Source organism: Rana temporaria, chromosome 3, assembly GCF_905171775.1.
Source record: "Rana temporaria chromosome 3, aRanTem1.1, whole genome shotgun sequence".
In the NCBI taxonomy this organism is placed as follows: domain Eukaryota; kingdom Metazoa; phylum Chordata; class Amphibia; order Anura; family Ranidae; genus Rana; species Rana temporaria.
The window spans coordinates 36230027-36374205 of record NC_053491.1 but is presented as its reverse complement, the minus strand read 5'-3'; the positions used below and the strand labels follow the sequence as shown (position 1 = coordinate 36374205).

The 144179-nt window shown below is 43.9% G+C and overlaps 1 protein-coding gene across 2 annotated transcripts; it reads left to right on the top strand.

Annotated features, from left to right (window-relative positions):
* Positions 1-41278: 41278 nt before the first annotated feature.
* Positions 41279-123605, top strand: DET1 (DET1 partner of COP1 E3 ubiquitin ligase). Of its 2 annotated transcripts, none has more exons than XM_040342401.1 (5): positions 41279-41390; positions 55269-56372; positions 87493-87683; positions 90946-91137; positions 123377-123605. In XM_040342401.1, exons 2-5 carry the CDS (start codon positions 55281-55283, stop codon positions 123564-123566), a joined length of 1665 nt encoding a protein of 554 aa, XP_040198335.1. In that variant the 5' UTR covers positions 41279-41390; positions 55269-55280; the 3' UTR covers positions 123567-123605. The 2 variants fall into 2 exon arrangements, with proteins under 2 accessions (XP_040198335.1, XP_040198334.1); XM_040342400.1 differs by having other exon boundaries at positions 55269-56378.
* Positions 123606-144179: the final 20574 nt, after the last annotated feature.

The window sequence follows — 144179 nt, the reverse complement described above, 5'->3', positions numbered from 1 at the left end:
CGACTTACGCAAACGACGTAAAAAGATACGCTTGTTCCGAGGTCCATACTTTGCATGGGCTGTGCCACCTAGAGACCTGCTTTATCTATACACCGACGTATGTCTTACGTAAACGGCGTAACTAAATGCGACGGGCGCACGTACGTTCGTGAATCGGCGTATCTAGCTCATTTGCATATTCGACACGGAAATCAACGGAAGCGCCACCTAGCAGCCAGCGTAAATATGCACCCAAGATACGACGGCGTAGGAGACTTACGCCGCTCGTATCTTGGCAGAATGTAAGCGGAACTGATTCTATGAATCAGGCGCATTCATACGACGGCGCTCATTCGGACTTACGACGGCGTATCTGGAGATACGCCGTCGTAAGTCTTTGAGAATCTGGGCCCTTGTGTTTACAAAATAGGGGATAGTTTTTGTGACGAGACCCCTTCTCGCCCAGGTCCTGCTCTCCCGACACTCCTCTGCTACCAGTGCGTCAGCTTGCAGATTGCAACGTCTGATGGTCCAGTCATCCAAGGTTCCGGGATCCGAATTACAGCTATGTGCCATTCGGACCCATTAAGAACAAACACCAGGCAGGCTGTATGTAAGTTCAAACAGGACTCTTTATTTTCAATTACACAGCACACTTTTATACAGAATTTGGAACATCCCACTCCCAACAACCGCTTTCCTATTGGTCAATTGTAAAGTATATGCAGTCTTCACTCAGGTCCCCCTTGACCATGCAAATGAGGACTTGAAATTGTCAACAGGGATTGGTCCAATAGCTTGGATAGAAAGACTTGTGTATTGAGACAGAAGCCCCAGGGGGTAATCAATGTACACAATAACCCGTTTCTAGCTAGACGGACTGACTCCGACACCCGCTTTTAACCTGCAGAACACAATAAAAGGTATTTCGCAAGCTGGTTCCACTTAGCATTTCAAAAGCCTTGCATTGAATGTCCCTCTCCTGTGTAACAGATGTCAAGTAGAAACACTTTAATATCTCAAGGTCCATGACAGTTTTATTGCATTTTTATAAAAAAATAATTTTTTACTACTAATGGCAGCGATCAGCGAGTTTTTTTGTGACTGCGACATTATGGCGGACACTTCGGACAATTTTTGACACATTTTTGGGACCATTGTCATTTTCACAGCAAAAAATGCATTTAAATTGCATTGTTTATTGTGAAAATGACAGTTGCAGTTTGGGAGTTAACCACAGGGGGCGCTGAAGGGGTTATTTTTTTACCTACTGTGTGTTTACAACTGTAGGGGGGTGTGGCTGTAGGTCTGATGTCATTGATTGTGCGTCCCTATATTAGGGAACACACAATCGATGACGGCGCCACAGTGAAGAACGGGGAAGCCGTGTTTACACACGGCTATCCTCGTTCAGCTCCCGGGACCGATCGCGGGACTCCAGCGGCGATCGGGTCTGCGAGTTCCACCGTCCCGGAGCTTCGGACCGGGTCGTGGGAGCGCGCCACGACCCACCGCTAGGCTTTATACAATCACGTACAGGTACGTGATTGTGCCCAGCGTTGCCATTCTGCCAACGTAAATGTGCAGGAGGCCGTCCTTAAGTGGTTAATCAATCCTGATGTACTGACTGCCTATCTGATTTTTTGAAGTCCTAAAATGCGAGCACATTGGGGTTGATTCAGGTAGCAATTACGCCTGCGTATCCATAGATACGCAGCGTAATTGCTAAGTAGCGCCGGCATATCAACTTTCTGTATTCAGAAAGCTCGATACGCCGACTGTAGCCTAAGATACCACTGGCATAAGGCTCTTATGCCGTCGTATCTTAGGCTGCATTCTGCCGCTGGCCGCTAGGTGGCGTTCCCGTAGTTGTCAGCGTAGAGCAGGGATCCTCAAACTTGTAGTTCCTAAACACCTGGAGGGCCGTAGTTTGAAGACCCTGGCGTAGAGTATGCAAATTGCATACTCACGCCGATTCACAAACGTACGTGCGCCCGGCGGTCGTGTTTTACGTCGTTTGCGTACGTCGCTTTCGTCGTAAGGCTGCTCCTGCTATTAGGAGGCGCAGCCAATGGTAAGTATAGACGTCGTTCCCGCGTCACGATTTTCTAAATTTGCGTAAGTGGATCGTGAATGGCGCTGGACACCATTTACGTTCACGTCGAAGCAAATGACATCCTTTGCGACGTCATTTTCCGCAATGCACGTCGGGAAATTTTCCCGACGGAGCATGCACAGTACGTTCAGCGCGGGAACGCGCCTGATTTAAATGATCCACGCCCCCTACGGGATCATTTAAATTACGCGCGCTTACGCCGGCCCCTTTTACGAAACGCTGCCGCAAATTACGGAGCAAATGCTTCGTGAATGAAGCGTAGCTCAAGTAATTTACGGAGGCGTAGCGTAAAAATGGTATGCTGTGCCGCCGTAGCAGTGCACGCCCCTACCTGAATCTACCCCACTATAAATACCCACCAAATGACCCCTTTTTGGAAAGTAGACAGTCCAAGGTATTTAGGTAAAGGCATGGGGAGTTTTCTGAAGTTGTACATTTTTTTGTTACAATATTTTGGAAAATGAAGAAATTAAATAATTTTGTCACTTTCTCATACACAGCATAGGCATACTTATAAATATAATGGGTAGTCTTGCGAGCAACTAGAATACAATCGGAATAATATATGCAAGCAGCAGGTAACACACCGATATAAATGTGCAAATAAACTTGAAAGAAAAAATGCTGCGCTAGTGTTAATAAATGTATCCAACCACTTAGTGTATCAATTCTCCTGTGCATAACATGTGAATATACAATAATATAATACATGTGTGTGTATTTCTTCTTGTGATAATATAAATCCTGTGCTTGAATGCAATCAAATATTAAATTAATGAAAATGTCACCAGAAGAAATACACTTCAATGTATTATATTATTGTATATTCGCATGTTATTATGTTGGCACTCATATTTTCACAGGAGAATTTTTTTTTTTCCCCACTTGAGACTCCGCCAACACTAGGCACAGGAGAATTGATACACTAAGTGGTTGGATACATTTATTATCACTAGCGCAGCATTATTTGTTTTTAAAAGGCATACTAATAATTAAAACCCAAAACACATTCTACTATGCCTCCTGTGTATAGGGATACCAATGGTGTGAGACCTTTTCACAGCCTAGATGCATAGAGGGGCTCAAAATACAAGGAGCACCTTTGGACTTTCAAGGAGCATAAATTACGCATAAAGGGCTAGATTCAAGTAGCCCGCCGTAAGTTTGTGCGGGCGTAGCGTATGTTATTTACGCTACGCCGCCGCAACTTACACGGGCAAGTGCAGTATTCACAAAGCATTTTCTCCGTAAGTTGCGGCGGCGTAGCGTAAATGGGGCCGGCGTAAGCGCGCCTAATTCAAATGAGTATAAGGGGGGCGTGTTTTATGTAAATGGGTGGTGACCCGACGTGATTGACGTTTTTCCGAACGGCGCATCCGCCGTCCATGGAATTTCCCAGCGTGCATTGCTCTAAAGTACGCCGCAAGGACGTCATTGGTTTCGACGTGAACGTAAATTACGCCCAGCCCTATTCGCGAACGATTTACGCAAACGACGTAAAAAATTCAAAATTCGACGTGGGAACGACGTCCATACTTAACATTGTGTACGCCTCATAATAGCAGGAGCAACCTTACGCCGAAAAAGCCTAACGTAAACGACGTAAAAAAATAGCGCCGGGTGTACGTAAATTTGTGAATCGACGTATCTAGGTCATTTGCATTATCTACACCGAAAACGACGGAAGCGCCACCTAGCGGCCAGCGTAAATGTGCACCCTAAGATACGACGGTGTAAGAGACTTATGCCAGTCGCAACTTAGGCTAATGTCAGCGTATCTTGCTTTCTGAATACAGAAAGAAGATACGCAGCGTAAATTCAAAGCTGCGCCGGCGTATCTATAGATACGCCGGCGTAAATCAATGCTGAATCTAGCAACTAGTTTCCTGACTACCTATCACACTGTTGGAGGCTCTGGAGCACCAGGCCAGTGGAAACATCCACAAAATGACCACACTTTAGAAAGCAAACACTCTGAGGTATTTCACAAAGTTGATATTTATACAAAATGTATTTCTCATGCACAGCATAGATATGTAAATAATGGTAACAAAGATAAATCCGCCCTTTCTGTGTTCCCACCAATGCGCTCATGAACAAATAGTGATAATCAAATTGGCAAAAGAGTGAAGCAGCTACTTTAAAAAAAAAAAAACTGTGAAAAACATATTCTAAAACCCTAAAATTAGTGTAATAAAATATAAGCAGCGCTGTAAACATTGTAAGATGAAATATCCGTTTTCACAGGTATTCAAAAATAATGCTAATGTCCATAAACATCACCACGTGACAAAAGTGAATATGTGCACAAATTTAAAAAAAGATATATAAATGTGATTAAATATTAATTAAAATATAAGTCCATAAAACACATCAAGTAGGTTTGTGAAAAAATAATGGCCTGGATTCAAGAAGCAATTGCGCCTGTGTAACCATAAGTTACACAGCGCAATTGCTTACTTGCCCCGGCGTAACGAATGCTCCTGATTCAGGAACCTCGTTACGCCGACTGCAGCCTAAGATATGCGCGGCATAAGGCTCTTATGCCCGCATATCTTAGGCTGCATTCTTGCGATGGCCGCTAGGTGGCGTTCCCGTTGTGCTCAGCGTATAGTATGCAAATTGCATACTAACGACGATTCACAACGTTACGCGAGCCCTGCGTACGCAATTTACGTCGTTTCCGTACGGCGGTTTTCGCGTAAGGCTGCCCCTGCTATTGGCAGCAGGGGCAGCCAATGTTACGTATACCCGTCATTCCCGCGTCGCGAAATTTGAAATTTACGTAGTTTTCGTAAGTGAATCGTGAATGGCGCTGGACGCCATTCACGTTCACTTTGAAGCAAATGACGTCCTTGCGATGTCATTTGCCGCAATGCACGTCGGCAAAGTTTCCCGACGGAGCATGCGCTCTACGCTCGGCGCGGGAACGCGCCTAATGTAAATGATTCCCGCCCCCTACGGGATCATTTAAATTGCGCGCGCTTACGCCGGGCATTTTGCCAGCGTGCCCATGCAATTTACGGAGCTACTGCTCCGTGAATCAAGGGCAGCCCAGTAAATTTGCGGGGGCGCAGGGCAAAAACGTTGCCCTGCGCCTCCGTAAAAAATGCGCAAATCTACTTGAATCCGGGCCAATGATAATAGCTTCCAATCTTCCACCACACCCGGTGTCAGTGAATCCTCTCCCGTCAGATGCAAAACTCACCAACTCAAATTGCCTTAGGCTGCTTTCACATTGCAGCGTGGAGCCGCGGTGACGGTATAGCCGCGCTATTTGTAGCGCGGCTATACCGTCGTGTTTACCGCGATATTCGGGCGCTAGCGGTGAGGTTTTAACCCCCGCTAGCGGCCGAAAAAGGGTTAATACACCGCTCCTATACCGCGGTAAAGATGCGGCTAGCAGGACTTTTGGAGCGCTCCTGCTAGCGCACCGCTTCAGTGTGAAAGCCTTCAGGCTTTCACATTGAAGGCTACAGGGCATGATTTTTCATGCGGTATAGCAGCGCTATTTTTAGCGCTGTACCGCATGAAAAACGCCCCAATGTGAAAGGGGCTCCGCATGTAAATAAAAAAGTGCTTAAAATAGCGTGATACCGTAAAATCAGTTTAATAACACACTTGAATCTTCAAATATAGCACTCACATGAATCTCAAAAAATAGAGTTCTTACAATTTGAAGAAGAAAGAGCCAAAATATATAGTAGATCCGTGTTGGAGAAAATGCTTGTGTCGGAACACATGTGGAGCTTTGCTAAGCAGAGTGAGTATGTAGAGGTGGAGTTCCACAGGCTCTGCAAGCACTACAATGCAGGATGATGTATTGACATAGACCAGGTGGAGATCATGAGACCTGATGAATACTTGGCACTCGCTTGCCTTTTTAAAGTGGCTCCAGAGACCAGAGGATTGCTTATGTGCCTGCAAATGAGGTACATAATTGGTATATTGGTAAATAGGTCAGCTGGAATTTTGAAGAAACAAACAAAAGAAAAACAGGGGGAATTTAGCCTTTAAAGGGTCACTAAAGGAAAAAAATGTTTTAGCTAAATAGCTTCCTTTACCTTACTGCAGTCCTGGTTTCATGTCCTCAGTGTTCGTTTTTGCTCTGATGTTGCTGTAATTGTTCTCTGTTCTGGACACTTCCTGGTTGTCTGTTTCCTGAGGACCACAGTACTGGGAGATTCTAGTTTCATTTTACAAACCATCACTGCTCTATGGCTCTGTACATGCACACAGGCAGGATAACATGCAAAAACGAAACTAAATGCAAAAACGAAAGTAGATGCAAAAACGAAACTACAGGTACATTATATGATTGATTTTTATCTATTTTTAATCAATTTTAAAAGGAATCAGTTAACTATTATGTCTCTATACCCTGTAAACAGTCATTTCAGCAACAAAAAAAAATTCCTTTACAACTCCTTTAAGGTTTTACTTAAAGTGGAGGTTCACCCAAAAACTCAATTTTTAACAGTAGATTTGGGCCTAATTACAGGAAGCAGAATCGGGTGTTTTGTTTAAAATCAATGCAGTACTTACCTTTTTTGAGATAGATGTTCTCTCGCCGCTTCCGGGTATGGGCTGCGGGACTGGGCGTTCCTATTTGATTGACAGCCTTCCGACCGTCGCATACAGCGCGTCACCAGTTTCCGAAAGTAGCCGAACATTGGTGCGCAAGCGCCGTATAGCGCCGCACCGACGTTCGGCAACTCGTGACGCGCTGTATGCGACCGTCGGAAGGCTGTCAATCAAATAGGAACGCCCAGTCCTGAAGACCATACCTTGAAGCGCCGGGAGAACATCTATCTCTAAAACGGTAAGTACTGCATTGATTTTAAACAAAACACCCGATTCTGCTTCCCGTAATTAGGCCCAATCTAATGTTAAAAAATTATTTTCGGGTGAACTCCCGCTTTAAAGGAGTTGTAAAGGAAAACATTTTTTTGCTTAAAATTAATGGCCCAGATTCTCAAAAGATATACGAAAGCGTATCTCCAGATACGCCGTCGTATCTCTGAGTTGCGCCGTCGTATCTATGCGCCTGATTCTTAGACCTCGTACACACGAGGGGACATGTCCGATGAAAACGGTCCACGGACCGTTTTCATCGGACATGTCCGCTCGGAGATTTCGGTCTGATGGTTGTACACACCATCAAACCGAAATCTGCTCGGACAGGATACGCGGTGACGTGGCCGCGCCTTCGGCGCGACGATGACGCGGCGACGTGCGCGACCCTGGAAGGTCAATACTTCCACGCATGCGTCGAATCACTTCGACGCATGCAAGGGCTTTCGGCCGAGCGGACATGTCCGGTAAGTCGTACAGACGACCGAACATGTCCGACGGACATGTTTCTTAGCATGCCAAGAAACATTCGTCCGCTGGAAACCTGTCCGATCCGCTGGAAAATTGTCCGGTGGGCCGTACACATGACCGAACATGTCTGCTGAAACTGGTCCGCGGACCAGTTTCAGCAGACATGTTCGGTCGTGTGTACGAGGCCTTAGAATCAGTTATGCATAGATTTCCCTTAGATCCGACAGGAGGCGTGTACGCTGATTTACGCGTCAAATATGTAAATCAGCTAGATACACAAATTCACAAACGTACGCCCGGCCGACGCAGTACAGTTACGCCGCTTACGTTAGGCTTTTCCCGGCGTAAAGTTACCCCTGCTATATGGTGGCGTAAGTGCGGCGTACCAATGTTAAGTATGGCCATCGTTCCCGCAACGAAATTTGAAAATTACGTCCGTGAATGGGGCTGGACGTAATTTACGTTCACGTCAAAACCAATACGTCCTTGCGGCGTATTAGGAGCAATGCACACTGGGAGATTTCCACGGACGGCGCATGCGCCGTTCGTGAAAAACGTCAATCACGTTGGGTCACAGAACATTTACATAAAACACACCCCCCTGTTCCAAATTTTAATTAGGCAGGCTTACGCTGGCCTATTTACGCTATGCCGCCGCAACTTACGGAGCAAGTGCTTTGAGAACACAGCACTTGCCCGTCTAAGTTGCGGAGGCGTAACGTAAATAGGTTACGTTACGCCTGCACAAAGTTACGCCAAACTACGAGAATCTGGCCCTATGTCTGCAAGGTAGACAGACAGAATAGTGTAATGATTCTGTTAAAAAATTAGTAAATACCTATTAAATTCCTTCATCTATATCACCTCCGGCGTTGTAGTTTCTGTTCTCTCATTCACTTCCTGGTTTGCATCGCTCGTTCATGTAAGAACTACATTTCCCAGTATGAATTGTGACACACCCAGTAATTCACACCTCCTTGAAGTCTCTAAGGCCCCGTACACACGACCAAACATGTATGCTGAAACTGGTCTGCGGGCCAGTTTCAGCATACATGTTCGGTCGTGTGTAGGCGCAAGCGGGCCGAATTCCAGCAAACATTTGCCCGCCGGGCCTTTTCCCAGCAGACAAATATTCCTGGACGTGTTTTAAAACCGTCCGCTGGAATCCTGCCTGCTCGGACATGTATGGTCGTCAGTACAGACCTACCGTACATGTCCGAGCGCCCGCCGTCCCTCGCATGCGTCGAATGACTTCGACGCATGCGTGGAAGCCTTTAAATGGCAGGCCCGCCCACGTCTCCGCGTCATCGCCGCGTCATCGTCGTGGCGACGACGCGGACACGCCCCGCGTATTGTTTACGCGCGGACTTCTGTACGATGGTTAGTACAACCATCGTACAGAAGCCCTCTGGCAGGCATGTACGGTGAAAACGGTCCGACGGACCGCTTTCATCGTACATGTTTGCTCGTGTGTACCGGGCCTAACACGTAGAGAGCGTCCTGCCGCACAGATGTAGTTCCCAGGAGGGGGCGTGCACGTTACTGACCACCGCAGTAAAGCCTCACTTCACGGTGGTCAGTAAAATCAGACAAGCAGGAAGTGAACAGAACAGAGAAGAAATAGAGCAACTTTTGAGCAAAAACGAACAATGAGGAAGTGAAAAGAGGAATGTCTGCAGGTAAAGGATGCTTATTATGAAAAAAAAAATTCCTTTACAACCCCTTTAAAGATTTTAAAGACGTAACAATTTTAAGATTATACTTAGATAAGTGTGATTTAGCTTGTGTTGACCATAAAATTCCATTGTAAACAGAGAATTGCTATTATAATGGTAACAGACAAATGTATTTACAATTTAGCAGCAAGCCGAGGTTCTTAATGCACCTCTTGAGGCCTTTTTAGCTAACTAGTTTATGTCTTCCATGGAAGGGACTGTAAGCCATTTATGCTGGGAGTTGTTTTTCTGCAGCTAGGTCACAAGCTAATCGAGAACTCAATGAGGGTTTAACACTTTTAAATAAACAAGGAAATTGTTAGCTGGTGGATCTTTTCACCATCTACTGAATAAACTGCATCCTGTATTTGTGATAGATGTTCAACAAAGTCCCTCTTTCCTCCTCATTTGTCCCTCATTTTGGTCTGATCTATATACCGTATTTATTGGGGTATAGCGCGCTCCCGCGTATAGCGCGCACCCCTAAAGTTGCCCCGAAAATTCCTGTAAAAAAAAATGTTATAAGATTTTATTACTTACAGTTTTGGTGTCTTGCCCAGCGTCCATCGTCCGGTCCGGCGTCCGTCTACGGCCTCGGTGGTGTCCTCCCGGCTTCTCCAGCGCGCGCCTCAAGCCGAGTCCCCGCTTCCCGGGCTCAGTTCGAACGCCTCCGCCGACATATACCGAGTGTAGTACACTCGGGTACATTCGGCAAGGCTCGGCTTCGCTCGTGCTCACGCTCTGTGACGTTTATGCGTGAGCACGAGCGAAGCCGAGCCTAGCCGAATGTACCCGAGTGTACGGCCCCATACACACGATAGAATCCATCCGCTGAAAAATCCCAGCAGATGGGTTTCAGCGGATAGATCCTATGGTGTGTACACTCCAGCGGATCTGTTTCCGCGGATATTTCTCCCCTGGCATGGATTCCAGCAGATTGAATATTCGCTGACATGCTAAACAAATCCATCTGCTGGAATCCATCCCAACGGATGGATCCGCTGGTCTGTACAGACTCACCGGATCCATCTGTCCGAAGGGATCCCCCGCATGCGTTGTAATGATTCGATGCATGCGTGGAATTCCTTATATGACAGCGTCGCGCACGTCGCCGCGTCATAATCGCGGCGACGGCGCAACACATCATCGCCAGAGGATTTCGGCGCGGATTTCAATGCGATGGTGAGTACACTCCATCGCAGAGAAATCTGCTGAAATCCTCGAGAGGATTTATCCGCGGAAACGTTCCGCTGGAACGTATTCGCAGATAAATCGTCTAGTGTGTATGGGGCCTACTACACTCGGTATATGTCGGCGGCTCCATTCAAACTGAGCGCGGGGAGCGGCTATCGGCGCATATCGCGCACCCACGATTTTCCCCTTATTTTAAGGGGAAAAAAGTGCGCGATATACGCCGATAAATACGGTAGTTGTATATAAATTGCACTTTTTATCTTTCAAGAAGTGTTTCACAGTGTTAAACCTTTCATCCAATTTCTATATTACTTTTTTTTTTATTTCAAAAGCCAATATAAAGGAATAGTAGTGGTAAAAAAGCACTTGTGGGTTTAACTAATATTTTTTTTGTATAATTCTCCTTTAACCACTTCAGCCCCAGAAGGATTTGCCCCCTTAATGACCAGGCCCCTTTTTTCCCCACAAATAGAGCTTTCTTTTGGTGATATTTGATCCCCTCTGCAGTTTTGCGCTGTAAACAAAAAAAGAGCGAGAATTAAAAAAAAAAAAATAATGTTTTACTTTTTGCTGTAATACATATCCAAAAATATATATAAAAAAACAAATGTATTCATCCGTTTAGGCCAATATGTATTCTTCTACATATTTTTGATAAAAAAAAATCACAATAGGCCTATATTGATTGGTTTGTGCAAATGTTATCACGTCTACAAACTATGGGATAGATTTAGGGACTTTTATAAATTTTTTATTATTTTTACTGGCGATCTGCGATTTTTAGCGGGGATTGCAACATTGCGGCAGACAAATCTGACCCCAAATTACACGTTTTGGTTGTCAGTGACATTATTACACTGATCAGTGCTATAAAAATGCACTGATCACTGTATACTGTACACTGTATCACTGGCAGAGAAGGGGCTAGGGTTAACACTAGGGGGGCGATCAAGAGGTTAAATGTGTTCCCTCAGCATGTTCTAACTGTAGGGGGGATGGGCTGCCTGGGACATGACTGTGATAGCTGTTCACTGGGAACAGCAGATCTCCTAGATGTCCCCTGTCAGAAAGGGGATCCGCCTTGTTTACAATGGCAGATCCCCGTTCTGTCTCTGTATACAGCAATCACGGGCAGCCGGCGGAAATCGAGTCCACCGGACATTGAGTCAGTCGGACCCACGGGCGCACTCCTGCTCGTCCACAATCTTACATTCACGAACCAATGTACAGGTACGCGGGTTTGCGACCTGCCGCAGTATAAGTACAGGGGCTAGTCGGCAAGTGGTTAAAGGTGTTGTGCCGGGGGAGTGTCCTATGCCTACATCATTGTGCTGATAGGTTACCCTCATTCCCATCACAAAAAGTTGGGAGGTATGATGTGTGTTTCTAGTGTTAATGTGATATCTTATAAGCCATGACACAGATCCAGTATAGATTATGAATACATAGTGAAGACATGATATACGACATTACTAGGGTACAAGCAACCTATAAACTCATTTAACATCAACAGCTTTTTTAGTGGTAGCAATTAGAGTAGAGCGGACACCTGGATGTTCGGGTTCGGACCCGAACCCGAACTTTAAAAAAAAAGTTTGAACCCGAACTCCGAACCCCATTGAAGTCAATGGGACACGGACTTTAAGTAAAAAAAAAAAAAATGTGCGGAGGTCCCCCCAAATTCAATAACCAGACCCTTTAGGTCTGGTATGGATATTAAGGGGAACCCCGCCGTCAATTTAAAAAAAAATATGATGTGGGGTTCCCCCTAAATATCCATAACCAGACCCTTAGGGTCTGGTGTGGATTTTAAGGGGAACTCCACCCCAAATTTAAAAAAAAATGGCGTAGAGTTCCCCCTAAAATCCACACCAGACCCCTTATCCGAGCACGTTGACCTGGCCGGCCGCAGAAAAGAGGGGGGGACAGAGTGCGCCCCCCCTCTCCTGAACCGCACCAGGCCACATGCCCTCAACATTGGGAGGGTGCTTTGGGGCGCCCCCCAAAGCACCTTGTCCCCATGTTGATGGGGACAAGGGTCTCATCCCCACAACCCTTGCCCAGTGGTTGTGGGGGTATGCGGGCAGGGGGCTTATCAGAATCTGGAAGACCCCTTTAACAAAGGGGACCCCCAGATCCTGACCCCCCTGTGTGAAATGGTAATGGGGTACACTGTACCCCTACTATTTCACACAGGAAGTGTAAATAGTAGTTTTCAGAAAAAAAAACACACACCCCGTAGAACAAATTACTTTATTAATTAAACCAAATAAAAATCCAGCGGTGAAAAAATACGATTGATGCTGTTCCCTGCTCCAACGTTGTCTTCTATCCAGCGACGGGTGATGTCTCCAGCGACGGCGATTGGTCCAGGGATGAGAGCATCCATCCATTCAGAGCCCAGCAAATGACACGTTGGAGCAGGGAACAGCATCAATCGTATTTTTTCACCGCTGGATTTTTATTTGGTTTAATTAATAAAGTAATTTGTTCTACGGTGTGTGTGTTTTTTTTTCTAAAAACTACTATTTACACTTCCTTTGTGAAATGGTAGGGGTGTAGTGTACCCCATTACCATTTCACACAGGGGGGGTCAGGATCTGGGGGTCCCCTTTGTTAAAGGGGTCTTCCAGATTCTGATAAGCCTCCCGTCCGCATACCCCCACAACCACCGGGCAAGGGTTGTGGGGATGAGATCCTTGTCCCCATCAACATGGGGACAAGGTGCTTTGGGGGGCACCCCAAAGCACCCTCCCAATGTTGAGGGCATGTGGCCTGGTGCGGTTCAGGAGAGGGGGGCCGCACTCTGTCCCCCCCTCTTTTCTGCGGCCGGCCAGGTCAACGTGCTCGGATAAGGGGTCTGGTGTGGATTTTAGGGGGAACTCCACGCCATTTTTTTTTAAATTGACGGCGGGGTTCCCCTTAATATCCATACCAGACCTAAAGGGTCTGGTTATTGAATTTGGGGGGACCTCCGCGCATTTTTTTTTCCCGAACTCCGACCCCGAACCCAAACTTTTTCCAATTATTCAGGTTCGGGTTCGGGTACAAAAAAACCCCAAAGTCTGTACCGAACCCGAACTTTACAGTTCGGGTTCGCTCAACTCTAGTAGCAATCATCAATACTAAAACATTTCTGTCAAAATAATCCTATCTACATTCAGATATAGGCAATACGTAATTAGATCAAGCAATGTAGATGTAACTTAATCTTAGCAGTGATTGATTTAACTGCAAATGCAAGTTTGAAAATACAAAACAAAATGTAAAATAATTATTAGTAAAAAAAATGAATTGGGTAAAAATCCCTCCTGAATCTCCCCAGTGTTGAAGAAGCATTAATTAGGTGGGTAGTTAGTATAGACCAGTGTAAACCAAAGTGGGTAATACCTTCCCTTGGGGGCACTGGAATGATCCAGGGGGGCAGCAGTAACCTTGAGTACAATTGGGGGACATTGAATAACAATAAGGCTCCCAAACAAAATTGGCGCCCTTTTTTTCCCACAAATAGAGCTTTCTTTTGGTGGTATTTGATCACCTCTGCGGTTTTTATTTATTGCGCTATAAACAAAAATAGAGCGTCAATTTTGAAAAAAATGCAATATTTTTTAATTTTTGCTATAATACATATCCCCCAAAAATATATATATAAAAAAAAATGTCCTCAGTTTAGGCGTATTCTTCTACCTATTTTTGGTAAAAAAAAATCGCAATAAGCATTTATCGATTGGTTTATAGCGTTTACAAGATAGGGGATAGTTTTATTGCATTTTTATTAATCATTTTTTTTTTTACTACTAATGGCGGCAATCAGCGATTTTTTTCATGACTGCGACATTATGGCGGACACTTCGGACAATTTTTACACATTTTTGGGACCATTGTAATTTTCACAGCAAAAAGTGCTATAAAGTGCTATAAAGCGATTACTGTGAAAATGACAATTGCAGTTTAGGAGTTAACCACTAGGGGGCACTGTAGGGGTTAAGTGTGACCTCATATGTGTTTATAACTGTAGGGGGGCGGAGCTGGACGTGTGACGTCAATGATCGTCTTTCCCTATATTAGGGAACAGACGATTACTGACACTGCCACAATGAAGAACGGGGAAGGTGTGTTTACACACACTTCTCCACGTTCTTCAGCTCCGATGACCGATCGCGGGACACCGGCGGCGAACGTGTTCGCCGGCGCCCCCACGGCTGGGCTTAAAGAGACACGTACAGGTACGTGATTGTGCCCAGCCGTGCCATTCTGCCGACGTATATCGGCGTGAATGGGTCCTTAAGTGGTTAAAGTCACATGAAAGTCGCATGGAAGCCAGACAGTAGTCTCGCCACTGTGAACTGGACCTTATACTTACCCGAACCTCCACTCCCCAGGCAAACGGTGCTCCATCGTGATTCAGCGGTGAACTGTTCCTGGCGTCCTCACATCCAGACCAGGGCTGTGGACGCTGTTCTAGGCTTGATAATGTCAGTAATCAAGTATATCTGCTTTCCTCTTTCAGAGAATATGAATAACTCATGGTTAGTGTTTGGCTGAATCCATTTATTATCAATCAACTGTGTTTACTCTTTTTAAATCATAATGAAAACAGAAACTACCCAAATGACCCTGATCAAAAGTTTACATACCCCAGCTCTTAATACTTTGTGGGCCAGATCCATAAAGAACTTACACCGGCGCATCTATTGATGCGCCGTGTAAGTTCTGCGATGGCCCGTCGTATCTTTGTTTTGTATCCACAAATGTGGGCTCGATCCGACTGACGTACATCTTAGTACGCCGTCAGATCTTAGGTGCATATTTTTACGCTGGCCGCTAGGTGGCGCTTTCTGTTGATTTTGGCGTAGAGTATGCAAATTAGCTAGATATGCCGATTCTCAAACCTACGTCCGCCCGGCGCATTTTTTTATGTCGTTTACGTAAGGCTTTTTTCGGCGTAACGTTACCCCTGCCTCTATGAGGTGTACGCAATGGGAGCGGCACCATGCTCCCAGCCTAAATGTACGCCCACCCTACGCCGGCGTAAGAAAGGTATGTTGGTGGGGTGTAGCCTGTTTTTAGGCGCATATCTGTTTGTGGGTCTGGCGCACAGATACGATGGCGCACATTTGCACTTACGTCGGCGTAACTTGTTATACGTCGGCGTAAGTGCTTTGTGAATCTGGGCCATAATAGTTAACTGATTCCTTTTAAAAATGATTAAAAATAGATAAAAATCAATCATATAATGTACCTGTAGTTTCAGTTTAGTTTATGCATCTAGTTTCATGCTTCTGTGAAGTACAGAGACACAGAGCCAATAGAGGGCAGTGATGGTTTGTAAAACGAAAGTGATTGGTTCTGAGGGGTTTAAGACACACAGTAATCACACCTCATTGATTAGTGCCACAGAGAGAAAGCTCCCATGACTTTTTTCATCAGGAAACAGACTGTTTAGAACAGAGAAGAATTACAGCAACATCAGAGCAAAAACAAACAATGAGGACATGAAAACAGGACTGCAGTAAGGTAAAGGAAGCTATTTAGCTAAAAAAAAAAATCCTTTAGTGACCCTTTAAGATAACACAACTGCAGTCTTCATCCGACAACATGGCTTTTATATCTAATACCACAACTTTAAAGAAAAGAACTATACTTTGCACTGCATTTATAACACCTTCATTCAAATACAATCAGATACATTATCCCATCTGATTTTTACATTGTTGTGCTCAGTGAACAACATTTAAGATTTATACAACAGCGAAGAAACAGATGAAAATTACATACACAGTAGCTGTATGATGAGGATGGGGACCAATGGTCCAGAGGTGAAATCCTTGTATTATCGAGTCCTCAAAATGTTGACTTTAGTTATGTAGTATTTAGAACACAATTGTTCAAACATAACCAGACAAATGATCCCGTCTGATTTCTACATTGTTGTGCTCAGTGAACAACATCCAAGATTTACACAACAGCAAAGAAACAGATTAAAGAAAATTACATACCAAGTAATTAGCCAACAAACAAGTGTTCCTAACTAAGTATTATGAGGATGCTGATCGGTGGTCCAGATCTGAAATAATAGCCCACCCTCAATATGTAGTGTGAAAGTTTTGATGAATAAATAACAATATTTAATCATTTCTAATTTGGGTGGAGTTCCCCGGAAAATCTATACCAGACCCAAAGGGACCCCATGCCATTTTTTTCTTAATTTTGTCATAGGTTTGCCCTTAACCACTTCAATACACTGCACTATATACTCTGCACTGCACTATATACTCTGCACTGCACTATATACTCTGCACTGCACTATATACTCTGCGCTGTTTTATATACTCTGCACTGCAATGTATAAGGCCCCGTACACACGGCCGAGGAACTCGACGTGCAAAGCACGTCGAGTTCCTCGTCGAGTTTTGGGATGAAGCCGCCGAGGAGCTCGGCGGGCCGCCTTCTCCCATAGAACAACGAGAAAATAGAGAACATGTTCTCTATTTTCTCGTCGAGCTCCTCGGCGGCTCCATCGAGCCAAAACTGTACAGACGACAGAGTTTCTCGGCAGAATCCGGGTTTTGACCGAGTTTCTCGGTAAATTCTGCCGAGAAACTCTGTCGTGTGTACGGGGCCTAATAGTTGTGCTCATAAATACCCTTCCAGAATTTATAATTTCTTGGCCATTTTTCAGAGAATATGAATGATAACACAAAAACATTTCTTTCACTCGTGTTAAGCCCTGTACACACGATCGGATATCTGATGGAGTCTAATCCGATGGATTTTTTCATCGGATATCCGATGAAGCTGACTTTCATCAGTCTTGCCTACACACCATCGGTTAAAAATCCGATCGTGTCCAAACGCGGTGACGTAAAACACTATGGGCCAGATTCAGAAAGAGATACGATGGTGTATCTCCTGATACGACAGCGTATCTCCTGATACACCGTCGTATCTCTGAGTTCCGACGGTCGTATCTATGCGCCTGATTCATAGAATCAGGTTACGCATAGATATCCGACAGGTGTAAGTGTCTTACACCATCGGATCTTAGGCTGCAATTCCAGGCCGGCCGCTAGGTGGCGCTTCCGTATTATTACACAAGGAATATGCAAATGAGGAGTTACGCCGATTCAGAAACTAACGACCGCCCGCCGCTTTTTTTTTACGTCGTTTGCGTTCGGCTTTTTCCTGCGTATTGTTACCCCTGGGTCTATGAGGCGCAGCCAATGTTAAGTATGGCCGTCGTTCCCGCGACAAAATTTTAATTGTTAACGTCGTTTGCGTAAGTCGTTCGCGAATAGGGCTGGACGTAATTTACGTTCACGACGAAAGCATGACGAGTTGCCGACGTCATTTGGAGCATGCGCACTGGGATTCAGTCGCGGCCGGCGCATGTGCAGTTCGTTCGGCACGGGGACGCGCATCATTTAAATGATACACGCCCCCTACCCGCCGAATTTGAATTCCGCCGGGTAATTTACGATACGCCGCTGCAACTTTACAGGCAAGTGCTTTGTGAATACAGCACTTGCCTGAAAATCTGGCCCATTGACGTGCTGAGAAATATTAGGTTCAATGCTTCCGAGCATGCGTCGACTTGATTCTGAGCATGCGTGGATTTTTGACTGATGAACTTCCCCACAGACGATCGTTTTTTTTTCTATAGTTTTTTATCCATAGAAAAAATTGAAAACAGGTTCTATTTTTTTTCACAGATAGAAAAAAAAAACGATGGGGCCCACACACGATCGGTTCGTCCGATGAAAACGGTCCATCGGTCTGTTTTCATCGGACAAACCGATCGTGTGTACAGGGCTTTAGAGAGGAGCTAAAGCCATTTATTATCAATCAACTGTGTTTAGTCTTTTTAATCATAATGGCAACAGGAACTATGCAAATTACCCTGATCAAAAGTTTACATACCCTGGTGATATTGGCCTGACACAGTGCACATGCACACAAGTTAACACAAAGGGGTTTGAATGGCTATTAAAGGCAACCATCCTCACCTGTGATCTGTTTGCTTCTAATTAGTGTGTGTGTATAAAAGGTCAATGAGTTTCTGGACTCCTGACAGACCCTTGCATCTCTCATCCAGTGCTGCACTGACGTTTCTGGATTCTGAGTCAAGGGGGAAAGTAAAAGAATTGTCAAAGGATCTGCGGGAAAAGGTAGTTGAACTGTATAAAACAGGAAAGGGATATAAAAAGATATCTAAGGAATTGAGAATGCCAATCAGCAGTGTTCAAATTCTAATCAAAAAGTGGAAAATGAGAGGCTCTGTTGAAACCAAACCACGGTCAGGTAAATTTAACTAAAATTTAAGCAACAACTGCCAGGAAAATGGTTTGGGATGCAAATAAAAACCCACAAATAACTTCAGGTGAAATACAGGACTCTCTGAAAACACGTGGTGTGGCTGTTTCAAGATGCACAATAAGGAGGCACTTGAAGAAAGATGGGCTGCATGGTGGAGTCGCCAGAAAAAAAGCCATTACTATGCAAATGCCACAAATTATCCCGCTTACAATACACCAAACAGCACAGAGACGAGCCTCAAACCTTCTGGCACAAAGTCATTTGGAGTGATGAGACCAAAATGTACCTTTTTGGTCACAACCATAAACTCTTCATTTGGAGAAGAGTCAACAAGGTCTATGATGAAAGGTACACCATTCCTACTGTGAAACATGGAGGTGGATCGCTGATGTTTTGGTGATGTGTCAGCTACAAAGGCACCAAAAATGTATTTTAAAATTAATAGCAACATAAATGCAGTATGTTATCAAAAAATACTTGAGGAACATTTGCATTCATCAGCCAGGAAGCTGCGCATAGGATGTACTTGGACATTCCAACATGACAATGATCCAAAACACAAGGTCAAGTCCACCTGTCATTGGCTACAGCAGAATAAAGTGAAGGTTCTGGAGTGGCCATCTCAGTCTCCTGACCTCAATATCATTGAGCCAATCTGGGGAGATCTCAAACGTGCAGTCCATGCAAAACAGCCCAAGAATTTACAGGAACTGGAGGCTTTTTGCCAAGAGGAATGGGCAGCTTTACCATCTGAGAAGATACATTGTATTAAAGCGGATGTCCACACAAAAAGTGAACCTCCGCTTTTCGGGAACCCTCCCTCCCCCTGGTGTCACATTTGGCACCTTTCAGGGGGAGGGGGGTGTAGATACCTGTATAATACAGGTATTTGCACCCACTTCTGGGCATAGACTCCTACGGGAAGTCACGCCCCTCCTGCCCCCCCATCCTCCGCTGTCTTCTGGGAAACACACTGGTCCCAGAAGACAGCGGGGACCAGTGAGGGTGCGCTGCGCAACTCACGCATGCGCATTAGGTAACCGGGAAGTGAAGCCGCAATGCTTCACTTTCTGATTCCCTCACTGAGGATGGCGGCAGGGACAGCCGAGAGCAGAGCGATTGCTCAGCTTCGGCTGCCGACATCGCGGGCACCATGGACAGGTAAGGCCCTGTACACACGATCAGTCCAAACTGATGAAAACGGACTGAAGTTCAGTTTCATCAGTCCAAACCTACTGTGTGTATGCCCCATCGGACTTTTGTCCTTCAGACCAAAGTTTTAAAACTTGCTTTAAAATCGGACTGATGGACGCCTGACCGTCGGTCAAAACCGATGGTTAGTACACAAAAGCATCGGTTCAAAACCCGCACATGCTCAGAATCAAGTCGACGCATGCTTGGAAGCATTGAACTTCGTTTTTTTCAGCACGTCAATGTGTTTTACGTCACCGCGTTGGACTCGATCGGATTTTGAACTGATGGTGTGTAGGCACATCAGACCATCAGACTTCAGCCTTCAGTCCGTTTTCATCGGATGGACTGATCGTGTGTACAGTGCCTCAGTTTCCATTTATTAAAAGTCAGCAGTTGCTGTATTTGTAGCTACTGGCTTTTAATATTACATTTTTTAGGCGGACCTCCACTTTAAGAACAGGGGTATGTAAACTTTTGATCAGGGTCATTTGGGTTGTTTTTGTTGTCATTATTATTTAAAAATAGTAAACACAGTTGATTGATAATAAATGGCTTCAGCCAAACACTAACCATGAGTGAAAGAAAAGTTACAAACCAAAAATGGCCAAGAAATCATAAATTCTGCCAGAGTATGTAAACTTATGAACACAAATGTGTGTATATACTGTATATTATTTATTTTTTTATCATTTAAGATCTTTATGAAGCTATTTGAAAAATGAAGAAATGTTTGCTGGCACTTGTTGTACACCGAGTGCAGTTCTCCTCTACTTCTTTGCATATATATATATATATATATATATATATATATATATATATATATATATATATATATATATATATATATATATCTTAAATGATAAAAAATAGAAATAAATAAATAATAATAAATAAATATATATATAAATGTATGGGAACATTATCTTATATATTATCCCCATCCAACTGCTTATTCATATTGAATGAACAGTTAAGATTTTTAGATCATTTTAAGTAGAAAGATGCAGATTGATGTACAGCAGACAGTATTGCATTGTGTCAGTTCAGCTAACTTCAAGACTATGCTTCCTATGAATTCACATGCCCTCTTTATTTTAACAGCCTTGTTCGCTGCCTTATTACGTGGGTGTCAAAGTAATAGTCAAAAATAAGCTTCAAAATGGAAGAATAATCGTTTTTTGTTTTTTTTTAATAGCTCCCATTATATGATTATCCTATTTTCAGATTATAGCATTTCATATGTGCCATATTATATAAAAGTGTAATTTTTCATGATGTTTTTCTTTTTTTTTTTCAGATACCAATAAACAGGACATATTATACAAAATCTAACTATTAATATATAAATGAAAAGGTTGAACAGGATGAACAGGAAGACAGGTAACATTGAAATCAATGCTGCTGTAAATATGAAAGTGGGTAATACAGACAGGGACAGACATGTAACACAATGCATGCATGAATAATAAAGGTGAATCTAAGTTCCCAGCCAAATGTATTCTTTCTTCATATGGTGGCAGCAATTTATCGTTCCATATTTATATCCTGCTGTGTTTAAAGGCAGTTAAGTTGAGCAACCTGAGAATTATCCCTAAATGCATTTAATATATGTATTTCGCCATCGCCTGTTCTGAGAACTTCTGAATATGCTCATGAGCAAACTGACATTATTATATTTTTTTTTCCAGTTGCTCAGATGTGGAATAGGTTGGAGCCCTATGATTGCTTCGGCACAGCAAAACAATTTAGCTTGTACAGTGGAGTTCATCGACAGCTCTCAACATTGCAAAAACTTTACAAGAATAATTAAGGCTGGTCATTATGTTCGTTTGATTTCAGCTTCATGTTATTTCCCACCTGGGAATGTCACAAAGCAGGTTTTGAAAAGGTTAACAGCACTACATTAGAAACAATTTGGAATAGCTATAGGATGTCGGTGTCTGATGAACTGATTGAAGAGGATTTCATTTTTATACTTCGGTAACCCTCTCTGTTTCTTTTAGGGTGGGTTCACACAGAAATAGGGCCGTTTCGCATGGAATCCCAGAGGAATAGGGCCATTTCACATGGAATACCACAGGAATAGGGCAGTTTTGCATGGAATCCCACAGGAATAGGGCCGTTTCACATGGAATACCACAGGAATTGGGCCGTTTCACATGGAATACCACAGGAATAGGGCCGTTTCACATGGAATACCACAGGAATAGGGCCGTTTCGCTTGGAATCCCACAGGAATAGGGCGGGTTCACACAAAATCCCACAGGAATAGGGCGGGTTCTCACAGGAATAGAATAGGAACGGTTCACAGGAAATCCCACAGGAATAGGAACGGTTCACAGGAAATCCCACAGGAATAGGAATAGGGCGGGTTCACACGGAAACCCACAGGAATAGGGCCGGTTCAATCCCACAGGAATAGGGCAGGGTTCACAAGAAATCCCACAGGAATAGGAACTGTTCACATGGAATTCCACAGGAATAGGAATAGGGCGGGTTCACACGGAATCCCACAGGAATAGGGCGGGTTCACACAGAATCCCACAGGAATAGGAAAGTTTCACACAAAATCCCACAGGATTAGGAACTGTTCACATGGAATCCCACAGGAATAGGAAAAGGGCAGGTTCACATGGCATCCCACAGGAATAGGGCCGGTATATTCCCACAGGAATAGGGTGGGTGGGTTCACAAGAAATCCCACAGGAATAGGAAAGTTTCACACAAATTCCCACAGGAATAGGAACTGTTCACATGGAATTCCACAGAAATAGGAATATGGCGGGTTCATATGGAATCCCACAGAAATAGGGCGGGTTCACACAAAATCCCACAGGAATAGGGCGGGTTCTCACAGGAATAGAATAGGAACGGTTCACAGGAAATCCCACAGGATTAGGAACGGTTCTCAGGAAATCCCACAGGAATAGGAATAGGGCGGGTTCACACGGAAACCCACAGGAATAGGGCCGGTTCAATCCCACAGGAATAGGGCAGGGTTCACAAGAAATCCCACAGGAATAGGAACTGTTCACATGGAATTCCACAGGAATAGGAATAGGGCGGGTTCACACGGAATCCCACAGGAATAGGGCGGGTTCACACAGAATCCCACAGGAATAGGAAAGTTTCACACAAAATCCCACAGGATTAGGAACTGTTCACATGGAATCCCACAGGAATAGGAAAAGGGCAGGTTCACATGGCATCCCACAGGAATAGGGCCGGTATATTCCCACAGGAATAGGGTGGGTGGGTTCACAAGAAATCCCACAGGAATAGGAAAGTTTCACACAAATTCCCACAGGAATAGGAACTGTTCACATGGAATTCCACAGAAATAGGAATATGGCGGGTTCATATGGAATCCCACAGAAATAGGGCGGGTTCACACAAAATCCCACAGGAATAGGGCGGGTTCTCACAGGAATAGAATAGGAACGGTTCACAGGAAATCCCACAGGATTAGGAACGGTTCTCAGGAAATCCCACAGGAATAGGAATAGGGCGGGTTCACACGGAAACCCACAGGAATAGGGCCGGTTCAATCCCACAGGAATAGGGCAGGGTTCACAAGAAATCCCACAGGAATAGGAACTGTTCACATGAAATTCCACAGGAATAGGAATAGGGCGGGTTCACACGGAATCCCACAGGAATAGGGCGGGTTCACACAGAATCCCACAGGAATAGGAAAGTTTCACACAAAATCCCACAGGAATAGGAACTGTTCACATAAAATCCCACAGGAATAGGAAAAGGGCAGGTTCACATGGAATCCCACAGGAATAGGGCCGGTATATTCCCACAGGAATAGGGTGGGTGGGTTCACAAGAAATCCCACAGGAATAGGAAAGTTTCACACAAATTCCCACAGGAATAGGAACTGTTCACATGGAATTCCACAGAAATAGGAATATGGCGGGTTCATATGGAATCCCACAGAAATAGGGCGGGTTCACACAGAATCCCACAGGAATAAGGCCGGTTCATTTGGAATCCCACAGGAATAGGGCGGGTTCACACGAAATCCCACAGGATTAGGCCCCATTCACACCGGATCCAACAGAAATTTGCAAAGTTCACACAGAAACCCACAGGAACATAGCCGGTTCAAACAGAATCCCACAGGAATATGGGCAGTTCACACAGAAACCCACAGAAATAGGGCCTGTTCACATGGAATCCCACAGAAATATGGCCAGTTCACACGAAAACCCACATGAATAGGGCGGGTTCACACAGAAACCCACAGGGATAGGGCCAGTTCACACAGAATAACACAGAAATGTGGCCAGTTCACACGGAAACCCATAGGAACATAGCCAGTTCACACAGAATCCCACAGGAATAGGGTCCATTCACACAGAAACCCACAGAAATAGGGCCCGTTCACATGGAATCCCACAAAAATATGGCCAGTTCACACGGAAACCCACATGAATAGGGCGGGTTTACAAGGAATCCCACAGGAATAGGGCGGGTTCACAGGAAATCCCACAGGAATAGGAACAGTTCACACAGAATCCCACAGGAATAGGAACCGTTCACATGGAATCCCACAGGAATAGGAATGGTTCACACAGAACCCCACAGGAATATGGCCGGTTCACATTGAATCCCACAGCAATAGGGCAGGTTCACACGGAATCCCACAGGAATCAGGCCGGTTAACACGGAATCCCACAGGAATAGGACTGGTTCACACGGAATCCCACAGGAATAGGAATAGGACAGGTTCACATGGAATTCTATAGGAATAGGGCCAGTTCACACAGAATCCCACAGGAATACATGCCACGTTACCGTGCAATTTGTCGTGCAATTTTGCAGCCCATTAATTGGAAAGGAACTGCAAATCGTACTCAGGCATGCAGGAAAAGTAGTTTACAATTATTATAAAAGGTTCAGAGCTATGTACTCTAAATTAAAAAAACAAGTAAAATAAATAGAAAACCTTTGTGTTATAATTTCATACTGTGAACTAAAAGTAAAAAAATAAATAGATATTTCTCCTCATAGCATACTCAAAATGGGCTTTACAATATACAGTATGTGCTGATAGCCCTTATCCCTGAAGACATCCAATAGACGAAACACGTTGGATGGGGCTACATCTGTGATGTCACTTCTGGTTTTTGGAGCACATGGCCATCTTGGATATGGCGAGTGGCATTCTTCGCATACACAAATTCTGGACGGACCCTCTGCACACGTCCACACCCTTCCCAGCTAACCATGCAATGAAACACAGGGATATTTAGTTCACATATATTGCAATACAATACATGTTTAAGCTGACCAACCACATCAAGGTAATCCCTCTTCTGGCCAGTCCTACCCTGCCTTGCCACTGCAAATGCTAAGGTGGACACCATGCCAACATGGGGCATAAAGACCCAAGGTGGCGGAGAATGACTAGGTTCAGATCTGTGAAAAATAATATAGATGCGCTAATATTAACTTATAAGGTGTAAAACGTACAAAAATGTTCAGGGAGTATCAAATCTCCATATAAACCAATAGGCTGTGAACAAATGTGAAACGAAATACACATCAAACATGTGACAAGTCCTCAAGCATGTGCACAGTGATCAACCAATAATGAGTCCCATTCAGGAAAAAACATACGATGCCTTACTTCACTCAGAATGCAATTCCCAGCACTTCAACTGCTGCAGTCCGGTGAGCGGGCACTCAGTGGCAGATATGTATGAGAAAAGAAAGACAAGACCTCATTGCGCAATACACAAAATCAGGTGGAAATAATGAGCCAATACATCAGCAAATGCACTCACGAATCCCTGCTTGTGTTAAGCATGATACGCCGCTCAGTGTGCAGTCTCCTCAGTCGGATCCGATGAGCTCGGATTCGATCGTCCTGTCACTGTAGGCTCCTCCCTACGCGTTACGTCACTGGACACGTGACTTAATCATGGGTTACTGGCCACTGACCTGCGTTGCAACAGAGACAATACATACCTGTGCTCAAAGGCTTGTACATGTATTTCAACTATCAGGTGCTAAAGAGGTGTGACCACTATGTCTTTTCTCCTTTGCATATACAAGGCTCACATTCTGTCATCACTCAATGTTTGTGGTTGGGTTCCTGTTAACAATACATTGGTACCTGCTGCAGATTGCAAGGGTTCTGGTGTGACTAGTGGTATACTGGTAGAGTAGTAGATATTAAAATAAAAATTTGTACAAATATTCATACAAAAATTCTCTCCAGGCTCCTTCAGAAAAAATTTAAGTCAGCAGGTACAAATACTGTAGCTGCTGACTTTTAATATTAGGGCACTTATCTGTCCAGGCATCTAGCGGTATTCTCACCCGAGCCAATTCTCCAATCGCCTACCGGGTGCTGGCACCATCATCTTGACTAAGGACAACTTGCAGTGAAGCCTAAGCGGAAAATGTGAGTGGGTTCCTATCAAAACCAGTTACCCGCTCCCCAAATGTGGCAGCAGAGAGGGGGAGGAGGCAAACAAGCGGAGCTTTCCTTTTTGTGTGGAGCTTTGCTTTAAAGAGAATCTTCGCTGCATCTAAGCACCCCAAAACAAAAACACTATCTAATTCATTTTTAATATTCAAAGCAAACTCCCCCATCCATCCAAGTCTCCATGCTTTATTTTGTTGAGAAATCACTTTGAAAAACATCCCCCTAGTATTTCTAGCTGAGGCCATCTTGAGTAAGGGCAACTAATTCATGTAGCATTTACTTCCTGGAATCCATCTGCCCTTATGCCACGTACACACGATCATTTTTCGGCTTGTAAAAAACAAAGTTTTTTAAAAATGTCATTTAAAATGATTGTGTGTGGGCTTCACATCATTTTTCGGCTTCTGAAAAACGACAAAAAAAAAAAATCGAACATGCTGCATTTTTTAACAACGTTTTAAACAATGTCGTTTTTCAGGTTGTAAAACCTGATAAAACCCTGATAAAACAAATTAAACTCGATCTGCAAAAGTGGAACAAAGAGATTTTTTCATGGTTTGGCAGAATTAACATAATAAAAATGAACGTTATGCCAAGAATACTATATCTGTTCCAGACCCTACCTATAAAAATACCGTTGGGATTTTTGAGAGATTTGAGATCCAGGTTTATTAAGTTTATTTGGGCAGGAAAATCTGCAAGAGTGCGGAGAAATATACTGATTCTACCGAAAGAGAGAGGAGGAGTCGGACTCCCAGACCCAATGGGTTACTATGACGCATCACATCTAGCACGAATAGTGGACTGGTGTACACATCAGGAAGATAAACCATGGGTCAATATGGAACGAAAGGTTAGTAATATTCCTCTAGAAGGAATGGCATGACTAGCCAAGGTTAATATAACCCAGAGTGTGAAAAAACACCCAATGATAAGTGCTACACTTCGAGTTATCAGAAGGATAGGTAAGAAAACTAAGCTGTTGAGATGTATTGGCCATATGACGCCCGTCTTGGGTAATCCGAGTTTTGAGCCAGGTTTAAAAGACTGATGTTTTAATAATTTGAGACGGCAAGGAATCAGCAGGCTGACACATTTTATGATAGATAATCATGTGATGTCCAATGAGGAGATGGAGCAGGCATATGGGGAGGACATAGATCTATGGAGACGAAATCAGCTGAAAACCTTCATAGGCTCTTTGAAATTACGAAGGGAAGATATAGGGATACCTTCAAAATTTGAGGAGATATGTTTGAAAAGAGAACCAATGAGACACGCGTTATCATGCATGTATAACTTATTGATCGAGTCAGAAGCACCACAAGAACTTGCTTTTATACAGGCGTGGGAAAGGGACCTGGGCATAAAGTTTTCAGAGAAACAGAAAAATAAGATTTTCTTATTCACACACAAGGCGTCAATAGCATCTAGGTATCAGGAGGGGGGATATAAAGTATTGACCAGGTGGTACAGGACACCAGCATTATTAAATCAGATTTTTCCCCAAGTATCAAACGTGTGTTGGCGATGTCAGGAAGCAGAGGGCACCATGATACATATCTTTTGGGGATGTCAAAAACTAAAAGAATTTTGGAAGATGGTCTCGGAAATAACTAGAGAAATTACCGGGGTGAATCTTGGAGACAGACCGGTGCATTGCCACGAAATGAGATTTGCCATGGAATGAGATGGTCCGCCTCCATCAAATCCTATTGGCTCACTCCTGTCACGTGACATATTTAAACGTCAAGTATTGACGCAAACATCAGTCTCAGCTAGGCTATCATAGGGAGAGGATCTCCTCTCCCTGTGATCGCTGAAGCTGCACGGAGCTGGTGTGTGTTGGTATTCAGTGACAGGCAGAGCCCGGGGACACTGTACACTAGTTACCAGGCAGCTTCTGCCTGTGATTGGCTGTGCGGAGGTCACAGTGGAGGAGTGGGCGGGCCCGGTGTGTGGAGCTCAGCTGTGAGGCTCCTGAGGGGAGGGAGCTGGGACAATAACAGCAGCATAGAGAGCGGAGTGTACAGAGCAGTGTGTCCGCTCTCCTTCACTCCTGAGCACAGCCCTGTGCATTGCCACGAAATGAGAGCTCCGTGCAGCTTCAGCTATTACAGGGAGAGGAGATCCTCTCCCTATGATAGCCTAGCTGAGACTGATGTTTGCGTCGATACTTGATGTTTAAATATGTCACGTGACAGGAGTGAGCCAATAGGATGTGATGGAGGCGGACCATCTCATTCCATGGCAAATCTCATTTCGTGGCAAAGCACCGGCAGCATTTCTGCTAAATGATATCCCACTATCTGTGGAAAAGTACAATAATTCTTTGTTAAGGCATTTGATTACAGCAGCAAAGGCTTGTATACCAATTTTATGGAAGAGTACAGTACTTCCAACAAGGACACAATGGCTGAGTAGAATAACAGAGATCCAACTGATGGAAAATCTCACTATGGGGTTGAGGGAGCGAGAGGAGGAGTATTGGAGGATTTGGACCCCATATATTAAGTACAGGGAACAAAATCCTTAAAGCGGTGGTTCCCCTAAAAATTAACTTTTGACATTGCATTTGCTATAATAATTACAGTTAGAATCGGCTGGTTTAATGTAAAAAATACCTCCGTACGTAGCGTTTGTATTATTCGTTCCCACCGCCACTTCCGGGTACGATGCTGGCGGTGGGCGTTCCTAATTGATGGACAGGCATCCGACCGACGCATCCATCGCGTCACGAGATGCCAAAAGAAGCCGAACGTCGGTGCGGCTCCATACGGCGCATGCGCAACGACGTTCGGCTTCTTTCGGCATCTCGTGACGCGATGGATGCGTCGGTCGGATGCCTGTCCATCAATAAGGAACGCCCACCGCCAGCATCGTACCCGGAAGTGGCGGTGGGAACGAATAATACAAACGCTACGTACGGAGGTATTTTTTACATAAAACCAGCCGATTCTAACTGTAATTATTATAGCAAATGCAATGTCAAAAGTTAATTTTTAGGGGAACCACCCCTTTAAGGACAGTTTAACAAACGAGGAGAGGGGAAGGGATGGGGGGGAGAGGGATATTTTTTTTTTTTTCTCTTAATCTCGGTTGTGTGGTTTGTGGGAGGGTAAGAGGGAAACTGTCTCTCTCCCTTTAGTTAAAATACTCCTCTGACTGGTGAAGACGGAGGAAGTAAGAATAGGTAAAGGGTCATACTGGAGTAAGTGAAGGGAGAGCTGATATGGTGATAGGTATATGATGAAGAACGATATATAAGGAACAAGAGATGTTCAGCTGATGTGAAATACGGATGTAATAGTATTCAAGTTGATGAAGAGGTTGTTTCTGTGTGTAGAAAAATACATAAAATAAAGAATTATAAAAAAAATAAAAAAAAAATAAAAAAAAATGATCTTGTGTGGGCTTAAACGACATGAAAGACCTGCGCATGCTCAGAAGCAAGATATGAGACGGGAGCGCTCGTTCTGGTAAAACTACCGTTCGTAATGGAGTAAGCACATTCATCACGTTGTAACACACAGAAAAGCGAGAATCGTCTTTTACTAACACAAGATCAACTAAAGCAGCCCCAAGGGTGGCGTCATCCACATGGAACTTTCCCTTTATAGTGCCGTCGTACGTGTTGTACATCACCACGCTTTGCTAGAGCATTTTTTAAAACGATCGTGTGTGGGCAACGTGGTTTTAATGATGAAGTTGGAAAAAACAACGTTTTTTCTAGATGCTGAAAAACTTTGTTTTTTACAAGCCGAAAAATGATCGTGTATATGCGGCATTAGCTCCATGCATGTGTTTCGTCAGATTAGAGACCCAACAGAATTTGTACCATCTTGGTAAAAGTGTGATTAAAATTATGAGATAGATGTAGTAGAACAAAAAAACTGTTATTGTTAGTGAAAGAGTAACTAATGTTAAAGTGGATGTAAACCCCATTTTTTTTTTTTTTGCTGTCACAATGTAGAGTATACGATTTCCTATCATCTGTGCCCAGTCTTGACACAAAAAGTTATTCCCCCTCTGAGCAATCCTCTTTTCTTTTTTTCAGTGAGATAAACGGACAACCAGGGGAAAACTTTTGTCTGTTCTTCCCCCTTGCTGTGAATGACAGGTTATTTTACATATCTCATGCATTAGCCTGAGACAGGCATTATTTTTTAATTCCCACCCCCACTCCTTTTCTGAAGTCATGTGGTTACTTTTCTGGATTTTGACTGGATGTTGGTGATCATAGCAGAATTTAGTGCAAGGAATACACAGGATAAAATGCATGTTGACAAGGGGAGTGTAGAGGTGGACGGGGAGTCTACTGACATCACGACTCCGCCCACCGAGCTCCAGACAACAGACCCGCCCACAGAATCTGCAGTTTTTCAGTTCTTATAACAGACAGAGGGGAGACATTTGAGTAAGGTAAGGGTACATGCAGGAGGCATCTATATCCTTATAGATCAGTGGTTTAGAAAGGATAAGAGTGGGTTTACATCCACTTTAAGGAAAAGATGTTATGCTTAAAATATTAAAATAAGGCCGCGTACACACGGTCGAACATGTCCGCTGAAACTGGTCCGCGGACCATTTTCCGTGGACATGTCCGACCGTGTGTACGGCCTAGCGGACAGGTTTCCAGCAGACAAAAGTTTCTTAGCAAGCTAAGAAACTTGTCCGCTGGAAACATGTCCGTCGGACATGTCCGATGGTTAGTACACCTAATCGGACATGTCCACTGGTTATGACGTGTAACCAGCGTCCCGAAATCCCGCGCATGCGTCGAATTGATTCGACGCATGCGTGGAAGCATTGCACTTCCATGTTTGAGAACGTCGGTGTCTTCTACGTCACCGCGTTCTCTGTCCCCGGGGAATTTGGTCTGATGGTGTGTACACACATCAGACCAAAAGCTCCCAGGAGACATGTCCGATGAAAACGGTCCGTTTTCATCGGACATGTCTCCTCGTGTGTACGGGGCCTAACAGAACTGTTGTATAGATTTAGTTTATGAATGGTGTATTAATATCTTTGTGAAAGAAAAATTAAAATAAAGAATTTATAAAAAAAAAAAAAAAAAAAAAAACAGGCTTGCCACTGCTTTTACAATTCAACATCAAAACAGTCAGACAGATTTCTAAATATTGTATTTCTCTATATAAGCTCAGTTTACTGGTCAGAATAACTGTGATATGCAAGACTCCGGTGGGTGTACAAATATGTCTGCTTGCCGTCTTCTCACTACTGCGGCTGAGTGCGGGGTGTACCAAGATGGCCGTGACGTAACGTCACTTCCTTTACAAAATCTGACGGGTCACCTAAGCTGATGAAACACATGCATGAAGGAGGTTGTGCTTAGCTGAGAAGACCCCTCCTACTCTCCTCCCTTCCTGAAAACTACTGGCATGTATGACATCATTTACCTAGTCAAGAAACCAGGAAGTAACTGAAGAAATGTAAAAAAACAGTTTAAAACAAGTAAATATGATATATATTCCTAGCTAATTACTAACGCTAGAAGCATTCCTGCCAAGGCCAATTTTCATCTTTCAGCGCTGTCACACTTTGAATGACAATTGCACAGTCATGCAACACTGTACCTATATGAGATTTTTTTTTTCATACAAATAGAGCTTTTCTTTGTTGTTATTTAATCACCGCTGAGTTTTTTTTTTTTTGCTAAACAAACAAAAATTATGATTTCTTTTTATTTCTATTGTTTTTTTATAAAACTTTGCAACCAGGTAATTTTTGTCCTTCACTGATAGGCTGCACTAATGTGCACTGAAGAGGTGGCACTCATGGGCACTGATAGGTGGCACTGATGAGGCGGCACTGGTGGGCACTCATAAAGAGGCACTAATGAGGCTGCACTGATAAGCGGCACTAATAAGTGGCACTAATAGGCTCTGATAGGTGGCACTGATAGGCAGCACTGATAGGTGGCACTGGTGGGCACTGATCTGTGCCACTGATGGGCACTAGAAGGCACTGGAAGGTGGCACTGATAGGCAGCACTGATAGGTGACACTAATGAGGAGGCACCGATGGGCACTGATTGGCAGCACTGGTGGACACTGTTGAGACTGCACTGATAATCAGGGCATTGATAATTAGTGCCTTGATTATCAGTGCCGATGTCCCTTTAACCACTTGCCGCCCGTCGTATAGCAAAATGATGGCGGCAGGGTGGCACTCTCGTTCTGGGACGACGTCATATGATGTCGCCCCAGAACCGCCGGTCTCGTGTGCCCACAGGGATGCACAGCACGGCGACTGCGGCCACATCCTAGGACCACAATCTTGCTCACACTGACAGAGTGTGTGGCAAGGAGAGCCGATCAGTGGCATCTCCTTGCAGGGGAGACATGTACAGGTAATCAGGGCACTGATCATCAGTACAGCCCCATCAGTGACACCAATCAGTACCCATCAGTGACACCAATCAGTGCCCATTAGTGATGCCAGTCAGTGCTGCCTTTCAGTGCCCATCAGTGCCTATTAGTGCCACTCATATGTGCCGACCAGTGCCACCAGCTTGTGTTTACATCTGTGATCAGTTGTCCTTGGACACAGCTAATCATGTGGTAAGGAGCTGCTGTGATTTGCCCTTTTCCCCCGATCTGGGATCAACTGAGTGCGAAGAATTTAGTGATCACAGAGCGTGCCGCAGGGGGCAAGCGGGCAGCGCGATCACGGGAGGACGTCTATTGACGCCCTCCCGGCAAAGTAAGCCCATGCTGTAGCTGTCTTTCGGCTATAGCACGGGCAGTAAGTAGATAATAAAGCTTTAACAGAACAAAATAAAAATGTAGCTAACATATTACTGCCTCTGGCATAGAACATAGATTCACCAAAGAGATACGATGGCGTTTCTCCTGATACGCCGTCGTATCTCTGTTTCTATCTATGCGACTGATTCATAGAATCAGTTACGCATAGATAGCCAGAAGATCCGACAGGTGTAATTGTTTTACACTGTCGGATCTTAGGATGCAATACCGCGGCCGCCGCTGGGTGGAGTTTGTGTCGTAAAACAGCGTCGGGTATGCAAATTAGCAGTTACGGCGGATCCCCGACGGATTTTCGCGTTCGGTACGTCGCCGCTAGTCTAGTTTCCCGTCGCAAAGTTAGTCGTCATTTTAGGTGCCCTAACTTTAGTCAGCAAACGTATTGCTGTCTAAAGTATGGCCGTCGTTCCCGCGTCGAAATTTAAAAAAGAACGTCGTTTGCGTAACACGTCCGGGAATACGGAAGTACGCTACGCGCGTCGCCGTTTGAAAAAATGACGTCACGGCGCGCAAAGCACGACGGGATTTGCGAAACGGAGCGCGCCTAATTTAAATGGCACACGCCCATTTGAATTGGCCCGCCTTGCGCCGGAGGCCGCCAGCGTAGTTTTCATCGCAAGTGCTTTGTGAATCAGGCACTTGCGATGAAAACTTGTGGCGGTGTAACGTATCTACGATACGTTACACCGCCGCAGTTCTATGTGAATCTGGCCCATAGTCCCTCCGTCGGTTGTCCCTCACTTAGCAAGCCACTAGAATAATGCAAACACCCCTCTCATCTGTTCAAAGTTCAGTACTCCGGGGAGCTTGCACTTCCTTCACAGAGAATATTACAGAAAAGTGATGTAATAGAGACGGTCATATTCCCCAGTTATCAAAGCAGCAACTAAAAAGATAATACACAAAGAGAGACATGATGTCAATAAGAAGTCACAAACCTTCCTTGTAAAATTGGCTATACAGTATATATTAGCTAGATTCACAAAGAGTTACGCCGGCGTATCAGTAGATACGCCGTCGTAACTCGGAATCTAAGCCGTCGTAGATTTAAGTGTATTCTCAAATTGAGTTACACTTAAAGGGTCACTAAAGGAAAAAAATGTTTTTGCTGAAATGACTGTTTATTGGGTATAGAGACATAAAAGTTAACTGATTCCCTTTAACCACTTAAGCCCCGGACCATATTGCTGCCTAAAGACCCAAGGTGTTTTTACAGTTTGGGACTGCGTCGCTTTAACAGACAATTGCGCGGTCGTGCGACGTGGCTCCCAAACAAAATTGGCGTCCTTTTTTCCCCACAAATAGAGCTTTCTTTTGGTGGTATTTGATCACCTCGGCGGTTTTTATTTTTTGCGCTATAAACAAAAATAGAGCGACAATTTTGAAAAAAATGCAATATTTTTTACTTTTTGCTATAATGAATATCCCCCAAAAACATATATAAATTATTTTTTTTCCTCAGTTTAGGCCGATACGTATTCTTGTACCTATTTTTGGTAAAAAAAATCGCAAAAAGCGTTTATCGATTGGTTTGCGCAAAATTTATAGCGTTTACAAAATAGGGGATAGTTTTATTGCATTTTTATAACATTTTTTTTTTTACTACTAATGGCGGCGATCAGCGATTTTTTTCGTGACTGCGACATTATGGCGGACACTTCGGACAATTTTGACACATTTTTGGGACCATTGTCATTTTCACAGCAAAAAATGCATTTGAATTGCATTGTTTATTGTGAAAATTACGGTTGCAGTTTGGGAGTTAACCACAGGGGGCGCTGTAGGAGTTAGGGTTCACCTAGTGTGTGTTTACAACTGTAGGGGGGTGTGGCTGTAGGAATGACGTCATCGATCGAGTCTCCCTACATAAGGGATCACTCGATCGATGCAGCGCCATAGTGAAGCACGGGGAAGCCGTGTTTACACACGGCTCTCCCCGTTCTTCAGCTCCGGGGAGCGATCGCGACGGAGCGGCTAAAAACAAATAGCCGCGCCGTCGTCCCGGATCGCTCCCCGAGGGAACCCGACCGCCGCAAGTCGCGGGGGGGGTCCCAATCGGACCCCCGACCCACGTCTAGGCAGGGACGTACAGGTACGCCAATGTGCCTGTACGTGCCATTCTGCCGACGTATATGTACATGCGGCGGTCGGGAAGGGGTTAAAAATGATTAAAAATTGAATTTAATCTATCATATAATGTGCCTCTAGTTTCACTTTCGATTTTAAAGGTACATACATGAAGTTCCGGGTGAGAGGTGAGTCGGGAAGACTCACAGAACAAAAACAAACAAATCCAGGGCAGTGTTTTGTTTTTAAAATGAATCTGATTGGTTCTGAGGAGTTTTAGACACACAGTAATGACAGCTTAGACCACAGTGAAAAGCTCCCAGTACTGTGGTTATAAGGAAACAGGCAACCAGGAAGTGTGGAGAACACAGCAGAATTACTGCAAATTCAAAGCAAAAACGAACACTGAGGACATGAAACCAGTACTGCAGTAAGGTAAAGGAAGCTATTTAGCTAAAAAAATGTTTTCCTTTAGTGACCCTTTAAATGTAGCTAAGATACGACTGCCTGCGCCGTCGTATCTTAGCTGTCTAGTTCCGCCGGCCGCTAGGGGCGTGAACGCTGATTTATGCCTAGAATGCGTAAATCAGCGAGATACGCCGATTTACACGAACGTACGCTTGCCCGTCGCATTAAAGATACGCCGTTTACGTAAGGCGTTTTCCGGCGTAAAGTTAGTCGAACAAATAGCTGGCCTAGCCAATGTTAAGTATGGATGTCGTTCCCGCGTCGAATTTTGACAATTTTACGTCGTTTGCGTAAGTCGTCCGTGAATGGGGCTGGACGTAATTTACGCTCACGTCGAAACCAATATGTCCTTGCGGCGTACTTTGGAGCAATGCACACTGGGATATGTCCACGGATGGAGCATGCGCCGTTCGTTAAAAACGTCAATCACGTCAGGTCACGAATCATTTACATAAAACACGCCCCCCTGTTCCTCATTTGAATTAGGCGCGCTTACGCCAGCTTATTTACGCTACGCCGCCGTAACTTAGGAGACAAGTGCTTTGTGAATACAGCACTTGCCTCTCTAAATTACGCCGCCATACCTGAATCCAGCTATATATATATATACACATTCAGAGGAACGCTTGACAGCTGTTCCAGAAGAGCTGGAAAATCTTTGTGAGCGACATAATATAGGGAGCTGAAGAATGATACAGTCAAGATTAAATCTGTAGCAACAGATTGCATAGAAAATACAATATAGTTGTTTATCCACTTCCATACCGGCCACTTACGCACCTTCCCGCCCAAGACAATTTTCAGCTTTCAGCACTGTCGCACTTTGAATGACAATTGCGCGGTCATGCTACACTGTACCCAAACATTTTTTTTATCATTTTGTTCACACAAATAGAGCTTTCTTTTGGTGGTATTTGATCACCTCTGCGATTTAAATTTTTTGCGCAACAACTAAAAAAAGACCGACAATTTTGAAAAAAAATAATGTCTTTATTTTTTTTCTGTTATTTTTTTTGTGAATAAGTAAGTTTTCTTCTTCGATTACAGGCACTGATATGGTGTCACTGATGAGCACCGGTGAGGTGACACTGATGGGCACTGATAGGCGGCACTGATGGACACTGATAGGTGGCGCTGGTATGCATCACTGATGGGCACTCATAGGCGGCACTGATGGGCACTCATAGGCGGCACTGATGGGCATTCAGGTGGCACTGATGGGCACTCATAGGCGGCACTGGGCACTCATAGGCAGCACAGTGGTGCAGCGAGTAGCAGTTTCGCCTAGCAGCAAAAGGTTCGCTGGTTCGAATCCCAACCACGACACCATCTGCCTGGAGTTTGCATGTTCTCCCTGTGTCTGTGTGGGTTTCCTCCGGGTACTCCGGTTTCCTCTCACACTCCAAAGACATGCTGGTAGGTAAATTGGATCTCGTCCAAATTGGCCCAGTATATATGTATATATGTGTGTATGACTGTGTGTCCCTAGCGTGTCATGATCCTACGGAATAAATGACTGCACCAGCCAAGCAGATACGGGCTGGAAAAAGCGCCCAGAGGCGATTCAGTTCGCATGTGTTGCGCTATACAAGTCATTCATTCATAGGCGACACTGACGGGCACTCATGGGTGGCACTGATGGGTACTTTTGGGTGGCATGGATGGGCACTGATAGGTGGGCACTGGGCATGGGTGGGCACTGGGCATGGATGGGCACTGAGGGGTGGCACTAATGGACACTGAGGGGTGGCACTGATGGACACTGAGGGGTGGCACTGAGGGCATTGCTGGGCATTACTTGTTTATCCCAGTGCCCATGTTGCCAGCCAATGCCCATTTGTGGGCACTGATTGGCATCTTTCTTGTTTATTTTTTATTTTTACTCCTGGTAGTCCAGTGTGGGCATCAGAGGGGGGGCTGCGCTGATAAACAATCAGCGTGAACCCACCCTGTCAGGAGAGCCGCCGATCGGCTCTTCTCTACTCGCGTCTGTCAGATGCAAGTGAGGAAGAGCCAATCAACGGCTCTTCCTGTTTACATTGTGATCAGCCGTGATTGGACACGGCTGATCACGTGGTAAAGAGCCTCCGCCGGAGGCTCTTTACCGAGATCGCAGATGCAGGGTGTCAGACTGACAACCCGCATCACCGATTGCCGGCATGAAATCCTGCAGGACGTCAATAGACGTCTAGTCAGGATTTCACAACCACTTCCCGGACGTCAATTGTATATTGACAGGACGGGAAGTGGTTAAATAATAAAATACAATTGGCACATACCAACATCCTCTCAAGCTCCTCTATAGAGATCTCAAGAAACATCACCTGCAGCCAACACCATCATTTGTATTCCTAATCTTTCTTCTATTTTCATGTGGTGGTCCAGCCAGTGTTGTTTCCAAAAGAACAAGCTCTCCAGCAGAATGTATCCGTTACAGAGATGAGACAAACCACTGACAGGGGTGCTTAAAATGATCATCCTAAAGGCGCCTCTAAGTGCAGCATTTACAGTTTATTCATAAAACACAAGGGCCCAGATTCTCAAAGGGCTTACGACGGCGCAGCGCCATGTACGCCGTCGTAAGTCCTAATCTGGGCCGTCGTATCTATGCGACTGATTCTTAGAATCAGTTACGCATAGATATCCATTAGATCCGACAGGCGTAAGTCTCTTACGCCGTCGGATCTAAACTGCAATTTTTTTTTGCCCGCTAGGTGGCGCTTCCGTCGATTTCCGCGTCGAGTATGCAAATTAGCTAGATACGCAAATTCCCGAACGTACGCGCGGCCGACGCAGTAAATTTACGACGTTTACGTTAGGCTTTTCCCGGCGTAAAGTTGCCCCTGCTATATGAGGCGCAGCCAATGTTAAGTATGGCCGTCTTTCCCGCGTTGAAATTTTAAAAAGTTACGTTGTTTGCGTTTCAAGTCAAGTCGTCCGTGAATGGGGCTGGACGTCATTTGCATTCACGTCGAAACCAATGACGTCCTTGCGACGTCATTTGGAGCAATGCACACTGGGATATTTTACGGATGGCGCATGCGCAGTTCGTTCGGCGCGGGGACGCGCTTCATTTAAATGTTACACGCCCCCTACCTGCCGAATTTGAATTCCGCCGGGTGATTTACGCTACGCCGCCGCAACTTTACAGGCAAGTGCTTTGTGAATAAAGCACTTGCCTGAAAAACTTGCGGCGGCGTAACGTAAATCGGATACGTTAAGCCGACGCAGAGATACGCCCAAGGTACCTGAATCTGGCCCAAGAGGATTAAAAACACTTACGAGATCATCACGGAGATCAGGCATATCGATAATGGTCGACATGCGACTGGGCATGCGTAATGGTGTGTGTGCGTAGTTCCGCCTTACACGTTTTGTCACATCTGACGTCATCAGGTTTTTTTTGATGACATGTGAGTGTAACTTTTTTACTTATTAACCCCTTCCCAACCAGCTGCTGCAGTTTTGGTTGCCCTGGGCAAAAATGACGTTACCTTACGTCGCTTTGCCTTTTGACCACTAGGGGGCGCAAGCTCGCTGGAGCCTATGAGGGTGTCCGGCGGGCGCGATGACTCGTGACAGAGCGAGAACCGGGATCAGTGTGTGTAAACACAGATCCTGGTTCTCTCAGGGGAGAGTAGACTGATCGTTTGTTCATACTAAGTATGAACACCGATCTCTCTCTCCTCCTAGTCAGTCCCACCCCCCACAGTTAGAACACACACTAGGGAACACGGTTAATCCCTTGATCGCCCCCTAGTGTTACCCCCTTCCCTGCCAGTGACATTTACACAGTAATCAGTGCATTTTTATAGCTCTGATCGCTGTATAGATGTCAATGGTCCCAAAAATGTGTCAAAAGTGTTCGATCTGTCCTCCGCAATATCGCAGTCCCGATAAAAATCGCTGATCACCGCCATTACTAGTAAAAAAAAATGCCATGAATCTATCCCCTATTTTGTATAACGTTTATGCAAACCAATCAATATACGCCTTTTTTTTTTACCAAAAAGATGGTACAGTACCTGCCACCGATATTGTGTTTCCAGCGCCTGCTGCGAGGCTGTGCTTCTCGCGCTTGCCGCCCCCGCGAGATGCCACGCATCCATAGGAATCCATTGGGGGCGGCGAGTGGGAGGAGCGACAAAGCTTGGCGCTGGCTCCTGCGATGGGTGTCAATTTTGCTGCTAACAGAGGCGAGATTGACACAATATCGGTGGCAGGTACTGTATCAGTTTAAGTAATATTGCCCCATCATTGGTGCCAGTGGGAGTAATATTGCCCCATCATTGGTGCCAGTGGGAGGAATGGTTTACCATTGTTGGTGTCACTGGAAGGACTTTTGTCCCATTGTTGGTATCAGTGTGTTTTAACTCTGCTAAAAGCAAATATTTTCACTGACTGGCAGTGTGTAGACACTGTGTATTGTTGTGATTAGCTGGGATTGGTCAAAGCTAATCACATGGTACAAATTGGCTGTTATTGGCCCTGTCTGTAGCATGAGATCACTGTGACTAATCACAGCTAGCAATACAATTGTATAGAATAAATGGGATGAAAGGAAACCAACCATTGTTTACAACCGTTAAGTGATCTACTGTGATTGGTCACAGTGATCACATGGTACCGACAGTGAGCTGAGGCGCTGATCAATCATCCGCTGTGTCCGTTGGATGACTGTCAATCACAGCCAGTGGGTCAATCAGGAGATGGCGGGGGAGGGGCCGAGCTCCATGTGTGAATGGACACACAAAGCCGCGTCTCGGGAGCGCGCCTGCGTGGGTGCCCCCCACAGCAAGCTGCTTGCAGTGGTGGAATATATTGTAGCTTACCCATTATTAAATGCATTTATTTTTATTTTTAAGGCATTTTTCACTCTGTTTTCTCCTGGTGATCTGGGCAGTAACACACCTCCTGTATTAGAGCTCCCCCCCACTCTGGTAGAAGGAGCACAGGGGGCACAGCAGGCAGCAGCATCAGCCTGGGGGGGGGGGGTGGTAGTGTTAGATGTATTAGCTGATTTAGATACACTAACAGATTGAAGCCAAGCTCCATCTGTTAGTTTATAATTTGTTTACAGCAATTAGATTTGTCCTTTTTGGGAAAAAGGTTTCACATAACTAAAAAAAAAGAAGAAGCTGATCATCCCTGTCAGTGGTGGATGGTTTGTCTGTACCTCTAATAGATGCACTCTGCTGGAGAGTTTGTCCTTTTAAAAAAAAAAACAGACTTGCTGGCCAGATCACCAGATGAGAAAAAAGGAAATAAAGCCTAAAAAGAAAACTAATGCAGACATCACATCTAAGAATTGTTAAGCTGCAATATAATAAATGTTAGCTTTAATACTGCTTTAGGAATATATTTGTAGCTGAACCTGTTCACACCTGTATGAATTTTTTTGTTAAACCTTAGATTACTGTCACTGTAAAGTATAAAAGTTCTAGAATGTGTTTCTGTATACAGGAGTGATAATCTCCTGGGAATGAGGGATCAGGAAGGCTGCAAGTGACTCGATTCGGAACACTTAAAACACTTCTACACAACAGTTGTCACTGTGCGCTTTAGGATGCATGTACTGCGCAGGCGTAGCTGAACCTTCTGCCAGTACACTGCACGGATGTACAGACCACGCATGCGCCGGAAATACGTTCTCTGCCAATGAAGAGCGCTGGTTGGTTCAGTCACGACCAGAGGTCAGTGCGCATGCGTGGTGCGGAGTGTGGAGAGTTGCCGGGTGTCCCGGGTGTTGGCGGACGGGAATAACACGTTACCGGCTGATTCCTGTGAGTACGGAGGGGCTGTGTTTATGTGTTGGCGGTGTGAGAGTTCTCTGTCACCAGAAGTCTTCTCCCCCCCCCCCAATACAGATGTGAGAGTTCTCTGTCTTCTCCCCCCCATGCAACAGGCACCTCACTGCCCCCACAAGGCAGAGTGTTACAGAAAGGGGATGAGGAGCGTGTCCGGGGGTCACAGGGGATGAGGAGGGTAGCTGGGGGTCACGGGGGGATGAGAAGCGTAGCCGGGGGTCACGGGGGGATGAGAAGCGTAGCTGGGGGTCACGGGGGGGATGAGGAGCGCGTCCGGGGGGATGAGGAGCGTAGCTGGGGGTCACGGGGGGGATGAGGAGCGCGTCCGGGGGGATGAGGAGCGTAGCCGGGGGTCACGGGGGCATGAGGAGCGCGTCCGGGGGTCACAGGGGGATGAGGAGCGCGTCCGGGGGTCACGGGGGGATGAGCGTGGCCGGGGGTCACTGGGGGGATAAGGAGCGTGTCCGGGGGTCACTGGGGGATGAGGAGCGAAGCCTGGGGTCACTGGGCATGAGGAGCGTATCCGGGGGATGGGGAGCATAGCGTGGGGGGGGGGGGTCACGGGGATGGGAAGCGTAAGGGGGGGGGTCACGGGGATGAGGAGCGTATCCGGGGGTCACTGGGGGGATAAGGAGCGCGTCTGGGGGTCACTGGGGGGATAAGGAGCGCGTCCAGGGGGTCACTGGGGGGATAAGGAGCGCGTCCAGGGGGTCACTGGGGGGATAAGGAGCGAAGCCGGGGGATGGGGAGCATAGCGCGGGGGGGGGCGTCACGGGGATGGGGAGCGTAAGAGGGGGGTCACGGGGATGAGGAGTGTATCCGGGGGTCACAGGGGGTGAGGTCTCTGGGGTGGGGACAATATGCGGGGTAGCCGGGGGTCTGTGAGTGATCAGAGCTTACACCGAGCTGACTGATGTGTGCCTGACCCCGTGTGACAGTGCTGGGCCAATCCCATCACAGGGGAGGATGGGGGAGAGATGTGCTCCATACTTGGAAGTACTGGGAATTCACCACCATGTGACAACAATGAGCCAATCCCATCACAGGAGAGGAACAGAGTGAGCCACATCTTCCTTACCTGGAAGTACTGACCACTTACCTCTATGACAATGCTGGGCTAATCTCTGTCAGAATGAGTAGATTCTCCTTACCTGCATTTATCCCATGGATGGAGCATTCCCTGTCACAAGAGGTGATCGGCGTGTGGCGCACACTCCTTACCTGGAAGTACATATTTGCTCCCATGTGACAACAATGTACCAATCCCTGTCACAGGAGGGACACATACTCCTCACCTGGAAGAACTGGGTATTTTCCTATGAGAGCATCCTTCTTACCTGGAAGTGCTTAGTATTTTTACCCAGTGCTGGGCCAATCCCTGAAAAAGATGTGAATATACGGGAGGAGCACCAGACCAAAAGATAGGAGTAAAAATGTATTTATTGATATTGTATTAAAAGACAGCCGATGCGTTTCGGGGGTCATCTGGGTTTGAATTAGAGCTTTGAGTGGACTCAAAGTGATCAAAGCATTTACATTTAGAAGAAGAAGCAGAAGTGGCCTTTGTTTGTAGATCCCGGGGGTCGGCAACCTCGGCACACCAGCTGTGGTGAAACTACAAGTCCCATGAGGCATTGCAGGACTGACAGCCACAGGAATGACACCCAGCGGCACATTGGTATTTATAGTTTCACCACAGCCCTAGTACATCCCATTTTATATTTGCAAATGTTTAACCAATAATCTTCTAAACAAATAAATATCACTAAACACACAATGAGTGCATACACACACCATATAATATGATACTACGGGCTTAATAAATAACACCGGGCTTGACAGATTTGTTCTGAATCTACCAGCCAGCTAAAAAAAAGTTTGGAGACAGTGTTTGTTGTTTTTTTTATTAAAAAAAAATTTATACGGGTAGAACATGAATTATGTTCCTGAAGGTGAACTCCTTTAACCACTTCCATACCAGGCACTTACGCACCTTCCTGCCCAAGCCAATTTTCAGCTTTCAGCACTGTTGCAATTTGAATGACAATTGCGCGGTCATGCTACACTGTACCCAAATGACATTTTTATCATTTTGTTCCCACAAATGGAGCTTCTGGTGGTATTTGATCACCTCTGCGAGTTTTATTTTTATTGTTTGCGCAACAACTAAAAAACGACCAACATTTTTGAAAAAAATTAAAGCGGGGGTTCACCCTATTAAAAAAAAAAAAATATATATATTTTTTTTACTACCATAACATTCGGCATCGTAGCGCGAGCTACAGTATGCCGGTCTTAAATTTTTAATCCCCGTACTCACTGTGCTATTCCACATTGAAGAATCCGGGGAATGGGCGTTCCTATGGTGAGAGAAGGTGATTGACGGCCGGCCCTGGCACGTCACGCTTCTCTGGAAATAGCCGAAATAGGCTTGGCTCTTCACGGCGCCTGCGCATAGCCTGTGCGCAGGCGCCGTGAAGAGCCGAGACCTACTCCGGCTGTCTTCGGGGAGCGTGACGTGCCAGGGCCGGCCGTCAATCATCCTCCCTCTCCATAGGCACGCCCATTCCCCGCGGGCGTCGGAATCTATAATGTACCAGTACACAGTGAGTACGGGGATTAAAAATTTAAGACCGGCATACTGTAGCTCGCGCTACGATGCCAAATTTAATGCTATAATCATGTTAAGGAGGGTGAACCACCGCTTTAAGTTTTTTTATTTTTTTCTGTAATTTTTTTTTTTTTTTTTGTAAATAAGTAAGTTTTCTTCTTCAATTATGGGCACTGATAGGCGGCGCTGGTATGCGGCACTGATGGGCACTCATAGGCGGCTCTGATGGGCACTCATAGGCGGTAGAGATGTCCCGATACCGAGCATTTCCCAAGTACTTGTACTCGGGGGGGGGGGGAAATGGTCCGATGCTTCACCTGATACCTGATTGCAGCCGGTGTCGGTGGGTGTAAACAAACCTTCCCCGTTCTTCCTAGTGTGGCTGTCGATGATCGTCTGTTCCCTGTGTTAGGGAACGACGATCAGTGACGTCACACGCACAGCCACGCCCCCCCACAGTAAGAACACTCCCTTAAAACACACTTAAGCCCTACAGCGCCCCCTCCTGGTTAACCCCTTCACCGCCAGTGTCATTTTCACAGTAATCAGTGCATTTTTATAGCACTTTTTGCTGTGAAAATGACAATGGTCCCAAAAATGTGTCATAAGTGTCCGATGTGTCCGCCATAATGTCACGAAATAAACGCTGATCCCCGGCATTGGTAGTAAAAAAAAAAATATATATATTAATATAAATGCCATAAAACTATCCCCTAAACGCTATAAATTTTGCGCAAACCAAAAATATGTAGAAAAATACGTATTGGCCTAAACTGAGGGGTTAAACAGTGAGGTCAAATCAACATTTCTTTTCAACCACAGTGATGAGAAAATTTAGAAATAATAGAAAACTTCTTGGTCAAAGGAATTTTCAGACAGTGTATGTGGTTTTCATTCAGAAATTACATTCATTTTAAAACAGAATGTTAAAGCGGAGCTCCACCCTAAAGTGGAACTTCCGCTCATCGGAACCCCCCCTCTGGTGTCACATTTGACACCTTTCAGGTGGGGGGGGGGTGCAGATACCTGTCTAAAACAGGTATTTGCACCCACTTCCAGGAGTCCTCTCTGCGGGGATTCTGCGGGTAGTGCGTCACTTCCCGCCCGTTGTGTTCTGGGAAACACACGCCTCCCAGAACACAGCAAAGACAGCTCTGCGCGACTCGCGCATGCACCGTAGAGAATCGGGCAGTGAAGCCGGAACGCTTCACTTCCTGATTCCCTCAGCGAGGATGGCGGTGGGCGCAGCAGATTGATGAGCGATTGCTTGTAAGTGTCCATTTGTTAAAAGTCAGCAGCTGCAGTATTTGTAGTTGCTGGCTTTTAATTTAATTAAATTTTTTTCACATCCCCTCCCGCCACTCTTACCGGGCCTCCTGTCCCACTGGGAGACTCGATCCACGATGCGCTACCTCCGGCGCTAAGCCACAGACTCGAACAAAGCCGTAAATGTAAATGCCAATGGCGCCGGATTAAAAAAAATATATACAGTATTCAGAATCGCCTTTTTTAGCGATCTGAATACTTTGAAGTGCAAAGGAGGGATTGGGGGTCTTTTAGACCTCCGATCCCTCCATAAAGAGTACCTGTCACCACCTATTATTATCACAAGGGATGTTTACATTCCTTGTGACGGCAGTAAAAGTGCTCAAGATAATAAAAAAAAAAAACATTTTTAATATTATAAAAATAAATAAGAAAAAAAAAAAGTTTTAAAGCGCCCCTGTCCCCGCGAGCTGGCACAGCAAAGAAACTGCATACGGAAGTCTCGCCCGCATATGTAAATGGTGTTCAAATAACACATGTTGGGTATAATTAAAGTGTCGCCTATGGAGATTTTTAGGTACCGTAGTTTGTCGCCATTCCACGAGTGCATGCAATTATAAAGCGTGACATGTTTGGTATCTATCTATTTACTCAGCGTAACATTATCTTTCACATTATACAAAAAAAAATTGGGCTAACTTTACTATTTTGTTTTTTGTTTTGTTTTTAATTCATGAAAGTGTCTTTTTCTCCAAAAGTTGCGTTTAAAAAAACACCGCTGCACAAATACCGCGTGACATAAAATATTGCAACAATCGCCATTTTATTTTCTAGATTCTCTGCTAAAAATATATAATGTTTGGGGGTTCTAAGTAATTTTCTAGCAAAAAAATACAACTTTTTACTTGTTAACACCAAATGTCAGAAATAGGCTTAGTCATGAAAGGGTTAAAAACGCAAACTGCTGCAAAAAGGCATTACATTCTTTTCTGCAGCTTCTCCATTGAAGTATATTAAACCATAAAAAGCACCCTTTTCCGATGAAAAAAGTCCCTGACCCTTTCCAAATACGCAGTGGCTGAAAAAAGCACAGATGTGAACGTGTCCCATAGGAAACCATGTTAAATGAACTGTAGTGTGTTTCTGCCAAAAACAGAGGTGTGAACCAGGCCTAAGATGTTTAGTAACATAATGGGGGTAAAAAAAAAACTAACATTAGCCCTTTATAGTACAAAAAGAGCAAATAATAGCTACTGTAAGGGGTTTACTTTTTTCTTTTTTTTACTGTGGAACAGTGACTGTAATATTTACAGTAACAATTATTTGTACTTTTTTTTTTTTTTGTACTATAAACTAGGGCTGTTACTGATTAAAATTTTCATGTTTGATTAATTTTCCTTTTTTTTTTTATCGACTCCCCACTGTAATATCCACAGACGTCTCCCCCCCCACTGTAATATCCACAGACGACAACCCCCCACTGTAATATCCACAGACGACTCCCCCCCCCCCCCACTGTAATATCCACAGACGACTCCCCCCCACTGTAATATCCACAGACGACTCCCCCCCCCCCCCACTGTAATATCCACAGACGACTCCCCCCCACTGTAATATCCACAGACGACTCCCCCCCCCCCCCCAGTGTAATATCCACAGACGACTCCCCCCCCCCCCCCCCCAGTGTAATATCCACAGACGACCCCCCCCCCCCCCCCAGTGTAATATCCACAGACGACTCCCCCCCCCAGTGTAATATCCACAGACGACTCCCCCCCCCCCCCCCAGTGTAATATCCACAGACGACTCCCCCCCCCAGTGTAATATCCACAGACGACTCCCCCCCCCCCCCCCCCCCCCAGTGTAATATCCACAGACGACCCCCCCCCCCAGTGTAATATCCACAGACGACTCCCCCCCCCCCCCAGTGTAATATCCACAGACGACTCCCCCCCCCCCCCAGTGTAATATCCACAGACGACTCCCCCCCCCCAGTGTAATATCCACAGACGACTCCCCCCCCAGTGTAATATCCACAGACTACTCCCCCCCCCCCCAGTGTAATATCCACAGACGACTCCCCCCCCCCCCCAGTGTAATACACACAGACGACTCCCCCCCCCCCCCCCCCAGTGTAATATCCACAGACGACTCCCCCCCCCCCAGTGTAATATCCACAGACGACTCCCCCCCCCCCCAGTGTAATATCCACAGACGACTCCCCCCCCCCCCCAGTGTAATATCCACAGACGACTCCCCCCCCCCCCAGTGTAATATCCACAGACGACTCCCCCCCCCCCCCAGTGTAATATCCACAGACGACTCCCCCCCCCAGAGTAATATCCACAGACGACTCCCCCCCCCCCACTGTAATATCCACAGACGTCTCCCCCCCCCCCCCACTGTAATATCCACAGACTGTTATTTACAGTAACAATTATTTGTACTTTTTTTTTTTTGTACTATAAACTAGGGCTGTTACTGATTAAAATTTTCATGTTTGATTAATTTTCCTTTTTTTTTTTATCGACTCCCCACTGTAATATCCACAGACGTCTCCCCCCCCCCCCACTGTAATATCCACAGACGTCTCCCCCCCCCCCCCACTGTAATATCCACAGACGTCTCCCCCCCCCCACTGTAATATCCACAGACGTCTCCCCCCCCCCACTGTAATATCCACAGACGACAACCCCCCCCCCCCCACTGTAATATCCACAGACGACAACCCCCCCCCCCACTGTAATATCCACAGACGTCTCCCCCCCCCCCCCACTGTAATATCCACAGACGACAACCCCCCCCCCCACTGTAATATCCACAGACGTCTCTTCCCCCCCCCACTGTAATATCCACAGACGACTCCCCCCCCCCCACTGTAATATCCACAGACGACTCCCCCCACTGTAATATCCACAGACGACTCCCCCCACTGTAATATCCACAGACGACTCCCCCCCCCCCACTGTAATATCCACAGACGACTCCCCCCCACTGTAATATCCACAGACGACTCCCCCCCAGTGTAATATCCACAGACGACTCCCCCCCCAGTGTAATATCCACAGACGACTCCCCCCCCAGTGTAATATCCACAGACGACTCCCCCCCCAGTGTAATATCCACAGACGACTCCCCCCCCAGTGTAATATCCACAGACGACTCCCCCCCCCCAGTGTAATATCCACAGACGACTCCCCCCCCCCCCCCAGTGTAATATCCACAGACGACTCCCCCCCCCCCCAGTGTAATATCCACAGACGACTCCCCCCCCCCCCCCCCAGTGTAATATCCACAGACGACTCCCCCCCCCCCCAGTGTAATATCCACAGACGACTCCCCCCCCCCCAGTGTAATATCCACAGACGACTCCCCCCCCCCCCCAGTGTAATATCCACAGACGACTCCCCCCCCCCAGTGTAATATCCACAGACGACTCCCCCCCCCAGTGTAATATCCACAGACTCCCCCCCCCCCCCCAGTGTAATATCCACAGACGACTCCCCCCCCCCCCCAGTGTAATATCCACAAACGACTCCCCCCCCCCCCCCAGTGTAATATCCACAGACGACTCCCCCCCCAGTGTAATATCCACAGACGACTCCCCCCCCCAGTGTAATATCCACAGACGACTCCCCCCCCAGTGTAATATCCACAGACGACTCCCCCCCCCCCCCCCAGTGTAATATCCACAGACGACTCCCCCCCCCCCCCCCAGTGTAATATCCACAGACGACTCCCCCCCCAGTGTAATATCCACAGACGACTCCCCCCCCAGTGTAATATCCACAGACGACTCCCCCCCCAGTGTAATATCCACAGACGACTCCCCCCCCAGTGTAAAATCCACAGACGACTCCCCCCCCAGTGTAATATCCACAGACGACTCCCCCCCCCAGTGTAATATCCACAGACGACTCCCCCCCCCCCCCCCCCAGTGTAATATCCACAGACGCCCCCCCCCCCCCCCCAGTGTAATATCCACAGACGACTCCCCCCCCCCCCCCCCAGTGTAATATCCACAGACGACCCCCCCCCCCCCCCAGTGTAATATCCACAGACCCCCCCCCCCCCAGTGTAATATCCACAGACGCCCCCCCCCCCAGTGTAATATCCACAGACGACTCCCCCCCCAGTGTAATATCCACAGACGACTCCCCCCCCAGTGTAATATCCACAGACGACTCCCCCCCCCCCCCCACTGTACTATCCACAGACGACTCCCCCCCACTGTAATATCCACAGACGACTCCCCCCCCCCACTGTAATATCCACAGACGACTCCCCCCCCCCCCCCCACTGTAATATCCACAGACGACTCCCCCCCCCCCCACTGTAATATCCACAGACGACTCCCCCCCCCCCCCCCACTGTAATATCCACAGACGACCCCCCCCCCCCCCCACTGTAATATCCACAGACTACTCCCCCCCCCCCACTGTAATATCCACAGACTACTCCCCCCCCCCCCCACTGTAATATCCACAGACGACTCCCCCCCCACTGTAATATCCACAGACGACTCCCCTCCCCCCCCCACTGTAATATCCACAGACGACTCCCCCCCCACTGTAATATCCACAGACGACTCCCCCCTCCCCACTGTATAGGAAGATTAGTGCTTGTTTAGTCTTACCAGCGAAGCCGGCCGAACACGAGCAGTTGAGACCGGGTGATGATGTCAGCGTGCGCTGCTCTAGACTCACCTAGGCCACCGATGACCAAGATGGCTGCCGTTCCGGTAGCTAGGCCGACGCTGCGGCCTTTCCAATGGCCGAGGCAGCAGCGGAGCTCCGCAGATCACGTGGTGTGCCGATCCGCATATGATGACCCGTTCGGATCACGGGTCATTTACGATCCGTTGCGCCACTAGTACCGATCTAAAGAATTTAACGATAAATCAAGGAATTAATCTTTAATTTACACAGCTTTACTATTAAGGGCTCATTATTTTATTATTTTTTTACCCTATTATGACTATGTCCGATTAATCGATCATGAAAATGGTAATCAATTTCATAATCGGTTAGTTGTCGATTAATCGATTAGTTGTTTCGGCCCTGTATGTTACTATGCACAGCTACACCAGAGTGGATAAGGCTACAATCATCTTGCCTAAACCTCTCGCAGGCCCAGAGTGCATGAAATACAACACTGATGACAGCTGCAGCTTTATTCATTGTTTCCATCACCCCAGCTGGGCTTTTTCTTTATTAATCTGATTGTTGTCTGATTTAATTAGAATAAACATACTGTGATTGAAGCCAACATTTAAAAGGGCATATTTCAATTAATATATTTATGTACTAAATGGTGGTTTCTTCAATGATCTTGTTTTTCAAATGAATGACATAATACTAAATAATCTTTATTGGTTTGATATAGTGCTGCAACTAACGATTATTTTCATAATCGATTAGTTGGCCGATTATTGTTTTGATTAATCGGATAATAGCCTTAAAAAAAAAAAATTGCAATTTTACATTTTTTTTTTGGGCCAATTTGTTGTTGGGCAGATTACAAAACACAAATTGCCGCAAAAACACATTACACGCTTTTCTGCAGCTTCATCATTGAAGTATATTGAACCAAAAAAAAAAAAAAAATAGCACCGTTTTGCGTTAAAAAGTCCTTGCCCTTTTCAAATACGCAGCAGCTGAAAAAAAATCATGGATGTGAACGTGTCCCATAGGAAAACATGTACCGTATTTATTGGGGTATAGCGCGCTCCCGCGTATAGCGCGCACCCCTAAAGTTGGCCAGAAATTCCTGTGGAAAAAAGGATTTTGTACTTACAGTTTTGGTGTCTTGCGCGGCGTCCATCGGCGGCCTCGTCGGGTCCGGCGTCCGTCTGCGGCTTCGGGTGTCCTCTTCGTCGGGTCCGGCGTCCTTCTCCGGCGTCCTACTCGCTCGTTTCCCGCGCCAAGTTTGAATACTGCGCCGGCATATACCGAGCGCAGTACACTCGGGCAGGCTCGGCTACTGTCGCGCTCACGTCCTGTACGTCCAGGACGTGAGCGCGGTATACGCCGATAAATACGGTAAATGAACTGTAGTGTGTTTCTGCAAAAAGCATAAAAAAACAGAGGTGTGAACCCGGCCTGAGATGTTTAGTAACATAATAGGGGTAAAAAAGAGTAAATAATCGCTACTGTAAGGGGTTCATTTCTTTACTGTGGGACAGTGAAAGTAATATTTACAGTAGTGATTTGCTTTTTAACCCCATTATGTTACTGGCCGATTAATCGATTATGAAAATTGTAATCGATTAATTTCATAATCGATTAGTTGTTTCGGCCCTAGTTTGATACTGTTTTTGTCACCAGAAATCCCTGATGTGATCTTGCGTTGCCATACTGCTGCTTCCACCTTTTTTTTTGTTTTGTTTTTGGTGGTACTCGCTGTCCTAAACACAGTGGCTAAGTGGTTCGCACTTCTGCCTCGCAGCACTAGGGTCATCGGTTTGAATCCCAACCATGACACTATCTGATTGGATTGTGCATGGTCTCCCTGTGCTGGTTTCCTCTCATACTCCAAAGACATGCTTGTAGGTTAACCACTTAACGACCTGCGACGTGCCCATACGTTGCTAGACTTTCTGTGGTTATCCAGGCATGATCTCTTTATAAAAGCAATCCTAGCAGCTAACTAGCTGCTGGTTGCTTTTACTATCGGTGGGAGGAGACATGTTCCTGCTTTCTAGGGCTTCCTCGGGCTCTTCCGTTCCAACTGGGCGACTCAAGCGACCAGCTGGCGCATCTGCTGGCTGATTGGACAGCCAAACAAAGCCGGGAGCGGCTTTGATTGGCTCCCCACTATGGTAACCCGGAAGCGATGACCTGACATTACTTCTGGTTTATCCGGATGTCAATGGCGCCATTTTTCAAGAAATAAAAAAAATTCAAAAGCACTGATCTTGGTGTTTTTTAAATGCTCTTAACCACTTGGGATCCGCCTGCCGTCAATTGACGGCTGCAGCGCGGATCCCAAAAGCCAACAGGACGTCAATTGACGTCCGCCCCTTTGGGCGGTCCCCGCGCGCGCTCCAGAGCGCGCAGCGGGGAAAATCTGTGTTGGCCGTGTCCCTTGAACACAGCCAATTGCAGATCGCCGCGAACGGCCAATCAGAGTGGCCGTTTGCGATCTGTGCGGGCAATGAGAGATGATCTCATATGTAAACATATGAGATTATCTCTCATTGCCGTTTTACACAGAGACAGCGGTGCTGTCTCTGGAGGGGAGACTGATCTGTGTCTCTTGTACATAGGGACATAGATCGGTCACCCCCCCAGCCCCCCCCCCCCCCCACCTACAGTTATAACACTTCATAGGAAACATATTTAACCCCTTCCTCACCCCCTAGTGTTAACCCCTTCAATGCCAGTCACATTTATACTGTAATTAGTGCATATTTATAGCACTGATTGCAGTATAAATGTGAATGGCGCCAAAAATGTGTCCGATGTGTCCGCCATAACGTCGCAGTCCCAATAAAAATCGCAGATCGCCGCCATTTCTAGTAAAAAAAAAAATAATAATAAAAAATAATAATTCTGTCCCCTATTTTGTAAGCGCTATAACTTTTGCGCAAACCAGTCGCTTATTGCGATTTATTTATTTTTTTTTTTTTTATACCAAAAATATGTAGAAGAATACATATCGGCCTAAACTGAGAAAAAAAATGTGTTTTTTTTTTTTTTTTTTAAATTGGGATATTTATTATAGCAAGAAGTAAAAAATATTGTATTTTTTTCAAAATTGTCGCACTTTTTTGTTTATAGCGCAAAAAATAAAAACCGCACAGGCGATCAAATACCACCAAAATAAAGCTCTACTTGTGGGGGAAAAAAGGACGTCAATTTTGTTTGGGAGCCACGTCGCACGACCGCGCAATTGTTAGTTAAAGCGACGCAGTGCTGAAAGCTGAAATTTCACCTGGGCAGGAGGGGGGTATATGTGCCCAGTAAGCAAGTGGTTAAAGGGGTGTTCCGGCCCAAAAAAATATATAAAATTAAAACCCAGCAGCTACACATACTGCAACTGCTGGCTTTTTATAATGGGACACCTGTCTGTCCTGGAGTCCCTCGATGTCGGCACCGCAGCTGATGTTTCCATCAGCTGTCGGGTGCTGCACCCTCCATAGCGGGTAAGGGAACCCGGCAGCGTAGCCTGTTGGCTTCACGCCGGGAACCCTACTACGCATGTGCGAGGCCCGCTCCTCTCTCTTATTGGCCCGGAGGCCAGGAGAGGAGGTGGTGGGAGCCACGCGGTGATGTCACGGGCCACGGCCCGGACTCCCGGAAGTGGGAAAGAATACCAGTCAAAGACAGGTATCCTGTCGCCCCCCCCCCCCCTGTTAGGTGGCAATTGTGGCCCCGGAGGGGGAGAGGAATCCAATGAACAGAAGTTCCACTTTAGGGTGGAACTTCTCTTTTAGTGCAGAGGAGGAATTTGGGGTCTTATAGACCCCAATTCTCCTTGTAAACATTACCTGTCACATGGCTATTGCTTTCAGAAGGATGTTTACATTCCTTGTGACAGCAATAAATGTGATTTAAAAAAAAAAAATATTAATGTGTGTGTGCCCAGTTTTCTGTGTTTGTGCGCAAAAACAAACGCATGCATCGGTCTCGCATGCACGCAAACAGCGATCATCCCACACATGTGAGATATCACTGTAAATGTCAGATCATGGGCAGTAATTCTAGCACTAGACCTCCTCCTGTAAATCTAAAGTGGTAACCTGTGAAGGCCTTTAAAGCGTCGCCTATGGATAGAAAAAGTTACGTTGTTTCTTGCCGTTACATTGGCGTTTGTAGTTTTAAAAAGTAACATGTTTTATATTCATTTACTCGGCATAACATCATATTTGACAAAATAATTGAGTTCTGTATTGAATTTATTTGTATTTTTTTTTAAAGTGTATTTTGTGCGTGTACTCGAGAAAGGAGCCGGACTGCAGGAGTTGGGAGTAGGCAGGCCTCCCCAGAGGCAATCTGCCACCTTTCTCCATGCCCCGGGTGGCAATGGCGGGTGTGTGAGGGTGTCCTCCCACATAGCCCGCCCTACCTGCTCCGCTTTGAAGCCCAATGGGGCAGAGGGACTCCCTATACGGGAGTGAGAGGATCTAGCCCGCTCAACCAGCCCTGTTAGTCCTTCACCTCTCTTTTTAGAGACCGCGTGGTCAAAGTGCGTGCATGTTAACCCAATTTCGAGTGTGTGTAAGTGTGGTGGTTTTTGTGGAAGGGGGGTGGGTGTACTAAGCGCAGGCTTACCTCGCATAGCACACCCACCGGGAGCCGGGCTGAGACCACCAAACTCAATTCACATGTAGCTGAGACCGGGCCCCTAGCTGCAGAGGTGAATGGCTTGTCAGCGCAGTGCCAATCGTGTTGAGCCACCGCAGCTCCCCAATTCTTATTTGTATTTTAATTCAAAGTAGGGCTTGGGGGAAAATCGATTTGAATCGAGTTGAAAGGTCAAATCTATTCAGATTTTCAGCAAATCGGTTTTTATTTTTTCACCAGGACCGGCGCTGACACTGCGCCGGCCCTGAGGAGCTGCGTGCAGGAGGTTTTTAGGCAAGGCCGCGGCTGTGGGAAAAAAAATAGTTTTGAATCAAATTGAGAGGTCAAATTGATTCAGATTTTCAGCAAATCGATCTTTTTAGATTTTATTTTTTCACCAGGACCGGCCCTGAGGAGCTGCGGGCAGAAGGTTTTTAGGCAAGGCCGCGGCTTCGGACTAGTAAGTCATTTTCTATATATAAAAATACAGATTTTTACATGTAAACAAGTGTCAGAAGACTCCCTGTATCGCTGGTCCTAGTACGTGTGAGATAGGGACATTCGATTGTAAGCTCCTTGAGGTCAGCGACTGATGTGAATGTACAATGTATATGTAAAGCGCTGCGTAAATTGACGGAGCTATAGAAGTACCTGCAATAAATAACGCTAAAATTTGTGCTTCTTTTTCAGTAAGATGAAGTTATGTTTATGATGGATCATGACATTCCTACAATAAGACCTAGGAGAATCCAGAACCAAAATGTAATTCACCGTCTGGAACGCAGGAAAATCAGTTCTGGGAAGCCGGGGTCCCATTGGCACCAAGTTCGTATTTTCCACCAGAACGTCTTTCCCAACTTTACGGTCGTCAATGTGGAAAAACCACCTTGTTTCCTTCGCAAATTCTCCCCCGATGGCAGATATTTCATTGCGTTTTCTTCAGACCAGACCTCCTTAGAGATCTACGAGTACCAAGGCTGCCAGGCAGCAGAAGATCTTCTCAACGGGTATGAAGGAGAAATTTTGGCAAATTCTAATGACCAGAGGTCAGTGAACATTAGGGGACGCTTGTTTGAGCGGTTCTTTGTACTTCTCCATATCACGAACGTGGCTTCTAATGGGGAGCATTTGAATCGCGAATGCAGTTTATTTACGGACGACTGTCGCTATGTCATTGTGGGATCGGCAGCCTATCTTCCTGAAGAACCCTATCCACCTTTTTATGAAATCTACCGCAACAGCGAGTCGGTCACTCCCAATCCTAGATCCCCACTGGAGGACTATTCTCTTCATATAATAGACCTTCATACCGGCAAACTTTGCGACTCAAGGACCTTTAAATGTGATAAAATCATTCTGTCGCACAATCAAGGCCTCTATTTGTACAAAAACATATTGGCAATCTTGTCTGTGCAACAGCAAACAATTCATGTTTTTCAGGTGACCCCGGAGGGGACTTTCATTGATGTGCGCACAATAGGTCGCTTCTGCTATGAGGATGACCTTTTAATATTGTCAGCCGTTTACCCCGAAGTGCAACGCGAAACTCAAACCGGAATGGCAAACTTGTACAAAGAGCCGTTTATTAACTCATTGAAGCACAGACTGCTGGTGTATTTGTGGAGGAGAGCGGAACAAGATGGCAGCGCTATAGCCAAAAGACGTTTCTTCCAGTACTTCGATCAGTTGCGGCAGCTCCGTATGTGGAAAATGCAGCTACTGGACGAAAGTCATTTGTTTATCAAATATACTAGTGAAGACGTGGTCACGCTGAGAGTCAACGACCCATCACAGGTACAGGTATAAAGAAATTCTTTCATTATTTCAATTGGGTGGCATTACTGGAAGCATAGCAAAGTCATGTCTTACAGGTTGTCTGTGAACGTGATGGAGAATATACAGTATAGCACTACTAAATGATAAATCTAGTCTCCTGTATGTTGATATGATAACAGCAGTGGCATCCATTTCAATAATTGTAAAGGAGAATTTCACAAACTTCAGCTGAATATTGTGGGCTGGAGGAATCAAGAGACAGCTGGTGGGTTTGATGAAGCCAGAGGTCAGATGAGTTCTTTCACAACAGCCACCAATTGGATTCAGATGTTTGGGCGGGTTTGACTCTGATTGGTGGCTGTGGTTAACCGCTTGTGTCGACCGCCCCACAGCAGATTTACTGCTACTGGGTGGCTGCGCTGTGTAGAATCGTGTGTGTGTGTGTGTGTGTGTATATAATAATACATATTACACAGGGCTCAAAATTTCAAGTCCTGAGCTACTAGCCAGGCCTTCAGGGTTACTCGCCACCAGTTGACCCAACCAATCCCTACTCTGCACCACCCCTAATTCCGCCCTCATAAATTATCTCATGAAATTACACTTGGGGTCCTTTCACACGTGCGGACGAACGGACCGTTTATTACAAGTCCGTTTACGGACTTGTAATGTATCCCTATGGGATTGCAGACGTTAGCGGATGATGCATCCGCTAACGTCCGTAACGATCCGCGTCCGCAAAGTTCCGCTTTTTCAGACGGAAGAAAACCCTATTTTTCTTCCGTCTGGCGCAACGGATCGGATGAATACGGACACACGGTCCGTATTCATCCGATTCCCCATAGGGGAGAGCGGAGCAAAGACAGGGCGGTCTCTGCACAGTGTGCGGGGACCGCCCTGTCCGCCGACAGCTCAGCGGGGATTTACGGAGGATCCCCGCTGAGCCGACGGACACACACGGAGCGGATCAATTACGGATCCGCTCCGTGTGAAAGAGCCCTTACATGTTTTATGCAGAATTAAGTTACAAGCTTTATAAGTGCAGCCACAGCTTTGCCCACCATTGCGGCCTCTGCTCACTGTGCCCACTATTGCGGCCTCTGCTCACCTGTGCCCACCATTGCGGCCTCTGCTCACTGTGCCCACCATTGCGGCCTCTGCTCACTGTGCCCACCATTGCGGCCTCTGCTCACTGTGCCCACCATTGCGGCCTCTGCTCACTGTGCCCACCATTGCGGCCTCTGCTCACTGTGCCCACCATTGCGGCCTCTGCTCACCTGTGCAGAGGATAGCCCCAGGGGAAGAGATCATGGAGGAAGTAGAAAAGCTGCGGGATTACAGAGCTGTTAGCCCGCTGTTACAGCTGACTTTACATTGCAATTGCCACCGCTCTGCTTGTGGTTACACACAGCCTCACCTCCTGACCCGGTGCCTGTATCAGATTGACAGAATGCCAGTCCAATGCTGGGACGTGTCCCACGACCATTGTACACAATGCATGGCTTCCATTCATTTTGTACTATTGTGTTGACCTCTGTAATTATTCATCGTGATCTGTACCATGTGATTAGCTGTAGCCAATCATGAATGGAGGAGCTGGATGGAAAGGGCAGACATAGTCATGCTTTCTTGATAGGTGCTTGTAAGAGCTCCTCAATTCTAATAACCCCCCCCCGCCACACCACAAGACTATGATGGTAGGGGCATCGGAGGAAGATTGCTACATCACCCTGAATAAAAGCAGTGGCCAATCACAGCTAATTACAATGGTACACACTGAATGGATTTCATTCAGAAAAAATAGCTGCTTAAAACGGTAATTATCACCGTTTTATAAGAGATCATATTTTGTAAAGAAAAAAATAATAATCACCTCCCTAGTGTAGTACGATGTTAATGTGGTAACACTGTATTACTCTGCTCACTGAAATGTTAAAAAAACATTTTTCTTCAACTTTTATTTTTTATAAAAAAAATGTTACATTTCTTCATTTATTGAAAAAGTGGATATTACCGCGCTTATCAGGGGAGGGGGAGAAGGGAGGTGAGGAGGGGTGGGGGTACAGCTGCGGCACTGAAAGGTGTATCAAACCATACGTAATGATAATGGGGAAGGTAGTGCTGCGCTAATAGGTGGTGGATGGACAGGTGAATGGACAAGTGAGGGAAGGAAGTGGAAGATGGTATAACTGAGATTAGGAACAGTGTAACCAAAATGGCATAAACATAAAAGTAAAAGTGATCAGTTAACAATACTAGTGCAAATCATATAACTCCACAGGTTCCTCTTGATGTGATGAAATACACTATAAATAAAGTGATGGATAGTGCAAAAAATTATGTGTAACACAACACCCAAATAACTGTGATGGGTAACGGTAATAAGCTGGTGATAAACAGTCCATAAACAAGGCTTGAGCAATGTCAGCAAAAAATATATATATAAATAATATTTTAAAAGTCCAAAAATGAGAAAAAGTGCTAGTGTAGGTCCGCAATGTGAAGTGGAAGGGGGATGGGTATCCAGTGATCCTTTTTGAGATGAATGAGGATGTCCCCTTACCTTACTGCTGTAAGGTAACAGCATATAGATTCAACCACATTAAATGGTTATCCAGATGGGCTCTGATCCAGAAACGACAGGTCCTCTTTGGAAGTCTCGTCCCAGGTTGGTCAGTATCTCGCCCCAAAGAAATAAAGCATCGATAGTGTGATACCGTTTTGAAATTTTAATTCTCATAAGTAATAGACAAGGGTACTCGCATGGTTTAAAATACAATTAGGCATGTAAAAAGAGGGGCAGTCTGTCGCCAACGTCACCTCCGATACCTCTCAGTGGACTCATGCGCATTCGTCACTATCATGTGACTTCCTCAGGAGGTCACATGATAGTGTGAAGTCACATGATAGTGACGAATGCGCATGAGTCCACTGAGAGGTATCGGAGGTGACGTTGGCGACAGACTGCCCCTCTTTTTACATGCCTAATTGTATTTTAAACCATGCGAGTACCCTTGTCTATTACTTATGAGAATTAAAATTTCAAAACGGTATCACACTATCGATGCTTTATTTCTTTGGGCGAGATACTGACCAACCTGGGACGAGACTTCCAAAGAGGACCTGTCGTTTCTGGATCAGAGCCCATCTGGATAACCATTTAATGTGGTTGAATCTATATGCTGTTACCTTACAGCAGTAAGGTAAGGGGACATCCTCATTCATCTCAAAAAGGATCACTGGATACCCATCCCCCTTCCACTTCACATTGCGGACCTACACTAGCACTTTTTCTCATTTTTGGACTTTTAAAATATTATTTATATATATATTTTTTTCTGACATTGCTCAAGCCTTGTTTATGGACTGTTTATCACCAGCTTATTACCGTTACCCATCACAGTTATTTGGGTGTTGTGTTACACATAATTTTTTGCACTATCCATCACTTTATTTATAGTGTATTTCATCACATCAAGAGGAACCTGTGGAGTTATATGATTTGCACTAGTATTGTTATTGTTCACTGATCACTTTTACTTTTATGTTTATGCCATTTTGGTTACACTGTTCCTAATCTCAGTAATACCATCTTCCACTTCCTTCCCTCACTTGTCCATTCACCTGTCCATCCACCACCTATTAGCGCAGCACTACCTTCCCCATTATCATTTCTTCATTTATGATTCAGATGTGTATATACTAGAGGTAGACTTATATGGGTTTTTCTCTGGCCGATAATTAATGCTGTTTTTTGTGGCCGAAAAAAAAAAAAAAAAACCTCACCTGCTGCACTTCTTCCTGCTTACTCCTGTCACTCTAGCACACACTTGATGTCCTCAGTACAGATGGCACTGGCAGGTTTCACACCAAGCCGAGTGTAACAGTGTAAAACTAACAGAGAGGGGAGAGAGAGAGAGAGAGGAGCTGTCGGCTCGATGTCGGGGGTGGGCGGGACCCAGAAGCTAAATTACACCAGCCAATGATTGGGCTGCTTTAGAAAGGGGCGGGCCACATATACGTATCGGCACGCCCAGATACCATCCCATTGGCTGGTGTAATATAGCTGCCGGGTCCCCCCCACATTTCTTTCTCTCTCTCTTTCTCTCTCTCTTCTCTCTCTCTCTCTCTCTCTCTCTCTCTCTCTCTCTCTCTCTCTCTCTCTCTCTCTCTTTCTCTCTCTCTCTCTTTCTTTCTCTCTCTCTCTTTCTTTCTCTCTCTTTCTTTCTTTCTTTCTTTCTTTCTTTCTTTCTTTCTTTCTTTCTTTCTTGTTCTTTCTTTCTTTTTCGTTCTTTCTTTCTTTTTCTTTCTTTCTTTCTTTCTTTCTTTCTTTCTTTCTTTCTTTCTTTCTTTCTTTCTCTCTCTCTCTCTCTCTCTCTCTCTCTTTCTCTTTCTTTCTCTCTCTCTCTCTCTCTCTCTCTCTTCTCTCTCTCTCTCTCTCTCTCTCTCTCTCTCTCTCTCTCTCTCTCTCTCTCTCTCTCTCTCTCTCTCTCTCTCTCTCTCTCTCTCTCTCTTTCTCTTTTTCTCTCTCTTTCTCTTTTTCTCTCTCTTTCTCTTTTTCTCTCTCTTTCTCTTTTTCTTTTTTTTCTCTCTTTTTCATGTCCCTCTCAGTCTGTGACACTCTGTCACATATTGGGCAGCTATCTTATCCCAGTAGAAATTGGAGTTTCCTCTTCTGTAGAGTTGAAGTCCTGGATGAGAGCGGAGAGTCTCTGGAAGTAAGTGTCCCTCACTGATGAGTACTTGGGGCAATGTAGCAGGAAGTGTTCCTCATCCTCCGGGACCCCCTGGTCACATTGCTGGCACAGTCTGGTCTGTCTGTGCCGTCCTAATTCCATTTCCAGGCTGTGGGCGCTCAGTCTGTACAGGCTCATTGTCTTTGGGGTCTTGTAGCACCTCCAGGTACGGGGCCAGTTTGTAGTCTCTCTGCAGTGACTGCAGTGTTTTTTGGAGTTTGTTATTTCATATCTCCATTCTCCAACATGTTTTTCTTTGGAGTTATCCATTATGTTTTTTATTTGAGATTTTGTCAGGCCGCATTGTTGAGAGTTTGGGATAGACAAGGTGTTGATAAGTTGTTGCAGGCCACACGGCTTGGACTGGTTCTTGCTGTCCAGTAAGGCTTGATGGAGGAGGTGCTTGCAGAATTCCAGATGGAATATTTCTGTTGGACTGGTCTGGGTAGGTGACGGGACCCCAAACTTCACTGCCATAAAGAAGAATTGGGGCGATGACGCTATCAAATATTCTGAGCCAGACTCTCACGGGTGGTTTTAGGCGGTACAGCCGTCTCCTGATGGCATAGTAGGCTCTGCATGCCTTGTCTTTTAGTGCCTCTATGGCTGGCTTGAAACTTCCTGATTGGGTAATGTCTAGTCCGAGGTATGTGTAGCTGTTCGTTTCATCCACAGTGCAGTTGTTTATTGTGAAGGAAGGGCTCTTTGTTTGTTTTGTATTTTTCTTTTGGAACACCATGGTTTTTGTTTTGCTCGAGTTGATTGGTAGTGCCCATGTGGCGTTGATTGGTACTGCCCATGTGGCGCTGTATTTCTCCAGCACTTCCAGGCTGTCTTGTAGGCCTTTCTCTGTTGTCTCTCTCAAGAAATGTTGATAAAAATGTCATATGGGTACAGTGTTGCATGACTGCGCAATTGCCATTCAAAATGTGACAGAGCTGAAAATTGGCCTTGGCAGGAAGGGGATAAAAGTAGGGCTGCAACTAACGATTATTTTCACAATCGATTAGTTGGCCAATTATTGTTTCGATTAATCGGATAATAGCCTTAAAAAAAGAAAAAAATTGCATTTTTTTTTTTATTTGTTTTGGCTCAATTTGTTGTTGGGCAGATTACAAAACACAAATTGCTGCAAAAACGCATGACATGCTTTTCTGCAGCTTCTCCATTGAAGTATATTGGAAAAAAAAAAAAAAATCGCACCGTTTTGCCTTAAAAACTCCTTGCCCTTTCCAAATACGCAGCAGCTGAAAAAAAAATCGTGGATGTGAACGTGTCCCATAGGAAAACATGTAAATGAACTGTAGTGTTTCTGCAAAAAGCGCCAAAAAACAGAGGTGTGACCCCGGCCTGAGATGTTTAGTAACATAATGGGGTTAAAGGGGAGTTCCACCCACAATTTCACTTTTTAAATATAAATACCCCTGTAATACACAAGCTTAATGTAGTCTAGTAAAGTTAGTCTGTAAACTAAGGTCCGTTTTGTTAGGTTGTTACAGCATTTAAATAGTTTATAAATGGGAATGGATAGACTCAGTTGAAGAAACCTATAGGATGGAAGAACTGAGAGAAGGAGTGGAAGGCAATAATGTAGCTCAAGACAAGAAGTGGGATAACTGGAGGGCTTTTAAGAGATCTTGGAGTTATGCTGAAAAACTTAGGGAGGAGAATTAGAGATAATTTAAAAATTGAGAAGAAGTCATCAGAAGGCATCCGGGATTATTTATGGTGAGATAGGGGGAGGGTGGGGGGGGGAAAGGATAAGAGGGGGAAAAAAAAAAAACTGAATTCTCCTTGTAATGATATTGCTCATAAAGTAAATAACGAATGAGCAACATATCCCCCAAAAAAAAAAAAAAAAAAAAAAAAAAAAAAATATATATATATATATATATATATATATATATATATATATATATATATAGTAATTAAAGAAAAACAATTACACTAATGATGCGAAACCAGAATAAAGACGCTAAGGGCTGGCAAATCAGAACATGAGCGTATAAACGCATACTCTATGAGGTTGGAGTCTGAAGTGTATAAACAAAAAAAAAAAAAAAAATAGTTTATAATCTAGAAATAGACCGTGGCCATCTTAAGTGTGGGCATCATGAAGCCAGACTGTATGACTTCCTGGATTTCAGCTTTGCATATCTCGCACATGCTCAGTGCACAAGCAATGTAATAGGTTTCAGTCAGGTTTGCAAGGACTACTGGGAAACATGATGCCTATCCCAGAAACCCTTGCAAATAGCCTAGGCTAATAAGGAGGAGGAAGTAATGAAGGACTACAAAATAAAGGTATTTACAAGCAACAAATTAAATAAAAATTGTCCATTCTGAACACTGAGATTAGAGCATGCAGCACAGACAAATATAAAAAAATGGGTGGAACTCCACTTTAAAGTGGAGGTTCACCCAGAAAGGATTCATGCTCATTTTGTCTAGGGGAATCAGGTAGTTTTTTTTTTTTTTTTAAACAGAAGCAGTACTTACCGTTTTAGAGAGATCTTCTCCGCCGCTTCCGGGTATGGGCTGCGGGACTGGGCGTTCCTTCTTGATTGACAGGCTTCCGACGGTCGCATCTATCGCGTCACGATTTTCCAAAAGTAGCCGAACGTCGGTGCGCAGGCGCCGTATAGAGCCGCACCGACGTTCGGCTTCTTTCGGCTACTCGTGACGCGATAGATGCGACCGTCGGAAGACTGTCAATCAAGAAGGAACGCCCAGTCCCGAAGACCCATACCCGGAAGCGGCGGAGAAGATCGCTCTCTAAAACGGTAAGTACTGCTTCGTTTTAAAAAAAAACTACCTGATTCAAATTTCCCTTGACAAAATGAGCATCAATCTAATCTTAAATTTTTTTTTTTTTTTTAGGGTGAACTCCCGCTTTTAAAAAACAAAAATAAGTACAAAAAGAGCAAATTATCGCTACTGTAAGGGGTTCATTTTTTTACTGTGAAACAGTGAAAGTAATATTTACAGTAGCGATTTGCTTTTTTGTACTATAAAGGGCTAATTTTAGTTTCTTTTAACCCCATTATTTTACTGGCCGATTAATCGATTATGAAAATTGTAATCGATTAATTTCATAATCGATTAGTTGTTGATTAATCGATTAGTTGTTTCGGCCCTAGATAAAAGTGTCCAATATTAAAGTGGTTAAAGAGTAGGCATGTGCAATTTTTTAAGTTACGAATACGTTTTCCGTCATTTTTCGTTATTTTAGTTGATTCGTTAACATACGAATGAACGAATGGTTTAGCGCAATTAATAACGAATAACGATATTTTCAAAATAACGAATATGGAAAACAACGAAGATACGAAAGAAGAAAGAAACGAAAACATAGAAACAACGAAAATACCGAACCCAAAAAAAAAAAATAATTACGAAAAACAAAATGAACGAAAATGCAAACTTACTAATATTCGAAGACCGAAAAGAAAACGAAATGCCGAACAAAGACTAAAAAACGAAAATCAAAACTAACGAAAAATAAATTACGGATCTTCGGAAAACTGAAATGAAAACAACGAAAATACAAAATAATGTAAATTAGCTTTCGTTAGTACTGAAATATTTCTGACCAATAGCCACTGAGCGCTGTCCCTTTCCTCTGAAGAGGTTTGTTCCTTCCCCAATGAGCTTCTTTCTCATTACCTCCTGGCTCCTTGTGTCTTTTTCTGTGTTAGACTGCAGTGCATCTCATTTCTAGATTTGTATTTGTAATATCTGACATATTTTAGTTTTCTTCTACGTCAGACTTCATTCTAGACTGGGTGTGTGTGCTAACTAAGACAGTCAAGTCAATCACAGTAAAATCCGAATTACAAAATTACGACGAGTAGTGTGTCGAATAAACGTAAAATGTATTCTAACAGAATTACGAATGCAATAAAATCTACAAAAGTACGTTTTTACAATCAAAGGAAATTAGACATGAAAATACGAATGATCATAAAGCAACGAAAATATATTTCTTTACGAAAATACGAATGCGGCATGATGGAAAATATAATATAAATACGAATAACAAAACAACGAAAATTAAACTAACGTAAAAACGAAGGAACGAATAAAATCATTTTAAAAATACGAACGCGGCAGAATACAAAATATAACGAAAATACGAATCTCGATTCAACGAAAAATAAACTAACAGAAAAAAACAGAAAACGGAAAAAAGAGTGTTACGAAAATACTAAAGAGTACGAATACGATAACTAACGTCTTACGAAATTACGACTCGTTACGAATCACGATAAACGAACAGAAACGAAACAGAAATAAACGAAAATTTTTGCTGTGCACATGTCTATTAAAGAGTGAACTAAGGCAGTAAACTACGTTACTTAATGCATTTCCTTGGTGAGAGTAAAGGTGTTTAATCACTTGATTTTCAAACCCCTCCGCTATTATATCCGTGCCACAAGTTATATTCCAAATATCTAATTGCAAAAAGAAAATATGAAAACCTGGATGGAATCCGCAGGACGTCCCTGATACAATTTCTGTTGCACACTTCACATTATTAGTAGAAGGTTGTTTATGGCGTCTGGCTGGGCTTGCAGGGAAAGTTCTCAATTATTGGACTTTTTGACGATTGCTTTGGTGGTGCCACTTTTGAAGCTATTAATTTGCTTTACTCCCGCTCTTCCTTTTTTTTTTTGTGCCTCAATCATACCATGTGAAGTATACATTATAAGCTCTTAGCAAGTTTTAACATTTTCTAAAAGGGCGTGAATGCTGAGGGTCTGTAGATTTGGTAAGTGGAAATCTGTAAAGCTGGAAGTGTGTAATCAAAATGAGTGTCAGAATGAAAATGGAGAAATGGAAAAAGAAATTATGTCGTTTTACATCCGCATTATGGCTGCAAATTAGACACAAAACTGGGATATTACTGCCTAGGCTATAACACTGTGGTGACATGTATTAGCATGTTTCATTGGCTTGGGAGGGTGATATTAGACAGGAATTGGCTTTTTTTTTTTTTTTTTTTTTTCATTTGAGCATTCCTGACCCCTCTTTTAGCACCCTCTCCCACTACTGAGGCTGAAGAAATGAACTATGCCAGGGGTTGACACATTTGCTTGGAATCTAGGAGCCAGCTAAAAAAGTTAGGAGCCAGAAAACACGCCCCGTCCCGACGAGCTTGCGCGCAGAAGCGAACACATACGTGAGCAGCGCCCACATATGTAAACAGTGTTCAAACCACACATGTGAGGTATTGCCGCGATTGGTAGAGCGAGAGCAATAATTCTAGCCCTAGACCTCCTCTGTAACTCAAAACATGCAACCTGTAGAATTTTTTAAACGTCGCCTATGGAGATTTTAAAGGGTAAAAGTTTGTCACCATTCCACGAGCGGACGTAATTTTGAAGCGTGACATGTTGGGTATCACTTTACTCGGCGTAACATTATCTTTCATAATATAAAAAAAAAAATGGGGATAACTTTACTGTTGTCTTATTTTTTTAATTAAAAAAAGTGCGCTTGTAAGACCGCTGCGCAAATACGGCGTGACAGAAAGTATTGCAACAAACGCCATTTTATTCTCTAGGGTGTTAGGATAAAAAATATATATAATTTTGGAGGTTCTAATTAGGGAAGAAGATGGCAGTGAAAATAGTGAAAAATGACATTAGAATTGCTGGTGGTAATAACTTGTAATACCAACGGCTCCCCACCAGATTTGCCCCCCCCCCCCCTTCCAAGCCAAGTCGCCAGGACCCTATTTCTAGTCGCCATGGCGACCGGGATTTGTCGAGCCCTGAACTATGCCATTACCTTCATTGTATAGAAAAGTTTGCTTTTGATAAGACCGCTTTCCCCCTTCGCCTTCCAGGACAGCTACTTGAGAGATGATTGGCTCCGCCCTCTACAGGAAACACAAATCTGATCCAATTTTTTTTAAAGGCCCCTCCCTTTCCTCTGACCTTCAGTTGTTTTGTGTTTCCAGGAGCAACGACACGTTTTTTGTTTTCCTTGGTCTGATAACTGTAGTTGGCGGACCCCCCTGCTCTGGCAGCATCCAGTACTGGTCGTGTTCAGTCCCTGTTTTTGGCCAGAAGGGTTCCCTCTTGTTGAAGGTTCTTGCTCACCTGCAAGGGTAAAATGGCAACTTCAGGTTCTCCCCAGCTCTGCATGTTTCTTCTAACTTTCATAGGTCCCAGGAAGTAGCCCTCACTAGTTTTTGTTCCTCTCCCAAAAATGTTTTTTAGACGTAAAGAGAGTAGGGGTCACCGATCCGTGATCCGAACGGGCCACCCCGTTCGGATCGGCACACCCCGCGATCCGCGGAGCCTAGGCCTAGGAAAGTCCCCGGCTTCGGCCTAGCTCCGGAGCGGCGGCCATCTTGCTCCACCCAGTCTGCTTGCCAGAGCTCAGCGTGACACGCCTCCCCAGGGAGGCGTGTCATGCTGTGCACTGGGCTCTGGCAAGCAGACTTGGAGACAGTGAAGCACTGGTGTGAGAGGAGGGGGGAAAAAAGAGCACAATTCTGGGGTGGATTAAAGAGGAAGCAGGTGAGGCTGTTTGGGACTTGTTAAAAGTACTATCTTGATGTTTTTACAGCTATATATATATATGTAGCCCTGTTGTGATTTTCAGCCATTTAAGAGGATGTAGATATATATATATATTGCAGCAGGTGGAGCCAGAGAGCACAGATTTGGAAAACTGCATTTCCCAGGAGGCTGTGAGACAGGAAGTTCCAGGAGAGAGGGGAGTCAGGAGGAAGTAGTGAGAAGAGGGAGTCTGGAACAGTGACCAGGGAACACAGATCTGCATCACAGAGTGATTTAAGACAGCTTGTGTCAGAGCTGTGTGTTTGCCACTGAGACACAGGCTCTATGCAATAGTTCTTGGAGAGACTGATGTTCGTCTACTGTGTCAGAGAGAGACTGTGTTTTGAGCGATAGAACTGAGGCCTGGTCGCAGGGCCGATCCAGCCACCGGAGTAATCCAGCCTGCCCAACTGAGTGAGGACAGCTGACGGAGGTTATTGCCAGATACCCCAGACGGCCCCTAGACGATCTGAGATGTCCTGCTGGAGGCTTTAAAAGACTGCATCCATTTCACAGAAGTCGGTCTGAGGAGAGAGGGACACTCGCTTCCGCAGACAACCATCCTCCTTCCCCAAAGAGACATTGGAAATGGTGAGCGGCCTTTGGCCATTGCAACAAGTGTATTTCCTACAACTGTCATACATCCAGGGCCCCAACGTTGGCTAGCCTAGGACAGTACTACTGGCCAGTAGTTTAGGGTGGGGTCGATACTGCTAAGTATATAGATATATTACTGTTCATCGCATTCAATCTAAACGTATTATCTCATTCTGTTATTAGTTGTATTATATTAGAGTGGGGAGACATTAAGGGCTTTTGCTCTATCCCACAGTCATTAAATCTGTTATAAAACTTCACAAGGTGTGCTGGTGTGCTGTGGATTCATTGTTTGTGGTGTGTCACAGAGGTGAGACAGAAGACCCGATAATTCAGCGGCTCCTTCGGGGGTGAGCGCTACATATATATATATATATATATATATATATATATATATATATATATATATATATACCGGTATATATTAGTGCTGTCAAGCGATTAAAATTTCTAATCGCGATTAATCGCATTAATGTCATAGTTAACTCACGATTAATCGCATTTAATCAAATTGAAAAGTGAATCGGCTTGCTTTTTGCAAATGTTTATTGAAAACAAAATTGGGATATAATGTAGTGTTCAAAACTAACATTAACACTTGGAGCAAATAAGCTCTCACACAATGTAACACTGTCCATTAATAAAAAAGTGAAAAATACTTTGTCACACAAACAGCCCCTTTCTAAGGGATCAAAACAGGGCGATACAAAATCAAATTACAAAGTGTACATGTAAGGTAAACTAGGATTCAGCCTATAGTGCAATTAAACCATGGCTCATCAACTCAGCCTCTTATTTCAGAAAGTATGAACAATAACGGTAACCAATAAAATGTAAGCATACTACTTCTTTGCTTTGAGCCAGTTACTCAAACACACAAGCCTGTTGACATTTTCAGACAACAGGGAAGCTCGCTTCTTTTGTACAACATGCCCAGACAGTGAAAACAACCTTTCAGAAGGTACTGATGTGGCTGGTGTTGCTAAGTACTTGCGTGCAAGGCGGGCCATTTCACTATGTGCCCCTTCATGTGTGGACCACCATTCCTGGGGACAGTCATCCATGCCAGTAAGAGGCTCTGACTTGTAGCGCCTCAGACATTGGTCAATACTGTCGTCCTCTTCATCAGACGAAGACTCGTTTGTAAGCATAAGTGTTGGTTTCTTCGTAGGAGGCTCAGGCGTGACTTTGTTATCCGGCTGTGCAGGCCTCTCCCTTACCATCTCCTGGAGCAAGGCGCGGATCGTACCCCACACCTCAGCCCTGTCAGGTTTGCTCAGACACTTGAGATCCTTAAACCTTGAAATGAAATGAAATGCAACTTTAATACAAGTACAGGTGCGGGTATAACAAAATTGCGACAATACCCCTATCTCATTGCTATCTGACCTTGGGTCAAGTGCTGTCGCAACTCTCAGCCACGTGATGTTGGTCTTCTCCTTGCGACCCTCCATGTCTGCTGCGAAGGTTCCCTTGAACTTGATCGTGTAAGCTGGATCATCCTCAGTAACCTCCATCACTCGTGACAGATGACACAACGCTGGCAGCACCACTGAGCAAGACACAAACTTCTCTCCTCCCAGGAGTTCAGAAACATACCTGCAATAATATAGAGATTCACTTTTGTGGGGAACTAGTTAGGCCTACTGTAATTCTCTCACTCACTCACCACACTCGCACACTCTCTAATCTTTCACACATGCATAGCCTACCTGCACGCACATATACCATAGTTGCCAACATTTGTCCTGAGACACTTTGCAGCACAGCTATTAATTAATTACTACACTCACTTCCCCGAAGCTCCACCCACTACGCATAATGTTCGCCAGGCGAAGATTATGCGGAGTGGGTGGAGCTTCGGAGAAGTCAGTGTGGTAATTAATAGCTGTGCTGCAAAGTGTCCCTGGAAATTTTTAAATAATGTTGGCAAGTATGATATACACACACCCAATCATTAATGTTACTGCTCTGACACAGACCTACTTTGATTTAACAAACAGATATACAAACGACACGGATACACAATGAATTACCTGCAGTGCTCCAGCACAGCCTCGAGCTTCTTCAGTTTCTCCAGCTCAGTAACTGTTGGCATGGCGATGTTGGTTGTGTGCAGGGCCAGTGCATCTTTCAGTGGTTCAGCATTCCGCTGAACACGCTTGATCATTTCCAGGGTACTATTCCATCTGGTTGACACTTCCTGTGCGAGTGACTCTTTCTTCTTATTATGTGCGACTTGTTGTTGCTCGAGCTCCGCTTGGTTTGCAGGGCTGTGCTTAAAATGTCCCACGACCTTTCTGCATTTTGCCAATGCGCTGTCAAACGGGCTGTTGGTTAGAGAAACCGTGACGGCTCGGTGCACACTGTGTGCGATGCACGGCACGTGCACAAAGGGGAGCTGCCTGGCCGCTGCAATCATGTTGCGTGCACTATCCGTGGTCAGTGAGACAACTTTTTGTTCAATGTCCCACTCTCTAGCTACTTGCATAAAGTGCTCTGCAACAGCATCAGCGAAGTGCCTCTCTTCTGTCTTTAGAACAGTCAAAGCATGAGATTGAAGTTTCCACTGTGGATCAAAGTAATGCGCTGTGACCCCGAGGTAGTTGTGATTACTTACGGACGTCCAGTAATCACCAGTGAGCGCGACTGCTTTTGTATTGTCCAACGCCTGCTGTACCTTGGCTTTCTCCGTTTCGTACAATTTCTGTACGTTGCTTGTAATGGTGGCTCTCGAAGGCAATTCGTAGGTCCAGTCGTTTGATGCGATGCGAATGATATCAGCTAGACCCTCGTCCTCCACAACATTAACAGGCCTACATGCAGTAGCCACCCATTTAGCTATGGCTGCAGTAAGTTTGTTCTTAGTTGTGGTATCCATGTGCTTCTGTCTGAAAACATCCATTGTCGCCTGGCTTTGACCAGGGAGCGGAGAATTCCCATCAGCTGTGTGCTTGGCCATCAAGTGGTATTTCAGACTGGACGTGCTGCGATGATAGCTCAGTTCACAACCACAAAACCCACAGATCACTTTGGTCTTGTCAATGGAACCATTTGGCAACTTTTTAAAAGTAAACTTTCCATTCAGAATCTTATTGGAATCCATTTCGGCAACCTCGTGTTTCCGTTTCCGGTCTAGCTAGATGTGTGGTGTTGTAGTTCTGAAAAAAACCAATAAAGTTTGTTTGGCCAAAAAGGTTCACCCTTTAAAATTATAAGTTTGATCTATGTTCGTTTTATGAGGTATTGGTCTATATCAGGGGTGGGCAATTATTTTTTCGATGGGGCCACATGAGAAACTAAAAATATTTTGGAGGGCCGGGCCAAAAGGCTAAACTCAATACTGATGCAATTGTATTTCTTTATAAAAAGCAGTAAATATCATTGTTGGAAAACTGGGGGACAGAGGCTGGGGACATGGCACAGGAGGGGGACAGAGGCTGGGGACATGACACAGGAGGGGGACAGAGGCTGGGGACATGACACAGGAGGGGGACAGAGGCTGGGGACATGGCACAGGAGGGGGACAGAGGCTGGGGACATGGCACAGGAGGGGGACAGAGGCTGGGGACATGGCACAGGAGGGGGACAGAGGCTGGGGACATGACACAGGAGGGGGACAGACGCTGGGGACATGACACAGGAGGGGGACAGAGGCTGGGGACAGGCAGCCACTGTTTAATCAATAACAATTGATTAAACAGTGGCTGCGTGTGATGGCACAGTGGCTGCGTGTGATGGCACAGTGGCTGCGTGTGATGGCACAGTGGCTGCGTGTGATGGCACAGTGGCTGCGTGTGATGGCACAGTGGCTGCGTGTGATGGCACAGTGGCTGCGTGTGATGGGCACAGTGGCTGCGTGTGATGGGCACAGTGGCTGCGTGTGATTGGCACAGTGGCTGCGTGTGATTGGCACAGTGGCTGCGTGTGATTGGCACAGTGGCTGCGTGTGATTGGCACAGTGGCTGCGTGTGATTGGCACAGTGGCTGCGTGTGATTGGCACAGTGGCTGCGTGTGATTGGCACAGTGGCTGCGTTTGATGGGAACAGTAGCTGCGTGTGATTGGCACAGTGGCTGCGTGTGATTGGCACAGTGGCTGCGTGTGATTGGCACAGTGGCTGCGTGTGATTGGCACAGTGGCTGCGTGTGATTGGCACAGTGGCTGCGTGTGATGGGCACAGTGGCTGCATGTGATTGGCACAGTGGCTGCGTTTGATGGGCACAGTGGCTGCATGTGATTGGCACAGTGGCTGCGTGTGATTGGCACAGTGGCTGCATGTGATTGGCACAGTGGCTGCGTTTGATGGGCACAGTGGCTGCATGTGATTGGCACAGTGGCTGCGTGTGATTGGCACAGTGGCTGCGTGTGATTGGCACAGTGGCTGCGTTTGATGGGAACAGTGGCTGCGTGTGATTGGCACAGTGGCTGCGTGTGATTGGCACAGTGGCTGCGTGTGATTGGCACAGTGGCTGCGTGTGATTGGCACAGTGGCTGCGTGTGATTGGCACAGTGGCTGCGTGTGATTGGCACAGTGGCTGCGTTTGATGGGCACAGTGGCTGCGTGTGATGGCACAGTGGCTGCGTGTGATTGGCACAGTGGCTGTGTGTGATTGGCACAGTGGCTGCGTGTGATTGGCACAGTGGCTGCGTGTGATTGGCACAGTGGCTGCGTGTGATTGGCACAGTGGCTGCGTGTGATTGGCACAGTGGCTGCGTGTGATTGGCACAGTGGCTGCATGTGATTGGCACAGTGGCTGCGTTTGATGGGCACAGTGGCTGCATGTGATTGGCACAGTGGCTGCGTGTGATTGGCACAGTGGCTGCATGTGATTGGCACAGTGGCTGCGTTTGATGGGAACAGTGGCTGCGTGTGATTGGCACAGTGGCTGCGTGTGATTGGCACAGTGGCTGCGTGTGATTGGCACAGTGGCTGCGTGTGATTGGCACAGTGGCTGCGTTTGATGGGCACAGTGGCTGCGTGTGATGGGCACAGTGGCTGCATGTGATGGGCACAGTGGCTGCGTGTGATTGGCACAGTGGCTGCATGTGATTGGCACAGTGGCTGCGTTTGATGGGAACAGTGGCTGCGTGTGATTGGCACAGTGAGTAAATGAGAATAAGTACAGTAGCTCTGCACCTGGCTAGCCAAAGTGGATTCTTTGTAAGTATTTTTTTTGTGTCAGCACTCAGCACGTACCTCTTAATCTTAATCTCAATAACTTTATCGCACGATTAAGAAGTTTGACAATTAAATCATTATTATTTTATATTGCACAAAGTCGCGCCATCCTACCGACACTGAAAAATAAAAAATAATAAATCTGCGCTATCAGGGCAACAAGCAGCTACATACAATCCAGTGAAAAAAAGGAAAGCAATACAAACAAAACTCAAAAAAATGCAGCGCTGAAAAATAAATGGTGAATAGACAATGATGTCTATCTGGAACCCACATAAATAAAAATGTGTAAGTCCATGGATTAATACAATAATTTTAGGATTAAATGATGTGATGAGGACACTATAGACGTGTGTCTAAGTCTCAATGAATACAAAAATATAAGTCTATAGAAGTGAACATAAAGCCGGAAGTTGAGATGGTCAATCAAATGACAGTGACAAGTCACCCACGGTGATCCTAAGTGAACTAGAATATTGGTGTAAACGCCCGCCACCAGAAAGGGAGGCTTACCGGATGTGGTCCACCGCATCCGGTAAGCCTCCCTTTCTGGTGGCGGGCGTTTACACCAATATTCTAGTTCACTTAGGATCACCGTGGGTGTCTTGTCACTGTCATTTGATTGACCATCTCAACTTCCGGCTTTATGTTCACTTCTATAGACTTATATTTTTGTATTCATTGAGACTTAGACACACGTCTATAGTGTCCTCATCACATCATTTAATCCTAAAATTATTGTATTAAAGGGTCACTAAAGGAAAACATTTTTTTAGCTAAAATGACTGTTTACAGGGCATAGAGACATAATAGTTAACTGATTCCTTTTAAAAATGATTAAAAATAGATAAAAAAACAATCATATAATGTGCCTGCAGTGTAGTTTCGTTTTTGCTGTTGTTTGCTGGTTCTCTGATGTACAGAGAGCCACTAGAGGGCAGTCAGCCAATAGAGAGCAGTGATACTTTGTCTAAAACTCCTCAGCACCAATCCAGTTTAGTTTTACACACAGTAATCACACCTCCTTGATTAGTGACCACCGTGAGAAATCTCCCAGTACTGTGGTTATCAGGAAACAGGCAACCAGGAAGTGTCCAGAACAGAGAGGATTTACAGCAACATCAAAGCAAAAACGAACAATGAGGACATGAAACCAGGACTGCAGTAAGGTAAAGGAAGCTATTTAGCTAAAAAAAAAAATTCCTTTAGTGACCCTTTAATCCAGGGGTCTCCAAACTACGGCCCTCCAGTTGTTCAGGGACTATAATTCCCATCATGCCTAATGATGTCTGTGAGTGTCAGTCTTGCAATGCCTCATGGGACGTGTAGTTCCGCAACAGCTGGAGGGCCGTAGTTTGGAGATCCCTGCTTTAATCCATGGACTTACACATTTTTATTTATGTGGGTTCCAGATAGACATCATTGTCTATTCACCATTTATTTTTCAGCGCTGCATTTTTTTGAGTTTCATCCTACCGACACTGCCTGTGATTGACAGGCTTCCGAACGGCGCATACTGCGCGTCACAGGTTGCCGGAAAAACCCGAACGTCGGTGCGGCTCTATACGGCGCATGCGCACCGACGTTCGGGTTTTTCCGGCAACCTGTGACGCGCAGTATGCGCCGTTCGGAAGCCTGTCAATCACAGGCAGTGCTTGGGAACGCCCACTCCCGCGGGAACGCCATCGGGTGAAGAAGAGGTACGTGCTGAGTGCTGACAAAAAAAAAAAAAACAGGCAGTGTCGGTAGGATGGCGCGACTTTGTCCAATATAAAATATAACGATTTAATTTTCAAACGTCTTAATCGCGCGATAAAGTTATTGACGGCGTTAAAACGGGTCTGCGTTAACGCCGTCAATAACGCGTTTACTTGACAGCACTAATATATATATATATATATATATATATATATACAGGGCTCGACAAATCCCGGGAGCCAGGTCGCCATGGCGACTAGAAATAGGGTCCTGGCGACTTGGCTTGGAAGGGGGGAAAAAAAAAAAAATATTTTTTTTTGTGAGCTGGTGCCATCTGGTGGTGAGCCGTTGGTATTACAAGTTATTACCACCAGATGTGTAAGCTGGCGCCATCTGGTAGTGGCCGTTGGTATTACAAGTTAAACAGCAATTCTAATGTAATTTTTCACTATTTTCACTGCCATCTTCTTCCCTCTAATTAGAACCCCCAAACATTATATATATTTTTTATCCTAACACCCTGGAGAATAAAATGGCGATCATTGCAATACTTTATGTCATGCCGTATTTGCGCAGCGGTCTTACAAGCGCACTTTTTTGGGAAAAAATTACACTTTTTTTAATTAAAAAATAAGACAACAGTAAAGTTATCCCCATTTTTTTTAATATTATGAAAGATAATGTTACGCCGAGTAAATTCATACCCAACATGTCACGCTTCAAAATTGCGTCCGCTCGTGGAATGCCGACAAATCTTCATAGGCGACGTTTAAAAAAATCTACAGGTTGCATGTTTTGAGTTACAGAGGAGGTCTAGGGCTAGAATTATTGCTCTCGCTCTACCAATCGCGGTGATACCTCACATGTGTGGTTTAAATACCGTTTACATATGCGGGCGCTGCTCACGTATGTGTTCGCTTCTGCGCGCAAGCTCGTCGGGACGGGGTGCGTTTTCTGGCTCCTAACTTTTTTAGCTGGCTCCTAGATTCCAAGCAAATTTGTCAACCCCTGTATATATATATTATTTTTTTTGGACCAATGAAAACGGACCCTTTTTTTTTTTTTGCTGATCCGAAATGATCCGATCCGTGACTCCTGATCCAAGGATCGATCCGATCCGTGAGTTTTTTGATCCGTCGCACCCCTAAAAGAGATGTCTGCTGCTTTACTTTTTGCCTTGTTTCCACTGAGCGGAACGGTTCGGGTCGGTACAGTTTGGAAGGGTTAGAATGGTCAGGTCTATTCTGGTGAGCGTTTCCACTGCAAATCGAACCATCAGGGACCATTCAGGGTTTACAAAAAATGCCTCGCGTGTCCACCAATCAGTGGAATGTATTGTAGCTCCGCCCTAACCGAACCGTTCCATTTTCTATGGCCCCACATCTGAAGCAGGACCCAGAATGGTGCGCTACGGTTCAGTTTTATGGCACGCTTTCATAATGGAAACACCCAAAATGGCGTACCGAATCGAATCACTCCGTGAAAATGAGGCATTAGAGAAATCCAGTGGATTTAGGAGTTCCTTCCAGCTGTTAGTATTGTTCAGTGGCCCCAAGAAGGGGTCCAAAGCGTCTAAAAGCTCTATCGCTAGATGGATTAGAGAAGCTATTTGTGAAGCTTGCAAAGCGTCAGGTCCTATCCCTACTTCTAGAATTAGGGCCCATTCTACGAGATCCATGGCTATGACATGGGCAGAAAGAGCAGGGGCATCATGGGAAGAAATTTCTAAAGCTGCCGTCTGGTCCTCCTCTCATGCATTTGTCAAACATTATAGCGTTCAGATGCTTTCCAACCAGGACCTCTCCTCCTTTGGTAGGAAAGTGCTTCAGGCTGTTGTCCCTCCCTAAGGTATAGTATCTTGCTTATCCTCTCAAGTAGCTGTCCCGGAAGGTTAGGGGGGGAAAACCAGTTAGACTTACCGGTAATGGTATTTCCAGGACAGCATCTATCATCCCACCCTATTTTTCTTTCACCTGATGGTGGTGGTTTTTTTTTGTGTTTTTTCCTCTGCCGGGGTGCACTTTGGTGGAGGTTTACTTGATATTCTAAACAACTGAAGGTCAGAGGAAAGGGAGGGGCCTTTTTAAATTGTATCTGATTTGTGTTTCCTGTAGAGGGCGGAGCCAATCATCTCTCAAGTAGCTGTCCTGGAAGGTTCCTGGAAATACCGTTACCGGTAAGTCTAACAGGAATTTTCACACTGGAGCGGTTTGCAGGCGCTAAAAATAGCGCCTGCAAACCGACCTGAAACAGTGGCAGCTGTTTCTCCTGTGTGAAAGCCCCGAGGGCTTTCACACTGGAGTGGTGCGCTAGCAGGATGGGAAAAAAAGTCCTGCTAGCAGCATTCTCCACCGCTCCTGCCCATTGAAATCAATGGGACACCACGGCTATACCGTCCGGCAGTGCGCCTCGGCGTTTGACGGTTTTAACCACCCCGCTAGCGGCCGAATAGCACCGCAAAATTAGCGGTAAAGCGTCGCTAAAAATATCTGTGCTTTACCGCCACCTCCCGCCCCAGTGTGAAAGGGGCCTAAGAATGCATTAGTCCACCCTCCCTGTCTCCCTAACCAATCTTTCTTCAGCTTGGTAGACACACTGGGGGTTATTTACTAAAGGTAAATCTACTTTGCACTACAAGTGCAAAGTGCACTTGAAATTGCGCTGAAAGTGTACTGATTGGATGATAAAATCAGCAGAGCTTCCCCTCATTTCAGATCTACCCCTCAGATTTACAGCGACTGCACTTCCAAGTGCGCTTTGCACTTGTAGTTTGCACCTGTAGTGCAAAGTGGATTTTCTTTTTGTAAATAACCCCCAATGTCCTCCTTTTACTTTTCATGTTCAGTTTTCTTATTTTTTTATTTTTTTACGAGTACCGATGTTGGTTTTCTTTTTTTTGGGGGGGGGGGGGGGGTTTACTCTGCGATACCAATTACCGATGCCTACCGCAGCTTTTTTTGTTTATACTTCAGCTGTCAGCAATAGTACAAAGCGTTGAAAAGTTATTTACAAATTAAATACATTTATTCTCTTCAAAGTTTTTGGTGGGTTTTTTTTCAATGTGAAACGTGTAAATTTTATGTTTTTTTAAAGGGGTAAAAATGTCAACGAACAAAGAAAACAAAATTTAATACGTTTTAATTAAAAGTTTATAAAATGTAAACAAAAAATCATCAGGAAAATAATAATTAAAAAGATAAGTTTTTTTTATTTTTTTTATAATTTTTTTCATCCATTCAGTACCTGTCCGCGAGAAATGTGTTTCGAGCGAGATCCCATTGCGTTGGTTCTCGGCAGCTGGGTGCTGTACATCTCACGCTCGCTGTAAAAGGGAAAACACATTACAGCGAGCACAAGAAAGAACTTGGATTCCCGCCAATACCAGGCACTTTTTCTGGTATAAATCTTTAGGGGGAACTCCACACCAAATTTTAAAACAAAAACCAGCATGGGTTCCCCTCCAGGAGCATACCAGGCCCTTAGGTCTGATATGGATTTTAAGGGGAACCCACTACGCCGAAAAACAGCGTGGGAGGTCCCCCCAAAATCCATACCAGACCCTTATCCGAGCATGCAGCCTAGCCGGTCAGGAAAGGTAATGCTGACATATAATCGCTCATATCGGTTGGTCTTGTGTAGGGCCGAAACAACTAATCGATTAATCGATTGTGAAATTAATCGATTAAAAATGTCATAATCGATTAATTAGCCAGTAACACATAAGCCCTAGTCTTGTGTGTTTTTTTTTTTTTTTTCTTTTTTTTTTTTCAACCTCACTTACTATGTAACTATGAGTTAAAGGGGTGGTTCCCCCTAAAACAAATTTCTAACAATAGATTCGTAAGACCCGTTACACCCGGGTAGGCTGGCTTTTGTTTTTGTTTTTTCGTACATACCGAGATCTCGCCGTTTCGTCCCTTGGCGGTGGGCGTTCCTAGTTGATTGACGTTTCTCCGACGGGCGCATACTGCGCGTCACGACTTTCCGACAGAAGCCGAACGTCATTGCGCAGGCGCCTTATAGAGTCGGCTCTATACGGCGCCTGCGCAGCGACGTTCGGCTTCTTTCGGAAAGTCGTGACGTCACGTATGTGCCCGTCGGAGAAACGTCAATCAACTAGGAACGCCCACCGCCAAGGGACGAAACGGCGAGATCTCGGTATGTACGAAAAAACAAAAACAAAAGCCAGCCTACCCGCAGTGTAACGGGTCTTACGAATCTATTGTTAGACATTTGTTTTAGGGGGAACCACCCCTTTAATTAAGGCTGATTAGAGTAAATTAAATTGGTTGTAAAGTCAGAAGGTTTTTTTATATTTATGAATTATATGCATGAAGATAAGCAGCCCCCCTAATACTTACCTGACCCCCCCCTCTCAATCCAGCGATGTTGTAGGAGCCTGAAACATCACGTCGCTCATCTGCTGTTCATTCCTAAAGATTGTTACTTCATGCCGTTTTTTGTCTGGCCAAATGTGAGTAGCCTGACTTTTGCTTCTTTTAAAGAATAAATCCACACATTGCAACAGTGAGCACTTAGTATGTGATTATCTCTTTACATGCACCTGTCCTTTGCGGTTTGGTTGTCTTATGAGGATCTAATACATCAGCCTGGTTCCTGTTCATGACCTGCCTATTTGATTTGCTTTATTGACCATCTGTTAACTCAGTGGTCCATATATGAAGGTGAGAGTAGCCATCTACAACGGTGGAGGGATCACTTCAAAATTTTGGTGGATTGTCACGTGGTGGAGATTTATTTTCGTTTAATTCACTCATCTTCTGACACTTATGGACTTTTGGACTGTTTGTTTGAATTGTATTTAATTTTTTATATATATATATATATATATATATATATATATATATATATATATATATATATATATATATATTTTTTTTTTTTTTTTTCTGCATATTCATATTCACACTTATGGTATTGGTGTTTGAGTATACCAGTATCATTTATATATTTGAGTTTTGCGCTGCACTTTTTCTATTTTATTTTTTGATGTTGTAGGATTGTCTCAACAGTCCGGGACTCGGCTCCTCATTGGCTAAGACAACAGCGTGGTGCCATTCCCTCTGCTGCTATCAGTCGGTCAGCCAATGAGGAGAGGAGGGGGGGAGCTCCGTGTCTGGAGTTGCGGCTCAGCTGCCGCCATAGCTGCTTACTCTGGGGAGAATTGTCAGGAGGGAGAGCCAAAAAGGGACCTGAGAAGAGGGGGATCTAGGCTGGTCTGTGCAAATCCAATGCAACAGTGCAGGCAAGTATGTTTGTTATTTAAAAAAAAACCTTACAAGGGGTTAAACAGAGGGACATTTTAATAATAAGAAAAACTTGACAGGTTGCTTTAATCACTAGGGGTCCACACTATAACCGAATGACTGCTATAGCCCGGACCTCAAATGACGGGAGACCGTCAATAGACGTCCTCCCCTTTGCACACGCCCCCTGCAGTGGTGCACTGTGATCGCCAAGTCACTGAGACTCGGGTGATCACAGATCCGTTTAAGGGCCCAGTTCCCGGCTCGCCCACCCCACCTCTATTCAGTCTCCAACCCATGCAGCCCTGAACAATCTGAGGTCCCACCCATTCTTATCTCTGGACCCCTTTTTTATCCTTCAGTTCCTATTCCCCCCCCCCCCCCCCCCCTGGACTCTTTCAGCCTTCCATTCCTATCCTCGGATTCTTCCATTCTTTCTTTCTTATTCATGAATTCCTGGTTCCCTATCCCCAGACTCTTTCATTCTCTATCCATGGATATCACCATCTTTCATTTTTTATCCCTTGACCCCTCCTTCCTTCAGTTCTATCCCCAGACTCTTTCATTCTTTAGTTCCTATCCCCAGACTCCTCCATCTTTCCTTTCCTATTCATGGATTCCTCCTTTCCTATACCCAGACTCCTCCATCCTTCCTTTGATTCTCCTATCCTTCATTTCTGACTACTTGAATTTGTTGATGAAAACCATGGGCAGTAATCGCGATGCATTACGGAATCTAATCGTTGCCATGATAATCGTAATCGAATCGCTGAAGATGCGCACCTCTATTTTTTTTTATATATATATATATGGTAATTTCTGTTTCTGTCAATGACGGCTTCCCTGTGTACAGAGTGGATCAGCGTTGAACATGTAAATCATCTGTGTTTCATAAACCGTTAAAGTGGTTGTAAACCCTCCTGGAAAAAATAAAAATCTACCCTGCAAGATAAAGGCATAATGAGCTAGTATGCATCGCATGTGATTGGCCGGAGCCGCGATGACGTCACTCCCATGCATGCCGCGGGAGCCCCCGGGAACGACACATTACAATTAAATGCAGGGTTTAAAACCACTTAAATGAACTGACAAACGCAGGGACTGTAGGTTTGTTCTTAAGTTAAATCTGTTTGTAAGATGGAACAGGTACATTTTTTTTTTTTTTTTTTTTAGTGTAGCTCCAGCCCAAAAAACGATTTTTTTAAGCTTTTTGGATAGCATGGAGAAGGGTTATCACCCCTGTAACATTTGTTTTGAAAATTTTGGGTTATTAGGGAAACAAGGATTGGTGATAAAGCAGCAGTAGAGACACTTGTTTCCCATATTAATGCTTACAGGAGAGAATTTCCCTTCCTAGGGGTAGATTTCCTCTCACTTCCTGTTGTCTCCTTCCCTTTGTAAGTAGGTGGCCGCCTGTAGAGAAAGAAACCTCCTGACATTCCTAACCTTACAATAAGCACCCGTCATGTATAGGTGCTTTAAAGCGGAGGTTCACCCGTGTTTTTTTTTTTTTTTAAAGCCAGCAGCTACAAATACTGCAGCTGCGGACTTTTAAAAAATGGACTCTTGCCTGTCCAGCGCACCCGCGATGTTGGCAGACAGGGCTGAGCAGTCGCTCGGTCCTCAGCTGCTTCCGCGGTGAGGGAATCGGGCAGTGAACTGCCCGATTCCCTACTGCGCGTGCGCGAGGATCGTGGTGCGCCGTCACTGCTCTATCCTGGGAACGGTGTTCCCCAGAAAACAGCAGGGGGGGGGTGGGGGTTTACGAGGCTGGCCTCCCGCGGGAGTCAGAACCCGGAAGTGGTGAAAATACCTGTCTCAGACAGGTATCTGCACCCCCCTTCCCCTGAACGGTGCCAAATGTGACACCAGAGGGGGGATGGGATCCAAAAGGCGGAGGTTTACTTTGTGTGAACCTCCGCTTTAATACAGGCCTGGACAAATCTTCGCAAATGCTTTGCCCCGTCTCCAAAAAGCTGGATGAAAGTAACATTATGGCTTTGCTCTGACAAACCGTTTTCACCCACAACAGCCAACCGTACAGGGAGCCAAACAGGATCAGTGTGTACGGTTTTTGCTTCCCCAGCAGCCAAAATTACAGTTCTTTGCCCCCACCCTCCAACCACAAATCTTATATTGAGTCCTACAGTACCCATATATAAAATGTTCCTACCCCACCCAAAGTGACCGTTCTTCAGGTTCCACACAGTAAACGCTCTTGGCTCGTGTATAAAGGGGTGTCATATACAGCCCTGTAACTTATCATTATCCCCCGTTGCTGAAAATAACAGTTGGTGGGCAAATAGCAATCTTTGTAGCTTTCAAGTTGAGCCTAACAAGTAAATAGTTCTCACAGAAGCCATTGTAATTGTGTTTGCAATACTAAAATTCTGCTCCGCTAAAAAAATTAGTTCATTCAGAGGGATTAACGAAGCTTCCCAAGCCAGTATAATGGTGCAGGAAACTGGTGTGTGTGTGTTAGAGCTGCACGATTCTGGTCAAAATGAGAATTACAATTCTTTTGCTTAAACTAAAGATCACGATTCTCAAAAACTGCATGCCAGAACCCCCCCCCCCCCCAATAAATAAATAAACCTGTGATTTGTCTGAAAATATGAATGTATAAAAAAGAGACCAGTGATATGTCTATAATGTTAAAGACCTTATAACTCCTATGAAAAAAGCAGAATCAAACTTTGATTCTGCTTTTTTCTGCTGTCTTTAACATTATAGACATATCACTGGTCTCTTTTTTTATACATCAGAAGCAGTACCGCCAGCAAACATTGGGTGGCGCATGGATACACAGTTGTACGGAACTGTGAGAAAGATTATACATCAGAAGCAGTACCGCCGGCAACCACTGGGTGGCGCATGGATACACACTACAGTTGTACAGAACTGTGAGAGAAGCCCAGGCATCCATCCAGCGGCGCAGGCTGCTGACATCGGTTCCGATATCGGCGCCATTTGCATTCCACGCTGGTTACATGGAACCGGCGGTGACGCAAAAGAATCGCGAGCGGGGAGAATCGAGATTGCGATTCTCTCCACGATTAATCATGCAGCTCTAGTGTGTGTGTGTGTGTGTGTGACCTCAAAACCGCATTAAAGTAGAATTCCGGGTTAGAGCTGTGACTTGGCTTGGGTGTCCCCATAGCAGACCACTTGCTGTGGTGGCACTGAACAGGATGGAGGGGCAAGGAGCGCAAAAGAGGCACCGAGAAGATGAAAATAAGGGTCGCTCTGTGCAAATCCACTGCAACAGAGCAGGTTAGTATACCTAGAGAAAAAGGGGAAAAAAAGACTGACGGACAAGAAAAGGCAGACAAAGACTTGCCTATTTTAAGGCCACTCCGGGTCATATGATCTGGCTTCCATGTGGTGTCTGTTTTATAAAAGGGACCACCTTGTACTTGGGGCACTTTGACACTGGTTTGCTTTGAAACTACCAGTAAAATGGCTATGCATTAATGGAGCGTTTTTTTGCGGTGCTTTTTGGTGAAGTTTTTGAAGGACATTCGACTCAAATACTGCACCTAAAACTTTTTAGGTGTTTTTTGAAGTGGTTCCCATTCATTTCAATGGGAAGGAGCATTTTTGGTGTGTGTGTGTGTGTGTGTGTGTGTGTGTGTGTGTGTGTGTGTGTGTGTGTGTGTGTGTGTGTGTGTGTGTGTGTGTGTGTGTGTGTTTCATGCATATTTTTGCACGAAAATAATAATAATAAAAAAAAAAAATGCCATAGAACTACCCCCTTTTTTGTAGACGCTATAACTTTTGCGCAAAAAAAAAAATATATACGCTTATTGCGATTTTTACCAAAAATATGTAGAAGAATACATATCAGCCTAAATAAATAAGTATTTGATCCTCAAGCAAGTACTTGGTGGAGAAATCCTTGTTGGCAAGCACAGAGGGTAAGGCATTTCTTGTAGTTGGTGACCAGGATTGCACCATCTCAGGAAAGATTTTGGTCCACTCTTCCTTACAGATCTTTAAATGCTTAAAGTGGATGTAAACCTGATGCATGAAAGCACTATGTCCCGTAGCTGTCTCTTGCTCCGTAGCTCTGATAACTTCTCACATGTTCTGGGAGACAGGAGATGGATGTGTGTGTCGGGGGGGGGGGGGGGGGGTTGCTGTGAATAGATTAGCAGTCAGCTTGTCGTCTAAGGCCGCTTTTACACTTGTACGACTTCAAAGTCGTGGTACTTTGCTGCGATTTCACGCGATTTTGGATCAGTACTACTTTGTTTTCATTGGCTAATGCCAAAGTTGTGGCATACATGGTGTGAGGTAATTCCTTTTCCTGCCATAGTTGTTTCCAGTTCCTGTTTGCTTCCTGGTTGTTGTGTTGTGTTGTGACAGAAAAGGTTTGCTACTCCAATATATTGCCACAGCAGTTGTCATTGCTGCTGCAGCAGTAGCAGTGCATGAGGAAGAAGCGGAGGAGAAGCGGAGGACAAAGACAACTTTTTTTTTTTTTTGGGCTGTTTGGAGCACATTGTTTCTGAGGGAATAACCTGGAAGGGAATGTGTGCTAGAAAAATGTGCTTGGGAGGGGCTACTTTGTTGAATGTATTGGGTGAGACAAGGGTCAAAAAGCTGCTTGTGCTTGCAAAGTCGTACTGAAATTGTGTCTATTATTCAGGTACGATTTGCATGCTACTTGAGGGTTTAACATTGAGGTCTATGGACATCAACTCACGTGGAAGTTGGACCAGAGTAGTGCAGGGACTACTTTGAAGTCGGCACGACTTAAAGTCATGCCAATATGAATGGAAGTCATTGAAAATCATGGAGAATGACCTGTCATGAGATTTTTGCAGTCAAATCGTGGGGCAAGTCGTATAAGTGTGAAAGGGGACTCCATGACCTTTTTAATGTTTACCCCTGTAAAGGTGAACTTTCCCTTTAACCACTTAAAGTGGGGGTTCACCAGAAAAAAAAAAATTAACATTAGATTGAGGCTAATTACTGGAGGCAGAATCGGGTGTTTTTTTTTTTTTTTAAATCAATGCAGTACAGTTGTAGAGATGTTCTCCGCTGCTTCCGTGTATGGTCTTCGGGACTGGGCGTTCCTATTTGATTGACAGCCTTCCGACGGCTGCATACAGCGCGTCACGAGTTGCCGAACGTCGGTGCGGCTCTATACGGCGCCTGTGCACCGACCTTCGGCTACTTTTGGAAACTGGTGACGCGCTGTATGCGACGGTCGGAAGGCTGTCAATCAAATAGGAACGCTCAGTCCCGCAGCCCATACCCGGAAGCGGCGGAGAACATCTATCTCTAAAACGGTAAGTACTGCATTGATTTTAAACAAAACACCCGATTCTGCCTCCAGTAATCAATAATTGTTAAAAATGTATTTTTTGGGTGAACCTCCACTTTAAGACCCGGACCAAAATGCAGCTAAAGGACCTTGCCCCTTTTTGCAATTCGGCACTGTGTCGCTTTAACTGACAATTGCGCGGTCGTGAGACGTGGCTCCCAACCAAAATTGGCGTCCTTTTTTTCCCACAAATAGAGCTTTCTTTTGGCGGTATTTGATCACCTCTGCGGTTTTAATTTTTTGCGCTATAAACAAAAATAGAGTGCCAATTTTTAAAAAAATGCAATATTTTTTACTTTTTGCTATAATAAATATCCCCCAAAAATATATAAAAATATATATTTTTTCCTCAGTTTAGGCCGATACGTATTCTTCTACTTATTTTTGGTAAAAAAAATCGCAATAAGAGTTTATCGGTTGGTTTGCGCAAAATTTATAGCGTTTACAAAATAGGGGATAGTTTCATTGCATTTCTATTATTTTTTTTTTTTTTTTTTTTTTTTTTTTTTTTTTACTACTAATGGCGGCGATCAGCAATTTTTCTTTTTTTTTTTTTTTTTTCTTTTTCGTGACTGCGACATTATGGCGGACACTTCGGACAATTTTGACACGTTTTTGGGACCAGTGTCATTTTCACAGCAAAAAATGCATTTAAAATGCGCTGATGGGGTTATGTGTTCCCTGAAGTGTGTTTACAACTGTAGGGGGGTGTGGCTGTAGGTGTGACGTCATCGATTGTGTCCCCCCTATAAAAGGGATCACACAATCGATGCTGCCGCCACAGTGAAGAACAGGAAAGCCGTGTTTACACACAGCTCTCCCCGTTCTTCAGCTCCGGGGACCGATCGCGGGTCTCCAGCGACGATCGGGTCCGCTGGTCCCGCAGCTTCGGACCGAGTCGCGGGAGCGCGCCCGTGACCGGGTACTAGTACAGGACGTACCTGTACGTGCATGTGCCCAGCCGTGCCATTCTGCCGACGTATATGTGCAGGAGGCGGTCCTTAAGTGGTTAATGAGAGGAGTGGGACAAAATCCCTCCTGAGATGAGTGCAAACCTGGTGGCCAACTACAAGAAACGTCTGACCTCTGTGATTGCCAACAAGGGTTTTGCCACCAAGTCATGTTTTGCGAAGGGGTCAAATACTTATTTCAATCATTAAAATGCAAATCAATTTATAACTTTTTTTTTTTTTTTTTTTTGGGGGGGGGGGGGGGGGGGTTTGTTGTTCTGTCTATCACTGTTAAAATAAACCTTCCATTAAAATGTATAGATTGATCATTTCTTTGTCAGTGGGAAAACTTACAAAATCAGCAGGGGATCACATAATTTCCCCCCTCACTGTATATGGCTTCATGCCAGTGCACCCAGCGCCAGCATGTATAACCTCTTTCATTTGAAAAATAGACCTCTACATCTCCGCGCCACCCATGAAGCACAACCCTCGGGCTAGCTGACTGATGGCAGGACCAACAAATCTTGTTGGCAGATGTAGTAGTGTGAGGCACGCTGTGCACGTGACCATAATAAACACGCACTGCTCATACCTCCGTACCGGTGCTACCGTGGTTAGCAGGGTAAGCCTACAATCCAGATGCTGATAATGTCATTAAAGACTGGATTCACTGGAAAATCTTTAGGTGTTAATATTATGTAGGATTGGTAGATTTTATTTATTTTATATGGGAGGTTTAGTGACACTTTGATGTGTTTTCCTGAATGTTTAATCCTGGGTTTGTTTTTTTGTTTGTTTTTAGCCTTCGTTCTTTGTGGTGTACAACATGGTAACAACAGAAGTCATCGCTGTTTTTGAAAACACATCAAATGAGCTTTTAGAACTATTTGAAAACTTCTGCGACCTGTTCAGGAACGCAACTCTGCACAGCGAGGCTGTTCAGTTCCCCTGCTCTGCATCCAGCAACAACTTTGCCAGGCAGATACAACGGAGGTAAGGTTTGCCACTAATAGCGATCTGAAATACAAAGCGGTAATAAACCCAAAACAAAAAATGGAAAATATTGCAGCTTGCCAATCATTAGATGCGGAAGCTGTGACTGGCACTTGTTAACTGTGGCAGCTATGCCTGCCACTTCTGGACTTCTCTTATATTAATGGAAGCTGTACTATAGCTTTTAGAGGTGCACCAATCGGAAAATGTTCCCTACATTTTAGTCGACTAAAATGTAATGGGTTTAGTTAATTGTAATGCATTATTTAGGCATTTCTCTAGAACAGGGCTCGACAAATCCCGGTCGCCAGGTCGCCATGGCGACTAGAAATGGGGTCCTGGCGACTTGGCTTGGAAGGGGGGGCAAAAATAAATAATAAATATTTTTTTTCTGAGCTGGCGCCATCTGGTGGTGGCCGTTGGTATTACAAGTTAAGCATTACAAGTTAAACAGCAATTCTAATGTAATTTTTCACTATTTTTTCACTGCCAGCAAATGTGTCAAACCATGCTCTAGAATTTCCAAACTACTTATATAATCCTGAGTAAAAAAATCTAATTTATTATTATTTATGGCAGGGTTTGACCAATTTGCTTGGAATCTAGGAGCCAGCTAAAAAAGTTAGGAGCCAGTAAACGCGCCCCGTCCCGACGAGCTTGTGCGCAGAAGCGAACACATACGTGAGCAGCGCCCGCATATGTAAACGGTGTTCAAACCACACATGTGAGGTATCGCCGCGATTGGTAGAGCGAGAGCAATAATTCTAGCCCTAGACCTCCTCTGTAACTCAAAACATGCAACCTGTAGAGTTTTTTAAACGTCGCCTATGAAGATTTTAAAGGGTAAAAGTTTGTCGGCATTCCACGAGCGGACGCAATTTTGAAGCGTGACATGTTTGGTATGAATTTACTCTGCGTTACATTATCTTTCATAATATTTAAAAAAAATGGGGATTACTTTACTGTTATTTTTTTTAATTAAAAAAAGTGTAATTTTTTTCCCAAAAAAGGGCCGAAACAACTAATCGATTAATCGATTATGAAAATAGTTGACAACTAATCGATTAATCGGCCAGTTGATTAGTTGGCCTGCATATAGAATGCATTATTTGTTTACATATCAGGAAATACAGTGCAGCACACATACAGCTCGGTAAACCATCCATACATGTCACTAAGTGCCTGAGAATTTGTGAATGTGAAAGTGTGAGGAGCAATGCCTCGTGGGACATGTAGTCCTGGGCAGGAAGTGAGTGGTTCTAAAGGCAGAAGTTTTTTTTTACCTTGCTATAGCGGGCGCTCTATACTATACTTTGCAGCTTGCTATTGACACTCTGAAGGCAGGAGGAGCCAGAAGCATCGGTGAGGGACCCCAGAAGTGGAGGATCTGGGCTGCTCTGTGCAAAACCATTACACAGAGCAGGTGAGTATAACAAGTTTGTTTAAAAAAAAAAATCACTTTAAAGACTCTGTGCAGGGAAGATCAGCATCTGAACCCAGAGAAAGTGGAGGTAATAGAAGGCATTACAATTACTGTAGTTGGTTATTTATATTTACCACTGCATATGGATATTTAAGAATAAATTGCCTTTTTATTTTTTATTTACATATTAACTAAAATGTACACCACACTTTTTTTTAAGATTATCCGATTAGTCGATCAATCAAAACAATAATCGGCCAACTAATCGATTTAAGAAAAAAAAAACGTTAGTTGCAGCCCTAGTCACAGAGCTGAACGGCTCGCTCACTCAGCCCCCGGCTTCATATTTTAGCTGCTTTAATTAAAACTTTCCTTCACACATCCTCTTCACACACACAGTGCATGGATGGGCTGCACAGAGGGGGTGACAGGGCATCACTGTAAAAATGCTACTGGCGAAAACATTTTCATTGACAAATTGGCACTGCTTTGGAGTCACTCTGTACATGCTCCGTTTGCTGTGTATTGCCAGGGAGAGTACATATGATCAGCACAGGGCCAATCGGCACTGTCCAGACAGAGGGTCAGGGGTCCTGCTGCCTCCATAAGACAGTCAGAGGAGAATGAAAACTCCTCCTACAAGCTTTGACCAGACACTGATAGTCACAAGACTGCTATATACTGCTGATGGGGAAAAAAAGGTATTTAGCTGTTTTATATTTACTAAAATAAATTTCCATGTTCTGTGTACTGTGGGAGACCAGATATAGTTGAATGCAGGGCCCTGAGTTTAGTATTGCGTTAAATGAATATGAATTTATTGTCGGCCATTATCTGGACCTTTGGCGCAAGAAAAATGAATCCCTTTAAATTCACACTGGTCCATTGTGCTTTTATTGTGGTGTTAAAAATCTTGTTTGCTGTACTTTTGGTCAAGTTAAAAAAAACGCACTAAAATCGAACCTCCCTGATTAAACGTATCAATAACGCACACCCGTGTTACTTTTTTGATGCAGTTTGAGTCACGTGACCTAGGAAAAACGCAACATAAGCACAGTAAAATCGCGGCAAAATCTAAATGTGTTTTCGGAGCCATTAACGGCCCTTTTCGTCATTTTGCCAATTAGGAAAAAAAATTCGGCCAATGTATTTCGCCCGTCGATATTTCGGTGCATCTCTATTACCGTATTTTTCGGGACTATAAGGCGCACTTAAAATCCTTTCATTTTCTCAAAAATCAACAGTGCGCCTTATAATGCGGTGCGCCTAATGTATGGTTGTATTGAGCATTACAGACATACATGATAGGTTTACAGCATCCACTTACATGTAAATAGTAGAAATCCGGCATGTAGATCATGGAAATAGTCTCTACTGTAACGTCCTTCCGCACCAGATGTAAGCTGTAAAATGCTCCTATGCCCCTCTATGTCGAACCGTCCGTATAGCAGTGAAACTAGCTGGTACGGTGACACTGTTGAAAGCGAGGCATGGGGCGCAGCGTGAGCCACGGTGACGTCACTGGAATGCGCTGGCGCTTGCGTGTGGCAGAGGTGTGTGCATTCATTCATTAATTTTCTATACCCGTGTGCGCCTTATGTATGGAAAAAAAACTGTTATTAGGCGCTCAACGATGGTGCGCCTTATAACCCGGTGCGCCTTACAGTCCGAAACATACGGTAAATGAGATTGGAATGTGAATTCAGGTAAGCAGTTTTAGGAAAGTTTACATTTGCAAAGCACCCTTCTCAGTAATGGGTCGTTTTCTATTGCAGTATAAATAGTTTATTGCGCTGATGTTTGATCTTCGGGTGTAATTTGTGAATCCTTGTTTTGTAGGTTTAAAGACACGATTGTGAATGCCAAGTATGGAGGCCACACAGAAGCAGTGAGGAGGCTTCTCAGTCAGCTTCCTATCAGCGCCCAGTCATACAGTGGAAGCCCTTACCTTGACCTTTCTCTCTTCAGCTATGACGATAAGTGGGTCTCTGTTATGGAGCGGCCTAAAACATGCGGCGATCACCCAATAAGGTATAAACATAGAAGTCTCTAACAAAACCACTGTGTTTACAATAGGCTTTTGTACATTCCCCGATGTATTGCCTATTATACTTTGTGTATTGCAGTAATAATAAGCCATGTTAAGCTTTGCTAAATGGATTCCTCCACTCCACAAATGTAATTTCCTTTAGTTATATTTCTGTACTAAAGAAAATGCGTTTTCATTACAGCAGAAACTCACTTGGTCAACATATATTATTTTTGTGACCTTATGCTGCTAGCATTTGTACTGTAAATAGAATGGTATATGATAGATTATATTTACTTGTTTTGAACTTTGCTTTTTACGTTTCTTCAGTTGCTTCCTGGTTTCTCGCTTAGTCAAAAATGTCATACTTCCCAGGAGGCTTCAGGGGCGTTTATTTATTTATTTTTATTTGGAGGAAGGGAGAGGGGAGCTTTCTCAGCCAAGCGCACTCTCCTGCCTGCATGCCTGAGCTAAGGTCAAATGGATCCCAGAAAGTAAATGCTATATGAATCTTCTGCCTGCCCCTACTCAAGATGGCCACGGCCCGAAATGCTGGGGGCGGGAATTTAAAAGTCATTCAACCAAATAAAAGCATGGAGCCATGGGTGAATGGGTGAGTTTGCTTTGATTATTAACCACTTCATCCCCGGAAGGATTTTCCCCCTTTAAAGCGGAGTTCCGGCCACAATTTCACTTTTTAAATATAAATACCCCTGTAATACACAAGCTTAATGTATTCTAGTAAAGTTAGTCTGTAAACTAAGGTCCGTTTTGTTAGGTTGTTACAGCATTTAAACACTTTATAAAATAGAAATTGACTGGGGCCATCTTAAGTGTGGGCATCATGAAGCCAGACTGTATGACTTCCTGGATTTCAGCCTTGCAGATCTCGCACATGCTCAGTGCTGCACAAGCAGTGTAATAGGTTTCAGATCAGGTTTCAGCACCTGTACTGTCCAAGTCACATGATTCTTCGAGACTGGGGAGTGCACAGACTCCTGGAAAGTTACACCCACTACATTCCCAGGAGTCTGTGCGGTGTAGGTTAGGAAGCTTAACCACTTCCCGCCCGGCCTATGGCCGATTTACGTCCGGGAAGTGGTTATGAAATCCTGACAGGACGTTCCAGAACGTCCTGCAGGATTTCATGCCGCGCGCGCCCGTGGGGGCGCGCATCGCGGCGATCGGTGATGCGGGGTGTCAGTCTGACACCCTGCATCTCCGATCTCGGTAAAGAGCCTCCGGCGGAGACTCTTTACCACGTGATCAGCCGTGTCCAACCACGGCTGATCACGATGTAAACAGGAAGAGCCGCCGATGGCTCTTCCTCCTCGCGTCTGACAGACGCGAGTAGAGGATAGCCGATCGGCGGCTCTCCTGACAGGGGGGGTTCGGGCTGATTGGTTATCAGCGCAGCCCCCTCTCGGATCGCCACCCTGGACCACCAGGGATGCCCACCCTGGACCACCAGGGTGGGCAAAAAAAAAAAAAAAAAAACAGAAAAAAAAAAAAGTTTAAAAAAAAAAAAAAAAAAAAAGCATAAAGAAAAAAGATGCCAGTCAGTGCCCACAAATGGGCACTGACTGGCAACAATCAGTGCTGCCACCCCAGTGTCCATCAGCGCCACCCCAGTGTCCATCAGCGCCACCCCAGTGTCCATCAGCGCCACCCCACAGTGCCCATCCATGCCCAGTGCCCACCTAGCAGTGCCCATCTGTGCCACCCATAAGTATACATCAGTGCCGCCCATGAGTGCCCATCTGTGCCGCCTATGTGTGCCCATCAGTGCCGCCTATGTGTGCCCATCAGTGCTGCCTATGTGTGCCCATCAGTGCTGCCTATGTGTGCCCATCAGTGCCGCCTATGTGTGCCCATCAGTGCCGCCTGTGTGCCCATCAGTGCCGCCTATGTGTGCCCATCAGTGCCGCCTATGTGTGCCCATCAGTGTCGCATACCAGCGCCGCCAATCAGTGCCACCTCATCTGTGCCCGTCAGTACTACCTCATCGATGTCCATCAGTGCCATCTCATCGGTGCCCATTAGTGCCGCCATATCAGTGCCCGTAATTGAAAGAGAAAACTTATTTACAAAAAAATTAACAGAAAAAAATAAAAACGTATTTTTTTTTCCAAATTTTCAGCCTTTTTTTAGTTGTTGCGCAAAAAAAAAAAATCGCAGAGGTGATCAAATACCACCAAAAAGCTCTATTTGTGGGAAAAAAAGGACGCCAATTTTGTTTGGGTACAGTGTAGCATGACCGCGCAATTGCCATTCAAAGTGCGACAGTGCTGAAAGCTGAAAATTGGCTTGGGCGGGAAGCTGCGTAAGTACCTGGTATGGAAGTGGTTAAGCACCTAGGTGCAGGAAGAGGGAAGATTAACTATTCTGCCTAGCAACAACACTTTGAAGGCATCTAAAAAAACATTTTTTTTCTTAAAGGACTAATGACATTTTTTTTAAAACTACTGATGTAATGTTATATTTATGGGTGGAACTCCACTTTAATGACCAGGCCAGTTTTTGCGATACAGCACTGCATCACTTTAACTGACAATTGTGCAGTCGTGCAACGCTGTACCCAAACAATTTGATATTCCTTTTTCCCCCACAAATAGAGCATTTTTTTTGGTGGTATTTGATCACCTCTCTGATTTTTTATTTTATTTTATTTTTCATTTATTGCTCTATAAACAAAGAACAACAATTTTGGAAATAAATAAAAATATTTTTTTCTTTTTTACTATAATACATATCCATAAAAAAAAAAAAATATTCATCAGTTTAGGCCGATATGTATTCTTCTACATACCTTTGGTAAAAAAAAATCGCAATAGGCATATATTGATTGGTTTGCGTGAAACTTATTGCGTGTACAATAATAATAATTAGGGACTTTTATTTTTTTATTACGACGGTTTGCGAATTTTAGCGGGACTGTGACATTGCGGCAGACAAATCTGACCCCAATCAATGACAGTATTACATTGATCAGGGAAGGGGTTAATACTAGGGAGCGATCAATGGGGTTAACTGTGTTCCCTTGATGTGTTCTTACTGTAAAAATGATGGGCTACCAGGGACATGACAGATCACTGTTCTCAATGACTGGGAACAGTAGATCTGTCATGTCATCTGTCAGAATGGGTATCCGCCTTGTTTGCAGAAGCAGATCCCCATTCTGCCTCTGTACTAGGCGATCGCGTGTTGCCGGGGGACATAGCGATAAGTGCATGAAAGCCGACCTGCCGGCATATAATGGCAGTAGCTGGTCAGCAAGTGGTTAAAGTGGAAATTTAGTCAGAAAAATAAGTCCTGCTAGATCACTTCAGACTGGCCCCTTTTGAAGGTATGTAACACATTAAAAATAAGTGTCTATACTGTTTAAAATCCAGTAATACATTTCATCCTGCTCTGCACATGCTCAGTTCCTCTCTGCTTTTAGGGACTGCCGAGTTTGTAGAGGCCGATCTGCTGACAGTCTTAAAGTGGAATTAAACCCTCCTATCCTTTACAGCCAAGTAAGCTGCTTCTGTTTAATCTGCAACTGCCATGATGCTGCACGTGTGATCAGTTATGACTCCAGCCATTTGATGGTGTGACAGTTTGGTTGAGGACACAAGCAGTGTGGTTGGCAATCCGGGCATTCCAGGAATGTAACGTTTCTTTTTTGAAACTGTTAAAAATCTGTTTAGTTCCGCTTTATGATTTACTGCTGTTCAGAGGCTCTGGGCTTCAACAAAATGGCAATTTACAGGACACACATTTTGGTAGCATAATTATTTATGTGGAATGTTCGTTCTTTACTTAATCATGTGGTTATGGGTAAAGTTCTACTCTTAGGGCCAGTTCACACCACATGCGGTCCAGTGTTTGTTTGTTTGTTTTTTTCCCTGCATTAAAAACGCATGGAAAGTAGATTATATTGTTTCCAATGGCCTAGTTCACATTAGTGCAGTCAGTTCCAGGGCTTTCAAGTTCCAGGAAAAAAAGTAAAATGCAAATATGCATCCAAAAACGCACCAGAACGCGTTAAAAACATGCATGCAAAACATAAGGGCTGGTTCGCATCACAAAAATGTCCTCGAAATTGGTTCCGGGTGAATTTTTTCCTTTTTTTTTTTTTTCTTTTATCTTTAAAGATTTTTATTTAAACTATCAAATGTATAACAAGAATAGTACAGTTACAGATAGATTCTATAGTGTCACAAGATAACATATATTGCACTTCCAAATACATAAGAGATACATGACAAGTATCTACTTAAAGAGGATGTCCGCTGAAAAAAAAAAAAATTAAAAGTCGGCAGCTACAAATACTGCAGCTGCTGACTTTTAAAGCGGTAGTTCCCCCTCCAAAAACGTTTTACCCTTAGTCTGATGCTCATTTTGTCAAGGGGAATCGGCTAGTTGTTTTAAAATCGACGCTGTACTTACCGTTGTAGAGAGCGATCTTCTCCGTCGCTTCCGGGTATGGGTCTTCGGGAGTGGGCGTTCCTTCTTGATTGACAGGCTTCCGACGGTCGCATCCATCGCGTCATGAGTAGCCGAAAGAAGCCGAACGTCGGCACGGCTCTATACGGCGCCTGCGCACCGACGTTCGGCTACTTTCGGAAAATCGTGACGCGATGGATGCGACCGTCGGAAGCCTGTCGGAAGACTGTCAATCAAGAAAGAATGCCCATCCCCGAAGACCAAACCCGGAAGCGACGGAGAAGATCGCTCTCTACAACGGTAAGCACAGCGTCGATTTTAAAACAACTAGCCGATTCCCCTAGACAAAATGAGCATCAGACTAAGGGTAAAACTTTTTTGGAGGGGGAACTACCGCTTTAATATTAGGACACTTACCTGTCCCGGAGTCCAGCGCTGTCAGCAGCAGAGGACGAGCGATCGCTCGTCACTCTGCTGCCATCCCCGGTGAGGGAACCAGGAAGTGAAGCCCTCCGGCTTCACTACCCGGTTCCCTACGGCGCATGCGCGAGTTGCGCTGCGCCTGCTGATTGGCTCCCGCTGTGCTCTGGGAGCCGAGTGTTCCCAGAGCACAACGGTGGGGAGGACAGGAGGTGACGTCCTGCCTGTAGACTGTGGCCGGAAGTGGGTGCAAATACCTGTCTTTAGACAGGTATCTTCACCACCCTCCCCCCTGAAAGGTGTCAAATGTGACACCAGAGGGGGGGAGGGTTCCGATCAGCGGGAGTTCCACTTTAGGGTGGAGCTCCGCTTTAAGCTGAGAACTATTAGGATATTTATTCATTAATAGATTCCCTGTTTACCCCAATAGGAAAACGCTGTTAACAAGGGAAGTTGGTGGAAGTTACCTTGCATATTACAAAAACCTTGGAATAAATTGCGATGCAAAAACAAATGAAAGGATCCCTAAAGATATATAATATATATATATATATATATATATATATAATGTGTGTGTGTGTATGGTGTTGAGTTCTTGCGGGCGCGCTCCGGTAATACAGCCGGCGGCCATAGCCGCAGCCGCTCACTGTATCACTCGGCCCCGCCCCCCAACGCGCCACATCATTGAATGTGATTGACAGCAGCGCGAGCCAATGGCTGCGCTGCTTTCAATCCATCCACTGTAACCAATCAACAGCCAGGCTGAGCGGCGAAGAGTATGTTGGTGGAGGCCGGTATTGTCGGATGTTTTTTCACCTTGATGCATAGAATGCATGAAGGTGAAAAAACATTTACCTTTACAACCCTTTAGGTAGTTTTTAGGATTTTTCAGATAATTCTAAGCTCTTGGATGTGAGATCCAAGCTAGCCAAGATTTTTAGCTGTGGAGCAATTTGTGTGTGCTGACATTGGCTTGTAGTGAGCCTGAGAGTTCAGTCTCAAGGTCGGTGTGTTTTTTGATGCGTGTATGTGCGTTCTGGTACAGTTCTTAGAGGAAAATTATATGTATATTTTTTTTATTTTTTACTGGAACGCACTGGTGTGAACTGTGCAATAGAAAACCATGTAGGGGGGGGGGGGGTAATCCCTGTTTTAAAGGACAGGGAGGAAATAGTGGCTATTTCTATGACAAAGAATGGAACCAATTGGGTGATTTTAAAAAGTATAGTTTAATAATTTATATCAAAAGTTATTCCAATTAAAAAATGAAGCAGATTAAAAATAACCCTGACAGGGAGAATACGCAAAACCACATTAACTGTGCATGCTTACATGTAACATGACTAGACCAACATAGAACAAACAAATGACAAAACCAAGTATTTCACCACACCGGGCTCTCACGGCTAAACCCTGTATAAGGATAACAATGGAATTGCCAAAGATGGTTCTGCTGTGTGTGAACCCCTTTGGGAGCTCGCGCTGTAGAGGTGGATGATATCTCATACAGTGCTGGGTAGGGATGTACCGATAACGAGCATTTCCCCGAGTACTTGTACTCTGCGAAATGCTCCGATGCTTCACACGATACCTGGGCAGTCAGGGTGATCGGTGCGGCAGGGGAGTTGCAAGCACTGATCTACCCCCTTTTCAGCTGCTTTAGTTAAAGTTATACAGCGGTGATCGGTGCTTGTAACTCCCTCCCAAAGCCGCACCGATCACTGCTGACTGTCCCCGTGCTGCTCTCCCCCCTCAATCTCTTCTTCCGCCCCCTCGATCTGTCAGGATGGAGAGCGGAGGTAGGAGCCGCTAAATCCGGCTCCTACCTTTTCCGAATGAACAGAGTCGGTGATCACTGACTCTGTCCATTCACATAACTGAGCATCGTAACCTGTGTTTACGATGCTTCAGTTTATGAATGGAGAGGAGCTTCTCTCCATTCATTTTAGCTGACGCTGCAGAGAGAGGGACTGGGGAATCTGTGTCCTTGGCCCCCTTCTCTGTCTCAAAGGGGAGATGTCAGGGGTCTGTTAAGACCCCGATATCTCGCCAAAGACCCCCCAACACACTGACAATCCACTCACTACAAAAAGTATCGGTACTTGTACTCGGTCTCAAAAAAGTGGTATCGGGACAACCCTAGTGCTGGGTGTATGTGTCTGCAATTGAACTCTCCAGCTGACCTGACCTGATTGGTGATGATGTTCCCAACACAGTGAGGGTTTTCCAAACCTGTGCCAAATTGTATGCGACAGGACAAAATTACTTGGCTTATTTACCAATGATAGAAGTCTAGCTTACAAAATGGGAGAACTGGAGCTGCTAATGTAAGAGGAATTTTATTTTTTTGTGAATTTCAGAAACTTTTGTTTGAAAGCTCACAAATGGCTGGCAACCATTCAGGGATATTTCCTATATTGTAGACATGGGGAGGGTAGAAAAGGGGGAGGGGTATACCTGTTTATCAAGAGTGATGTTCAGGTGAACGCGAGGGACCACATTCCTAATGGAACTAGGGAGGAGGTGGAATTTGTCGGTGGAGCTCCAAAGGGAGGAAAAAAATGAGAAAGTAATAGTGGGCATATGTTACAGGTCCCCTAACCTGAGGGGGGAGATAGACCTCATATCACAGATTGGAACAGGCTGGGAAATGTCATTATAATGAAGGATTTTAATTATCCAGATATAGACTGGGCAGAAAGAACTGCGCCTTTGTCTAAGGCTTGCCATTTCCAAAATATCTTGCAGTATAATTTCATGGGTCTCTTGGTGAATGCACCAACAAGAGAGAATGCATTACTAGACCTACTGATCATTAACCATACAGACCTAACGCAGATGTGGAAATATGGGGCAGCTTAGGAAACAGCGGCCAGGTCAATTTGTTTCAGTATAAATTACAGACGCACAAGGGAAATACAAGGACACTACATTTTAAAAGAGCCAACTTCCCTAAACTGCGCTATTTGCTAGACGATATTAAATAGGATAAAATCCTAGGAATAAAGAACACGGAGGAAAAATGAAAGTGCTTAAAGAACATAGTAAAGAACGGTATTGACCAATGCATTCCAATGGGGAAATGAGTATAAAAAAAAATGCTAAAGTTAATCCTGGGTGGCTAAACTCTAATGTAAAAAATGCATATTAAAGCAAAAGAGAAAGCCTTTAAAAAATACAAGGCTGAGGGGTCATTGTCAGCATTCCAGCAATACAAAGAATATAATAAGAAATGTTTGTTTTCAAGGCAGTTAAAATTGACCATGAAAAGCACCTAGCAGAGGAGAGTAAAAAAAAAAAAAGAGATTCTTTAACTATGTAAAATGGTAAGAAAGTAAGGTCGGAACATATTGGCCCCATAAAGGACGATGAAGGAAATTTGGTTACAATGGACAAAGAGAAGGCAAAGGTTTTAAATGCGTTCTCAGTTTTCGCAAAGAAAAGGTGGGGGGGGGGGGATATAGTAACCAAGACTGTAATATTAATAAAACGTCATAGAAAGCACAATCGTGGCTAACAGAAGACAGTATCGGAAATAGACTTGAAAAACTTGGCATAAATAAGTCGCCAGGACCAGATGGCTTGATCCTGAGGGTCCTTAAGAAGCTAAGCCAAGTGATAGCTAGACCATTGTTCCTAATTTTTATGGACAGTTTACTAACTGGATTGGTACCAGCTGATTGGGGAAAAAAAGCCAACATTTTACCAATATTTAAAAATGGGCAGAGACATATCCCTGGAAACTACAGACCAGTAAGCCTAATATTTAATAGTATGTAAGCTAATGGAGGGGATGATGAGGGACTGTATCCAAGATTTTAGTAATGAAAACGGTATCCTTAGTGGTAGAGCTGCACGATTAATCGTTGAAGAATCAAGATCGCAATTCTACCCTCCTCGCGAGCAGGGGTTCACCCAAAAAAACATTTTTAACATTACATTCAGGCGAGTTGTGATAATGACATTAGGCTGTTTCTTTTTAACCACTTCCAGACCGCTGTACGACTATATACGGCCACATTTTAAAGATGGATATCTCGGTAACGGCAGCAGCTGCTGCCACAACCGAGGTATCCATCTTTAGTGTAAGCGTTCCTGTTAACGGCGGTCTCCGCGGCGGATTCACCGCGAGATCGCCGTTATCGGCGGCGGGAGAGGGCCCTCCCGTCGCTCTCCTGCGCCCTCCACCGCTTACCGGAGCCGTCGGTAGCGGCGGAGGCGATCGGGTCCACTCAGCTGCTGTGTGGGAATGCGAGCGAGGGAAAAATCGCCCCCACCCGTCCCCATAGCTTTGCTGGGCGGAAGTGACGTCAAAACGTCAGTCCCGCCCAGCGTCTTAAAGAAACATTTTTTTTTTGTCATTTGAAAAAATGACAGTTTAAATTTTTTTTTTTTTTTGTCTAAATATGAGATGTGAGGTCTTTTTGACCCCAGATCTCATATTTAAGAGGACCTGTCATGCTTTTTTCTATTACAAGGGATGTTTACATTCCTTATAATAGGAATAAAAGTGATAATTTTTTTTTCCAGTGTAAAAAATAATAAAATAAGAATAAATAAGAAAAAAAAATGTTTTAAAGCGCCCCGTCCCGACGAGCTCGCGCGCAGAAGCGAACGCATACGTGAGTAGCGCCTGCATATGAAAACGGTGTTCAAATCACACAAGTGAGGTATCGCCACGATCGTTAGAGCGAGAGCAATAATTCTAGCCCTAGAGCTACTCTGTAACTCAAAAAATGAAACCTATAGAATTTTTTAAACGTCGCCTATCGGGATTTTTAAGGGTAAAAGTTTGACGCCATGCCACGAGCGGGCGCAATTTTAAAGCGTGACGTGTTGGGTATCATTTTACTCGGCGTAACATTATCTTTCACAATATATAAAAAAATTGGGCCAAATTTATTGCTGTCTTATTTTTTTTATTAAAAAAGGGATTTTTTTCCCCAAAAAGTGCGCTTGTAGGGCCGCTGCGCAAATATGGTTTGACAAAAAGTATTGCGATGATCGCCATTTTATTCTCTAGGGTATTAGAAAAAAATAAATATATGTTTGTGGGTTTTAAGTAATTTTCTAGCAAAAAAAAATGTTTTAGTCTTGTAAACACCAAATCTGAAAAACACCCACCGTACTGAAGTGGTTAAATCCTTGCCGTACATACCGTTTTATGTAAATTTTCACCGCGGTATGTAATCTGTGGGACTGGGCGTTCCTAATTGATTGACATGCTTCCGACCGGCGCATACAGCGCGTCACGAGTTGCCGAAAGAATCCGGACTGCGAGTATACTCTATACCAGCCCTCATAATTTCCACTCGCCTACTAGCATTTGGCGAGTGGATTTAAGCTGGGGGCGAGTGATGACAGGGCTGCATGGCCAATCTCCCTCCAATCTGTGCCTACACTTAGAGTCCCGATGAGATTGGCGGCCGAAGAGGAAAGGTGCATGCTCGGGAAAAGGAGTCTGTTGAGCCGCGCACAGGCAGAGCAGTACACAGGTGCTCTCCTTACAATTCTCATTAAGCCATGGGACCTAACAGTATGACCTCTCTGAGCCTGCCCCCTCCCCCCAAGCCCCGACCAATGTAGCTGGAGAGCAGAAAGTAATGAGTGAGGTGGAGGATTGCAAAAATTACCACTCTGGTGCAGCGCTCACTGAAAGTTGCCCTGACATGAGAGCGGCAGCCTTCCAGTTTGTACAGTTTTCTTCTCCTTGTGCTCTATGTAAGTTTAGCCTGAGCACTGTGAACAGACTGGTCTCAATGTGTGCTGTGCGGTGTCAGTGTGCGCTGTGCTATGGTGTCAATGGCTGTGCAGTTGTGTGGATCTCAGCGCTGGATTGTACTCCCTCCCGCTGTGCTGCAGCTCCTCTCCTCACTGCCAGCCTGAATAAAAGGGGGAAGTGGGGACATGCAAGCGTGGAGCCGCACACACAGGCTCCTGATGATGAGATGAATGGGAGAGAGAGAGAGTATGGATGGGAGTTGCAGAGGAGACAGCAAGAGAATGGAGAAGAGATCCAGTTCTAGTGCCCTGTCCCTCTGATCTGCCCCCAGTGCCCTGTCCCTCTGGTCTGACCCCATTGCCCTGTCCCTCTGGTCTGCTCCCAGTGCCCTGTCCCTCTGGTCTGACCCCAGTGCCCTGTCCCATTTTGTTAAAGTTGTTGTTGGTAATATTTAATTTTGTAACTTGATTCTGCATAAAACATTGTCGTTCCATGAGATAATCTACGAGGGCGTGTTTACGGGTGCAATTAGGCGCAGGGCAGTGTATGAATTAGGTGGGGCAACTGGTGGCGAGTAACTCTTGAGGCCTGGCTAGTAGCTCAGGACTTGAAATTTTGAGCCCTGCTCTATACGGCACCAACGTTCGGCTTCTTTCGGCAACTCGTGATGCGCTGTATGCGCCGGTCGGAAGCATGTCAATCAATTAGGAACGCCCAATCCCGCAGATTACATACCCTGAAGCTGCGGTGAAAATGTACATAAAACGGTATGTACGGGAAGGATTAAAAAAAAAAAAAAAACAGCCTAATGTCATTATCACAACTCGCCTGAATGTAATGTTAAAAAATTCTTTTTTGGGTGAACCCCCGCTTTAACGCAGCATTTTCACAATGCATTGCAGTTCTCTGCTCACAGAAAAAAAAAAACGGCATCCTGACAAGTTTATCACAATATTGCTTAGGTGGAGATAAGGAGAAACATTGTATCTTCTGTTGTGTGTGTTTGTTTTGTTTTTTTGTTTAAAGGAATGAACTTCAGTCTGTAAATGAGTTCAGTTTAACCACTTAAAGATTAAACCTTTTTCTGACACTTGTTGCTTACAAGTTTTTTTTTTTTGCTAGAAAATTACTTGGAACCCCCAAACATTATATATTTTCTTTAAGCAGAGACCATATACAATAAAATGGCGGTTATTGCAATATTTTATGTTGCACTGTATTTGCACAGCGGTTTTTCAAACGCAATTTATTTATTTTTTTTAGAAAAAATGTAATAGAAAACTAAGTAAAGTAAAGTAAAGTTGGCCCAGCTTTTTGAAAAATGTGAAAGATGATGTTGCACAGCGAGAATCATGATATTTATTCAAAGCATAAAAATTGGGATTCTCGTTTTGGCCAGAATCGTGCAACTCTAATTGGTGGTAATCGGCATGGATTCGTGAAGAATCGTTCTTGAAAGACCAATCTGCTAACATTCTATTAAGAAATGATCTGCCATCTGTAGACCCGTAGATGTTGTGTATATGGATTTTGATTTGATACAGTTCCCCCCAAGTGATTACTTTCAAACTAAGGTCTGTTGGCATGCGCCATAGGGTGAGTACATGGATTGAAAACTGGCTACAGAGGCGAGTCCAAAGGGTGGTGATATATCACTTCAGCACTGGATGTGGAAACTGTACAAGAAGACCTAAATAAAATAATGGGGAGGGCAACTACATTGGGAAATGAGGTTTAATGTTGAAAAATGGAAGAGAATGCACTTGGGTGCTAAAAATATGAATGCAAGTTACTTGCTATAGGGGAGAACCTCTGGGGGAATCTAGGTTGGAAAAGGACCTGGGGGTCCTAGTAGATGATATGCTCAGCAATGGCATGCAATTACGAGCTGCTGCAAGCAAAGCCAACAGAATATTGGCATGTATTAAAAAAGAGGCATTCACTCAAGAAATGAATGAATGAATGACTTGTATAGCGCAACGCATGCGAACTGAATCGCCTCTGGGCGCTTTTTCCAGCCAGTATCTGCTTGGCTGGTGCGGTCGTTTTTACCCCGTAGGATCATGACACGCTAGGGACACACAGTCATACACACATATATACTGGGCCAATTTGGACGAGATCCAATTTACCTACCAGCATGTCTTTGGAGTGTGGGAGGAAACCGGAGTACCCGGAGGAAACCCACGCAGACACAGGGAGAACATGCAAACTCCAGGCAGATGGTGTCGTGGTTGGGATTCAAACCAGCGAACCTTTTGCTGTTAGGCGAAAGTGCTACTCACTGCACCACTGTGCTGCCCCTAAAATAAAACTATAAATCTCCCAATCTACAAGACTCTGGTCCGGCCGTACCTAGAGTATGCTGTCCAGTTATGGGCACCTGTCCTCAGGAAGGACGTACTGGAACTGGAGAGAGTCCAGAGAACAACAACAAAAGGAATAATGGGACTGGAGGATTTCGGCTATGGGGAAAGACTGCAAACATTGAACTTGTTCTCTTTGGAGAAGAGACGCTTTAGAGGGGATATAATATTAATGTACAAATACCGTACTGGTGACCCCACAATAGGGATAAAACCAGGGCTGTGGAGATAAATGTTCCGACTCCGACTCCTCAGTTTTATGTACTTCCGACTCCGACTCCCCGACTCCTCTGTATTAATATGCAAATGTATTTTATACATTCCTTGAGGAAAAGAAACGCAACCTACCACAGGACTACTGGCTGGGAAGCCAACAGTCTACTGTATTGCACAGTTTAAGCAAAAGACAAACACAATGAAAACAATCAAGTGACTGGATAGTAGCAGCAGGCATAAACATCAGGAACAGGATCTTTACCAGTTCAAAAATACAAACCACATTATTTGGTTGTTTTAGAACAAAAACAAAGCTTATCTATAATGAACCAAAAACAAAATCTGTAAAACCTAGAAATGGTTTATAATAATCTTGAAATGTAGTTCGAGGCTTAGCCAATGCAAATCAATTCAATGTAGAGTTCTAAGGAAGAGAATTGCCTCTGCCAGATCCTCTTTCATAGAGGCTCTTAAGTCAGACTTTATTATTTTTAGGGCTGAAAATAATCTTGCGACACTGACTTGGGTGGGTGGCATTGCAGTAACTATTCTGGCCACATCACTAACGATCTCTGGATAAACAAGGATGGCTTCTTCAACAGTAAGTTTTGATGAGCGATCATACTTTTCAACTTCTTTTAGTGCTTTATAAAACTCCTGTTGGAATTTTTTTATTTGGACACTTACTGGTTCTCTAACATGCGTTCCCTGTAAAAGCAGAACACAACACTATGGAAAGTATAAGTATTGCAGCTCCTAATTGTGCGTTGCGTGCCATATAGTGAAGCACATGAAAAGCATGCTTCTTCACGGTCACTTAACGTGTTCGTTTTGCGGTTACGTGAGGCACTGCATGCATTGGTCTTTATTCTTACAGTAGAGAAGTCATTAATTATAACTTTTTGTGAATCGGGACATTTAAACGTGCTTTTTTTTTTTTTTTTTTATTCCAATCTAAATTTAGTAGGAGTCGGAGTCGGTGCATTGTTTGCCGACTCCGACTCCAGGTACCCAAAATTTCCCCCGACTCCTCGACTCCGACTCCACAGCCCTGGATAAAACTTCAAAAAGGGGGTTTATAAAGACACGCTGACGTTCACTAAAATTGGATGAGAAGCGGTTTAACCTTTTTAAATTGTCTAGAGGGTTCTTTACTGTCAGAGCAATCTTATCAGCAGGCGGTGTTGATGGTTTCAAAAAACAATTAGATGGGCACCTTAACGAACACAACATACAGGGATCTACAATGTACTCTTGACATAAACACACACACACGCCATAGGTTGGACTGGTTCCTTTTTTTCAACCTTACCGATTACCGTATTTATTGGGGTATAGCGCGCGCCCGTGTATAGCGCGCACCCCTAAAGTTGCCCAGAAATTCCTGTGAAGAAAAGATTTTTGTACTTAGTTTGGTGTCTTGCACGGCGTCTATCGTCGGGTCCGGCGTCCGTCTGCGGCTTTGGGTGTCCTCTTCGTCGGGTGCGGCGTCCTCGCTCGTTTCCCACTTCCCCGCGCCGAATTTGAATACTGCGCCGGCATATACCGAGCGCAGTACACTCGCGTATAGTCGGCAATGCTCGCGCTGACATCCTGGACGTACAGGACGTGAGCGCGAGTGTAGCCGAGACTGCCCGACTATACGAGTGTACTGCGCTCGGTATATGTCAGTGCAGTATTCAAACTCGGCGCGAGAAAGCGGGTATCGGTGTATATCGCGCACCCACGATTTTACCCTGATTTTGAGTGATGCTCAACTTTGTCTCTTCAGAATTCCCCATAGGTGATCCCCGATTGGGTTCATGTCATGAGACATACCTGGCCACTGTTCTTCCTCAGAAATATAACAGTGGCCTTGGATGTGTGTTTTGGATCATTGTCATGTTGGAAAAGTGCACAATGACAAAGGGCACACAGTGATGGTAGCATCTTCCCTTTCAATATAGAGCAGTACATCTATGAATTCATGATACCATCAATCAAATGAAGCCCCCCCCCCCCCCGACACCAGCAGCACTCATGTAGCCCCACAGGAGGACACTGCCACCACCTGTAATTTAGCCCATTGTAATTGCTGAGGTCACGATTCTTTGTGTTTACTATTGGGTATGCTTGTGTATTCTTTATTTAGAAAGTGTTGTTTTTTTCCTGTTGCCACAATTATCAACCCAACAAAAATAAATTGTAGCATGCGAAAAAGTAAAACCCGAATGCATGAGAAAAAACAAACAAAAAAACTCAGACTTTGTGCTTTTTGGTTTTGTCTCTCCCGTCAAAGAGATCCCATCACTTCCTGTTCCTGTGACACATGATCTCTAGGACAGGAAGTAAGGGATGCAGCAGTAACAGAATCTTTCAGGGCTCTAACCTGTTCTACACTGTACAGAACTAAAAGGAGATCATTTTGTTTGGAGTTTAGCTTTTAAAGGGATAGTTTATCTTTTCCGATTTTTTTTTTTTTTTTTTTTTTTTTTTTTAATAAAAGGGGAGCTAACACCCAACACCTCTCCCTTCCTCTGCCACCCCCTTGTCCCCACTACACTTAGCACAGTGATTGATAGTTTCAGAATCAGAAAATGTATTTATCATTTTTAATTAAGTTCAGAAAAAAAAATTGGGCCCCTCACAATAAAATACATCGCCCCACATTAGCGCTGCACGATTCTGGCTAAAATGAGAATCGCAGTGTTTTTGCTTAGAAGATGGATCACGATTCTCTCACAATTCTCGCGGCGCAACATCATCTTTCACAAAAAAAACAAATGGGCTAACTTTACATTTTTTTTTTTTTTTATTATTATTCATTAAAGTGTATTTTGCAGGCACTTTGCTGTGGTTTTAACCCTTTCTCTGCCGCTAGCGGGGGGTTAAAGTGCCCCGGTAGTGGCCGAATAGCTCCACAAAATTCAGCCAGGCTTGAATGTTTTTCTTCGTAAGAAAAGGCTTCCTTCTTGGCACTCTACCCCACAGCCCAGGCATATGAAAAATATGGGAGATTGTTGTTACATGTACCACACAGCCAATACTTGCCAGGTATTCCTGCAGCTCCTCCTTCTTCTTTTTTTTTTCAAACTTAAGCTTTATTTGTTTTCTGCAGACACAATTATCAAAAAGGCACATAAACGGTTACATCTCTTGCATAGAGTAGTGCAGATTCAATAATACTTTGACAGACTTATACGTTCTCCTGAGAATAATTTCCCCGGTTCCTCAACGGAGGAACAACAAGTAAGACAGGGTAATCACCGGGGACCCCTCTGGGCCTCATACCTTTTAACATTGCATAATAAACAGTTGAATTATCTTAGTTAGTTACATTCAGACTGATAACACTCACACGCATTCACCCAAGCATTCTTAGTGTTCTATGGTATATCTAATGCCTTGGAAATACTTTGGTACCCTTTTCCCTACTTATTCCTTTTTAAGACTCCTTTCACATTTGGCTTTTTAGCTCAAGTCCGCCTGTCAGTTTTCCCTCTATTCACTCCTATGGAATGGCTGATGTCCACTGCCATCTGATCCGGTCCGTGAAATCCAGATGGATGGAGACCCTATTTTCCATTCCATCCGTCAGGCTGTCCGTTTTCTTCCGACCTCCCCCTAGTGGAGAGTGCGGCTCTGACAGGCACGTCTCTGCATAGTGAGCGGAGATGTACCTGTCATCCGCCTGCCCAGCGGGGGTCAGCAGAGCGATCCCCCGCTGAGCAAAGCAGAGTTGGCCGGGCAGACTGTCCGTGTGAAAGGACTTTTTAAATATGTGATCCCTTTGATGCTTTGGAAGCTCTCTGCAAACCATGGGTTTTGCTGTAGGCCCCAACTAAGAAAATGCCAGGAAAGACCTACTAGAACAGCTGAACTTTATTTGGGGGTTAATAAGAGGCACCTTAAATGATGGTAGGTGTGTACTGACTCCTATTTAACATGAGTTTGAATGTGATTGCTTATGAACACAGCTACATCCCAGTTATAAGAAGGTGTGCACACTTATGCAACCACATTATTTTATTTTTACCTCCCACCCCCGAAAAGATTTCAGTTTGTTTTTCAATTGAGTTGTATAGTTTATCGGTCACATTTAAAGGTGGAAAAAAGTTCTGAAATGATTTCTTTGTCTCATTTCTTTACATCACAGAAACCTGACATTTTGACAGGGATGTGCAGACTTTTTATAGCCACTGTAGCTGCAAAGGTTGGGTCAACTCAATATTGAACCCTACAGACTAAGACTGGGATGCTGTTTTTTTTTTTTTTCCCCTGAAAATTTTCATTTTAAAAATGTGGCTCCCAAATATCATGCAAAATAAAAAAAATTGCAGCAACCACAATTTTATTCTTCATGGTCTTTTTCTTTGAAAAAAAAAGAAATGGCGTTTGGGAGTTCTAAGTATGCATAGCATACTAGCTCATTATGAATTGCCTTAGATCGAAGCCCCCACGGTGGTCCTCAAACCGCCATATCCCCCCCTACCCCCCCCCCCCCCCCCCACCGGCCGGCGTCATCTCTCCCGGGGGTTACTCGCGCGTATTGTAACTCCGGCAACGAGATTGGCCGGATGCATGCGCGTGGGAGCCGCCGGCAATGGCATGCTGACTGAAGCAACGGCACATTCCAGCCATTGCTTCAGTTTGCTTTAGTGCACATGTGCCCGATGACATCGCCACATGCAGGGGATATCTCCTAGTGCATATTTAGGAGATATCCTGGGGCTTACCTGTAGCATAATGTGGTTGTGAAGGGTTTACAACCACTTTAATTGGTAAATTTCATGCAGTGATATGCACTGTTGGTAAACTGACCAAGATACATTTTTAACATTACTCTCCCTTTCCTCTTAAAGTGTTGCTTCATTATATCTGTAGATTTACCATATTTATCGCGGTATAACGCGCTCCCGCGTATACCGCGCACCCCTAATGTTGCCCCCGAAAATTCCTGTAAAAAAAAAAGTTATATGATTTTATTACTTACAGTTTTGGTGTCTTCCCAGCGTCCATCGTCCGGTCCGGCGTCCGTCTGCGGCCTCGATGGTGTCCTCCCGGCTTCTCCAGCGCGCGCCTCACGTCGAGTCCCCGCGCTCAGTTCGAACGCCTCCGCCGACATATAACGAGTGCAGTACACTCGGGTACATTCGGCAAGGCTCGGCTTAGCTCACGCTCACGCTCTGTGACGTTTATGCGTGAGCACGAGCGAAGCCGAGCCTGGCCGAATGTACTGCACTCGGTATATGTCGGCGCAGGATTTCAAACTGAGCGCGGGAAGCGGCTATCGGCGTATATCGCGCACCCACGATTTTCCCCTTATTGTAAGGGGAAAGTAGTGCGTGATATACGCCGATAAATACGGTAGATAGAAGTTTTTTTGTGTTGTTTCAGATAAGAACGTTTGTTACACTTTGTTTCCTTATTTTTATTTTTTTACTTTGTGGTACCTATAAAAAAATAAGATGCAATATGCCAACATGTAATTCTTCTCTTCACCTGTATTGTAAAAATTCATGTTTTTTAAAGGAACTTAAGACACCCCATGCTTGTAAATACATTCCCTGCGTGGTGCCCAGTAAATCCTTCTTGTCACACAGTTACTGGCTGGATACTTCTGTAGAATGAAAGAAGCCGAGATAGCTTGAGCGTTTTCTGAGCCATAGGTTCCTGTACTGGTAATTTTACATAATCTTGCATTTTGGAACGCACATAATGTTGGTAAATGAGAGGAGCTGCATTGAAAGTGGCCCTTGATTCTATTTGAGCTATTTAAGGTTTTCTTTTTATATATTTTTAGTTTCAGATAATATAGTCAGAAATTGCAGTGAATTGCCCTTGTGTGTGGTAAATTGCTTGCATCTGTTATTTACAAACACCATTTTGGCTATACTTTGAAAAAGAAATGCCGTTCTCTTCAGACCTGGAAAATGAATGCGATCCATTGTCTGAATTAAAACCAAAACATTTTTTTTTTTTAAAGCTGAAGGGTCTTGTTCACATGGGCAGCAGAAAACACAGGCAGTTGAGTCATGGTTTTACTGCCCCCAGACCACATACCTAAAATATTACATGCAACTGCTCGGAGTCTTGCACATGCTGCGGCCGTGTTGCTTACCGTATTTTCCGGCATATAAGATGACCTTTTGCATGTAAAATAATGCCCCAAAAGTCGGGGGTAGTCTTATACGCCGGTACCTGTTTGTCAAACGGCGGCCATCCAGCCGCGCCTCCTCCTCAGACTGTTCCGTGATGGGCGGAACACTCATTTTCCAAAGCAGAGCCTCTGTTCAGTGTTCCGCCTATCACGGATGCCTTCTCATCCTCTGACGAGAGGACATCCGTGATAGGCGGAACACTGAACAGAGGCTCTGCTGGGAAAATTAGTGTTCTGCCTATCGCGGAACAGCCTGAGGAGGAGGCGCGGCTTTTGAATAATGGATGCCGATGACTGACATACTCTGCAAACAGGAGAAGGTAGGGAGATCGTCGAGGCAGGAAATGGAATGGTACAGTGAGGCATGTATAACGGCACAATGAGGTAGGCAATGGCACTGTGAGGCATGTAATGTAATGGCACAGTGAGATCTGAAAAAAGCCTGTTTCTATTATACAGGATTTATATAGCGCCAACAGTTTACGCAGAGCTTTACAATATAAAAGGGAGACAATACAGTTAGAATACAATAGAATTAGGGCTGTGCAAATTAACTTTTAATTAATCGATTAATCTTTAATTTTTTTGATCGATCAAAATCTTTTTGATCGATTAAAATTCTTTTGATTGGTACTCACCTCTCCGCCGGCTTCTGGGCCTTCAGGGAGTTCCGTCGGAGATCCAGTAACGTCACGGACACCGGCAGGGCTTGCCGTGTCCATCTGAAGGGCTCCTTTGCTGTGCCTTCATATCTGCATGCCAGCGGGACCTTATTATCTGCCACACGCAAGGGCTGTTACATTTCCCTCTATCACTTCCCTCTATCAGCCTGGGATTCTACAACCATCCACTGGGAGTTGTGATAGTTCCCTTCATGGGACATCTACATGGCGACGGACTGATGTTAACCTCTCCTCATCTGGATTCAGCAGTGGTATCGTTGTACACATTTTTATACCAGTATCATACTTGGCTACATGTTTTTATGACTGCTTTTGGTACCGTTTGGTATTACTCGCACCATTTTTACAGTTTATGTAGCTACATCGATTTTATCTCCAGTGCAATATTTATTTTGTTACCTACTAGACTATAAAGGTTTTAATGCTATTCCCATCGAGCGCTGCCTTTGTGTGTTTTTTGTATCCTGCTATCCATTTTCCCAGTGGTTGGTAGCTGCACTGGGAATCAGCCTGCAAGGAGATCAGCTAAAAGTAGTTGGATCTGTATGTGCGTTATAATTAATCGAAATTAGTCGATTAATCTATTAAAAAAAAAAAAAAACATTAATCGAACAGAAATTTTTTGATCAGTAACAGCCCTAAATAGAATACAAGAGGAATAAGAGGGCCCTGCTCAAAGAGCTTACAATCTAATAGGATGGGGCAGGTGGTACAAAAGGTTGTAACTGTGGGGAATGAATTGATGGAAGTGGTAAAAGATTAGTTGGAGACATGATAGGCTTCCCTGAAGAGATGAGTTTTCAGGGATCGCCTGAAGGTAGCAAGAGTAGGGGATATGATTGAGAACAAAAGAGTAAGAGATAGCCGGACAGGTTGAGGTAGCAAGTTCCAGAGGATGGGAGAGGCTCTGGAGAAATCCTGGAGACGAGCATGGGAGGAGGAGACGAGAGAGCTTGACAGTAGGAGGTCTTGAGAAGAGCAGAGAGGACAGTTTGGGATATGTTTGGAGACAAGGTTGGTGATGTAGCTCAGGGCAAAGTTGTGGATGGCTTTGTATGTTGTGGTTAGTATTTTGAATTTAATTTGCTGGGCGATCGGGAGCCAGTGTTGGGATTGGAGGAGAGGGTTGGCAGACATGGAGCGGTTGGTAAGGTGGATAAGTCTGGCAGCAGCATTCATGATAGACTGAAGAGGGGATAGCCTATGGAGAGGCAGGCCATTGAGAAGGGAGTTGCAATAGTCAGTTAGTATGTGTGGATTGCATGGGTTGTTATCAACGTGTGGTGAAAATTTCATTTCAACAGCACCTTTTTAGATATATATTTACTTATAAAAATGGCAACTTGTTCAATACTTATTTTACCCTCTATATTACCATGGTGTAAGACCAAGATCCTGTGTCCTATTCTGTACTCCCGTACACACGACCAGTTTTCCCGTCGGGAATGCCATGACCGTTTTTGGCCGGGAAAACTGGACGTGTGTATGCTCCATGGCAGTTTGCCCATCAGGAAAACCAACGGGAATCCTGGCGGGAAAAATGAGAACATGTACGATTTTTCTTTTTCTGCCGCGATTCTCTGCGGTCTTTTTCCCGGCAGTTTTCCTATGGGAAACACTGTGGTGGAGCATACACACGGCCAGGTTTCCCTGCCGAAGCTCTCATGGCAGTTTTCCTGCCAGGAAAAACGGCCGTGTGTAGGGGGAAAAAGCTGCCGAGCCGGTTCTCTGGTTTCCCGGCGGAAAAAAATCCCGCCGGGAAACCCGTACGTGTGTACGAGGCTTTAGTGAAAAATCCCATTTCTCTAAATGTATCAATCGGTAAATTTAACATGACTAGGTCACATTTTTTCTGAAGTCGTCAAAACAGTGTTCCAATAATGTTGATTTTGAAAATGCAAAAGTAACATTTCCAAATGTTTTAATTACATCCTCCTTGTCTCTTGTAATTAACAAGGATTATATAAATGCTATTCATTTATTTGGATGTGCATTAGTAGTTGTAAATCTTGATGTTGTTGGATTCCCCAAAAGTGAATTCAAATCCTATTCACACTTGCCAGGAAATCCATCCTTGTTGCTAGGCAACACATATTAAAATCAGCGCTAACGCAGGCATGCTAGTTCTCTGTTTGAAAGAATGGAAACAAGGTACATATTTTTTTTTATTGAATTTTTCATGGTGAGGCAGGGTGTTTTTTTTTTTTTTTTTTTTTTTTTTTTTTTTTCTTCCTGTATTTTATTTGTAGTATTTCTTTAGATTTAAAAGCGTGCCACTGCTAATAAAGATTCAAATAGTTATTACATTGATGAAAACCGATGTATAGATGAGTTGGAATTTCAATGGTCTATTTTTTATTTTTTTTCATGGTTTTTGTTGACAATCCGTGGCACTGCTATAAAGAACAAAATTTGTTCCTTTCAAATGGTCCTTTTTGAGCATTTGAAAAGTCAGGAAAGGCGGCACGGAACAGAGTCACAAACATACCTTTTTATGTTTTGTAGTTCAATGTGTAATTCTTAACTATAGACAGGCCAGGTCACAGCAGTGCTGAGATTCCAAAAGATAAATCCAGATGTAATGTTTTACGATTCCATAACTTGGTCCTTTATTTCTGAACTTACAGAAACTGGCCAAAGATTTTGGCAGAACCTGAAGTTATTTCCAACTGCTTTAAATTTGAGACTTGTCTAAATTGTTTTTTGTATACTGAATATCTATCTATCTATCTATCTATCTATCTATCTATCTATCTATCTATCTATCTATCTATCTATCTATCTATGGTAAACAAAGTCTACACACCCCTGTAAAAAAAAAATATATAATTTATTTTTTTCAACCATTTGAAGACCAGGCATATTCTGACAATTCCCTCCTATGTGTACAAATCTTCACTATATTTTTGCTAGAATATAACTTTGAACCTCCAAACATATATTTTATATACTCGAGTATAAGCCGACCCTAATATAAGCCGAGGCACCTAATTTTACCACAAAAAAATTGGAAAACGTATTGACTCGAGTATAAGCCTAGGGTGTCCATCTGCATGCCTCACTGTGCCCATGACTAGACTGACGTTTAACATGGGAGTCCATGGAAGGGGTGCCCGGATTTGAAATTTCGGTGCTCCCCAGCCTTGGGTCCCCCAGACAACAAACTTTGCACACTTGTAGAGGAGAAATAGGGCTACGTGTGCGCTAGGTTCTGGATCCAGGGGACCTACGACCAGCCGGTATCGGGTCCCTAAAGTCACCGGAGAAATTACAGTTTAACATGGGAGTCTATGGAAGGGGTGCCCGGCTTTGAAAAATCGGTGCTTCCCGGCAGTAGGTTCCCCAGACAACCACCTTTGCACACTTGTAGAGAAAGAGTGGGGCTAGGTGTGTGCCAGGTTTGGGGTCCAGGGGACCTACGGCCGGCCATTACCGGGTCCCCAAAATCCGGCAGATCAGGTGCAAAAAGGTGACTCGAGTATAAGGGCGTTTTCAGCACAAAAAAATGTGCTGAAAAACTTTGCTTATTCTCGAGTATATATACAGTATTTACAGTACTCAGCATAATCGAGTTGCACACCTTTTTGAAAAGTAAGATTGTAACTTGAGTTTTGTGGAACATTTGTTTAGCTCATTACATAAAAGTAAGGTTAATATAACTTGGATTACACAATTTTTATTTGATGCAAAAATGAATACACCACAACAAGAACTACTCTATCTAGTATTTTTGTATGACCTCCATGATTTGTAAGGACAGCACCAAGTCTTCTAGGAATGAAATAAACACGTTGGCGGCATATTACAACATCTTTTTCCATTCTTAAAGAACGACCTCTTTTCGAGCCTGGATGCTGGATAGAGTGTTATGCCGCATACACACCATCACTTTATGTGATGAAAAAAAACGACACTTTCTGTGAAGTAAAAAACGACGTTTTTGAAACTTCAATTTTCAAAGACGAAGTTGCCTACACACCATCGTTTTTCTCACAATATTCTTGCAAAGTGAGGTTACGTTCCACCACGTTTTACCATTGAAGCTTGCTTCATAAGTAGCTTCTGGGCATGCGTGGATGAAAAAACGTCTTAGAAAACGAAGTTTTTTGCTACACACGGTCAATTTCTGTGAAGTAAAAAGTGCACTTTTGAAAAACGACACATAAAATTGAAGCATGCTTCAATTTTTTTTTGGTTGTTTTTTTACAAGACATAAAACAACGTTTTCCCCCACACACAGTCAATTAAAGTGACGTTTTTAAAAACGTCATTTTTTTTCCATCACATAAAGTGATGGTGTGTACGCGGCATTATATAGGTGAGGTGGAAAAAAGATACAAGTCCATCAAATGTGTGTGTGTGTGTGTGTGTGTGTGTGTGTGTGATTATATGTCGGTGTGATGCTTAAAGCGGGGTTCCAACCACAATTTGCATTTTTTTGAAAGTATGTCCTTTCATCAATTTTTTGTTGGGCTATACATACGGTCACTTACTAGTTAAAAATCCGCCGCCGCTCCGCAGACTTATTCGCATCCAACACTTTATAAACTTGTCTGCAGATCGGTGTCATCTTGCTTGTGGGCATTAAAAGCCCACAAGCAATTACTTCTGGGAATCCGTTGGTGGCGCCCGTCCCGCCCCATTCTCGCGCAAGACAGCAGCAGCGCGGCGCCGCCAACCACTTGCGTCTGACGTGCCTGCTGTTGTGATGGCAACCGACAACGTAGAACAGTGTAAGGAGCTGGAATCGCATCACTTTCTGTTTCGAAGTCCCGCAATTCCAACGCTAGGGGTAGCGCACTGCATCCTGGGAAATGATGACACACATTTCCCAGGAGCATTAGCGTTCTGAGGAGCCGAGGGAGCTGACGTCAGGATCCTAGGTAAATCCGAAGGCAGATTTCGTGGGACCGCATAGCAACAGGCATTTCCAGGTGAGTAAAAAAAATTCAAATTTTCTAATGTTCACTTTAAAGGAAAAACATTTTTTTTTAGGGAAACTCCACTTTGACTTGTCTCTTCAGAATTTCCCATAGGTGTTCCCTGATTGGGTTCAGATCAGGAGACCTACTTGGCCACTGAATCACTTTCACCCTGTTCTTCAGAAATGCAACAGTGGCCTTAGATGTGTGTTTTGGATCATTGTCATGTCAAAGTGCACAACGACTAAAGGCATGGATTGACGATAGCATCTTTTCTTGATGCCATCATTGAAATACAGTTCCCCAACACCAGTAGCACTCATGCAGCCCTACAGAAGGACACGGCCGCCACCATGTTCTACTGTAGGCACCATGCATTTTTCTTTGTACTCCCCACCTTTGTGACGCCATACAGTTTTGAAGCCATCGGTTCCAGAAACATTTTTCTTGGTTTTCTCATTCCAGAGTACAGAGTCCCAGTAGTCGTCGTGTTTTTTTCAGCATGGGCCCTGGCAAATTCTAGGCAGGCTTTTCTGTGCATGGGCTTTAGGAGAGGCTTTCTTTGTGGACCACAGCCATACATGCCATTCCTCTGCAGTGTACGCCGTATTGTGTCATGCGAAACCATCACCCCAGTTTGGCTTTTTACTTCTTTAGCTAACTGCAGTGAAGTTGCATGGCGATTTTCTTCAACCCTTCTCAGCAGAAGATCCTTGTGTCGATGTGTTAAATTCCATGGACAGCCGTCTCTGTGAGCTAGTTGCAGTTTCCGCTTTGTTCAAATAACCTCAGCACCTTCCTTGGCAGCATGGTGAACAAGACTCTCCCATTTTTTAACTTATCCGAGTAGAGCGCACCTGAGAGAGGTTTGATAAGGTTTGGGGCAGATGGATTAATTCTCCTGTCACTGTTTGAGTAACCTATGTGTGGTATAATGTATACCTTTCATGCCTTTTTCCTGAGTCAGGTCATTTGTTCGCTATTGAATAGTATTGCAGATTTATCCAGTTAAGGGTCGCCCTACAGCAGATTTACTGCTACAGGATGACCCTCCTGTGCAGAGGCGCGTGTGTGTGTATATGTATATAATTTTTCTGCACTTTCCCCTTAGTGGGGCAAATGCGCAGGCCACTTTTGTGATTACTCACAGCAGCCGCTGATCTGCAGGTGTCGGGCACTCAGTGTCTGCCGGGACCCGACGATTGTCAGGCAGAGATGCAGAATGGAGATCTCCGTTCTGACTGGGGGTAAAGGATGGTTTTTGTGTCCCTTGGCAGGGAGCAATAAAGCGGGAAATTAAAGGGTCACTAAAGGAAAAAAATTTTTTAGCTGAAATGACTGTTTACAGGGCATAATAGTTAACTGATTCCTTTTAAAAATGATTAAAAATAGATAAAAAAACAATCATATAATGTGCCTGCAGTGTAGTTTCGTTTTTGCTGTTGTTTGCTGGTTCTCTGATGTACAGAGAGCCACTAGAGGGCAGTCAGCCAATAGAGAGCAGTGATACTTTGTCTAAAACTCCTCAGCACCAATCCAGTTTCGTTTTACACACACCTCCTTGATTAGTGACCACCGTGAGAAATCTCCCAGTACTGTGGTTATCAGGAAACAGGCAACCAGGAAGTGTCCAAAACAGAGAGGATTTACAGCAACATGAAAGCAAAAACGAACAATGAGAACATGAAACCAGGACTGCAGCAAGGTAAAGGAAGCTATTTAGCTGAAAAAAAAAATTCCTTTAGTGACCCTTTAAATCCAGCACATCCCATAGTAAAAGCACCACATAGTAAACACACTGGCTAGGCACCCCGTTAACTCTTTGATGGCACTAGATGTTTAACCCCTTTGCCAGCCACTGTCATGAGTACAGTGACCGTGCATATTTTTAGCACTGTATTGGTGTCACTGGTTCCCACAAAGTGTCAGTGTCCGACTCTCCACCACAATAACACAGTCGCCGATTTCCGCCATTACTAGTATTAAAAAAAAAATCCATTATATATCTCGGTCTGTAGACTCTAACTTGTGCACAAACCAATCAATATACGCTTATTGGGATTTTTTACCAAAAATATGTAGCAGAATACATATTGGCCTAAATTCATTGAAACAATTATTTTATTATGTTTTGTGTGTGTGTGTGTGTGTGTGTGTGTGTATATATATATATATATATATATATATATATATATATATATATATATTTTCTTAATGGATATGATTTATAGCAGAAAGTAAAAAAAAATATATATATATATATATATAAAATTAAATGCCAGCCAAAATACCACCACCGCTCTGGTAAAAAAAAGACATACATTTTATTTTGGTACAGCGTTGCATGACCGCGCAGTTGTCAATTAACTACTTCAGCCCCAGAAGGATTTGCCTCCTTAATGACCAGGCCTTTTTTTGTGTTACGGCATTGCGTCGCTTTAACTAACAATTGCGCGGTCGTGTGACGCTGTAAATTTTCCCACAAATAGCTTTCTTTTGGTGGTATTTGATCACCCCTGCGGTTTTATTTTTTTTTGCCCTATAAACAAAGAGCGACAATTTTGAAAAATGTTTTTAAAAAAATTACTTTTTGCTATAATGCATATCCAAAAAAATATATATATATTTCGGTTTCGGTCCAGAATTTTCATTTTGGTGCACCAATATTCAGCATTGCTATCCTCCATATTTCTACATATTTTGAAAAAGCCTCAAGTGTTTGAAATGAGGATCACTCATTGCACCATTGTGGGGTAATGGCATACCTGACCTTCTATGATGTATGGTTTTTTTCTGCATTTTTGTCTTCCAGTAGATGAGTAAATCCAAGATGCGTTTTTTACATTTTAATTAATTTATTAAGGGAAAAAAGCTGTTCAAACCTACCTGGCCATATGTGAAAAAGTAATTGCCCCCTCCCATGCTGAATCATGAATGAACTGTGATTAACCACAATTTTTTGGAAAGCTGAGTTAAATTTCACTTGTCACACCCAGGCCTGATTACTGCCAGACCTGTTGAATCAAGAAATCGCATAAATAGAAGCTGTCTTACAAAGTGAAGCAAATTTGAAACAAAGTATTATACATGTATCTGTCTAGGAAGGGTTTCAAAGCCATTTCTAAGGCTTTGGAACTCCAGTGAACCACGAGTAGAGCCAATATAAACAAATGGAGATAACTTGGAACAGTGGTGAACCTTCCCAGGAGTGGCCGTCCTACAAAAAGTATTACAAGAGCATGATGATGACTCATAAAAGAACCCACAACAACATATAAAGAACTGCAGGCCTCGCTTGTCTCCGATAAGATCAGTCGGTATTCATGATTCAACAATAAGAAAGAGGCTGGGCAAAAATGGCCTCTATGGGAGAGTTCCAAGGCCAAAGCCACTGCTGACCAAAAAGAACACAAAGGTTCATCTCACATTTTACCAAAAAACATCTTGATTATCCCCAAGACTTTTAGACAAATCTTCTGTGGACTGATGAGACAAAAATGTTACTTCTTGGTAGTTGTGCGTCCCGTTACATCAAATACAGCATTTCATAACAAGAACATCATACTAACAGTCAGCCATGGTGGGGGTAGTGTGATGGTCTGGGGCAGCTTCAGGACCTGGAAGACTTATCATAATTGATGGAACCAGGAATTCTGAGCTCTACCAGGAAATACTAAAGGAGAATGTCCGGCCATCAGCTTGTGACCTCAAGATCAAGTGCACTTAGATTATGCAGAAGCACAATGATCTGAAACACAACAGCTCCACCTCAAAATCATTCAAACAAAGAAAAAAATTGAGATTTTGGAGTGGCCTAGTCAAAGCCCAGACTTAAATCCAATTAAGATGCTGTATCATGACCTTACACAGGCTGTTCATGCTGGAAAACCCTCCAATGTGGCTGAATTTAAACAATTCTGCAAAGAAGAGTGGGGACAAAATTGCTCCACAGCAATGTGAAAGACTCCTTGCCAGTTATCGCAAACGCTTAATTGCAGTTGTTGCCGCCAAGGGTGGCACAACCAGTTATTCGGTTTTGGGGGCAATAACTTTTTCACATAAAGCCAGGCAGATTTGGACTGATTTTTTGCCTTAATAAATTAAACCATTATTTTAAAACAAACTTTTGTATTTACTCGGGTTATCTTTGTGTAATAATATTTGTTCGATGACCTCATTTAGAGCCGGTTCACACAGGGGCGACCCGGGATCCGACTTGAAGTTGCCCCAAGTCGTGTGGTTGATAAAATTAATGGAGCCGTCTTAATACACACTACTGCAGTCGCTCCGACTTCAGAAAAGGTTCCTGTACTACTTCAATCCGACTTCTAGGCAACTTGTACCAATTGATTTCAATGGAAGTCGCCTCAGAAGTCTGATCACTGTCTTAACTGAAGCAACAATACAGGAAGATAACATACATTTCTCAGGCAAACCCCTCCCTCCCACAGAGCTGATTGTTGTTTGATTGGCCACTGGAAAGCCTCCTGTCCTGGAGGCAACTTGACGTTGCCTGATGATTCATACTCAAGTTGTGTCCAAGTTGCCCCCCAAAGTTGTGCTGGAAGTCGTGTTGCCCCTGTGTGAGCCGACTCTTAAGTGTGACAAATAAGCAAAACGAAAAGGGGCAAATACTTTTTCACAGTAGTGTGTGTGTGTGTGTAAAAAAAACAAAATATATATAAATATATATATATATATATATATATATATATGAGATAGAGATATATATATATATATGAGATAGAGATATAATATAGATATGAGAGATTTATATATATATATATATATATATATATCTCTATCTCATATATATATATATCTCTATCTATATCTCTTATATATATCTCTTATATATATATATCTCTTATATATATATATCTCTTATATATATATATATATATCTCTTATATATATATATCTCTTATATATATATATCTCTTATATATATATATCTCTTATATATATATATATCTCTTATATATATATATATCTCTTATATATATATATCTCTTATATATATATATCTCTTATATATATATATATCTCTTATATATATATATATCTCTTATATATATATATATCTCTTATATATATATATATCTCTTATATATATATCTCTTATATATATATCTCTTATATATATATCTCTTATATATATATCTCTTATATATATATCTCTTATATATATATCTCTTATATATATATCTCTTATATATATATATCTCTTATATATATATATCTCTTATATATATATATATATATATATATATATATATATATATCTCATATATATATATATATATATATATATATATATATATATATCTCTTATATATATATATCTCTTATATATATATATCTCTCTTATATATATATATATATATATCTCTTATATATATCTCATTGTCTATGTGTCTATCTCTGTATGTATCTCTATCTCTATCTCTGTATGTATCTCTATCTCTCTCTCTGTATGTATCTCTATCTCTATCTCTGTATGTATCTCTATCTCTATCTCTGTATGTATCTCTATCTCTATCTCTGTATGTATCTCTATCTCTCTCTCTGTATGTATCTCTATCTCTATCTCTGTATGTATCTCTATCTCTGTCTCTGTATGTATCTCTATCTCTATCTCTGTATGTATCTCTATCTCTGTCTCTGTATGTATCTCTATCTCTGTATGTATCTCTATCTCTGTATGTATCTCAAACTCTACATTGCATAGAAAATTAACTATATGCGGACAGGACAAAATATTATTCTATAAAAGCTCTGCTTTATTCCCCTAAAATTCTAATAAAAGTACAGACTTCTAATGAAATCAAAATACAGAAAATTGTTCAGCATGTATTTATTTTTTATGAGAATGAGTGAATTTAATTGTCTCTAATCATTTGATTCCTCCATTAAGACATAAAATAGAAGCAACATTATTGACACAAATATATAAAGAGATGTAGTCTATTTTTACGGCTGTTGTAATACGCCAAAACACCCTTGTCACTGCTGTATGGCTCCTTCACCCGCTATTCTCTTCTCATGAATATAAGGAAACCGGTTGCCATGGAAACATTTGCTTTTATGGTACTTATGGTGAATAGGCTACACTTCACGCCTGCCTCTCTCATCTAAACAGAATTCTACTTGTAGCCAAGCCTTGCCCATCTGCTGTAGCCCTGCAATGGAAAATATGAGCACGGTCATTGTACTGTACTATACCACCGTATACAACTGTACACGGAATATTATGTCATGTCAACACTTACAAATTTTATAGTATCATTTTCTGTTGCCATGTGTTCCGTAATAATGTTTCTAAATATAACAGACGGCATATATATGCAGGTTTGTTTTTGGTCCTATGGGTTAAACAAAGTATTTTGATGTTTTTAATTATTCACTATAGCTATTGTCAGGTTAAATACACCTGATGCTTTTTCAATTAAACAAAAATTAAAATGTAATTTACTAAGTTTTTATTATTCACTTTTACCAAAATAATGTTTTTACTTAAATGCTTGTACACACGATCGGTTCGTCTGATGGACCGTTTTCATCAGACGAACCGATCGTGTGTGGGCCCCATCGTTTTTTTCCCCATCAGTGAAAAAAAAATAGATAGAAAAAAAATAGATAGGAAAAAAAACGATCGTCTGTGGGGAAATCCATCAGTCAGAAATCCACGCATGCTCAGAATCAAGTCGACGCATGCTCGGAAGCATTGAACTTCATTTTTCTCAGCACGTTGTTGTGTTTTACGTTACCGCGTTGGACACGATCGGATTTTCAACTGATAGTGTGTAGGCACGACTGATCATCAGTCAGCTTCATCGGATATCTGATGGAAAAATCCATCGGTCCGTTTTCATCGGATGAACCGATCGCATTAAGGTTTCTAAATATTTTCATGAAAAAAAAAAATTGTGTGTGTGTGTGTGTATATATATGTATATATATGTGTATATATATATATATATATATGTGTATATGTATATGTGTGTATGCCGAGTGTATGACTCCAGCCCCGGCGCCCGCGTCATTGGATTTGATTGACAGCAGCGGGAGCCAATGGCTGCGCTGCTATCAATCTATCCAATCAAAGCTGGGACTTCATGGTGGGGACGCGCCGAGCAGATGAACGGGCTCAGGTAAGTAAAACGGGAGGGGGGCTGGGGGGCCGGAGATTGCCAGGTGTTTTTTTCACCTTAATGCATAGGATGCAATTTATACTTGTTTTGTGCCTATACCTACATAAAGGGATTTCTAAAAATATAAAATATTGACTTTACGATTGTTATATTGTACTTTCATGCTTATGTTTTTGTTTTCTCCTTAGGTTTTATGCCAGAGATTCTGGACTTCTAAAGTTTAAAATCCAGGCTGGCCTCCTTGGACGACCCATCAACCACACAGTGCGCAGGCTTGTGGCTTTTACCTTTCATCCCTTTGAACCATTTGCAATTTCTGTACAGAGGACTAATGCTGAATATGTAGTGAACTTTCACATGAGACATATATGTACATAGCAGAAGTACGGACTTTAAAGCCTTTTTGCCTTAACTCTACATTTATTTTTATTTTTTTATCACCTTTTGTTAAAAACTAAATGAGACTGTGGAGCTCCAAAACATTGCATTTCTACAATACTCCAAGGTTTCCAAATGTACCGCAGTGACCTGCACAAAAACATACTCCGGTAACTTGCATAATGTTTATGTAAAGCTTTAGAGGACTAATTACAAATGTGTCCCTGTAAATAGAAATTGTCCAGCAAAGAGAATGCAGCAAAATGCGGTCATTGGTTATATTTCTTAAAAATCACTGTCACGTTCATGCACTTTAAAGAAGGCTTCTACCCAGAATTATATAGTTTAGGGTTCATGGGGGAAAAAAACTCAGGGCAGCCTCCGTGTGAACATGCTGCTTTTCATGTCTTGTTGTTTTAGAGTTTCCCCAAAGAAGTCCTTGATGCTTGCATTATATTCTAATATTTGGCAGCATTCGCAAAAAGAGGAGCAAGGCCGCGTACACACGATCATTTTTCAGCATGAAAAAAAAGTTTTTCAGCATGTCCAAAAAACTAAGTTTTCCCAACTTCATCATTAAAACAACGTTGCCCACACACCATCGTTTTTAAAAAATGATCTAGCAAAGCGCGGTGACATACAAAACGTACAACTGCACTATAAAGGGGAAGTTCCATTGGCCTTTGGGCTGCTTTAGCTGATTCTGTGTTAGTAAAAGACGATTTGCGTTTTTCTGTCTGTTACAGCGTGATGAATGTGCTTACTCCATTATGAACGGTAGTTTTACCAGAACGAGCGCTCCCGTCTCATAACTTGCTTCTGAGCATGCGCAGGGTTTTGTACGTCGTTTTAGCCCACACACGATTATTTTTTACAACCCGAAAAACGACAGCATGTTCGAATTTTTCTTTTGTCGTTTTTCAGAACCTGAAAAATGATGTGAAGCCCACACACCATCATTTTAACCACTTAAGGACCGGACCAATATGCAGCTAAATGACCCAAGGGGTTTTTACAATTCGGCACTTCGTCGCTTTAACAGACAATTGCGCGGTCGTGCGACGTGGCTCCCAAACAAAATTGGCGTCCTTTTTTTCCCACACATAGAGCTTTCTTTTGGTGGCATTTGATCACCTCTGCGGTTTTTATTTTTTGCGCTATAAACAAAAATAAAGCGACAATTTTAAAAAAATTCAATTTTTTTTTACTTTTTGCTATAATAAATATTCCCCAAAAACATATATAAAAAAATATTTCTTTCCTCAGTTTAGGCCGATACGTATTCGTTTACCTATTTTTGGTAAAAAAAATCGCAATAAGTGTTTATCGATTGGTTTGCGCAAAATTTATAGCGTTTACAAAATAGGGGATAGTTTTATTGCATTTTTATTAGCGATTTTTTTCGTGACTGTGACATTATGGCGGACACTTTGGACAATTTTGACACATTTTTGGGACCACTGTCATTTTCACAGCAAAAAATGCATTTAAATTGCATTGTTTATTGTGAAAATTACAGTTGCAGATTGGGAGTTAACCACAGGGGGCGCTGTAGGAGTTAGTGTTCACTTTGTGTGTGTTTACAACTGTAGGGGGGTGTGGCTGTAGGTCTGACGTCATCGATCGAGTCTCCCTTATATAGGGGATCACTCGCTCGATACGCCGCCACAGTGAAGCACGGGGAAGCCGTGTTTATACACGGCTCTCCCCGTTCTTCAGCTCCGGGGAGCGATCGCGACGGATCGGCTATAAACGAATAGCCGCGCCGTCGTCCCGGATCGCTCCCCGAGGGGATCCGACCGCCGCATGTAGCGGGGGGGGTCCCGATCGGACCCCCGACCCACGTCTAGGCAGGCACGTACAGGTACGTTGATGTGCCTGTCCGTGCCATTCTGCTGACGTATATCTACATGAGGCGGTCGGGAAGTGGTTAAATGACGTTTTTGAAAAACTACGTTTTTTTTCTTCCCGAAAAATGATCGTGTGTACGCGGCATAATGCTCAAGGAGCTGGATCATATATTTAGATCTGTTAAAGTGTTTGTAAACTCACAACAGTAAAATCGGTTTGTATATGCAGTAAAGCATGCTTGTTGGGCTGCTTTCACACTGAGGCGCTTTACAGGCGATATAGCGCTAAAAATAGCACCTGTAAAGCACCTCTTAGCCCGAGGGCTTTCATACTGGAGTGGTGTGCTGGCAGCCCTATAAAAAAAATCCTGCTAGCCGCATCTTTACAGCGCTGTAGGAGCGGCGCTGGCCATTGAAGTCAATGGGCAGTGCCGCTGCAATTTTAACCCTTTTTCGGCGCAAGCGGACGAAAAGTGACACAAAAAAGACAGCAAATCGACGCTAAAAATAGTCACTTTACCGCCGACGCCCCCGCACTGGCAGTGTGAAAGCAGCCTTATACTCACTGTGGAACCTAAGGGGGTTAATCCTCTGCATTGTGTAAAAAGGCTGTTTGATCCTGTGTTCTCTGAGCGTCCCCTTCTTCCTCAGTCCCCAATCCATCTCCTGATAAGGCAGAGCCTTGGAGGCCCATCTTCATTTTGGTGTGCATTGCCAGAGTTTTTTGGGAGGGTGCATGTGATCAGCACAGGGCCAGTCAGCACTGGCCAGACAGAGGGTCAGGGGTCATGCAGCTTCATAGGACAATCGGGAGCATAAGAACTCCTACAAGCTTTAACCAGAAACGTTATATATATTGCTGATGAGATATGAGATTTAGCAGTTTATATTTACTAAAATAATTGCATTTCCATGTTCTGTGTACTGTGGGAGATCAGATATAGTGAATGCAGAGTCCTGGGTTTAGTAACCCTTTAAGATACTGGATTGTATTTTTTTTACTCTTCAGCCTAAAAGGGAATTGTTTTCTGTAGAGATCTTTTTTCACAAATAAGTTCTCAGTGTTGTCTATAGTATGTTTTCAGGCATGCGCATACATGTGCTCTTCTCCTGTTCCCTTCCATAGTGAATAATGATGCAAGTTCACTTGAAAAATGGAGCTCAGTCAGCAATGTAGAGTTGGTATCATTCTTTATTGCCTTTTAGTGCCCAGGATTTACTGTCTTCTGTTTTTTTTTTTTAAGGTTACACTACTGGCAAACACAATTATAATATTTCCTTTCTGTACTCGAATCCTCAACTGTACACTCAAAGTTCTTAGTGCAGCAGCCATGCAGCCTTTTTTTTTATTAAAAGATTTATATTTATAAGATTGAACATATATATTATACTGTGTATGCAAGACTAACAGATGGGTTGTAGCACCGCATCCCATTTATACTAAATAACTACTTTAGTTGTGCTTAAACACACCTGGGAACTTATTTTTTTATTTGTATTCTCAATAACCTAAAGGGGAGTTCCAGCCTTTTTTGATGTTTATTTAAAGTCAGCAGCTACAAAAAGTGTAGCTGCTGGCTTTTAATAAACATACACTTGCCTGCTCCACTGTCCAGCGACGCGGCCGCCAAGAGCTCCGCTTCTCTCCCCCCCCTCCGCCGGAGCCTCCATTCTAACTGGGCACCCTGCCATGACCGCTTTCGGCTACACGTTCGGGCACTCACTGCGCATGCACGAGCGGCGCTACGCTTCCTGATTGGACAGGCGATCTCCTGGGACCTTTCACGTGTCCCAGGCGATCGCCTACAGGGAGGGGCCACCGTAGGCAATATGACGTATCGCCTAAGCGGTCCCTGGGTGGAAGGAGGAAGTGGGACAGGACAAATGTGGCATGTAAGGGGGCGAGGAGTGGTTTAGGCGGATATTCTACTTTTAAATGGAACTCCGCTTTAAAGCAGAGTTCCACCCAAAAATGGAACTTCCCCCTTTAAGTGTTGGTGACCCCCTGACATGCTACATTTTTTTGGGGGTGAGCGGATACCCCATATTTTTAGAGATACCCACTTCCTCCCCTGGCTCTGCGGTGCCTCCTCCCCATCCCTCCAATCTTCTGGGACACAGGTCCCAGAAGATTGCCAGGCCGTTCACAGCATGGCTGTCACATGCGCAGTGCCCACAGTTAGAATGCCGGCACAGAGGAGGGGGAGAGGAGCGGGGCCTTCGTACACCCGTAATCACTGGACAGTGCGACAGGTGAGTGTCAGATTATTAAAAGTCAGCAGCTACACTTTTTGTAGCTGCTGACATTTAAATGGATGGAAGTCAGCTTTAACACATGCATACATTTTTTTTTTATCATTTTCATTTGATGATGCTTTTATATGTATAGGTATTAAAGCATGTCCTTCCTTGTGTAAAAAAAAAAAGGACTTTTATTCATCATAATATTTTAGTGTTGTTAATTATCAAATACAAACTCTAAGGCCTGGTACACACGATAGGATTGATCCGCGGATACGGTCCGCCGGACCGTATCCGCGGATAAATCCTCTGCGGATTTTAATCCGATGGAGTGTACACACCATTGGATTGAAATCCGTGCCAAATTCCTATCGCGGTGACGTGTCGCGCCGTCGCCGCGATGACGCGGCGACGTGCGCGACGCTGTCATATAAGGATATCCACGCATGCGTCGAATCATTACGACGCATGCGAGGGATGGGTTCGGACGGATCGATCCGGTGAGTCTGTACAGACCACCGGATCGATCCGCTGGTTCCGATTCCAGCGGATAGATTTGTAGACATGTCTACAAATTTTTATCTGCTGGAATTCGGAAATATCCGCTGGAACGTACACACCAGGGGATCTATCCGCTGAAAACGATCCGCTGAGATTTTTCAGAGGATCGATCCTCTCGTGTGTACGGGGCCTAACTTTTATTAATGTGTTAAACCTATTTTTTGGCACCTGAAGTCCCCATGTATGTTTTAAGATCAACCAAAGTAGTTATTTACAGGCAGTCCCTAGGTTACAAACAAGATCGGTTCTTTAGGTCTGTTCTTAAAGGGTAACTCCACTTTTGTGGGAAAAAAAAAACAAAGAAAAAAAAATTATATAGCATGTACAATTGCGACACAAGTCATATTGTAATTGAATGTTATTAAAAATGACCTTTTCTTTTCAATCTGCAGCCTCTGTAAATCTATATGTATTCAATGCAATATGGCTACATGGAGGTGTTCTGTATACAGTGTGTGTACTGGCCACTCCCCAGAAACATTTCCTGCGTGTGTGATTGGCTCACCAATTTTCCCAGAAGTCTGTACTAAGATACAAGTGAGATTTCAGGCACCCCCTGCAATAAAAATGTCATTCTTGGTAAAATATTTCCAATAGGAATACGTCTAAAGCAGTGTTTCTCAATTCCAGTCCTCAGGCCCACCCAACAGGTCAGGTTTTCAGGATTTCCATTATTTTGCACAGGTGATTTGATCAGTTTCACTACCTTAGTAATCACCACAGCCTTTTCATCTGAGGGAAATCCTGAAAACCTGACCTGTTGGGGGGGGCCTGAGGACTGGAATTGAGAAACACTGGTCTAAAGGGATGCAGGCCCAGCAGCTTACTCATTAGAGCTCTGCAGCTGCAAAGCTGACAAATGATGGTGAAACCACTCCCATTAGACCCACTCAGGACAGAGCCACAGACAAACACAGGAATTTCTTCAGAATAACAAAAGGTAGGAATCTGCATCAAAGGTTGTTATAATCCTTGCGATGTACATAGATCACCCAGAAGGGAATGTGTGTTTTTTTTTTTTTTTTTCTCAACTAAAGTGGAGTTGCGCTTTAAGTTGAATTTATATGTAAGTTTGAATAGGTACATTTTTAAAGTGTAACTCCAACCAAAAACATCATTTTATTTTTTTGGATAGCGTAGGGAAGGATTATCGCACCTGTAATGTTTGTTTTGCTGTCTGGGCCCCTGTTCAGAAGATTTCCTTGTGACCATTGGATTTTGAAAATGTTGGGTTGTTGTGGAAATCAGAATTGGTGATAAAGCTTCAGTGGAACAATTCGGAGCCACGCTGAAGGGGCCTGCTTTGCTCCCAAACAGATGTTCCCAAATGGTGTGCTGGCAATATCTTCATTGTGACTTTCTGAAACCGTTCCCAGCTGGTTGTTGCTGCAGCACCCAAACCTGCTAGAGCAGTGATTCTCAACCTGGGGGTCGAATGATGATTTACCAGGGGGTCACTGAATACTGGGCTGTTCCTGAAGCCCACACTGCTCTCCCAGCCTCCCAGCAGGGCTGTCCCTGGAGCCTGTGGCCACTTATTCAACCTCTTCGCAGCCGCCCCCCACCAAGGAGTAAGCGAAAAATGGAGAATAAATGGGGAAGGGGGAGGAATAAAGAAAATGGGAAAGGAAGAATAAGAGCGAGAACAAGAAAGATGGCTAGAGAGCGAGGGATGGGGGAAAAATAAATAGGATAGAGAGAGAAAGAAAGGAGAACAAAGAGAGAATGTCCGCGGGTTAGGGGCGCAAATTACTGGTCTTGCCTTGGGTGCTGACAACCAACACTACGAAAATAATTTTACTGTTAGGGGTCCCCACAACTTGGGAAATGTTATCAAGGCGTCATGGCACTAGAAAGGTTGAGAACCACTGTGCTAGAGCTTATCCAGGGACGTGTGATGGGAATATGGCGTATTAAAGATTCAGTGGAGATACCTTCTTTCCCATGATAACTCTCATAGGAGTGAATTTCCCTTCCTAGGAGTAGAATTCCTCTCACTTCCTGTTTTCTCCCTCCCTCCGAAATTACTTTTTTTTTTTTTTACTTTATTATGCGATTAATCTAAACAATAATCGGCCAACTAATCGATTATGAAAATAATCGTTAGTTACAGTAAGCGGATAAGAAAAGTACGGATGCTCACGGGATCCGTATGTGGGAAAGGGTTCTTATTAAAGGGCCCTTTCCCACATACGGATCCCATGAGGATCCGTACTCTTCTTATCCGCTTACTCAGCAGGGATCACTCCGCTGATCCCTGGTGACCCGGCAGATGACAGGGCGGTCCCTGCACAGTCCTATCACAGACCGTCCTGTCAGATCTCCGCTCTCCCCTACGGAGGGATCGGATGAACACGGACCGTCTGTTCACCTCTGCAGACGGATGGGAAAAATAGGATTTTCCTCCGTCTGCCGAATCGGAGCATAGCAGGGGACGATGAGATCGGGTGTCAGCAGATGTTCATCCGCTGACGTCCGCTATCCCATAGGGATACATGCATGTCCGTATTTCATCCAAAAATTTGATGGATAAAATACGGACATACTGTCCGTACGTGTGAAAGGGCCCTAATACATGTATCGCTTCTTATTTTTAACTTATTTACTGGCACAAAAAAAAAAAATAGACCAGCGGACGTCATGGGGATATTTGTACAGTGCCACATCCCATGCAACTATCCAGAACAACCTTAAAGGGTTTGTAAAGAAATTTTTTTTTTTTTATCTTGATAGCTTCCTTTACCTTAATGCAGTGCTGTTTTCATGTCCTCATTGTTCGTTTTTGCTCTTAAGTTGCTGTAATTCTTCTCTGATCTCCACACTTCCTGGTTGTCTGTTTCCTGATGACCACAGTACTGGGAGCTTTCTCTCTGTGGTCACTAATCAAGGAGGTGTGATTACTGTGTGTCTAAAACCCCACAGCACCAATCGGTTTCGTTTTCCAAACCATCACTGCCCTGTATTGGCTCTGTGGCTCTGTACAGCATAGAGGCAGGAAACAACATGCAAAAACGAAACTAGAAACTACAGGTACATTATATGATTGATTTTTATCTATTTTTAATCATTTTTAAAAGGAATCGCTTAATTATTATGTCTCTATACCCTGTAAACAGTCATTTCAGCAAAAAAAATATTTTATTTACAACTCCTTTAAGTCTCATACACACAATCAGATTTTCCGATGGCAATTGTGTGATGGCAGGATGTTGTCAGATAATCTGACTGTTTTGTATGCTCCATCGGACAATTGTTGTTGGAATTTCCGACAACAAATGTGGGATAGCATGCTTTAAATATTTTCCGACAAATGTGTGATGTCGGCTTATCCGATCATGTGTACACAAGTCCGTACAAACACGCATGCTCAGAAGCAATGCTCACCTTAACACAACATTAGCAGAAGTTTCCCAAAGGGTGGCGCTAAAGAGCTTCGTGTTTGTTGGCCCAACAATTCTTTGCCGTTTGTATGCAATACAAATTCGCGGCCAATGCCCTTCGGACAAAAGTCCTACGCTTTGTCCACGGAAAACCCGATGGTGTGTACGAGGCTTTAGGTATCCAGTGCCACATCCCATACAACTATGCAGAACTACTTTAGGAATCCAATGATTCGGTAAAAAAGGGACTTTAAAAGCTCTGTACATAGGACAACTACAACACATTTAAGAAATCCTAAAAAGATACAAAATTGTATTTATTACAGTCCACTGGTAAAACCATAGGGAGTCCTAATTCTTTTGCAGTTCTAGTCACAAAGATCAGGCACCATATGGTGCTAAAAACAATCTATACATAGTTCATATACTGATTCTCGCACGTTCATTGGGAATTCCAAGTCAACATGTTTCGAAGCTTAGGCCGCTGTTTCTTTAGGAACAGAGGCCCAGATTCACAAAGGAGATACGACGGCGTTTCAGAGATACTCCGTCGTATCTCAGAGTATCTATGGGACTTATTCATAGAATCAGTTACGCATAGATAGCCCCTAGATCCGACAGGTATAATTGTTTTACACTGTCGGATCTTAGGATGCAGTACCGCGGCTGCCGCTGGGGGGAGTTCGCGTCGTAAACCAGCGTCGGGTATGCAAATTAGGAGTTACGGCGATCCACAGCGGTTTTTCACGTTCGCTACGTCGCTGCTAGTCTAGTTTCCCGTCGCAAAGTTAGTCGTCGTTTTTGGTGCCTTAACTTTACACAGCACACATATGTGCTGTATAAAGTATGGCCGTCGTTCCCGCGTCGAAATTTAAAAAAATTTCCTTCTTGCGTAAGTCGTCCGGGAATACGGAAGTACGCTACGCACGTCGCCGTTCGAAAAAATGACGTCACTTCGCGCAAAGCACGGCGGGAAATTCAAAAGGGAGCATGCGCAGTAGGTCCGGCGCGGGAGCGCGCCTAATTTAAATGGCACACGCCCCTTTGAATTACGCCGGAGGCCGCCGGTGTAGGTTTTCATTGCAAGTGCTTTGTGAATCAGGCACTTGCGATGAAAACTTGCAGCGGTGTAACGTATCTACGATACGTTACGCCGCCGCACTTCTACGTGAATCTGGCCCCTTATGTGGAGATATTGCAGCTTAAAAACATAGAGATGTTAATATAATTGGTGCCCTGTATCCACATCGTCACTAAGGGCAACTTTGCCCTGACCAACAAGGATGAGATGGCACTCATCAAGGGCACTGGACTACGCAAAAAAGAAACCAGGGCTGCGGCAGATCCAGCATCAGGCAGCAATGCAACCCCTTCCCAGTATGTTGCTATGACGAGGTAACAAATACTGACTCCAGGGCACCTTGTGGTTCCTGAAGAAGCAGCCTCCAAAGCTGCGAAACACGGCATCTTGGAGTTCCCAATGAATGAGCGCGCATCAGTCTATGGACTATGTTTAGTTTGTGTTTAGCACCATGTGGTGCATGATCTTTGTGACTATATAATTGCGAAAGCAGAATCAATATGGTTTTTCCAATAGATTGTGATGAATATACAGTGGAACCTCGGATTGCGAGTAACGCGGTTAACGAGCGTTTCGCAATACGAGCATTGTATTCTTTTAAATCCTAACTTGGTTTGCGAGTGTTTTCTCGCAAAATGAGCAGGATTCAAGCCAAAGCAGTGTGAAGTACCGCGTTTGGCCTAATATTGGGGGGGGGGGTGGGAGCCAATCGGCGCCATTCGGAGCAATTCGGAAATACATCGTTTCCGAGGTCAATCAAGTTATCCTCTGGCCTTTTTGTGTGTTCCCGAGGCTCTCCGGTGCCCCCCACCTCCTGACCATGTGCGGTATTGCATGCCATTGAAGTTAGTGCAGAACAAATTATTTTAATTTTCATTGACTTCAATGGGGAAACTCGCTTTGAGATGCAAGTACTTTTGGATTACGATCATTTTCCTGGAACGGATTATGCTCGTAATGCCCGTAATCCCAGGTTCCACTGTATTTGTATATTTTTATTGACTGTGTTGTCGTTGCCTTATGTACATAATCATTGGATACCTAAGGTAACTCCTTTATCGCCATTTGCCTAGGTATTGCAGTGTGGTAAAGACTAAAAACAAGCTAACAGTCCTAAATAGCAGCTGTGAGCTCATTTTCTAAAATGAATCGGCCAGCTCTCCTATTTTTTTGAATCTTTTTATTCTAGAAAACACAGTTGGAACACCATGCTACAACAATATGCCATTAAAATGTAGGTCCTATATGCTAAAGGGGTATAAAGGGCCCCTGCCCATCTCTGAATGTAATAGATGTGAAAAATGACTTCTACATAAACATCGCATAACACCCAATGGGGTTCATTTACTAAAACTGGAGAGTGAAAAATCTGGTGCAGGCTTGCTTAGAATCGGCTTCAATTTTTATTTTATTTTTTGTCAAAGCTTAATTAAACAAGCTGAAGTTAGAAGCTGATTGGCTACAATGCACAGCTGCACCAGATTTTGCACTCTCTGATTTTAGTAAATCTTCCCATTGTCTGAGATGTAGGGAAAATCCCAGTAAGCTTGTATGAGGCGTCCAAAATACATCATTTAGCCCTGGTTCACACTGGGCTGCGGGAGTGAAGCCGTGCGAGTTCAGCTGAACTCGCACGGCTTCACTCTCGCTGGCAGTCCGATTTAGGCCGTGATTTAAGAGACATCTGTGCAGGTTTCTGCACAGATATCAATGTAAATCGCGGCCCGAAATTGCAAAAAGTAGTACAGGAACTACTTTTTGAAATCGGTGCAGTGCCGCAGATGCGGCGTCGCACCGATTAGGACGGTGTCATTGCCGCCGATTTGAGATGCAATTTCACATGTGAAATCGCATCTCAAATCGAAGCAAATCGTACCCAGTGTGAACCTGGGCCAAGTCTTATGCCGCGGACACACGATCATTTTTCGGCATGAAAAAAATTTTGTTTTTAAAAAATGTCATTTAAAACAATCGTGTGTGGGCTTCACATCATTTTTCGGGTTCTGAAAAACGACAACATTTTTTTTCTAACATGCTGCATTTGTTAATGACGTTTTAAACGATGTCGTTTTTCGGGTTGTAAAAAATGATCGTGTGTGAGCTAAAACGACGTTAAAAACCTGCGCATGCTCAGAAGCAAGTTATGAGACGGGAGCACTCGTTCTGGTAAAACTACCATTCGTAACGGAGTAAGCACATTCATCACGCTGTAACACACAGAAAAGCGCAAATCGTCTTTTGCTAACACGGAATCCGCTAAAGGAGCCCCAAGGGTGGCGTCACTTGCATGTAATTTCCCCTTTATAGTGCCGACGTACGTGTTGTACGTCACCGCGCTTTGCTAAAGCATTTTTTTAAAACGATGGTGTGTGGGCAACTTCGTTTTAATGATGAAGTTGGGAAAACGTTTTTTTCATGCCGAAAAATGATCGTGTGTACGCGGCATTAGGACCAGGTGTCTCAATTCTCTATTGGTCTAAGCCTTAGAGGGCAAGTATCAAAAGCCGTTCTTGTATGGATAGAATCCCTTATTGAGGTTTGAACATGAGTGTTCAGTGTGTCAGTACAGGATATACCAGTATCCAGAATGAATATACCTCTTAAAAGATCTCCGACACAATCATATTTCTACAGGTGTTTATATCAATATTCTTTTAACAGGCCTTTCTACTTTGAGAGTGTCATCATGTGGAGTTCAGTGATAACACATGAACTGTGTTAAACAAGTGCCTGCTTCCAAGAATCAATATATAGAATGCCGTCTCAATGACTTCAATAGTGTCACCACACATCCTATAGTGTCATTTGATTTGAAATTAGATGGCGCTTCTCCTCCATATCCTGTTCAGACGCGTTCTCTACTATAATTGCAATCTTCCACTATTGGTGGTGCCTCAATGCTAAGGGTGTGTGTATGTATATGTATGTATGTATGTATGTGTGTGTATGTGTGTGTGTGTATATGTATATATATATATATATATATATATATATATATATATATATATATATATATATATATTCATTCATTCTGTAATCATCCACAATATAGTATGTGATATGTGAACACAGTATCCACATCCAAGCTGGGATGTTTGTTGAAAAGTGTTCTATATACAATTGTGAGACCACATCTATCAATCCGAAGATCAGACGATTTTTTTACGAAGACCCATTTCACACTGAGGCACTTTGCAGGCGCTATAACACTAAAAATAGCGCCTGCAAAGCGCCCTGAAAGAGCCGCTGCTGTCTCTCCAGTGTAAAAAGTCGAGGGCTTTCACACTGGAGCGGTGCGCTAGCAGGACGGTAAAAAAAAAGGCCTGCTAGTCGCATCTTTAAAGCAGTGTGTATACCGCTCCTGCCCATTGAAATGAATGGGCACCGTGGCTATACCGCCGGCAAAGCGCTGCAGCGGCACTTTACAGGTGGTTTTAACCCTTTTTCAGCAGCTAGCGGGGGTTAAAAGCGGCCGAATAGTGCTGCGAAATTGACGGCAAAGTGCCGCTAAAAATACCGTATTGTGATTTAGATTGATTTTTTACCAAAAATATGAAGCAGCATATATATTGGCCTAAATTCATGAAGAAATTTAATTTTTTATATTGGGAATGTTTTATCACAAAGTACAAAAAATATATATATAATTTTTTTTAAGTTGTCGGTTTTATTTTGTTTATAGCGCAAAAAATAAAAATTGCAGAGGTAATCAAATACCATCAAAAGAAAGCTCTATTTGTGCGGGGAAAAGCACATACCGTATTTTCCGGCGTATAAGACGACCCCCTAATTTTCCAGGAAAAAATTTGGTTTTGGGATATACTCACTGTATAAGACTACCCCCTTTTTTTCCAAGCCCCACTGTGCCATTACATGCCCCCACTGTGCCATTACATGCCCCCACTGTGCCATTACATGCCCCCACTGTGCCATTACATGCCCCCACTGTGCCATTACATGCCCCCACTGTGCCATTACTTGCCCCCACAGTGCCATCACATTACTTGCCCCCACAGTGCCATCACATTACTTGCCCCCACAGTGCCATCACATTACTTGCCCCCACAGTGCCATCACATGCCCCCACAGTGCCATCACATTACTTTCCCCCACAGTGCCATCACATTACTTTCCCCCACAGTGCCATCACATTACTTTCCCCCACAGTGCCATCACATTGCATGCCCCCACAGTGCCATCACATTGCATGCCCCCACAGTGCCATCACATTGCATGCCCCCACAGTGCCATCACATTACATGCCCCCACAGTGCCATCACATTACATGCCCCCACTTTCCCCCCCCACTGTGCCATCACTCACGTTTTGCAGGCCGGTGACAGTCTCCGTCTGCTGCGAGCGTCCATGATTTCAAAGCTGCGCGCCGTCTTCTCAGCGTGTCCTGTGATTGGCAGAACACAAATTTTCCCAGTAGCGCCTCTGTTCTATGTTCCGCCAATCACGGATGCCTTCTCATCTCGTCCGAGGATGAGAAGGCATCCGTGATAGGCGGAAAACAGAACAGAGGCGCTGCTGGGAAGATTTCTGTTCCGCCTATCACAGGACAGCGAGGACGCGCTGAGAAGACGGCGCGCAGCTTTGAAATTATGACGATCGCAGCTGCACGGAGACCGCACCCGGCGTATAAGACGACCCCCGACTTTGGATGCATTTTTTTGCATCCAAAAAGTCGTCTTATACGCCGGAAAATACGGTAAATTGTATTTGAGTACAGTGTCACATGTAATTGTCAGTTGAAGTAACACAGAGCCGTATCTCAAAATATGGCCTGGTCAAAAAGAGGGTAAACCTTCCAGAGCTGAAGTGGTTAAAAGGGGGTTATCAAAATGCATAATGCAATGTAATCTATATCAAAGTTCCAAATCACAAATATTTTGCCATCAGCCATTTGATTATGAACGTTCCTTTAAGTACTAAAATGCCTCTATTGTAGATCTATATAAGCACATTTCAGTTGCAGCAAATAAAATATTAATGTAATAAGGCAATTAAATTGCATTGAACAGATTAGCTTATTTTGAAAACTGCTGTTAAATTTTAATTTACAATACCTAAAAAACGCTTAAATTGAATTGGCCGCAGACGGTCCTTTTGCGGAGGCAAATAGTCTTGTAAAAAGAAATTTCAGCAATTAATAAATTCTCCATAGGAATTTGGAAGAATATATTATTGATGTGTCCCCAAGGTTGTTCGATTCTTGAATACAATACAATCTATATTTTTTTTTTTTTTTATAAACCCCGGCTGTGGGGGGTTTAAATAATTAACTAATTCACAAAATAGAAAGATCTCACCATTAGATGAAGAGAAAAGATTGAATGTCGGTATTTTTTATTTAGAGCTATGAGAAGAGAAAAAAAACATACAGGCAGTCCCCAAGTTACATACACTGACTTGCATACAACTCATACTTACAAAGGGAGACAACAGGAAGTGAGGAAATCTACCCCTAGGAAGGGAAATTCACTCCTGCAAGTCATCATGGGAAAAAGGTGTCTCTACTGAAGCTTCTGAACAGGCACAGACAGCAAACCAACATTACAGGGGTGTTACCTTCCTGATGCTATCCAAAAAAAAATGTTTAAATTATTTTTAAATAAATAATGTTGTTCCCTGTGCGTGCCGCGGGGAAACAACGTGCCGGCGCATCGCTCGGGACCCGATGCGAGTGCCTGGCGGCCGCGATGTCCGCCAGACACTCGCGATCGTCGGTAACACAGCAGGACGTGGAGCTCTGTATGTAAACACAGAGCTCCACGTGCTGTGAGGGAGAGAGGAGACCGATCTGTGTCCCTTTACATAGGGACACAGCATCGGTCACCTCCCCCAGTCAGTCCCCTCCCCCCACACAGTAAGAACACACCCAGGATACACATTTAACCCCTTCCTTACCCCCTAGTGTTAACCCCTTCCCTGCCAGTCACATTTATACAGTAATTAGTGCATTTTTATAGCACTGATCGCTGTATAAATGTGAATGGTCCCAAAATTGTGTCAAAAGTGTCCGATAAGTCCGCCGCAATATCGCAGCCCTGACAAAAAAATCGCAAATCGCCGCCATTACAAGTAAAAAAAAAAATAAGAAAAAAAATCATAAATCTATCCCCCATTTTGTAGGCGCTATAACTTTTGCGCAAACCAGTCGCTTATTGCGATTTTTTTTTAACAAAAATACGTCGAAAAATACGTATCGGCCTTAACAAAAAAAAAATGGGATATTTATTATAGCAACAAGTAAAAAAAATATATATATTTTTTTAAATTGTAGCTCTTTTTTTGTTTATAGTGCAAAAAATAAAAACTGCCGAGGTGATCGAATACCACCAAAATAAAGCTCTATTTGTGGGGAAAAAAGGATGTCAATTTTGTTTGGGAGCCACGTCGCACGACCGCGCAATTGTCAGTTAAAGCGACGCAGTGCCGGAAGCTGAAATTTCGCCTGGGCACGAAGGGGGTTTATTTGCCCAGTAAGCAAGTGGTTAAAGGAGTTGTAAAATCTTTGGCTAAAATTAATGTCTGCAAGGTAGACAGAATAGTGTAATGATTCTGTTAAAAAACGAGTAAATACCTATTATATTCCTTCATCTATATCACCTCCAACATTCTAGTTTCTGTTCTCTCATTCACTTCCTGGTTTGCGGCGCTTGTTCATGTAAGAACTACATTTCCCAGTATGAATTGCGGCACGCCCAGTAATTCACACCTCCTTGAAGTCTCTAACATGTAGAGAGCGTCCTGCCGCACAGATGTAGTTCCCAGGAGGGGTGAGCACGTCACTGACCACCGCAGTAAAGCCTCCCGTCACTGTGGTCAGTAACAATCAGACAAGCAGGAAGTGAACAGAACAGAGAAGAAATAGAGCAACTTCTGAGCAAAAACGAACAATGAGGAAGTGAAAAGAGGAATGTCTGCAGGTAAATTTTCCTTTACAATCCCTTTAAGAGTAAACCTACAGATCCCATCTTGTTTGTAACCCGGGGACTGCCTGAATAATTCCAGTATATGACGTAAGTAATACATTTTACCAAACCATGCTTGTGAGCTCTACTTCATTACCCGCTTGCCGTCTGCCGCATGTACATTTTTACGTTGGCAGAATGGCACGGCTGAGCAAAGGGCCGTATCTGTAAGTCCCTTTGAATTTGGTGCGGTGCACCTGCGCCGCGTGCTCGGTGAGCGTGCCCGCAGGTCCCGGGGACTCGATGTCCATCGAATGCCCACGATCATCTCACGGAGTGGCAGAACGGGGAGATGCTTATGTAAACAAGGCATTTCCCTGTTCTGCCTAGTGACAGGACAGTGACCTACACTACTCCCTGTCATCGGGAGCAGTGATGTGTCACTTGTAGCCCAGCCCCCTCAGTTAGAATTACTCCCTAGTACACACTTAACCCCTTCACCCCCCCCTAGTGTTTAACCCCTTCCCTGCCAGTGTCATTTGCACAGTAATCGGTGCATTTTTACATTTTTATAGCACTGTCGCTGTATAAATGACAATGGTCCCAGAATGGCATCAAAAGTGTCCGATGTGTCCGCCATAATGCTGCAGTCATGATAAAAATTGCAGATCGCCGACCGGTACTAATAAAAAAAAAATGCCATAATTCCATCCCCCTATTTTGTAGACTCTATAACTTTTGTGCAAACCAATCAATATACACTTATTGCAATTTTCTTTTTTTTTATATATACCAAAAATATGTAGAAGAATTCATATCGTTCTAAACTGAGAAAGAAATATTTTTTTTAATATATTTTTTGGGGGATATTTATTATAGCAAAAAGTAAAAAATATTGCATTTTTTTTTCTAAATTGTCGCTCTTTTTTTATTTATAGCGTAAAAAATAAAAAACGCAGCGGTGATGAAATACTACCAAAAGAAAGCTCTATTTGTGGGGGAAAAAAGGGACATTGAGTTTGTTTGGGTGCAACATCACACGACCGCGCAATTGTCAGTTAAAGCGACGCAGTGCCAAATCGCAAAAAAAATTACCTGGTCATTGGGCAGCCAATTTTAACCACAAAGTTAACCACTTGAGGATTGTAAACAAAGGAGGTATGCCCTAAAAGACTTACATTGTTTTGAGAGGCGTATCACCTGTGTTCAGCTTTCCCCCCTCTACTGTCACATACCCACTGCGTTAACCAGAAATTATCGCTGAGAACAATATATGACATGGCAGGCCAAAAAAAAATCTTTTTTTTTTGTACCCCTAATCGATCCTCAATAATTCCATTCTTCCTTTACCCGTTATATTTTGGGGGGTGGGGGGGGGGTCTTTTTAATTTCTTTGTTTACCATTGTTTCATTTTTTTCATTATCATTTGTTTTCTTTTTTTTTTTCAGTGTCACATAAAAGTGCACAATTAAAGTCTTTATTTGAACATCACTTTGTCACGCTCTGCACCAGAAACATCATTTTAGTGTCGCTTTGACAAATTATAAAATAAAATTTATCTTTTTATTTACAGTAAATAACAATTAGAAAGTATAGTTTGTCCTCCAAAAAATGTATGTATTACTTTATCCTAAGTCCATGAAGTGAAAGTATATTTTGATGGCTGGGAATGCTGACAATATTATTTTAGATGCCCGTTCTGTGCACAGGAAGTTACAAGGACAGGAATTTTGGCAAGATCCAGTGTTTTTTTTTTTTTGTACTTGCAGAAGATTTATTTTACCTGATAAATGAAAATGTAATTACATGTAAGGACTGGTACACTGCAATATATTCAATTTATTTTGTTGAATTTAGGTACTTTAAGATTGTGACAGACTGGCATTTGACCATGTTTGTGTGAATACAGGTACAGTGAATACAACTGTTCACCAAAGTGATATTAAATACATCTAAATTGCAGTGAACATAATTGTCCTTTTCCAGGAGGTGGGGGGAGTAGGGTGATTTATTTATATATATATATATATATATATATATATATATATATATATATATATATATATATATATATATATATATATATATATATATATATATATATATATATATATATATATATATATATATATATATATATAATATATATATATATGCATACCCCGCTTTAAGTACACTCACTTTACATACACTCGCGAGTAAGGACATACCTGCGAGTGTATGTAAAGTGCCTTACAAGCACTGTACGGACATTTTGCAGCCGCTGTAGAAGGAGCTGAAGCTTCGAGAGCATACCCCACCCTGTTCCAGTGTGCTCCTGACACCCCCACTACAGCCCCTGAGACCTCAACTACAGCTCCTGACACCCCCACTACAGTCCCTGACCCCCCACTACACCCTAGAAGTGAAAAAGGGTATTGTTTCACTTTAAGTACATTTTCGTTTTACATACATGCTCTGGTCCCATTGTGTACTTAAAAGTGGGGTATGCCTGTATATATATATATATATATATATATATATATATATATTATACATTTTTTTTTTTTTTTTTATTTGTACAATTCGTTATTTTTTTTTTAAACACTGGTGTTTTGGATTCACTGAGAGAGACATTGGGATCAGAGAGACAGGCGAGCTGAGGGGGAGGAGGGGCGGGAGGATAACCAGAGAGACTGCTAGCCCTACCTTCCATGGCAGTGTGTCGCCTTTGATCCTTCCAGCGGCTCCCTGGCAGCGTGCCCGTCCTCTGGGTCCCCGGTCAGCCTGTTCCCCTGGGAAGTTGGAGCAATCCATGCTCTGGAGGCACGGAGATGCTGCACCCGCCTCTTCCCACCTCTTGGGGGGCGAGGTCAAGGAGGAGGCGGCCGTGGTTGAACTATTCTCCCAGGCTCTCAGGCCTATCGGTCCTCGGCTCGACCCCTCGCTGATCACCGCCATGAGAGAGATCCCCCAGCTGATGGGGGCCGCTGTGCAGGCCACATGACAAGGCCTGGCGGGTCTTGTGTTTGCCACCCCTGCTCTAAGATTACTTCAGAATGTACACTGAAGATAATGATGTAGTGAAAGTGAAGTATATGATTCAATACTAAGATAAGGTATTGCTACATATTTCATAACTCATCATTTTCAGTGGCAAGCCTGCCTAAACCAAGATCTTTAGAGAAAATGATCATCTTTAGTATTCATTAAATGTCCCCCCCCCCCCCCCATTAGTTGGTATTCCACATTCATTTTACATAAGTGCCTTGTGCTGATTTAATGACGTGTCTCTGGCTAAAATGCTCTGTTTTAAATAAAAACAATGTTTTTGGTAAATGGTTCTAATTTTCTTTCTGCGCTTTGCTAAGCTGGCGTTTTGATGTTTATGCCAACATAGTTATATATTCAAGGTGCACTGCATAGGCTTTTTTTTTTATTTATCAGCTATATTGTTGCTCCAGCAAACAATAACCACGTGCAGTTGACTTTGTAGCCAAAGACCGGGGTAATGTGGTTACTTTTTCCATTCTTTATAAAGGGTACTAAATTGAAAAATAAAAAAATGTAACGCCTTCAATTTGTATTGTTGCAAAAAATGTAATACATTGTGGACTAGAGAGCAGCCAAGGGCGGTAATGTTAATCCACCATAGACCGTATGGTGATTGAGCATTGTCACTTAGGACCACCAGAAGAATGACAAGAAAAAAGCCTGAAAAAAAAAATCCAGCCATAGCATCTACAGCAGCCTTTCGCAACTTTTTTTTTTTTTAGCACAGAGAAACCCTTGACATAATTTTCTGGTCTTGGGGGGATCTCTGCTAAAAATTACTATAACCACAACTCATAATACATTAGTGTGATGGTCAGTGAGAAGAATGCTCCCTACACTTGTGATCAGTGGGAAGAACGACCCCCCTACAGATGGCAGAAAAGATCAATGGTGTCAGTGGGAACTTATTTGAGAGGCAGAAATTGCTCAAGGAACCCCAAGCAACCTCTGGATGAACCATAGAGTTCCATGGAACCCTGGTTGAGAAACCCTGCTTTACAGGCTGGCAGGCTGCAGTATTTTACATACTGTATTTATCGGCGTATAACACGCACCCTAACTTTAAAGCGGGAGTTCACCCGAAAAACAATTTTTAACATTAGATTGAGGCTCATTTTGTGAAGGGGAATCGGGTGTTTTTTTTTAAATCGAAGCCGTACTTACCGTTTTAGAGATAGATCTTCTCCGCCGCTTCCGGGTATGGTCTTCGGGACTGGGCATTCCTATTTGATTGACAGGCTTCCGACGGTCGCATACATCGCGTCACGAGTAGCCGAAAGAAGCCGAACGTCGGTGCGGCTCTATACGGCGCCTGGGCACCGACGTTCGGCTACTTTCGGAAAATCGTGACGCGATGTATGCGACCGTCAGAAGCCTGTCAATCAAATAGGAACGCCCAGTCCCGCAGCCCATACCCGGAAGCGGCGGAGAAGATCGCTCTCTAAAACGGTAAGTACGGCTTCGATTTATAAAAAAACACCCGATTCCCCTTCACAAAAGGAGCCTCAATCTAATGTTAAAAATTAAGTTTTTGGGTGAACCTCCA

Bases quoted from the DNA above. Each gene is read 5' to 3' on its own strand.
- DET1 (XM_040342400.1), top strand. From the start codon at position 55,281: ATGTTTATGATGGATCATGACATTCCTACAATAAGACCTAGGAGAATC. The intron at 56,379-87,492 runs GTATAAAGAAAT...GTTTGTTTTTAG, and splicing joins ACGACCCATCACAGGTACAG to CCTTCGTTCTTTGTGGTGTA. The intron at 87,684-90,945 runs GTAAGGTTTGCC...CTTGTTTTGTAG, and splicing joins GCCAGGCAGATACAACGGAG to GTTTAAAGACACGATTGTGA.